Source organism: Cyprinus carpio, chromosome B10, assembly GCF_018340385.1.
Source record: "Cyprinus carpio isolate SPL01 chromosome B10, ASM1834038v1, whole genome shotgun sequence".
NCBI lineage: Eukaryota > Metazoa > Chordata > Actinopteri > Cypriniformes > Cyprinidae > Cyprinus > Cyprinus carpio.
The window spans coordinates 6,638,650-6,782,828 of NC_056606.1; the positions used below are offsets into that span (position 1 = coordinate 6,638,650).

Here is a 144,179-nt window from a genome sequence, read left to right on the forward strand (position 1 = left end):
TTTCCGGGGAATGTTGGTGTTCTATGACAGGCACTAATGAAATGATAGGGGTCCGGTTACTCTCGGCGTCACAGGCGGGATAAAACATCTCTTACGTCACATCTCACAAGGCTTTCACTGATTAATCAGGCTCTTCTGTGGCCTACAGCCAAGGTCTTGCTTTACACTGATCCTTCCGCACTAAAGTCGGGTCTGAGGTGGAAAATGGACCAGGAGCAGACCCATATGACTGGCCTCATGAGTCATGGTGAGGTAAGACCAAGTATTTGAGCATGACAGTGGACATAAGACATGTTGCCAGAATGTAAAAGATCCCAGCTGTTTATTGGACACCTCTCATCTGGGAAAACCATTGCAGATTTTTTCCGCAGCTGTTTCTCGGCTCCATTGGAAGCTATTTTCGATGACTGAGCAAGCATAGCACCAGGCCTGTGTCAGCGAAACCTGGGCAGAGCTGGAGGCACACTAGGGTTGGGTTGAGGTACTTAAGCACTTGGGTAAACGAGTGCTATCAACGTTCCCTCTCCTAACACATTCAGCAACAAGCGACAAGTGAGCTGTGGAGTTTGGTTTCATCAGCGATGATGTTTGGGTTTGTACTGATGCCAGGTAACTCCCAGTAACAGGATTCCCAAACCTGCTAAGCACATCATCCCAGGGTGATAATTTTACAGGACCATGTGCTATTTAAAAACTTTGCATGCCATTCTTATAAACAGGCTTAATGATATTACAAGATATGCTGTAAGACAACCATTTCACTGTGACTACTGACCTATTTGCTTATCAAATCAGTGGTTAGTTTATCCAAGCTGGTTAACATGAAACTGAAATTGGAGACTTCATTGGCGCAATGTCCAATAGCTCTGACATTTGTATACAATTGTTGCATTTCACCCCCTAGTGGCATTCATATTGAACTTTTAAATTGGTCGCGAAACAACCTTACCTTCGGCTTATTCACCATGGAAAAACTAATGATTTTTTTTGTGCATGTAATGAACATATGAGTACATCAACACAAAACAAATAATCAGTGTAAATAATGATTAAATAACTATTTACTCCATAATCATGCATAACCGACATAAATAGTGTTTAAAGTATGTTTTCGTGAATAATACTGGAAATTTTTACCTTGCGATATTAGAATAGCCTACATCACATCCGGTCAGGTCATCAAATAAGGTATAGCCACAGAAGTATTTCCATGCATCCAAAGAAAATTTCTACATATGCATTGTTGGAACTTCACGCAACTATACTCTACATTGAACATTAAAGATTTCCAGTCTGTTGCTTGTTTGTCAGAGATGGTGGAATGGTGACTTGATGTCACGTGTTAATGTTTCCTGACTATCAGATGCCAAAACCAAATGACAAATGGTGCTAATATACACTCATGGTGTGCTGTACTGCTACAGAAAATCATGATTTTTACCTTTATCTCCATTCCGAAATCTCAGATGGTCCAAATATAGGCCTATCATGGTTAACTATCCTTATTGTAGCAAAACCATGTTTAGTTTTTGGTTACTATGGTTTAACTATAACAATCATTTATTTATTTATTTGTTTGTTTGTTTGTAGTAAAACCATGGTTAATTTTTGTAAGGGATAAACGGCTGTTAAAATAGCATTCTTAATTGAAACGAGTAGAGACTGGAGCCGGAAATGGTATTCCTACGTCACGCCTGAACAAGCGGATTACAGCCTCGTTGCAGCTGTGGAGTGAACAACAGCACGAGATCGTCCTCGTCATCGCTTTTTAGCTTCAAAGTAAGGTACACAGGAACGCACATAAACTCCATTATTCATCTAATATTAATCTAAATGACATTTCCCACCTTTTCAAATGAACAGCGCGCAGAGAAACGTGTTCGCACGTTCACGCTGAATTTGCTAGTACATCTTAAATTTTGCGGAGTATGCTAATGTTTATTCTTACGCTATGAACAATGTGATTTTTCTTTATTTTTTCCAGGGTTTCATAACTATTCAGTTATGCCCTCTCTATCATTGATCCAATAACGCTGTTTTCCGCCTTATGAAATGTCAAGTCATACAAAACTGGAAACTCTGCGGAAGTCAAGTTACTTCGTAAGTGTTTTTAATATATTCATAAATATTCTTTCAAGACCCTTGCCAGCACAATAGCAGATTTCTTTATTTGCCATCCAATGAGCAACTTATGTTTGGCCTACTGGGTGAGCACATTAACATCGTTATTAACAAAATTATACAATAATATATTTATCAAAACATTATGCATCTTTCTTAATGTTGATTAATAATATGTTAATTTTATTTAATAAAAATAGTTTTTCATTGTTAATGTCAGTCAGCTCAAGTCTGTTAGATCATATTAACAGACAACTTTTGATTCTAATCGTGTTAGAAAATTCTTTATTCATTTTAAACTAATGCTAATAAATAGAACATTGCTGTAAAGTGTTGACTTAATTCAAATTGTATCATTTGTCATCATTGTACTCATGTTGCAATGTTTAATATGAAAGTAATTATAATTTCGTTCATTTTTTAATTTTTAAATGTGTCTCGTGGTCATGATGATGTTGGGGCAGTCATATATCTGCTGGCTTTATACTCATTCAACTATACAGTAAACTTTTTTAAAAAATTATTCTGTGATAACAGTATGTCTTAAAAATGTAAGTACTCTAATTAGCAAGTAGCATGTTTGAGTTATCACTGATTACACTGGATGTAAATATTAATGCATGTTACGGTAGTTTCCATTTAAGCTGATCAGACCACTGTAAACCTTTGATGACAGTTGTTTAAATGTGATGACAGCAGAGATACTATGTTAATGTTCTATGTTAAAATAATTGAATCTTACTTTTTAATGTTGATATTTTGCAAAAGTGCCATAAGCCCAATGTTGTGAAATCATAAATCAGTCCAGGAAACAGTAATGCCAAAACGTAAATCCTCAATGACTCTTAATTTCAAAAGGATCTTGTGAAAATGAAAACAAAGAACAGACACCAGACCAGAGGAGACATGTTCATAGGTTTATACTGAAACTCATGGAGGTTTACACAAAGCATCCTACACTATTAGCATGTCCACACGCATGTAATGCTGGGTAAAAGGTACATTTGGCATGTAATGGTCAGACAGCAGTTGGAAATTCAGACAAAAAGCAAAACATGAGTAATAATCTGTAGCACAGTACAATTAGGCAACATTAGTACAGTTACCAAAGTTGAAATATAAAATTAATCCAAAAGAAAAAGAAAATGCTATTTACAACCCAGTGCCTTTTAGAACGGCCTCATTTGTCTTCTTTAACAACGACAATAACTCTAGCAAGCCTGATATTAATATAAATATGTCTGTAAGGTGCAAACACCTTCCCCACAGCGAGTCGGTTACACAGTGACTGCCGCAGTTTCTTTACCTCCAGATGTGCCTGCCGATCAAAGCATGTGCTCACCGCGTAAGTGCTTCCTGTTAGTCATGATGAACAGCTACTGTAAAACCTTTCACATACACAAGCAGACTTTACAGATCTGGTTGCGTATGGCTTCGCATATACATAATGCCTATATCCCATCATATACCATTCACTTGTTTTGTTAATATCAGAAGTGCGCCAGATAGTGGTTTGAGGAGGAATCTAATTAAAAGTTCACTGTACAGTGTGCTACCAACTTCCTGTGTTAGTTTTCCTCTGAGAACCACAATATTGGCCAACACATTCACATGACTGTACAATAAAAGCAGACCTCGTACACATGCACACAATCAACACATTTGCCCTCTTCTTACAATAACGAAAATCACGCTAGAACACAAGTTAGTTTTCCGGCAGCACTTGTACCGTCTGTTGACTTTGTGCAACTAGTCTCGAGTAGGACAGCAGATAGAAATGTTAATATCCCCCAGAAGAGCGTTTTTGGTCAGCTACACGCCCCAGTTGTTTAACATCATCAGTAGTAGAAAGACTAGCGTTAAAGCCTTTTTCTTTCAGTAAGTACTTGTTTCAAATGGGGTAGCTGGTACCCTAGAAGGAAGGGGTTTTTGTTTATACAAAAGGAGAGTTGTTTGCACTGTTCCAGCTGTGGGGGGCGAGCCGGATGGGGGGTGATGATGGGGCTGGAGTGTTTCGTCTCTAGATGTGTGTCTTGTTAGACACTCTCTTTGCCTTGAGCTCCTGTCACAGTCTTGATGGAGCTTAATGTCCTGTTGAACCACGTCTTTTTGGCGGCTTGGACTTCGTTCAGAGCCAGACCCAGATGATGCTCCAGATCCTAAAGACAGGAAGATGTTTACTTACTGGGGGCTGTTTCATAAAACAAGTTTACCAAATAAGCCAGGGTTATTTCAGTTAGTCTGACTTATTGTCACTTGATTTGGTTTCCGAAAGCAAATTTTTACCATAGCTCAAGCGGAGTCACTGTGGCAACTTGTGCTGGGAAACTAACCTCTAACCTCTAGTTCCTCTAACACTGACCAATAAGAACACAATGATATTCCCACTGACTTTCTCAACATACAATTACTTGACTTTTATTATCAGTACAGAAAAATAAAAGTATACAAAAAAATACTTAAAAACTGACCAATTAGTACTGAATCTTAAATACTTAAATATATATATATATAGGCTACAACCAACTGTGTTTAATGTATTGTGCCCAAAATTTAATGACCTTTTTTGATATATGAAAGATATTTGAAAACATTTTAACATGGTTGCTACTTGTGCATTCAGGCCCTTTCCACACGGAGTTTCGCTGTATACGCATACATTTTGTATCGTATAGGCATTTTGTCCACACAGATCCGGCGTTTTGGGAGAGTGAAACCGATATTTTCTGAAACCGGGTCCCAGAGTGGATAAATCTGAAAACACCGCCCTTGCGTTTTCGTGTTGTTAGTGAATCAGTATATTTTCTGAAACGATGACGTCATCATCCCACGTCACGTAACAGCAACAAACATTGAAAAATCGTCTTTTTATTTACGGACATTAACACAGATTAATAAATGTATTGTTCCATGTTCGTTTGTATACCGCACACAAGGTTTATGAGCATACTCCAAGTCTTCTCCATTTTTAGTGTATCTCTGTGGCAGAATTACAGCACCACATGCTGGTCTGGCATGTATACTACATCGTTTTGTGTCAGTTTTGTGGTTTCGGTGGACGCAGCTATTTCTTGAGATGAGAAAAAAAAGATTGGATAGGGAAAGCTCTGGCTTTGTGTGGACGTAGCCAAGTTGATCAGCAGTTTCTAACCATAGTAGAACATTAAAACATTACCATCTGAAATTGCTCTTTAAAGCACTAAATTAAAAAGTTAAAATCACTAAATTAAATGAAAAATGATAGAAAATAGACTACATTTTAACTAGTAAGAGAAATACACATTAACTCATTTGAACTAGTAATAAGGGCTGTATTATCTAGCTTACATTTGATTTACAGTTACTGCTATCATAAATTTTACACTTATATGTAGGTTATATGTTTAGTAATCATGCACGCTTCAGCGCTCGTTCACTCGATTGACATTAAAGGTGCCATATGTAAGTTTTTGACTCTACTAAAGCATCAAAATACCATAATATGTTTGCAGATATTTAAGAAACATTCTAAGTTAACACTTGTTTATCTGAAAAACAATGCTACAGTCAGTTATTCTTCTTTGAGAATGTGCGTTCCGGGCCGGAATGTCTGTGTTTGTTTTGGTTTGTGAAACCCGCCCACTGCCAGTTTACCCAATTGTATTTCGGCACCCGGTTTGCCAGTTAGCGGTATATTCATTTAATTCATCGTCAAGTGCGCTCGTTCCTGTTTGTGTCGTCAATTTGGCAACCTGTGTGTGTGTCAAGTCTGAGGAGGAGGGGCCAGGTGAAAAAAACCTCTCCAATATTTTGAATTTAGACTGCAATACCTAGTCCAACCACTCTGTGTCAATTCTACATACAGCACCTTTAAGGGCTGTTCAAGTATAAGCGTGCACATCAAATAATCCTGACTCATTGAACATGGATCAAATTATTGAGATTGCCTGATTTTAAATTGTCATTTATGGAACCGTTTTTGCCCAGATTGATTTGTTAGGTTATTTCAAGTCAGGTTTTGGACTTGGCATCTTTTATGAAACAGCCCCTGGTCCTTTAGCTCACACCTGAAGTGAAATTAAAAACTCTATAAACTTTGCTTATTGGACTCTCTAAAACAAGCCTCAAAAAACTATTGGTACTTATTTATTTAGGCTAAATGTTCAACCTTGTTACTGTGTGTGTATATATACTGTTAAAAAGCTTGGTAATATTTTGTTTTTGTGACAAGTCTTTTAAGCTAACTAAGGGTATGTTTACACAAACAACAATATACTGAAAATGGAAACGATTTTCCTTTGCATTTTAGGTTTCGCATATAGACGACAACATTGTCAATTGAAGTTTTTTATGTTAACTAAATTTATAAAAAGATGTATTTTTAATTGGATGCCAGTAGATGGCGATGTCACTTGTAAAGAAACACTACACGTCTACAAACATACCTATAGAATAAACATAATACACATCTGTATGACGTCACTGTTTTCACACATTCACATTGTTGTAGTTTACGCAGAGATAATAACTGTCGTTTTCAAAAACTTGCACTTTGAAACATTTTCAAATGTTTGCATTTTAAGGCCACCAAAACGACGTGAACGACCATGTAAATGTTTAAATAATTTCCGTGCTCTTTATTTCTCTCCAAATTGGCCGTGAGTCTATGCGCTATGATGAGGAAGCACCTCCCTGCTTATAACGTGTTTTTTTAAAAAAAAAAGCAACACATCTCTAATGACTTGCAATGAAAAGCAGTTCTAAAGCGGCTGTCCAAAAAACATTACATTTTTACTCCATAACATCAGTCAAATGTTTGAAATGACTTCCTTTTGTGATCTGCTGAGGCTTCTTATCACAGAATGAGGCAGAAAATATATTCTATACTGTAATAAAGTCAATTAGCAATGGATTATAAAATACTTATGAAAACGCCCGAGATGGCTTGAGGAACACAGAAAAACAACATATTGTCTCAGTTGTGTATTTGTCTTCATATTTCACCAGCTCAAATGTTTCTATCTGTTTATTCAGTTACAGCAATAGCTGGATGCCTTTGTCCATATAAGGGATTTCCTGTAAAGTCATTTGTTTTATTACTCCTTAAGGAGTCTTGCTTGTGGACTTTCCGTGTGAGGGCGCACTTGGGTGTTGAGAATGAATGAAACACAAATCACATGTTTGACCCTATGTACTTTTCATTTTGAAATATCATGGTTATCACCAGTACTGGTAAATCACAACACCCCTAGTGTAAATGAATGGCCAAAACGCATAAGCTTCTCCATTTTTAGTTAAAAAATTGTGTTGCGTAAACACCCCCTTTTATTTATAAATATACAGTAAAAATAGTAATCTTCTGAAATATTACACTAAAATAACTTTTTATTAGAGTATACTTTAAAATGTAATTTATTCCTGTGCTGCAAAGCTAAGTTTTATTACAGGCACTTCATATGAAATGATTAAATAAGTAACTAATTCAACAGGTTTGGACATTTGTAACATTTTATCTTTTAATGAAAAACATTAAGTGGACTGAAGACTCTGAACTCCCTTTTGTCCATTTGAAGGACATAAACTGGTTAAATCACCCATCAGTGATGAAAGTCCAATCAAAGCACAGTGTAAAAGTTTACTAGTTTTCTAAATAAAGCCACATTTCTAAATGAACACATTGAAAATTGTTGTGTCTGTGAAAGAACTATGAGAAGATGGAAGACATGGAACATCCAAATACTGTACATTTGCATGTATCGTGTGGTGATGTCTGGGATCAGGTAGGTGTTGAGGTACCTGGATCTTGCACTCGGCCTCCACCAGCTGTAGCTTGGTCTGCGCCAGCTCCAGCTCCATCTCTCTCAGCTGGTTCTTCAGCACCGCCTTCTCCTCATCTGTGTCCTCCTCACTGCCCTCCTTAGGAGCGCTGAGCACCTTCAGACGGCCCTCCTTACTGAAGAGAATGCTGCACTTCTCACAGCCCTCCACCTTCATCTGTACAGATGCACACGTTCACCTCGTAACGAGATCACCATGTTAAGCTGATTACAGGCATAACTCTGCTCTCAATATCAGCTGCTTATTAACACTAAATAAAGCCCAGCAGGTTGATCAGGACAATCAGCACAGAGCTAGTGATAATGAGCAGCTTTTTGTATAATATCTTGCTTATTACAAGGCTATCTACCAAATAAATAAAAGACATGAAACTAAAACTTCTGTGTAAGACTTTCAATAGAGTTTAGTGCAGAATGGCATGACTGAGCAGCCAGAATGAGCACAAAATGTGTGTGTGGATTAAATTCTCTCACATGAAATCTGAACAGGATATTTTGAACGTGTGGCTGGTTCTGTCCATTTGAAACCTTGTTAGCAAACCCATTGTCAGAATAATCTTGTAAGTCAAAAGCACTGAGGGAAACTGAACATCAGGTTACAGTTTATGAGTGACCATATCATTATGTGACAGTACACTTGTCGTATGAGTCTGATTAGGTATGCTTTGGTCTGGTATTGTTGATTAGTGATGTTAAACAGTATAATTGATTGTCATTATGATTTGCAACAACTGTGCAAGTTTCTTCGAGATCTTTCTCACATAAAATAATAGCTATATAATCATACATTTATAGCTGTGAAACATTGTAATTTTTAAGGCAAGATAATCCAGGTGAATAGTGTAAAAATGAACTGATAGACATCACCACACTTCCCCAGTTGATTAAGTTAATTACATAATTAAATATGCATTAATTTGCATACATTTCCAGATCATAAATCTGAATAATGGATAAAACCTTCAGAAGACAGGTACAGAATAAAAACGTCAAGTGTGGTGTAAGCGCTACTGAAGTAAAGATTTCTGAGGTGCAGAATTCATTAAAATGAATTATTAAAAGTGTACATTTGAGTTTTTACATTGGTTTTTTACATTATTATGTAAAATTGTTATTGAACAAAATGTTTGAACTGACCAGTGCATAAAAAAGCATTGTTTTTGCTTGTAGTGTCATGCCTTAAATGTTATGTTAGGTTAAATGCTATGTCAGTTTCATATACATATTGTAACGATTTATTGTGAGGACCAGTTCTCACTATTAACTTATTTGCATGCATATTACTAGCATATTGGCTACTTATAAAGCACATATTAATGTCTTATTCAGCATGACCATATTTTACATCCCTTAAGCCACCCCATAACTAAACTTAATAACTACCTTCCTAGTTATTATTAAGCAGCACATGAGGAGTTTATTAAGGGAAAACTCTTAGTATTGAGTAAATATGTATTCCCTAATCTAAAGTGTTACCATATATATATAGATATTTTTTAAAAGAATACATTGCTATATCAAGCCACAATCTGCTGTGTGTGTTTGAGTCATCACTCACCCGGATCTTCTCCAGCTCTCCTTTGTTGGCCGTCTGCTGTCTCTCCAGCCGCTCGCTGAGCTGAGAGCAGATCTGAGACACAAACACAAAGAGGTCAAGGGTCAGAAGTGCTCTGGCACACACTAATAAAATACTGTTCCAGAAGAGGAGAGAGAACAAGGCTTACGGTAAAAGGTCAACAATCATGAGCAGAACATACAATCTTTCAATCAATCTCTCCCATTACAGGATATCACATTCCCCTGGTCTCGATGTAATCCCAGCATCCTCTTACAGTAAGTGCACTTACAGCACCGCAGAGCTCAGGTCAGTAGAGTGCTGACTTTTCACCCTTGATCGATGAGGTCCATGCGTTCTTTCCCAACCTGACATCAATCCTTTGGAGGTCGTTGTTAGATCAATGTGGCCTGAATATCTTAATTTGGCGAAACACCCTCCTTAAACATGCATTGATCAGCAGGGAGGATGTAGCCTCAAATGACCTAATGAAGGAATGAGAAGGAATGACGCAGCCCCAGAATATTCCTAATGAAATATTCAGTTCTAAGCCATGGCTCACTGGTTAAAGTTTTGACATACACATACAGCTAAATCCATAGCCTTAGACACTTGACACAGAATGTTTCACTATTTTCCAGTTTTTCTCCAGAAGTTATGATCAATAAAAACGTCTTTGTATTGAAACTAGAGCTGCCTGTTTCTCTAAACCCCCTCACACAAACAGTCATATACTTGGCCGTCTATTGTTGTTGCAGCTCCTGTAGTTTGTTGTTGTTTTTCATCTTATTCTTAGCTTGAGCTCACCAGAACTCAAGCTACGCCTACGTCATCCGCTGGAATCCCACTCTGTCATCAATGCCTGTACGACAATTAGCGGAAGCTAGAGATTATGATTTATAAAATTTTAAATATGGATATTTTGGATGCGAGTGATTAAATTTACTTAAGAAGGCCTTTATTCATCATATGGAGCGCTTTTTATGATGGATGGATGCACTTTATTTTGCTTCAAAATCTCGACCTCCATTCACTGCCATTATAAAGCTTGGAAGAGCCAGGATATTTTTTTTATATAACTCTGACTGTATTCATATGAAAGAAGAAAGTCATATACACCTTGGCATGAGGGTGAGTAAATCATGGGATAATTTTCAGTTTTGGGTGAACTATTCCTTTAAGCACTAAGCCCAGTGTAGAATTAACCCTAAAAAATATTTAGTGTTTTTTCACGTACACTAGGGTTTTTGAACAGTGACGCAAATTTCATCAGTACTTGCTTTGACATTTTTGCACTAATTAGTTTGTCTACAAGATGGCCTGAGACATTGTTTCAGAGTCGGAACAGAAACAGATGGGACAACAACAAGCTACTGAAGACAGAATCAACAACAGACACCCACATCGACACTTGTTAAATGAATACAAAAACATTTTTATCCATCATAATTTTTGAAGAGAAACAGCAAAGACACTAGAAAAGGATAACTTTTGCTAACGAGCATTTGTGGAACATAAAAACGGACACTGCAATGATCATAGGGCCAGATTTTGCTTGCACAAACCCTCAGTTGGCGTCAAAAAACTACTGTCAGAATTTACTAAAGACACGAAGTGGGAAAATAGCACTGAAAAGGCATGATTTTTGCGACTCAACTTATTGAATATGTATTTGTAGGAGTTTCCCTTTCGATCTGTAAATATATGAGAGAAGAGTATTTAAATGAATCACGCAATGCAATTTAGTACAATTTGCGCAATTATGTAACGCCCCAAAAAATCATGTCTTAAAGCTGGTGTAATTTGAACTGCTATTGGTAGATTGCGCTGGTCATTATGGAAATTAGATGTTGGTCTGTGTTCTTTAATGTGGACCTTGTCAGTAAATCACCCGCAGAATTTCCTCCCATCTGCACTTTTATGGAATTGCGCTCTAAAAACTGTTTATAAGTTTTTAAATTTAATTGTTAAGGTTTGAAGTTTTAAATTTGCTTTTTTGAAGTTTGCGTTGCTTTGTCATGACCTCTATTGGTCACACACACTATTGTAGTCATATTTCATCCCTATAAGTCTGATCGCTTTGAAAAGTAGTAGCATACTGTATGTCTCCTTCAGAAGACATGATTTGAGATGCCATTCATGTCTGTAAGACAAATGAGCCAGATAATTTATTTTTGCTGTTTGACAAGCGAAAGAATGTATCTACATTGAGAAAATGTCTGAGCTACTCATTTAGTGAATAAATATGAATAAATGGGACATATTTTCATCAAACAGACTTTTAATTAAAGATATTTTATGCTGTACTGCAATGTCAGATGTGAATAATAATACAGGGCAGAGACTGAAGGGACTTTTACGCTTTTTATACCTATTTACGTTCTTTCTTTGTGTTTTTGTTAGAGTGTTGTTTTTTCTGTGGATGTTTTTAAGATTTCATATTTGTTATAATTTTTGTATGTGTGTTGATTTCACACCGGGAAGCCGTCCAGCATGATACCTGCAGGCCTTTGATGCTCATTGTGTGTCATCTGGCTCATACAAGCAATAGGAGCGTGAGTGTGTGCGAGAGAGAGCTGGTTCAGCTCAGAGGACACCATTATCATGCTCCTCCATGAATCATGCTGTCAGCAGCCCCATTAAAATGAGCTCCGCAGGGATAGCAGCTCAACTATTTTTACAGAGAAGCTCTCATACTGCACTGAAGGTGCCACTTTCAGACCAGCCTCTCCTCTACAGTCAGATCAACCCTTATCCATATATGAGCATGTTAAACTGCTCCAGTCTGGACATGCATGTTTACAGGAACATATTAAAGGGTTACTCAACCCCAAAATAAAAATTTTGTCATTAATCACTTAGCCCCATCTCGTTCCAAACCCGTAAAAACTTTGTTCGTCTTCGTAACACAATTTAAGATATTTTGGATGAAAACCGGGAGGCTTGTGACTGTCCCATAGACTGCGAAATAAATAACACTGTCAAGGTCCAGGAAAGTATGAAAAGCATCGTCAGAATACTCCATCTGTCATCAGTGATTCAACCGTGACATTATGAAGTGACGAGAATACTTTTTGTACACGAAGAAAACAAAAATAACGACTTTATTAAACAATTCCTCTCCTCTGTGTCTCTCCAAATCAGTGTAGTGGCATTTTGGCAAATCTGAGCAGTATGCAGGCGGCATACGCTCTTCTGTTTCAGCCGGACCACAAGGATACGTTTTTTACGTACATTTATGCTTGGTTTGAAAGAAAACAGCGCATCAGTGCAACGCAGCTGACACAGAAGAGCATACGCCGCCTGCATACTGCTTTTCAGTGAACTACGGCTCTGTGTAGTAGAAAATACCACATTTAATAACATGTTTTTACTCGAAACTCACTTCATATTGTCAGCCGAGTGTTTGAAATAAATCAGTATGATGATGTGGCTTCTTACACAGAATAAGATACGCAACATATTTTATACTATTCTATGCAGTGATAAATGTTGATTAGCAATGCATTATTACATACTTTATTATAATGAAAATTATAATAAGACAAAGTCAGATAAACCATATATTGTCGTAGTTGTGTGTTTATTAGTCACGTTAAATCAGTGAAAGCAGTTAAATCTTTTGTTTATCCAACTTCCGCTAGAGGGATTTCCTGGGTTTCTTCTGTGGGATGTATTTGGAGTTTCTGCATGAGAGCGCCCTCTATCCTTCAGAAGGAGATTTACTACTGATCACAGAGCCATGCTCCACTGACAAGATGCGCATCGTAGCTTTTGCCTAATCGCGATTACGATTTCATTTCGATTTATCATGCAGCCCTAATTTGGGGTTACTTCTGAAAAAAAAAAAAAAAAAAAAAAAATCCTATGTAGAACAAAAAAGACAACATGGTTCGAGCAATGGATTAGTGGTTAGCTTGACTGACAGGCCATGTGACCGATCATAATGGCAAATCTGCCATTTTTTCCGACTAACAAACCAGACCGGAGAGTAGATTAACATTGCTGGACTTGAACTTGAAAAATGGTGTGTACTGACATCTTTCCGCAGTTGAAACAAGATACCTTCTGATGTTAATTCATGTTTATTACTTGCTCTTAGTAAAGAGGAAGAGATGATTGCTTCACACGCTGCGTGAACTGAGCCACCACAGCGATCTGTCACAACACATTTAAGAGCCACAAAATAGTATTTATTGTTTGACTTTCTTAAAATTTGTATAACAAATGGCATGGCTTGTCAGATATAGCAATACTGTAGTAACTAGGGGGGTGGGTCTTTGGGAAGAGTCAATTGGTTTTATAAAATTTCCTGTTCCTGTTCTGCCCTATTCTCTCCATTTCCTGTCCTCTTTCTACTCACCTATCAATAAATGTGGCGAAAAGACCAAGAGTATAGCTAGGCCAAGCACAACAATGATACATTGTAAGGATGAGTAGATTTTTTAAACCATTATTTACAGCTTCATAACTTTGGTCCAGTAGGTCCATTGCAACAAATGTTCCATGGTATTCTCAGTCAATGTGACAATAATACATTCGATGTCAATATGCATCAGAGTTGCTGAAATAATGCCTCCTAAATGCTGTGTTTTCTAGCAACTTATGATTAGGTTTTTATTAGTTCAAGTTTTTATGTAAAACAATGTTTGACTTCAAATATCTGGACAGAGCAAGTTGTGGTAAAGATTTAAGAAACATTGTTGAAGGGGCATCCAAAAAATTGGGAAAGTGAATTGGTTCCAAATGACAAAAAACTGTATACCCATTGAAAACATGTCACATGTCACAATTTAATGTGATTAGTGACATATTTTCAAGCATATTGTGCAATACATCTGAGTGAAACAGATTATTGAAAAAGAAAAAAATTGCATGATGGGTTCTGGTTCATCCATCAACTGATTAGATTAGATGGAGGCAGAATCTCAAGGAGAGCTTTCTTTCCAAACCAAGAAAAATGGAGTTCAAGTGGACTACATGACTAGAGAAATCTGGCCTACGTCACCAGACATTTCAACCAGAAGCTCAGTTATGATATTTTGACTATCAATTACTAGCCCTAAGGTTAAAAAAGGCAGCTTATGACAAACATGTGCATGGATGCACTGTTCACTATAAGATCATTGAGATGCATTAAAAAATGGATAGGGTGAAATTCCATTTCATGCTATTTTAAAATGTTGCTAATGCAAGACTTTTTGAGACAGAGATACCATAATTGCCAGCTTGGATACTGAAATCCACCCTAATCAGTGTGGCAAACTTTTAACTATATGGTTCAAAAGAGTTGCCATAGGCTCCCACAAGAAAAATATGAAAACAAAATATGTGGCCCCTTAAAACTAATGTATTGTTGCAAGTCTGTTTACGGGCTAATGGGCTCCTTTCCTTTAAAGATGAACTAAAGTTACACTGTACAAAACAAAAGTAAAAGGAAAACGGGAACAAAAATAATGGTAGCGTGATGAAAAGGATTTGTTGGCGTACACAAGAAAGTCTAAAAAACACAAACCTTGTGAAGAAAAGAGTATAAAGTAAAAAGAAAAAATATGGAAAGGATTATATGGTGTTCAAGTCCCAGGGAATGCATGAACTTATAAAAATATATTTGGATACAAAAGCTGCCAAATGCATAAAAGTAAAAGTAAGTAAAAAGTAAATTAAGCAAATATTTGTCAGAGCAGGAGAGAACTGTACAGTAAAACTGATGCACATTCATAGAGTGTCTCAGTTAAGAGTTTTATGAAGGTAATTTAATTAGATAACAGGGTGTTTTAAGATGAGATATGACAGAGCCTGGGCCATTTAAACTGATGCAGCCATAGTGACCTAATGGATGGATATTGGACTTCATTATAGTGATAGAAGGCCATTAGAATCAGAATGATCTCAAACAGAGACAGCAGACTATGCTTCACTGAAGACTCAAGGTGAGTGAGTCAGTGTGTGTGTTCACCTGTTTGTATTCTCCAATGATGGAGCTGTTTTTCTTGATCTCAGACTCAGATTTATCCAGTTCTCTCCGACACATCTCCTTCAGCTGAAAACACAAATGCAGAGCCCAAGTTAAAAACTCTGCCACTTTTTCTCCTCAAAAGAAATCAGTCATATCATAACCACACAAACCACAATTTTCATGGTAAATGGTAAATGTGACTTTCTGATTGGTGGATCTTATTTGAGGATTATGGGTAGTGTAGTCCTTCACTGGGAATTTGCAAATTAAACTTTTTGTTGTTGTTAAACAAAGCTGAAATCATTGGCACTTAGTAGCTACTTCTGATGCACATGCATAGTTTAATTTGTTATGTGTGTGTGTGTGTGTGTGTGTGTGTGTGTGTCTGTATATATATATATGTGTGTGTGTATATATGTTTTACATATATTTTGCTTTCAGATTATTGAAAAAAGACAATTTATTTTTAATAATATTTTTATACTATTAATTATATATATTATACTGATTATTATACTTATATTATGCATTTTACATTTTAATGGGAAAGGACAGTAGAAAAAGAAACCAAGAATAGTTCAACAGACATTCTAAAAGCCTTTCCACGTATATTTTGCTTTCAGGTAATGTGAAAAAAACAAACAAACAAAAAAAAATTAATTATATTATATTTTTTATTATTTATTATATTGATTATTATACTTTTATATATATAAATGAGTGAATTGAAGTGGACAGTGAAGTAAAAGAAACCAAGAATAGTTCTTCTGAACACCTTCAATATTGTTTAAAGAGTATCCCTGGATGCAACTCAAAAAACTGGTTAACAGAGCAGAGCTGGAAACCAGGCAGAGGGTGACAACTTGAAGCTAAAATTAAAGACAATCTCAATTTGTTGTTCAGTACACAATGTGTGTTATGTCATAGCTTTATTTCTGAAATACTATTTACTATTTTGAGCGTTAGTGAGTTTTGGCTGGTGTTGGAGGTGTCTGACCTGTGCAGACTCTTCCTCCAGTCGTCTCTTCTCATCTTCAGATTCCACCAGTTTCTGTTTAGTGATGAGAAGCTCTTTGTTGAGTGCGTCAGATTTCTCCTCAGCCTAAGGGAAAAAGGACATGCTGTGTTTTACTACACATACCAGAAGCCACAGGCATGTGTGAATGTCAGGAACTGCTAAAGCTAGACCTGCAATGAGGACAAATGTTGAAAATAGCGTCAAACTGTCTAAGAGACTCACGTTGTCCAGGTCTTTCCTCAGGGCGATCTTACTGCTGACCAGCTCGTGAGCCAAATCGTCATTTTCTTGCTCCAGACGCATGTTAGCTTCCTGTAGCCGCCGGTTTTCTCTCTACAGAGCAGACACAGTGTGTGAGTGTGTGACTCTGTCACTGTCTCGTGACAGTCACTATAATGGTTAACTGTGCTGGGAATATGAGGACCCTTGGAGAAGAAACCTGATTAAAAATTGACCAGTTAGAGGGAAATATGTCAGAAAGCAATTAACACACTGACTGGACTCTCAGTCCTCCGGCTATTGTACTAAAAGACACTCGGCTTGTTAAAGAGAGAGTGTGTGTTTGTATTGTGTGCATGTGTGTGTGTTAATGCCATACATACACATACATTTTTATGACCTTCTGTATTTAAGTGATGCAAATGACTAAGTTTAGGTAATGTAACAAATGTGTAATGTCAGTAAAGAAAATGTACATTTACAGACCAGGACTGAATTCAAATGTAATTTAGTTAATGTAATGATATTGTTGATAATACAATTATTAACATTACAGAGCTAAACAACACCAGCACATTTTCCAAAGCTGTGGGGTATAAAACACTCACTCTAAATTCAAGATTTATGCATTTGAATTGCATATAAAATTTCTGTCCATTTGAATTACACACTTTTAATATAAATTGAGTTTATATTTCAAATTTCAGACTTTTCTTCTCAGAATTGTGAGTATACATCACACAGGTCAGTGTTAATATATCATAATTCTGATTTTCTCAACAACAACAAAAAAAATAAGTATGAATTGTGAGATTAAAAGTCAAAATTATTATAATTTTTTCATAATTTTTTTTAATTCCATGGTGGACTCGTGCTTCCATAGATTTCTGTAATAAACCAAATGTGTTTTACATTTTTTAGTTTGTTTATTATTTAGTTGCTTAAGACTTTGTAATCTAAATGGATGAAAATGTTATATGCAATTCAAATACATAACTTACATAAATACATACATTAATTTTGGCCTAAATATTTTCGAGAATTAGTATTTAAAAAGTAAAGGGAAAAAAAGGACTAATATGACAAATTGTTTATTTTTAATGTATAATTTTTTATGTACTTCAATTTATGTCACTCTAATTGTGATCTTGAATACTTCTGAGGGGACTTCAAACAGCATTTTTACTGAAGTGAACTATAGAACCCTATAGATGTGTGAAGTGTGTGTGTGTGTGTGTGCGTGTGTAGATGTTGAACTGACTGACAGTTCCTAAATGATCAAGGTCATTCCTCGTGAGCTGGGCTCAGGCTAACAGTTGACTGGCAGGCCGCTGTTATCAGGAATCCATCTGGTCAGATTTTCATCATCTCTGAGCTCAGCGGTGACCTCGTCTCACATCACTGCTCATTATAAGCACAAAGCACATATGCTAATAGCACGAGATACAGGATAGGCTCGGAGGAAAATGAGTTCCAGCTCAGCGCAGAGGAGAAAACTAGCTCTGATTGAGAAGGAGAACGAAATCTTAGCCAAGATTAAACGCATACGTGGAAACCCACGCGCGCTCTAATGGATCATGTAAATATTCATATGCACATAGTCATGAATGCAGATGTGTAAAAAGAGATGTGTGCTCTCACACGCCCAAACAGACGCAGGATAAATCTACCTCATATCTCTCGATGGGCGCCTCCTGCTGTTCCTGCTGCTCTCGAATGGTGTGGTATTCCTTCTCGTACTTCTTCAGCTTCTTCTGACTGATCTGTGGCATACAAACATACAGAAGGTACTGACACAGATGTGGACAAATCCACATTCTAACAGTAGGTGATGCTCACCACTGTTATCCCTGTACACAAAGTGCTTTTAAACACTACTTTATTAGCCATCATACAGAAGTAAAATTGAAAATGCCATCAAAAGTTTCCTTCAGATACACATTCATATAACCATAACAGCAGATTTTGTTGAAAGGTGATGAGTTTGCAGGGACACAGGACAGTGATTGGCAAGAAGAGTATAGCCATGTTTAGCAAGGCTAAGGCTAAAAATATTAGCGCTTATCTGTCTAAAACTAGTCTAAGCTTTAAACAGTACACACATGGATCATCTGGTGCATTTTCAAAGTCAAATACAGTAAAGTCAAATACTAGAGGTGGGCAAAATAACCAAAATCTTATATCAATATTTAAGTAATTGTATTTCAAAATAAGATTATTTATCATAATATAGTTATTTTCCCAGGAAATACGTTTTTTATAATGCATGGACATTTTGGATGACACTGACATTTCACATTTCTCAATACCAATGTTGATACAAAGGCAAAAACTAATACTAGTCCAACTGATGTGAATACAAAAATATTAAAAATGTTCAAACTTACTGAAGACATTTAACCATAATTATCTAAGAAAAAAGAAATTAATACAAAATTATAGTACAAATAATTACTATAAAACAAAGATACAACTTAAATAGTTTATTTTTAAATAAATAAATAACAGTCCAGAGTCAAGTTATTTTTTATTAATTTTAATGACATAGGCAGAAATTCCTAAAGATTCCAGTTCAGTTTTTATGCTGTTCTGACAGGCAGCTTTTTGTACATGCAAGTCATCAAAAAAACAAAACAAAAAACAAATATAAATACCAAAAAAAAAAAAAAAAAATACCTGTCAGAACATCATGCAAGAATGGAATTGAGTTCTCTTTCACGTCTTATTGCATTTAAAACCACTTGAGAGTCGATTTTGACACAAGTTTATGTGATTTTGAGTTATTGATTTGTTAATTGAGGAAAGCTGCAATAGATATGACTATCCAAAATCTCTACTGGTTGTCAGATTTATAATAATGATTTATCAGGTATATCACCCACCAAAACAAGATTTTAAAGGGATAGTTCACCCCAAAATGAAAATTACCCCATGATTTACTCACCCTCGAGCCATCTTAGGTCTACAGTATATGACTTTCTTCTTTCAGACGAATACAATTGGAGTTACATTTAAAAACATCCTGGTTCTTCCAAGCTTTATAATGGCAGTGGGTGGGTTTTATTTTTCAGTAGTCCAGAAGAAGTCCAATAAACCACATCCAATAAGAAACATATCCATATTTAACATTTTATAAAAAGTAATGTAAAGCTTCTGCTAACTGTCACATGCATGTTCACGATAAAAAGCTGTTCCCTGAGGCGTGTGAGGCACTTTTTATTATGGATGGATGCGCTTTATTGGACTTCTTTTGGGCTATTGAAAAATAACATCCACCTACAGCCATTATAAAGCTTGGAACAGCCAGGATGTTTTAAAATATAACTCTGATTGTATTCATCTGAAAGAAGAAAGTCATATACACCTATGGCTTGAGGGTGAGGAAATCATGGGGTAATTTTATTTTTTTTGGGAAAATATCAAATTGCAGAATCTAATCGTATTGGCTGACACGAAGGTGTTGGTTATTTCAAGAATCTGCTCTTTTAAGGTTTTATGACTTCTAAACTGCGAAAGGACCTGACTTGATGCCAACAGCAATAAAGCTGTGATTTAGATTTGCTGTGTACCAGTTCATCTATCCAAATGCAACAAGCCTAACTGCGAATTCATTTAACAGGATTTCTGTTCATGCACTTCCCGCACTCTGGACCCAAACACACAAGCCGTGCCACATTTATCCACCTGCAGCTCAATACTACCCCATTTTCATCGAATGACCCAATTTCCGAGACTGAGTGTGTTTTGTGTGTACAGCACCAGTCATTTCTCACCAGAACACTGTGCGAGAGCCGCAGGTGCGTGCGTGTTTGTAAATGAGCTCTATTTAGCACTGCACCATATCTGACTAGCTCTAGGACACACAACCGGCTCTGTTCCATATTTAATCCGTAATGCTCCCACAGATGAAATGAGATCCATATAAAAGCCCTCAATGTCAAGAGTAGTTCATCAGTCAGTGTGTTTTCAGCGACACTCGGGGGAACAATTAGGCCTGGGTGCAGTGAAATGAAGTGTGTGTCGCAGTGTGTAAAAGCTCTTTTGATCGTGACTGGTGTGTGGTGTCAGTTAAACTGAAGAAGGGGCCGTGGTGGGCTCCGGATTTTCTGACGCTGGGCCTCTCGTATTGAAATAGCACACAAACACACCCAGACTCAGTGTTGTGAATGAGGAGAAGAGAAATAAAGGTTAGTTTGTATTTGGAGGAAATCAAGTGAGAGCTGCAGGAAACTCAATCTGTCATGTTTTGACGGCGATGAGGAACTGATACATCAATCAAACATAAAGTGCACAGGCTGACAGACAGATGCAGTTTGGTGTTCAAAAGTCTCGGTCCACACTAAAAATATTTCATTTTAAGAGTCTTTTCACCCAAAAAACTCAATGGTTGCCATTACATTTGAGTTTACATTTGATGTGCTCTATGTATGAGTGTTGATCAATGTTTATGTAACTAAATTAAATTTGTTAATCATATAATGTGATCATCTCTTCGTAGAAGCCTCGGATTACACCGCTTGATTCATAAGGATTTTTATTTTTATGATGTCTTTATATACTTTTTGATATGTAAAAATTTTGGTTATGTGGGCTTTCAACAGCTGAAAAAAAAAAAAGCTGAAAAAAAGTATGATGTATGTTTGAAAGATGAATTAAGTTTGTGTGGGTTTGGAACAACATGAGGGTGAGTAAATGATGACATAATTTTTTATTTGTTGGTGAACCAGGGTTAAACTACTAAAAACGTTGTTTATTTAAAAATTAAGTTGAAATAAAACTGAATATAAACATTAGACGAAAATTAGAAATGTCGTCCTGGCAACTAACTTAAATATGTTGAAGCATTCAAATACTGATTGGAAATAAATAACTAAAACTTAAACTTAAAACTTATAACAAACTAATAAAAATAACAAAAGCACCATAAAATGACTTAATTTAACAAAGATTTAAATTGAATTAAAATATTTATCTAAAAAATGTATTATTATTCATTTGAATTATTTTATTCCAACTTTTCACTGATTTGTTATGCTCATACATAATCTTATGAAAAAAAAACTATAATTAATAAAAAAACAATTAAATGGAGATGTGTAAATAACATCTGGTAGATCTGAACCAAACATGAGGAACAGATGCTGTAAATGATCAAAACAGAAACCAAGGACTCTTTAGTATCATGGGCCTTTCTTACTCCTGTAGTGTCCTCTGCTGGCCCATCCAGATAATAACATCAAGACTCTTTATGAACCATTAAATGTGAAAAATAGCAAGTCGCAGATAAATGGTCTATTCACACAAACAACCTTCAGTCTAAATGAAAATCACATTCACACCAGTACAACTGATGGTACAAACACACCACTCAGCTGCTCTGCCGCCCAGAAGAAGTGCATTTAAGAGTTCAACTCACATCAGTTCTTGGTCCTACTGCTCCATCTCCTGTATCATTTTCTGTGAACTGTCATGCTATCATAATCGTTGCATCAGTCATTTTTATGATGGAGATGAAAATGTTGTCACTCCTCACTTTTTGCACTATACACTTGCTTACATTTAAAGGTGCTGTATGTAAGATTTTGACTCTACTAAACTATAAAAATACCGTTATATGTTTGCAGATATTTGAGAAACATGCTAAGTTAACATACTTGTTTATCTAAAAAACAATGCTACAGTCAGTTATTCTCCTTTGAAAATGTGCGTTCCGGGACGGAATCTCTGACTTTGTTTTGGTTTGCGAAACCTGCCCACTGCCAGTTTATCCAATTGTATTTGCCAGTTGCCAGTTGGTGGAAAACACAGCGTATTACATTTTATTCATCGTCAAGTGCGCTCGTTACTGTTTGTGGCAGCAACCTGCGTGTGCGTCAAGTCTGAGGAGGAGGGGCCGGGTGAAAAAACTCTGTCCAATATTTTGAATTTGGACTGCAATACCTAGTTCAACCACTCAGTGTCAATCCTACATACAGCACCTTTAAGGCCTTCAAAAACAAATAGTAAACAATAAATAAAATACAACAACAACAAACTTGCTAAAAATATTCATCCTCAGGTCATCTAAGATGTAGATGAGTTTGTCTTCTTCAGAATAGATTTGGAGAAACGTATCATTACATCACTTCCTCACCAATGGATAATCTGCAGTGAATGGGTGCCGTCAGAATGAGAGTCCAAACAGCTGATAAAAATCTAACAATATTCTACAAGTGATCCACACAACTCCAGTCCATCAGTTAATGTCTTTAACATATCTGGACTGTTTTCACTTTTACACAGTGCTTGAAATTTGCATATTTCTCTTCTGATTCAGACCTGATGACACTTTTACCGGAAAAAACAATATTATGGATAGAGAACTCATATTTTAGCCAGAAACATTGATCTGAAGTTAATTTATTTTAATGACACATTTGTTTCTTGACATTCTTTGATGTTTTTATCAGCTGTTTGGACTCTTGTTCTGACGGCACCCATTCACTGCAGTGCATCCATTGCTGAACAAGTGATGCAATGCTAAATTTCTCTAAATCTGTTCTGATGAAGAAACAAACTCGTCTACATCTTGGATGGCCTGAGAGTGAGTACATTTTCAGCAAATTGTCATTTCAGAGTGAACTATTCCTTTCCTGATCATCACATTAAATACTCCACAGACATCTCAGTTGGAATTAAATAAACAGCCTGGTTACCTTCATGCTGCATGCTAGCTCCATGAGCTTCTTGGCGTTCTCCTCAGAGCGATAGCGTTTGGGCACTGGCACTCGAAAGAACTTCAGCGCGCCCTCAAAGTCCATCTGCAGCAGGTCATCTTTAGATGTCTGTGGATAGACAGAGAGCTTTTAAGAAAGTTTCAAGAGGCAGACAATACTGCTCTCTCAGTTAATGATGCTCTTTTCTGCTGTTGAGGTGTGATAGTGGTACACCGTCTCTCTTCCTACAGGGCTGAACAGCAGAGATTCACCAGGTAACATCTGATCACGCTGTACTGTAGCTGCCGATTATTAGGTGTGCCAATTATGTCTAACATCCTTGTAATAGCTGTAACCATGGTGATGAGGCATGGGTGATTTGCAGGTTAATTTTCAGGAAACAGCACCGGCTTGCATATTTATTATATTTCCTTGGTGAAACATATGAGGAAAAGATGAAAAGATGCAACTGAGCACTTTCTTTACCTTCAATAATGCAAGGGCCACGTTGAAAATGACACTGATGCCCTGAAAGAAGAAAAAACAAGATTGTAAGAAAAAAAAAACCCACAAATCTCAATATCAAAATATATTTTCATGCCCATGTCACATAAGTTTTATTATATTAGCTAAAATATTTTCCAAGACGGAATTTTGAACTCGGAATGAATTTTAAATCATTTTTGGTTTGACAAACTGGCAATTTATTAAATGTGTTAAATTTTGCAGCCATCATCTATAGGTTTATTCTTTTGTTCTCAATATTTACATCCTGTTACATCAGCCATATCCTTAATGACATCATTCTGCAGGAAGTGGCATATTTTTGATGGGAAAACATCATTATCTTTAGGAATCAGCATATTTTTATTCTGTGCTGATTTGTGATTATTATTATTTGATATCAGTGAGCATTTGCATTAGATTTGATTTTTTTGGTGATATCAGTTGGTCTATCAGTTACATTGGATGATGAGAGATTGTTTTTATTTATAAATATAAAATGTATTGCTCAAGGTAACAGTCCTAAACTATGAATTAACAGGTAAACTAGGCAAAGAAAACATCATAAAAATATATTTGAAAAGAAAGCAGGTAAGAATGAAACGTTACCTCACACAGCAGAAGGTCTATGATGTGAAAGACCATGTAAAGAGGGAACTTGGCTGTGAAGAGCGTGAGGAACCACTGGGAGGCGTACATGTGCGCTTCCAGACCCACATTCAGGAAGTGTGCGTACAGGTCTGGAATGTATTCCTGCAACACACAGAGGCAGAAGACAGTTGTGATAATACGAAATGATAATATAAAATGTTTCTTGAACAGTAAATCAGCATATTAGAATGATTTCTGAAGGATCATGTGACACTGAAGACTGGAGTAATGATGCTGAAAATTCAATTCAGTTCTTTCAATTTGTAATATTTAGCAATATTACTGTTTTTACTGTATTTTTGTTAAATAAATGCAGCCTTGGTGAGCATAAAAGACTTTTTGTTAATGCTTTAATTAGCAAATCTCACAGAATCCAGACATTTGAATGGTAGTGTATGAGTATTTTGTCATGTAAGACAAGCTGATTTTCCACAAGATAAAATACACTTACATTCCACATACATTAATAACACATTTGTATTCTTCAGTGCAATTTATCTTACTTTATATGACAAAATATATGTGTCAGAGATTATTTCTTCAAGGGAAAGTACAGCCTATTTAGTGATTCAAAGGGATAGTTCACCTAAAAATGAAATTATTCACTCTCAAGCCATCCTAGGTGTATATGAATTCTTTAAAACAAATATAAAGCTCTTCCAAGCTTTAGAATGGTGGTGAATGGGGTTTGAGATTTTGAAGCTCAAAAAAAGTGCATCAATCCATCATAAAAAGTGCTCCACATGGGGTGAAGTGAATCGATGCATTTGTGTAATAATACACTTTTTTGGGGCTTCAAATTCTTGATTCACTGCTATTATAAAGCTTGGAAGAGTCAGGACATTTTTTAATATAACTCCAACTGTATTTGTCTGAAATAAGAGTCATATACACCTAGGGTGAGTAAATCATGGGGTAATTTCATTTTTTGGTGAACTATCCCTTTAAATAGAACAATTGCTTATTTACTATCTGCCTTTATTTTGTTCTTTTACATAATCTGTCATTGTTTGTAATCAAACATGTGAACTAATATTAGTTTCTACCACTAACCTGCATGAGCCTCTCCAGCTGGAAGAACTTACAGTGCAGGTCTTCAAAGTTCTGCTTGAAGAGCTCCCTGAGACCGTATTCAAACATGATCTTGACCAGCACGCTGAACGCCTGCTCCTCTGGCATCTACACCACAAACATTGATCTACTAACACCACAGAGCTTGATCGCAATCACATCAGGCTGACAATATCGCACAACAGGGAATCTCCACTAGATGGCACTGTCTCAAATCTCAAAGGATGATGTCATATTAGTTCAAACCAAGTGGACAATCCAGTCTGGGTGCAAGCATCAATGGCCATTTAAATGCAACAGTGTAGTTTTGACTATTTTGCAAGTGCAAGTATGCACATATTCATTATATTAAACGTAAAATGTAGACATTATTGGTTTAACCACTTTGCTTCAGGAGTCTGTGATACTCACGTGTAGTAGCAGCACAGCAGCAAGGAAAGACTGTCCTTGACAGTAACCGATTTCTTCATCATACACAGAATATGCCTGCAGGATGGAAGATACAGTTTCAGTAATGCATAAAAATAACTGCTTATTAAAATATAATAAATGAATCATTCTTGGTAGAAACATTCTCTCAGCTCTTTTAATCTAATTTGTCCTTTCACATATTCAAACTTGCATGTGATTGGTTACGAGACACACGAGAACTGAAGTCTAATGTCTTTAGTGGCACGTTTGAATATGCAAAAGTGCGAATCAGATTTGAAGGCTTGATGGAATACTTACAGATTGACCTACATACCTCAGAAAACTGTGTTAAAATGCCAGCTAATATTGTGACAATTACAAACTGTGGTGCTAATAAACTTTGTGAACTGTGGGTTGAGAGAACTGAATCACACTGTGCGGTCAATATGAGAAATCTATAGTGCTGTATGAATGATGGCGGTAACAGTCGAAGAGAGGGCTGGTGAATTATTAAGAGACGCCCTAAGATGGAAATCCAACCATCAGTCTCATTTCCCTCATCATTTGTGACTTTCACATGAAACCCACTGACCTCATTATTTTAGGGCAAAAATTTGAGATGATTTGAGAGTGTTTTGTATTTATTAAACTGATAATTCCACCATGAAAGTACTATACCGGACTGTAGTACACTATGAGAGACTTATGTACAAACACTTATATGCTTTAAAGCCACCTCATTCAAAGATTGTGTTAAATCTCTCTCTCTATCTATCTATCGGCTGATATACGTCCAATCAATCCAATATGTCTATTCATGCATATATATATCATCTAAATATATATACATTCATCTATATCTATCTAGCTATATATCTATCTATCCATCATTCATCCGACCATCGATACATCCATCCAATCTTCAATATATCCATTTAACCATATCCATCCATTCACCAATCTAGAAATCTATAATTCATCCAGCTATATCCATTCATCCACCCATCAATATAGCTACACAACTACTGACACATCCATCTATATATCTATCACTCATCCATCCAACTATATACTAAATCTATCAATGATATCACTGTCTATTCATCCAGCAATATATCCATCAAATCATCTATACATCCATCCTATCACCTATTCACATATCTAGAAATTCATCCATGTTGTCATCTTTACATCAATATCTATACATCCATCTACATATCAATCATCGATATCCATCAAGCTACTGTATCTATCTTTATACATATAACATTTCTTAAATTAAGTTAAAAAAGAAAATCTATAAAATAAAGGTTTATAAAGAACCTGGAGCAGTTCAAAAGTGCACATTTAACTTTTCTTAATGGTAGGAAATTGATTTTGCAGAGCTGAAGATGATAAATGAACAGAAGCAGAGCAGAGCAGAAGTGCAGAATGCAGCTGAGCAGACAAATTGAAAGCAAATGGCAGACAGGTCATCTGCTCACCTTACAGATCTTATAGAGAGAGTCCTGCCCGTCACCGCCCGTATCTTTGAAGTAGTCATGTGCAGGAAACGTACGGTTAATGTCACGAGTGATGGCACTGTCCTGTGGGGATTCCTAATAAAAGACAAGAGAGAGATTAAGAAAAAAAGAGAAATCTTACCATGAGGCACAGCTAATAGTGTTTAATTCCAAAATATAAAATTACATTGCAATATATAATGCAAAATGTGTGATTTCCATCCAACTATGAACACAAAATTGAAGTGCAAAAATAATGACAACCACATCTGTCTTTGCAGAAACGGACCATCCCATCCTAAACCCTAGCCAAAGGTTGAGCCAATGTTGTTGAGTCAAGCAGGTCCCCATTCGCTTTCATTGTATTTAAATAAATAAAGCACATTTGACTCCTGTCCACTAGAGGGCAGTGGATCGGACATGGTTGAGTAAAGATGGTTTCAATTGGATTGGGTGCTCTCACCCCCACAAAGCAAGGTGGACAACCTGGGGTGGACATGTATGTAGGCGTCACAGACACACAGAGTATGTTGAATACCCCAAAGTCTCAGTCAGCCTATGTGTGTGTTCGAGTGTCAGAGGTACAGTCTGTTTGGTCCCATGTACATGGTGGAGGCCATCTAGCAAACACCAAAGACACCATAGCTTCCTCACTTTGCTCTGTTCAGCTGAAAAAATAGTGTTTTTCTTGATGGACCAAAACTTTTTTTTTCTTCTTTCTTTTTTTCGAAGCTTGACAGATTCTAATCACTGTATGTTTTCATTATATGAAAAAAGAACAGCATAAAAATGTGATTTTTGTGTCCCACAGAAGAAAGTCTTTTCATCAGGACTTCAGATTACCCATGTCTTTCAGAAACACAGATGAAAATCACAAATTTGTCCAAGTGTTTGGAACAAACATCCAAACTGTAAGATGGTAGACTCCACAGAAAAACTGAGGACTGTTATCTTTCACTGGCTCGCTTAATCAGCCAATTGAAAGGACACATGACGCAATCGATACAAGAGCTCCATCACAAGACTGAAGAAACATGTCAAATGTCATGACAAATCCTGTGGGGATGATACTGAAAGCAAAAGACAGACAGGGAGCCACATGCTCTGGAAGAGATGTTACATTACCACTCCACTGGAGTTCATTGCGATCCAGTTTCAATCTATTTAATTTAAACAGGCTACTAGGGATTGTACTGTAAGTTCCTGTGGATTTGAATTATTTAAGATGTTGCTAAAAGGATGACGTGTAACTGAAGAAAGCAAATGTTCTAATTCTATTAAAGGGATATTTTGGCAACCAAACTGTTAACATCCATAGTATGAAAAAAAAAAATACTATGGGAGTCAGTGGCTACCAACATTCTTCAAAAAATGTTCTTCTGTGTTTTACAGAATAAAGAAATTCATACATGTTTGGAACAACTTCAGGATGAGTAAATGATGACGGAATTTTCATTTTTGGGTAAACTGTCCCTTTAAGATTTATGTAACTTACAAAACAGTTTATTGCAAGCAACATGTATTGCATTGCAGAGAAGAAAACTTTTCCAGTTGGTAAAACTTACTCTGCACAACCTCTCAAACCTACTGGTCAGAAATCAGTATTTGCTAACCTTTGTAGTCTTTATAATGTCCTCACCATGTAAAGCTTTCAGAACAACAACTCTCTAGATAGAAAGACACAAAATAACTAGATCACGTTAAACTAGCTCTCTCCCTTAATAAACAAAGTGTGAGCGCCTGGAGCTGCAGACTGTTGACGGACAGCCGCTCCTATTTCTGTCACACTGCAAAACCAGCCACTTTATTTTTCACATCAAAGTGAATGCTTAAAGCCAGCTCGTGATAGCACAAAAATGCTGAATTCAATTTCTCTGGATGCTAAATTCTGCTCTCGAAACTAAGAGTCATAAACAAAGCGCAATGCAATGCCCTGTGTTTATTTCTGGATTGGTTATACAGCAACAGTCAGTTCAACTCAAGGCATCCTTATACTAGTAGATGCATTTTGGATTATTAAAATTTTTTTGTAAGACAAGAAAAAGATGCAGAGAAACTACCAAAGTAAAACACATTTTCTACATTAATATATAGGCTGATTTGTAATACAATATTTCTACATATACTACTTTAAAAACTTGGTTAACAAAAAAAAAAAAAACACAATTTAAAAGTCATATCTTAACTTCAGTTTATTTGGATAATGCCTTCATAAAATAGAAACTGTATCAAAGCAGCATTACATATAATAGAAAAACTAAAAACTAAAGAAACTAAAGAACATAAAGCCTTAAGGCTTCAGCTGTAGTAAAGTGTATCCCCTTTACAGCATATAAATACAGAAAAAAACTAGATAAACTAGTCTACCTTACTAATCAGATGATGTTGCCCATCCTTATAATGTACCAAATACACAAAACATGTTAGAGAGTTACTTACAGCTTTGCAGCATATGTTACAACACTCTAATAACAGATTATATACTTTAATAACAGATTACACAAACATCTATTTGGAAGCTTGAGGGCAAACTGCTGCCTCTTTCTTTTGCCGTTTCAAAAGACAATAATGCAAAATATTACATCGTGCCTGTCAGTTATTACATACTCAAAAAGTAACTCAAACAGTACAGCAAAAGCACTGTGTGAATTTCTGGAATAGTGGGTGTTTAGTGGAACAGAGAGATTTGGAACAACTTGAGGATAAATACATTTAGGTGAGAAGCATTCTGGACTATCTATCATAATTTCAGTGATTATTAAATGTGCTGTCTAATATCAGAGATGCAAGAGAAGAAGAGTAATGACTCATTACTGCACATCTAACACACACACACACACAAACACACACACACACACACACACACAGTGATGTATAATAACACACACACACACACACACACACACACACACACACACACTGATGTATAATATCAGTTGTGTAAGAGTGGGAGAGTTATTGGTCATTAATGATTCTGTTTTTCTCAACACATCAAACATAAATCATAATTGCAATATATGCATGAACACCATTATATTAACATATAAATGCATTCAAAATTAATGGCATCAATATAACTGATGTCACTATGTATTAATAAAAAATCGAATGGGATAACACACTACTGTGCAAAAGTCTGGGGTCTGAAAGATGTTTATGTTTTTAAAGAAGTCTCTTATGTTCATCAAGGCTGTATTTTTTAAAAATCCAATAAAAACAGGAATATTCTGAAATATTACCATTTCAAAAAACTGTTTTCTATTCAAATATATTTTAACATTTAATTTATTCTGGTGATGGCAAAGCTGCATTTTCAGCATCATCACTCTAGTCTTCAGTGTCACATGATCCTTCATCATTCTAATATGCTGATTTGCTTTTCAAGAAAAAAATTCTAGTTATTATCAGCACTGAAAAGTTTTGCTGCTTAATGTTCTGGTGGAAAACCATATTTTTTCAAGATGTTATGATGGATAGAAAGTTCAAAAGAAAAGCATGTATTTAAAATAGAAATCTTTTGTAACATTATAAATCTTTGCTGTCACTTTTAATCAACTTAATGTGTCCTTACTGAAAAAAAAATATATAATTAATTTCTAAATATTTTGTTACATTATAAATCTTTGGTTTAAGCCAATAATGTGAATAAATTATTTTAAGCCATTCTGTTAACAAAAAAAACATATTTCACTTAGTTTAGATATCTGATTACATGCACACCAGACAAAGCATTTACTCTGGTAGAGATGGGGACTCTCCTCTGGTTTTCCCAACTCTCTTTGGGTTATGTATGTCTGGATGGCGGGGTTCAGTCTGAATTCAGGACACCATGTTTTATTCATCCTTGTTCCAGCACAAGACTACAATCTTCTCCAAAAAGCATGATTAATATCAGTCGCCGCGCTCTGCCTTTCTTCCATCACATTGAAAAATGGTGTCAGAGGGAATGGAACAAGGCAATGAAAGCAAAGGAATATGTCTTTTGCTTTCATCACATTTATTCCATTCCTTCTATCACCAATTCTCCAGTCTCTCTTTTGACACACACAGAAAAGTCGCCATAGGCGTTGTAGATTTAGGCCTCCAACCTACCTAATTCACACCATCCCACATGTAATACAAGTCAACTGCCACCTGCTAACAACGGTACCAAAACTAAAGCCCAGGAAATAACCTTCGGGGAACATTTGTTTTCCAAAGAAACGCCAAACAGACCGGTGTGCGTGAGTGCAGGGCGCTCAAAAGCGCTCCCACACATTTGCACTAGCAGCGGATTCCTGCCTTAGTAAGCATACCCCTTTTCAAAGATTAATTACCCTCTCTTTTTATAATTGATGCTATGTTTATGTGGAAGAGAGGAGCCACTAAATAATGCATCTGCAGCCAGCAGCTCAGTAGCTACGCAAACTCAGGCCGAACATGAAGCAGACTGACCCACCGCTCACACCAGCACCGGCCTGCAAGATGAGAAGACAATGGAAAAGGGTCTGAGAATAAACTAGCAGAGGGCTAAAAATAGGTCAGTCTGAGATGAGAGCATCGAACCAGTCTGAGTAGACTGCACCTAACCTGAAGCACGTCTCTGAGGAAGATCAGATCGAGGTGATACAAAGTGTTTAGCCTTAGATTGGAGAAATCAACCACTGGGATGGAAAGCAGGTCTAAGTTAATACCTTAAAAAAAAAGCTTTAAAAAAAAAATATCCAGTTTACAAAGAAATGTACAAATGGTCAAATGGTTTTGATAACGTGTTTCAAAATTAGAAACAATTTAAAAAAAATAAACAAATATTTTGAAAATGTCATGTGTTTTAATGATTAAAAGAAAAGTAACATTTTCTCTGCACCTTAAATAGATTCCCACATCAAGGTATATATTTCAAATGTTTATGTCTTTTTAACAAGTGTCATGAATTTTTAGTATATAAATATCAGTTAATATCATTTGTTACAGTATTCAATATAATAGACAATATAATAGTCAGCTGTACCATATAATACAATATAATAGTCAGTTATAATAGACTACAGACAATAGTTTTTCAAATATTTATAATATTTTAACAGCACTGTTTCGCTGCTTATTTTTTCACCCTAATAAATAATAATAAAAGATGCCAAAATACCCCAAAAAATTGTATTTCAACCTTTTTAATGAGCTTTTTCTTTTTTTAATTAATACATTTATTTATTTATTTTGCATCAAGACAGTTCTCCATCATGAATTCATCTTCCAAACCGCGTATTGTCTTATCATGAATCACTACGGTACACTTATAATAAGTGCTTATATTTGGACTATTGTAGCCTGTACGGGTCGTCACCGCTGCGGAGTAACACATACCTGCGTGACTCGCCATAGACATAAACTTGGAGAAGTAGCTCCGGTTAGAATGTTCTTCCGCGGGATACATGCAATTTCTGTTTATTAACCGCTAGAGCACCAAAATTTACATAGTGCTGCTTTAAAGGAATATTTCCGTATTTATTTTTTTACAGGTATTTCATCAGCATTTTGAATTTTACACTGCATTGCATTCTGTTTTAGAGTTAACGGAAATGTCCGCTAAATGAATGGATAACGTCCCGTGTAATAGGCTGTAAGTACCTTTTCTGTTATTTTACAGATTAATTTTTTACAGTGTAAGTAAAGGACCAAAAAAATGAATAAAGCAGCATTATGTCATTGACCCAAAAGTGGTCTTGAAAATGTGATGCATGAGGAAATGAGCAGGAACCAAGCATCAGGTCTTCAGTTTAAGAGGCACAAAATTCTTCCTCTCAAGCATTTCCATGGAAACGAACAAGAGGAATTAAAGAAAAGCAAGAATGCAAAGAATGGCAGGAAAAGATGAATAATAAACAAAGAATTAATGGTTGAAGCCAAGGAAAATGCCATGTTTTTTCCAAAACTCTCCTTCTCACCCTCCGTCCTGAAACTCCAGGAGAAGGAAGTCTGAACAGGTTCAGGGGTTGTTGGGAAGACACAGTACCTGAATTCTCGGATAAGGAGCCATATTTATGTTCTGCCAATAATAGGGAAAGTCATCCTAGACTTGGAGAAGTGCTAAGAAAACCATGGTGATGTAAGACTGTTTAAAAGTAGATCTGTGTGAACCTCTTGCGTGAGCGCGGTTTCGACTGTGATGGTGAGATTGTGTGTGTGCTGGGGGAAGGCTGCTTCCTGACCATTGTTTACGGTCGTTTTTTCTGATAGGCAACAATAGGTGAAAATGGCATTTTGTTTTTCTTGGGGAGGCTGATTATAAAAAATATAGTGAGCTTGATGAAAGGGAGCTAGAAACTGAGGGTGGGTGAGTTGGTGGGTTCACTGTAGTCCAATCACTCCCTCATTAAGAGGGAGGCAGGGAGGGTCCACATCCTCTTCCCTTCAACATATCACCCACTGGGCACATGTCAGGGAGAACCAGCGCTCTCCTGGGTCTGTTACAATACATTAGTGACTGAAGAAAGCTTTAATGAGACTCAATTGTACACTATATTATGTAAACAATCACTGTGGAAACTAAGTTAGGACACAGTGTTACACTGAGGATATTTTGAAGCCTTTTTTTGCTTTGAAATGGCTGGGAAAAGGGTGATTTTAATCTGAGTAGCCGATTAATCGTTTCAATCATTTCAAACTGTTATTGCCAAGTAGACTTAAAATGTTTAATGCATGAAGTAAAACACAAAAAAATTTTTTCACTAAATGAACAGAATGATAATTAATCAAATTCATTTAAATGCACTAAATGATCAGAAATGATCTATATGATCTACAGTACATGGTCGTTCTTCAAGAAACAAAAATGCTAATTATATTAAAATCATGAATTATTCATGACTTCATGACAAAAAAAATATGACTGCCAGAAAACCATTGCTAATATATTGCTGCTATAACACAGCCCTGCTTGGTTTCTATTTTGGTGGTGTTTTGTTTGGTTGTCCCATCCACTGTAAAGAGCGCTATGGAATTTGTTTTAATTTTTCAAGACATAAAAATAAAAAAAAAAAAAAACCTTAATCAAAAACCACGTCCAATCAATTGAAAACATTAAACTTACAATTTTACAGCAATTTATTAAAAGTTTTACAAAAAATATTTCTAAATATTTTTAATGAAATAACTTTTTCATTTCATTTCAACCATTTCCATTAATGTTCTGGATTCCATTTTAGTTATTGCATAAAATTTCATAATCAAAAGCATCTCTAATTAACTGTATATTAAAAAAAACAATGTATTCTTTTTTTCAGAAATACTGAAAAAAGTTTACATTGTTCTGGTAAATAAATACTGGTAAATAATTTTTTAGAAATATTCCTTAAAAAATGTTTTAATAACTTTATTAAGTAATATATTTCTGTCAGTTTCTTCAAGTTTATTTTGACGAGTTGCTGTGAAGACCTTTCAGTTTCTGTTTGTATATGTATTATGTCTCATGAAGTGACTCTCAGAGGAGTTCTAGAGATCATATTCATGTGTTCATGTACTCGTATATTAAGGCAGCAGAGGCTGAAAACACATTTAGCGTCACGCGTGCTTCAGTGCGAGTGTAGTAAATGAAACCACCATCTGCTTTATTCATTCACAAAGAAACACGCAGAACATGCAGGATACATATTTATAAATGGAATTTTTATGGCTTAATACAGACACAGTCCATATCCCATTTTGATTAAAGCCTTTTGACCTACATTTGATTCATCCATCCAAAATTTGGCAAATTCCGTGACATTCCGCGTTATACAGAAAATTCCATTTTTATGACTGGATTCCACGATTTTCTGCGTTTTCTGCATCACATAAATCATAGGGCCCTACTGTAAAATCTCACTGTTTCAAAATTCAGCTCCACATAATCATATATTAAACATTAACTATGTATGTTGCATCGTGCAGCAGGTTGGACAGACAAATTGCTTGTCACTGGAACCTTGTTGCATTGCTTCTGTCTAGGAAATGTTCAAAATTAATACTACTGCATAGTAAAAGGCTCTTAATGATTTGTTTTCTTTTGTTTTAAACCCATTCAGATTGATGTTTCTGCAATGGTTAGTCTTGGACGGTGTTCTAGCTTGACAAAACCTTGTCTAGACATTTAAAAACGTAAATGTTAAATTTGGTGAGATCTAAAACAGTAAAATTATGCAACATCAAATAAGGTCATGAGAAACGTACAGTACTTATGAAAACAAAGAAAATTCTGACTTTCAATACGTCAGAGAAAACCAAATGTTTAATTTGGCACAACTTAAAAACATGTACTTGACCAACAAATGTATGATGCTGTTCCATTTTTACAGTGACGTGTATTTTTGACGTTAATTTTCCAATGAGATGAACAAGTGCTAATGCAAGTAATTACCAACCAAAGATCATTATTAATGTACTGTCAGAAACGCAAACTAGCACATACATCTACATTAAAAAAACATGAATAGTCACCATACATACACACACACACAAGAACAAGCATTCAAACATGATAGGATAAGATCACATTTATTTCCTCAGTGCAGATATACCAGAATATAAATATATTATTGACAATTATTTTCTAAAACATGACATCATTACAAAATTTGCGGTACACCACATTAGTACCTCAGCTACAGCCCTACACACCAGACAACCTAATGATATGCTGAAGAAAATATGGAGAAGCAGATCAAGTTTTCTTTCAGCCAAGCAACATCAGTCAAAAACATTGATAATCCCAAAGACTTTGCAGTGCTTTCATATTCTCTTGCGATAAGAACTGAAATACAATTTGGAATGCATTAAAGTGAAAGGCAAAAAAACAATTCTCTCCAGTTAATCAAATAAAAACCGGACCCACTTACAGGAGGGCAAGATCATGAGCAATTCATTAAGGAGCCTGGCTCAGCAATTTAACAGACTTTTAAACATACATGATTAAACTCAAAGACGCCTGGCACAATCACCACAAAGTTACAGAGAGGAGTGTGTGTGTTTTTGTGCACGGAGGGGTGTGTTCCTCAGGGAGAAAACACACTGTTCCAGCTCAGCCCTCCATTTTCTGCGATGGCAAGGGCCAACTGGGTCCTGCGTCCTAATATGGCACAGTGGAGAGCAAGTCATCTTGGGAGATTTTCTCCCTTGAGAGCACTAGCCCTTGACTTTGATTTCAAGAACAGAGCAGTTTTCCCACAGGAAAGAAAAAAAAAGAATGCTTTGGCATCATAGGGAGAACAAAAACAAACAAAGGCTCTCTGGCATCAAAATGTCCCAAAAGTTGAAAGGTTTCCTCCAGCATTTACCCATGACAGAAGTACCATCATCTATGAAGCGAACATGCAATGTTGACACCCGTGTAGGCAACATTTGAGCCTCATTCTCAGTTCAAAACATACAATTCCATTTGTTGTACATAAAACCAACATACAATCTTACTTACAATATCCTTCAGACAGCAGAAATAACCAATATCTACAGTATCTGAAAATACAGATACGCATGCTTCAAGATTTGGATTTTCACAGCAATTTATGCAGAAAACCCAACTTCAGTTTCATTTTTATAGAAAGAATAAACTGCCGACTAATGGAAAAAGACATCAGAATCAGCGCAACAAACGGTTGGTTTCACAAAATTCAACCGATCCGAATGGTTAAGACACCACCAAGGCAATTTCTCAAGCATGACCATCAAATCTTGGCCGTTTAATTTAATCTGATTCCTGTAAATGAATACAGGGAAGGTTTCTTAGGACAAGAGGGAGGAAGCAGCCTTGGGTGTATCCAGAACTCCAGGGGCATTAAAAAGTCCAAAAAGCAATCAAGACGAATGCTAAAAACAAATTCTTCGACTAGACATGCATCTTTGTTTTATATAACGAAAATACACATCCATGTGTGCACGGACACACGGTCATGTGCGATCAATAAAGCAACGGATGGGTAAATGGCTAACAAATTCTTTCAGCTCTGGTTCAAAAACAGCACTTTGCCAGAGGCTGCAAGATCAAGATCTACATTTGAACAAACAAGCTGGGACACTTGGAAAAAATAAAAGCCCTTGTTCTATTGTGTGTGATACGTTTTCTATCACTCTCCATCTCTATCTAGTGAGTGGAAGTATTGCACAGTGCCCTGCCATAACATGGCAGTTCAGACTTTGTGTCTCCTATCAAAATCTTGACCAAACACTTAAAGACACATAGTCATAAGACACTTCTTCACGTCACAGTATTACAATTATGAAAGCAAGTCTTCAGTCATTAACTGAAGTGACGTGGCATATAAACAAGATCCATTGCTGACAGTCATAAAACTTGTTTTGGTGATAAAATGAGAGCATTTTTCCATGGTGTCATACGAAAAAAGTATTTGGGAATAAGCCACAATACATAACCCTCTCCAATGAAAAACATTCTCTTAAAACAATTTAAGAGAAGGTAAAGGTCATAAATACTATTAGATTAAATACAAAGAGGAATGCAGACTGTTTTTATAATAACATCTTACTACAAACAATCAATCCATTTGACAACAATTAATTAATACATTTTATGGTATATATATATATATATATATACAAACAATCAATCCAAATATATATATAAATAACAAATTCCATAAAAATAAAAAAGAACACAATAAAATTTCCATCAGAGAACACCAATAAATATTGATACTCTGGTCAGCTATGAGGACAAAGCTATCTGCATTAGAAATCATTTTTAACAGTACCATCCAAATGAGAGAATTTATGATCACAGCATGAAAAAAAGACAAAGGGCATGATTTTCAATGCCCTCAATTTTCTTGGCACCTCCACATATGAATTAGGTACATGTATCTATGTCATAAAGATAAATAGTACAGCGCAGCAAGATGCAGTTCATTGTTGTTCTGCTTTTTTGTGTGTGTGAGCAGTAAGCACATGCAGGACTCTTCAGAAACATCTGCTTTAAAACTTTGACCTCTGCATCCTGATTTATCAGTTTCAGAAGCTTTTCTTCTGATGTCCATTTTAGCCATTAAGTCTCCTAATTTGAATAAAACAATCTTTTTGGTTCTTGCCCACATCAGCAATCTTTACCACTGTGGCCTCGTTCATCTTAAGGATCCTGTAGCGGAATTAAGCAACTAACATCTGTTATGGTCATGTGTTTCTGTGTTGTGCTTAACTGCATTATACAATATTTTAAGTGTGATTGTGCGTTTGGACAATGCATTTGGACAGATGTTCCCCATTCCCCTTAACCTTTCATTCCTACTGTACCACTATAACACAGTGGAAGCGAACCAAGCATGGCAAGAGAGTTGCACACGACTGACACTTCAGGGCAAAGGGCAAGTCCAAGAGACATTCTGTCCAGCAGAAACTCCAGCAATACTCCAAGTAGTCAAATAGATTTTTTATTTTTTTCTCAAAATGACTTGCAGGATGGTTAGCCTATAAGAACTGATGCTATAGATGGGTTCCAGCTACGAAGTTCATCTCCAGTGTGATCAAGGTTTAGAAATGAGTCAGGCAGAATAAGTCGTCTGTTTGCTGTTGTATTACTGCATTTTTTTAAGGATGTGTCCTCTGACTGGAGGCGTGGTTATGTAATCCCTTCATGGCTTTAAATAAGCAGAAAATGGGAAGGCTGTGTAATCATGGCATTGCTTGGGGGCTGGGATGGACTTCTGCTCTTTGGGAAAACGGCTTTTTTTTTTTAATCCAATTGTGATTGCTGAAGGTCAAGACTTGTCATGGATCCAAAAACAAAAAACACTAGCAAACATATTCTTCCATTAAGAGCAGATGTAGTGAAAAGATTATCCTCAGAAATTCCAAGGCAAGAATCAGATATTACTAGTAAAAACATAAATAAGATCATGAGTCCAAAACCAGGTAAGCCCTTGGAAGTGCTTTAAAGTCTTTGTCCAGAAGTAATTTTAACATCTATATTATTTAAGGTTTTAGATCAGTCTATCAGGGATCTTTCTTTTTTCCCCTACATATGAACAAATGTAAGCTAGTTAACAGGAGAAACAGAGAATACTTGTTCTCACTGTTCCGGCCACATGATCAGAACTGAAAGTCAACAGTCCACAAAGGGCAGTAAATTTGCCACAAAGTCACTGAAAGACATGAGTTTGCTTTCAAGACGGCATTTCCTAAGCAGACAGCTCAACTCAGTCTTTGCTTTAATGTCACGAATAAAAACTATGATTTTGCATACAGACAATATTGAATGCAATCTAAAGGCTTTACAATCACAAGAATGTGAGTTTTCTTCTTTCCTCTGCTTAGATTTATCCTTGCAGCAAAAACTGCTGAGAATTGTATATCCACAAATACCAATGACAATAGCCCACTCTCGCATATCTGTCCACTTCATCTTTAAAAGCCAAAGTCAAGGGTCCATTTCTTGCTGTCAGGTAATTCTGAAACTATACACATGACCTTTGTCAACTTGCCCAACCTGGCATGAACCCGGACAGTGCACAGATGCCGAGACAAATCTTCAGTATCTGCTTTTAACTTGACATGACCCTTGCCATAAAAATCAAGCTCACGATCTTGCCAAAAGATGGCGTTACACATGGCAAGCAGGGCGCGGAGGTGCTGGTGGATCTCCTAGGGGCTTCTTGGTGTCGCTACGTTGCAGACAAAGCAGGCAGAGGCGCTTGAGGCCTTTGCGGAAGGCGCTGTTCGATAGGCTGTAGATGAGACAGTTGCAAAAACTATTGCTAATTGCCAGCCATGTGGTCAGGAATGAGGCAATGGCATGGTGGTATATCCCTGCGCTCTCTAGTAAAAAGTAAATGATGTAGGGTAGCCAAAGCAGGTAGAACACACTGGTGATACGGAAGAGCACAGTGGCATAGCGTTTGTCCGTACAGGCTTGCTCACCCGGTTCGGGATCCTGTGGGCCGAAGCGAGCTCTCCGCTCGCTGATCTGCCGAGTGTGCTGCCGACAGATCCGAAAGATATGGGCGTAGGTGAAACAAACTGTGAAAGCAGCTGGTGCGTACAGGGCCGCAACAATAAATGCGGTAAAAAGAGGCTGGGTGTCCCAGGAGGAGCACCATTTAAATACATCACCGTGGTATCCCGGCTTGCCCCAACCAAAGAAAGATGGCAAAAAGATTAGTGCCGAGTACAGCCAAATAAGGGTAATGCAAGTACGAAGACGGCAGGGTGTGACCAGAGCAGTGTAGGAAAGAGGTCGGGTGATGGCAACATAACGGTCAATACTGACGCATGCCAGAGAGGCCATGGAAACACTCTTCAACACAGAGACCATGTAGCTAAAAACCATGCAGGTGAGTTTCTCATTCACACCCTCCAGATGGTGCAGGAGGGACAGAGAGGGGATAAGACAGCTGACCCCAACCAGCAAGTCCGCATATGCCATAGTCTGTATAAAGGAGCTAGTGGTATGGTGGCTGAGTAGCGGGGCACAGTGGAAAACAAAGATAACCACCAGGTTCCCGGAGATGATGAGCACTGTCAAGAAGAGAATAACAGCTACTTCCAGCAGGCATGTGTTGAAAATCTGAGAGTAGCCAATGTCCAGCAGGCAAAAGGGTTCTGTGCTTTGGTTTAACTCAGTTGCGTTCATCATGTTCAGGGTGCACTTGGGTGCACAATTAGGGTCCTAGTTCCTTGGGGGCCTAGCTCAGCAAATGCTGCCCAAAGTACGGCTGACATGGGGGAGGTGTCTGTGCCAGGTGCCTTCCATATCTGCAGCAACATGAGCCGCAAGTCCACAGCAATCCTTTTACCAAAGCACACACATGCAGCGGCAGTATCCTGAGAAGAGTCACTTACTACAAGCTGTTTTGAATGGTTGCTTAAATTTCAGATCAAGCCCCAGCAGTAGAGGACATAGACACCCCCCTCTTTTATCAGTCCCCCACCTTTCCGGGGAGAAGCACAGCTGCGCCTGAACGGGGAAGGCAGCTGCCGGCACAGGAAAAAAGCAGAGGAAGCGGAGTCCTTGCCACTCTGATCATAAAGTCCCAGTTGCTCTCACACAGTTATTAGTCCGGAGGATCACACACAACAAAGCAGCGCTGGAGATTCCTCAAAATAATGTAGTCAAATTGTTTATTCCTTCAAATCCCAAAGAATCTGATGTCTTTGCAGCAACTTCAGTCATCCATCAAACGAAGACTGGGGAATCTCTTCAGTGTGTGCCGGGCACTCAGCTCCCTCTCATCAACGTGGAGGAAGTGTGTGTGATCGAGGATGAAGGAACAGCAAGTGGTGATTGGCATTTCAAACGGAGAAGGGGCTCTCCAGAGAGAAGCCAGCGTCTGGAATGTAAATGAAGGATAGAGTGGTTTGATGCAGAAAGCAGTCTCTCTCTCCCCTCTGTGGCACTGATGCATCCTCTCTCCTTCCTTCCCTCTCTCCCTCCCTCACTCCGCTGCAGCAGGAGCACTCAAACTCCTCCCACCCTTGGCTCTAGCCAGTAGCAGATGTCAGAGCATGAGCAGAGAAGAGGCATCCCCTTCCCTTGTCAATCCATACAGCCCAACTCCTTCACCCCACTCATACCCACCTTTTTGTCGCTCACAAACATGAAAAAGGCATTAACTTCAGATTTTTAAAGAGCCTCTTAACACTGTAATTCGAATACAAAACTCATATCTTGTGCTTTATACTTCCTTTACACTCTATTACCATCACAATTCCAGTGCAACATCTCTCCCACATACTCACTCTCTTTTCACCCTCATATATGGACACATGCAAAAAACAGTAGGAGGCCAGAGTGTAGCCATTTCCAAGGTCCCAGAACTAAACCAAGTACATACATTTCTTATTAGATAAACTAAAACTTTTCATGACATCATAATTCAAATTCTACCCCTGCTTTATGCAGTACTGTGGCTCTTTTGTTAAAGGAAGTTTGTTCACCCCAAAATGAAAAGTCTGTCATAAATGTCTCACCCTCATGTCGATCCAAAGCCGTAAGACCTTCGTTCATCTTCCGAACACAAATTAAGATATTTTTGATGAAATCTGAGAGCTTTCTGACCCTACATAGACAGCAATGCAACTACCACGTTAAAGGCATCAGAGAATGATACGGAAGAGAAGAAATTGTTGAATAAAAATTATTCCTGTAGCTTCATAACATTATGGATGAACCACTGATGTCACATGGACTATTTTAACAATGTCCTTATTACCTTACTGGGCCTTGAACTTAGTAGTTGTATTGCTGTCTATGCAGCATCAGAAAGCTCTCGGATTTCAACAAAAATATCTTAATATGTGTTCTGAAGATGAATGAAGGTCTTACAGGTTTGAACAACATGAGGGTAAGTAATTAATGACAGAGTTTTAATTTTTGGGTAACACCAATTTTTACCAACAATGGTTCTTCTATACACATTAAGGAAGCAATAATTCAGATGCACTCATTTTTCTTTTGCATTAATTTCATGTGTCAACATTTTATCTGATAAATTAGGTTAAAAGGTGACATCTGAGATTGGCATGTAATTAGAATCTGTGCATGTGGGCAACTGAATTACTAAGGATTAGGGCTGTCACGATATTATATTTTTCATATCATGGTTATTGTGGCCATAAGAATTCACGATATCGATATATCGTGATATCTATAGAAACCTTGGGGTGGGAAGATATCAGTCAAATTATTTTTTGCTTTGTTTATTGAGTTTTTCTTTTTCACCCAACGAACATAAGGATACTGATAAACACAGGGCACAAGTTCAACAGTATGATGAATAAATATTAATGGTAACACTTTACAATAAGATGTCATTTGTTAACATTAATGTATCAACTTACATGAATGAACAATGAACAATAGATTTATTACACAATTTATTAATCTTTCGTTCATTGTTCATGTTACTGTAGTTCACAGTGCATTAATGTTTACAAACACAACTTGTGATTTTAATAATGCATAAGTAAATACTGAAATTAACATGAACTAAGCTTAATAAATGCTGTGGAAATATTATTCATTATTATTTATGTTATTTATATATGTTAACTAATGAACCTTAGAATGACCGCAGATGAGGCATTAAGTGCATGGCACTGCGACCAACTTAACATTTTACAGAGTTTAATGTAGCAATGTGGTCGCTCAGTTTTTCAAAATCAATTTTAATTGTGTAACTGTTAATAGATTTGAACAAAGAAATAAAGTGTTACTACGCACAAGCCGTATTGATTGCAAAAACAAAAATAAGACGAGTAATAAAAACGCGGTACTTATTAAAATAATCACCCTTTACTTAAATATATGAACACAGAAAACCGCTGTTAACAGGTTAATATAACGTTTCCCATTCTATGACTAGTAAAATAATGTCAACTTACTCTGTCAAACACGGCTCTCCTCGGAGTAGCTGCAGCGCTGCGTCTTCTTCTTGTGTGACAGGTGTCAGCGTTAAGGCACAATACTGCCACCTGGGAGCTCAACAAGGTACTGGCACTTGAGTATTTACATGTGGTGTTATCATAAGAGAACTGATTATTTTAAATATTGCGGTATATCGTCACACACTAAATTAACATGATATCGACAATTGTTGCTTTGTATATCACGGTTATCGTCAATACCAGTATATTGTGACACCCCTACTAGGATATTGTGGTATGATTTGTGCCAGTCTGGTTGTAGTAAATGCTGACCATACAGATTTACTGAACTCTGGAGTCTTTTCATAACACAAATGAACCGGTTTTCATTTATATCCCCTTTATTAGTCCCTGTTCCCTCTCACCACGTTAATATTAAAACTATAACACCCCTTTAGTCTCCTTTCCTCCTTTCACTCCCAGAATCTGCAAACACTCACACACAGTTCCCACTTTCATGCATCCCCTCAGACAGGCATATGAGGGGCTAAAAATAGGCCCAACTTGAAAGGTGGGGAGCGGACGACACTGGGCTCATCCATTAGGAGGAGGACAATGAGGAGGAAAGGAAGAAATAAAGAGGAATGGAAGGGCTGAATGCATGAGATCAAATGAGGCGACAAAGATAAAGAAACAGAACTTAGAATAAACGGCATATTTAATTTGACAAAAATTAGGCTCTGAAGGATGGAAATACAGTATCTTCAATGACACCATTGCATACCTGCGTGTCAATCACTTTGGTAAACCACTGAAGCACTCATAATCTGCAGACCGTCAACTCCATAACACAGGTCTGCGATATGACCGAGGACCATATAATACACAATTTGATTGGTGCATGAAATTTCAAACTAAATTAATAAATAAAATACAAATAAAAAAAAAAATTTCTTCTCGTAATCTTCCACTTCCTCTGCCTTCCTCTGTTACATCAACTCTCATCAATGGCTGACATTGCAATCCCTCTTATTTTTAACCAATTATCACAACAGATAAAATTCCATACTACATTTCTTTCCAGTTTAATATGCATCTTCACTTACACAATCAATCACAATCCATCACTGCAGAGGTAAAATGCATTGCGGAATACTTTTGTATTGACAAGAATGAACAGAACTTCAATATCTCACAGTCTACATGTCAAATGAAACTATCTATTCTGACTAAGGTCTATAGGAAAAGATAAGAGAAAGGCAGTCCCTATAGTGATGGGAAGGTGTTAGCCAAGTCCAGCCTGACTCAGCTGCTCTGTGAAAACACAGCAAACACATCCACACATACTCATCCCTTCATATAGTGAGACAGCAGCTTTACATTAGTAGTCAGCCAAACTCTCAGCCTCACAAACCTGGACATCGCTGCTGCGGCAGAGACCAGCCATAACCCTGCTGTATAGACCACCCACAGCCTTCCTCCATAAACCCTGCACAATCCCCTGGGTCTAGACCATTCAGCGTGACATTAACCCCACAGAGCAGCGGAGCTATTTTGGTACAGACAAGTATGCTACTATGTGCCATATTAAAAGGTCTTCTATTGAACATAATGAAGCTCGAGACTATCTGTTCTCTGTTTTGCTAAAGGGTTAGTTCACCCAAAAATGAAAATTAGGCTGTGTTTTACTCACCCCAGAGGCATCCTAGGTGTATATGACTTTCTTCTTTCAGATGAATCCAGACGGAGTTACATAAAAAAAAATTCCTGGCTATTCCAAGCTCTATGATTGCAGTCAGTGGGTGTTGCAGTGCTTCAGTCCAAAAGAAGTGAAATAAAAAGTGCCCATCCATAAAAAAATGTGTCTCAAAGAGGGGTGAACAAAGGCCTCCTGTAGCAAATCGATGCAGCTCCGGGGCGGATGACGTGCGAGTTCGGATTTGCGCATGTGCTGGTGAGTCTTGTGAAAAAGACCATGTCAACATTTGTTAATAGGATAAAAGAAAGCAAAGTTTTCCTCCTCTAGTAAAGGAAAACCAGTCTCCTCTTGGCTTATATCAAAATCCTCCGACATTCTTCTTTACAAATCCTCATTTTGTACTTCTTATTAGTGACCGTTGTTTTGATCTCTCCGCTGCATTTCCACGTGCATCACTTCTGAGCAGCGCATGCGCAAAGCTGAGCTCATACGTCATCCGCCCGGAGCTGCTTCCGGGTACAACAGTGAGCACAAGCTATATTAAAGTGATTATTACGTTAATATGGATATTTTTCTTACAAAAACGCATCGATTTGCTACAGGAGGCCTTTGTTCATCCCCCGGAGCCGTGTGAGACATTTTTTTTATGGATGGGTACTTTTTATTTAACTTCTTTTGGACTGAAGCACTGCAACACCCGTTGACTGCAATGATAGAGCTTGGAATAGCCAGGACAATTTTTAATAAAACTCCGACTGGATTTGTCTGAAAGAAGAAAGTCATATACACCTAGGATGCCTCAGCGATGAGTAAAACACAGCCTAATTTTTATGTGTGAACTAACACTTTAAGTCACGCCTGGCATGGAGATGGATATTTATTGTGGTGTGTTTAGAATGCCGGGACTTGAAGTAAGAAGGGGTGCAGGCTGCCGCAGACTAACAGGCCAGGCTTTGTGTTAGTCGTTTGTTTTTATACACTGCATGGGGTGGTGTGTGAGGAGTGTCTAGAGAAAAATGTGTGTGTGTCTGACCTCTGTGTCTGTGTTTATGGACACTGGAACATCTGGTAATAGTATGAGCCAAAGAAATGCAGCCCTACAAACATGCTCGGGTTTGCAGATGGGTGCAAAGTGAACCAAGGATCCAAAATCTGATGCTTGTTACCATTAATATTCGATTAACAAAAACAAAACTAGAGCCATGTGAATGGGGATTGACTGCAGAGTCCATGCCAGTTTGCAGTGCATTACTGAGTTGATAGCATTTGCAAGTCACCACTTAAAACACTTGTGCATTTGTGATTAGTTAAGATTTGGTGGTAGCTTGCAGTGCATTACTGAGTTGATTGCACAATGAAACCAGTGGGGTCCAAAAACATTGAACACAATGACTGAGTTGGAAGCTGCAACGGATAGACAAAAAACAATACGTCATCCATTTTTGTCCAAACGTTCATCTTTGTAGTAAATTTCACACCCAACCATCTTAGTCCTTTTTATAAACCTAACATTTTAACACATTAAAAGTATTGGAGGGCGATCAGGATTTTCCATAAGAATATGTAACTAAATACCAATGCTATCACACGACCAATTTATACGTATTTTATGAGGTGGATAATTCGTATGAATTCGTACAACCTCGTTCATACGATTTAGCAAAAATCTTATGAATTTGTACGCGTGAGGTAGTACAAATTTGTACGAAGTAGCTTACGTCAACTAAAATATTGTGTGGAATTGTCAGGGATCGGGCTTGCAAATATTAGTATGCTAAAAAATATACATGCTCTACATCATTTGTAAAGCAATGCTGCTTTATTATCTAGATAACATATTATTTAATTATTTTGAAAATGTAAGATTTATATGAAATCACGTGCGCAAGTAACGTTAGCTGTAAAATTTATATGTAAATTTTAAGAAAATTTTATTGGGATGAAGGGTTTTGTTTTTTTTTTGATTGTTTTGGAGATCTGTTTTTTAATTGTTTTGCTTGATTATTATATCATGTAAAATTTATATATTAAGTTTAGTTTAAATTAGTGATAGGGTTTAAAGTATTATATATGTATTTTAATTTTAGTAATTTTGTAAGAGGTTTAGGGTTTGATGTGTTTTGGTTTATAAAGTATTATGTTAAGAGACTCCTCCACTTAATTACGGTGCCACCCGTGGATCTGACCATCCAGAGAAAACTCCTGACCAACCGTTTTTTTTTTTTTTTTAAAGCATTTTTTCCTAAATCCTGAACAAAGAAATCTTTGAGTATTCACAGTATTCATTCAACTCGATGTGTCGCAAGAGCTGTGGCAAAACCTCCTCTTGTCATGAGCAATTCTTCTTAAACACAAATGATAACTCTGGATCACTACATAAACATGTGCCGGTCTTCAGCGTTGCCAGTATTGGATCAGGATATTTCCATGGATATTATTTACTTTTTTTACTTTTTGGTCTGTACTGGTCTGTTTTCATCTTTGTGTACAAGGGAAATATCACCAACTTTGACATAATAGCGAATGACATGGTGGAAAGGGAACGAGTTTTGCAAATCACTGTTGGCAGCAGTCACTTGACGAAAAGGAAGGAGTTTAAATTTTGGCAGCATTCTCTAAAGAAGGACTTTGGTGATACAAAAGTGGGTTTGTTTGGATGGGTTTGGTCTTAAGGGATGTTGTTATATGGGTATGAGATGCCGCTCGGTGTGCACATCAAGTTTATTTGGACTTTGGGGTTGGTGGGAGAGAGGAACATCCTGTTAGCCATGAAAATGCCCCAACACTGTCCTAACAATCTCACACACGCTTTGTTTGAATATTAAGTTTGTTTACGTGTTTGTGGTTGGTGTGAGATCAGTGTAATCAGTTTGCTCATGTAGGATATAAGCCTTTGCCCCAATACGGCTATGGCTGTTCCATGGATGTTTCAGTCTTTATATGGTTATGGCTGTTATGTGCATAGTGATGCCCATGGACAGTCGGTTTACTGAAAGAGAGTTTTAGAGATGCAACATTGAGTAGCATTTAAAAATTTTAATTATACCCTGAATAACAACGCTGCTAAATCAAAAGGAAATTGCCATCACTCATTGAACATTTAATTAATTGTTGTTTAAATTATTATTGCTATTAAAAAATTAACTCCTGATATTTAATGAAGTTGTTTAATTTTTATTGATGTTAAATGTTAATTCTGAATGTGTGTTAGATTTAGATAATAAGTAGTGTGAGAGAAAGTGATGTGAGAGTAAGGGAAGTGAGTATAATTTAGTAAATACAATTTAAATAATTGCGGAAAAAATATAAAAACAAAAAAAATAATGAATTCGGTTTCTTGCAACAGACCCGACGCCCAGAGGGGTGAAGTGTCAAGATTGGTAAATAACGTTGTAAATAATGTTCGGTTTCTTGCACAGACTGAGCGTTTCACTTCATAAGACATCTGGAGCCACACATATTAGTTTTGTGTTGCCTGTTTTGTTTTTTTGAAGGATCACAGGTTTTTTTTTTGCTAAAAATCATCTTTACTGTTCTACTCAAAAGTCATCTACATCTTGGATGGCCTGAGGGTGAGTAAAATTAACAGCCAATTGTCATTTTTAGGTGAACTGTCTCTTTAAGGCCATGTGTCCTCCAAAGCGTAAAAACAATGCCATGTGCTTTTCTCAAAACAGCTAGCTCTGTGCATTTGAGAGCGCTTCAGAGGCTTTGTTTGCTATTATACAGAATGTCTGTGGAAGTAGCATGGCAGACACAGCACAAATGAAATGCTTTTTTAAGCATTACTTTTCATATCACTATTGTGGTAGTCTGTGGGTGCCATCTGATACAGACATTAATACTACATGAGACAAGCAATATTAACTTCTCTATTGTTGTTCAGTAGGATGTGGTGTCAGTGTGGCATTTGTCCTGCCCCTTCTTCACTGTGATTGGATGGCTGAGTAAAAGGTGACATTGACAAGTGCTGCGTTTTACTCAGATTTGAACTTTTTTTAAACTCTCTGTGCCAAGTGGCATGCTTAGCGTAAAACAGACGCATATGTTTTAACATACGCAGCGCTCCCATTGAAGACAACTAAACTATATGCTAGACTCAGGGGGAAAAAACACTTTAGTGGACAGACGGCCTAAGGCGTACTTAAGGTTAGAGACTGAAAAAACAGTTATATGAATAATTAATTGTGATATATGAGAATTATGTTTTGATACTGTGATAATGGTTATGTTGATTTTTAGTTGTTATTTTTGTTAGAATTTTGTGATCAAACATGTCTCTAGTGCACTGAAGTGGAGGATGGGAACTGTACGTCTACCTTAGTGATGAGTGTACGGTACTCCTCCACCAGATGGTCATTGTTATGACATCCGGCCAGTAGCTGCCACACCTCCCCTCTCAAGGCCTCTGGGACACCACTGCGCACCAGCGCCGGGAGCGGTTTGGGTCGCACTGCCAGGTTCAGATGCCTGATGAAACATTACAACTCATGGTTATAAATTAATTACAGTACTTCCCTTTAAGACGGTCCATGAAAATAGTCCATGTGACATCAGTGGTTTAACCATACTTTTATGACACTACGAGAATACTTTTTGTGTGCAAAGAAAACAAAAATAATGATTTTATTCAACGATTTCTTCTCTTTCGAGTCAATCCGCCGCCATCCGTGAGAGTACCATGATGTATGCATGTGCATTCTTCTGTTCTGGTAGTTGTGTTGCTGTCTATGCAGGGTCAGAAAGCTCTTGGATTTCATAAAAAATATTTTAATTGTGTTCCGAAAATGAACAAATGTCTTACAGTTTTGGAATGACATGAGGGTGAGTAATTAATGACAAAATTTACATTTTTGGGTGAACTATCGCTTTACCACCAAATAAATGAGATTTGTATGCTTTCCACCTTTATTCACAGGAGAAATGTTGAAATAAAACATTTTCATAAATTGTATTTTATATATATACTTTTTTATTTTATTTTATCTTATTTAACATTTTTGTTTGTTTGTATTATACTTTCAGTTTTAGTTTACTACAATAATCCTGCTACGTACTGTCAGTATCCTGACAGGCTTCCCCAAGACTTCCTCGAGACTATATACACTGTATGGCATTAGTGATACTCGGCCTGCCACACAGACAAAAGTGACCTTCTGGTATGTAATTTATTCCATAGGACCTGTTACTAAAGGAGAGGCTTATATAAGACAATCTTAACCTGCTAGAGGCATAATCTCTGAATGCGGTCGGCACGTTTACAAGTATTTATTTGTATTTGTTTATGGAATGTCTTAAATGTCACTGGTGCCCATTTCCTTCCTGATTAAAAGGAAAGTGCATAATTCCACTGTGTTGTAATATGCACAAACCGTTTCCCTCAGGGATTTTTACCACTGATATTATCCTGCCAATCACTCAAAACTGACAAACACAATTGGGATTATTACTGCAAACTGTTTCCTCCAATAAGAAGAACTTTGTTCAGTGCAACACATTGCTTTTTATGACATGACATTATACTGTCATAAGCGTGAGACATGTGTTTTGCAAATGCAAAGTCTGTAGAGTCTGTTTTTATTGTATATATATACACATATATATATATATATATATATATATATATATATATATATATATATATATATATATATATATATATATATATATATATATATATACTATATATATATATATATATAAGCATGTTAACTTTGACAAAATTACACTGTAAAATCTTATTCTCTTTTCAAATGTCTCTTCTCTCTATCACTTTTTGGCCCAATTTGTAAGTCTCTAGATTACATTATCATCTTCTTTTGGCTTAGGACAACAAGCAACACCCTAGCACCCTGTGCTATTAAACACTTTAGCAACCAAACATTTGATTTACACTACCAGTAGTTTTCATATTTATTGTCCATTTTGCAAAAAAAAAAAAAAAAAAAAAAAAAAAAAAAGAAGAAGAGGAAGTAATCACAGCAGTTCTGCAGAGAGGATGTTCAAATGTGTCAATTACTCAGCATGAACTCAACTATGAAGGACGCTTACAAAACTACCAAAATATGAACAAAAACTAGAGCTTAAAAGTTAAGTGGTTTGAAAAATACCTTGTCTTTAAATCAAGGGTCTTCGATACACAGCACATTAATTCACTTAATGTAAAAACACACCAACTGTAAATCTCAGCTTCCGAATAAGGAAAGCCAAGGGTTTAAAGACGAGGAAAAGTAGGCACTAGATGCAGATTTGAGCACAACTCACACACAAAGACACAGCTGTGTTCTTCAGGGTGCAGAGACAGTCGCAAGCCTGTAATTAATTTCCTGGGATTTTTAATTGAATTCATCTCGAGGTTTTGATTAACAACAATAGAGTAATAGGAGCGGGAAATAATCTTAATAAGACCCTTATCTGAATTTGACCATTTCTCCATCCCCCAGTCTCTCTAGCCCTCTCTTCTAGAGCTCCACATTAAAATATCTCTCTCATTTCCCTCCCATGAATGAGTTCTTAAATTAGAAATGGTGTGTGTGTGGAGATATTTTTCGGTGGGAGATAGAAAAAAAAAAGAATGTGTGGGACGAGAAGCTCTTGATTTTTGGCATGTCTTTAGCACTTCCCTGCACAGAAAGGCATACAGCAGCAGTTCAACAGTGTCAGGAAGAAAGAGGCGGACAAGACAACCTCTAATCTAAATGTGCATATGCTAATGCGAAACAATTAATCTCTACAGGAATCTGCACAAGCTTCACATCCAACCCACGACTTGTTAACAACAGAATTGCGGCTCAAAGTCTAATTTTTCCAGCAAAAAGCTGCATAAACTTACAGCTGTCGCTTGTCAGGGTCTAAAATTAACACTTTAGAAATGAGAGCAAATAAGGATACATTAAACTGATCAAAAGTGACAGCAAAGACATTTGTAATGTTACAAAAGATTTATATTTCAACTAAATGTTGTTCTTTCGAACTTTAAACACATCAAAAAATGTGGTGCTTTTACAATCGATTCACGCTCGTTCGAACCGCTCTCACTGTTCTTAGGTTAGTAGCCCGATCTCATGAAAATGAGTATCAGTAGCATGATTTTCTGTTTCTATTTGGTGTACTATTTATGCACAGAAATTGCTACAATTCATGACAATGTTTTACATTCAAGCTACCAATAGAAATCATAATAATAAGTTCTTTAAAAGCATCTGGAATGCAATAAAGTCATTTTTAAAGTTTTTTTCAAGCTGTTTTTAAAGCATTTGCTTCATGGATAAAAATAATAATAATAATGAATAATTCTGCTATATACACAAATCAGACAAAATTGCGTTGCATCAAATCCTTTACATTTCACGCTATTCAGAACAGAGCAACATAAAAAAAAGCAGAAAAAATAAACAGCTATACAATTATAGAACAAAGTACATATATGCCATTATAATTTGTGTTTTATTTTATAATTGTATACAATTATAAAATAAAACAAATTATAATGGAATTTGTCATAAACAACATATAAAAGTCTAGCCAAAAATAATTTATTTAAAGAGAAACTGAAACGCAACTACATCTCTCATCGCACAAACACAAATGTTTCCCACGTGAGGCTCAGGCGTGATCACTTGGAATTTTTTCCTTGTAACAGAAGAAATTACTTAAAACACACTGTGTCATGTGTGACCCAGGACCACAAAACATAAGGGTCAATTTTTCGAAATTGAGATTTATACATCACCTGAAAGCTGAATAAATACGCTTTCCATTGATATATGGTTTGTTAGGACAATATTTGGCCGAGATGCAACTATTTGAAGAAATCTGAAATTTGAAAATCTGTAGTCTGAGGGTGTCGTGAAAAAAAAAATTGTAATTTTTGGGATGACTTTATTTGAATTTGTAGTTGTTAAAATTAAGTCCTTAGCAATGCATATTACTAATCAAAAATTAAGTTTTGATATATTTACAGTAGGAAATTTACAAAATATCTGCATGGTACATGATCTTTACTTGGAACTCATTTACTAAAATGATTTTTGCCATTTTTTGCTACTTATGGTTTTGGTCATACAGATAAGAATAAGACAGTATTAAACTATAAAGGGTTCACTTTTATTTGTGTATACTCATAATAAAAAAAACAACAACATTGTGCTTTTGTAAAATAAAGAAAAATTATTTTATTCAACGGAACTCGCTGTAGATTGTTGTGCAGTTTTTTTATTTGTTTTTGTTAATATGTTAGTTATTTAAGTGAAATATATTTCATTTAGGACTATTTATTTTGTTCCTTTTATGTTGTTTTATTCTGTTTTTCTTCTTACATAGAAGCGCTGCAGGTGTGTGATGTGACGATGCATGAAGCCTTGTAGTTCTGATGTTTGTGTTGCTATTTGCTCATGCACTAAGTTCTAATTTAATTTAAACATGATTAATTGTTGTTATTTTGTTTGTTTTGGTGTTTGGTTTTTAGGTATTGTAATTTTGTTGGTTTACGTATTTTTTTCTGGTTTAAACCCCCACCTGTTTTCAGTGCACTCACCATTTAGACAGTAAATCTCCCCAAGTTTCCAGAATTTTTTCACCACATTCCTTAGACACGTCTCCAGATCCACTTAATAACGGCTCGTCATTATCTGGGAGGATAGTGAGAGAGAAAGAATGAGAGAGATGCTTCCAGCTTCCAAGGTTCAGTAATATCTCCATATCCATATATAATATCTCAAAAATCTCCACAGATGACAAACACATGAATTGCTGGAGGACTTTCAAAGAAGAACTACATGATGATACGAATGAGAGCTGAGGACCGCTCACCTTCCTCCTCATCATCCTCAGGAGGTGAGGGTACCATAGAGCTGTGAGAGCCGGACGACAGGATGCCGGGGCTCGCTGTGGTCTTCCTCCTCTCTCTCTCGGTCTCGCTCTCTAAACTCACCACTTCATACAGCGTGTCTGAGTTGCTCTTCCTCTCCTTGTTCTCCATCTGAGAGCAGAGTGAAGGGACTGTGAAATACCGAGCTACATACTTTGAATGTGAATGCTGTCTCAAAAGCGAAATTTTGGATTGGTTGAAAAGTGAGGCCCTGCACTGAGCTCGTCCTCACCGGTCTGAGTTTGAGATAGAAGGTCTCAGTGTAACTGCGTTTGCTGAAGGGCCAGAAGAGTCTATCGTTGGGTGAGCACACTCGAACCCGTGTCTCCAGCAGGAAGCGCACCGGCTCCTCCACCTCCGTGATCACCAGGTCCACCGCCGTCGTCATGTACATGAACTTATCTGTGTTACAAATAAAAGAATAGCAGACGTTCAAACAGGTCACCACAGCGTTCTCATATTAGTGGAGGTAATGTCATTCACAATCATTTCTTGAATTTCAAGTTTGTCTGAGAGGAAGAATTATTATATATTATTGGAAGAAGAGTTATTAAATGAGTATTCTATTTTCATTTTATTTGTATAGCACAGTGGTTCTCAACCTGCGGTCCGTCACAAATTCAAATGCAGCCCAACATGCTGAACACAATTTAAAAAAATAACTTTCAGTTCAATTCATTTTAAAAATGTACTAAACAAATATAAGCTATAATGTTTTTGTTATGTAAAATAATTTTGTTTTTCATATATTATTTTCAGACATGAGCAGACCTGTACTCATGTAATTAACGTTACGCATTAAACGAACAGTTACAAGCGCGCACTTTGGTAGAATTAAATTCAAATAGTCATCAGTAGCCATTAGTTCAGTAAAATTGAGCATCAGAATGGACACATTTGTTATTAAGGGAGAACAACGTAATGTGGAAAATTCCAGCGAGGGAACACATACAAACAAGAGTAGTCACAGCAGTGAAGGTAGGAGAGTGCTGGACTTTCAGCATCAACTTTCGGTTTGCCCCGCCACTCACACAACAGCTTATACTACTGTTTCAGCTATATTTAAATAGTTCAGTTTTGTTTGTAATGGCAAATTGATTATATTTCGATTCGTTTTTTTATTAAGTTAATTTAGAAAAACGTTTGGAGCATTTTTGGTCATTAAATATAAGTTTTTGTTTTTTAAACGTAACGACCAAGCGGCCAGCGGCAGACAGTGAGCTGATCATAGCCTATGTTTGATCAATTTAGCCTTCTCAAATCATCACGACCTGCCTAAAATAAAATCTATACATATAAAACAGTTCAAGAATATGAATGCTATGCTTTAACGTTAAACCCAGATAAATGTGCACTATAAGAGTAATACAGGTAAGAGTAATACATCATTCGTAACTGTAAAGGGTCTACTTTTATTTGTGTGCATTCACAATATCAACAAAATGGTGTGCTTCCATAGAATAAAGAAAACAAACACGATGCACTTTCTGCTATCTCGTCTTGAACAGGAGCGCTTACAAAAATGAACCGAAACTGTGAATACATGCCTCACAGACATGATAAATATATCTATAGAAAGATTAAAATTACTACTTAACGAAATAAAACAAATCAAAAACAAAAACGCTTTCATTATAATCATAATCCGTAAAGATCCAATTTTCTCTAAAGACGCGTCTGAGAAAATGGCGAGTCAGGATCGGCAACTTCATCTTTGCATCATCGACTCAGAAAACACTAGTTTATTAGTAAATAATTCAAATATCTCCTTACTATTTCCCCCTGAAATTCATGGTAATTAATTTTGCCAGTGCTTTGCGGCAAGCTTTAGCCTATTGCATGCATTTGAATGCAGAACTGTTCAGCTGCGCTGATGGCACATCGATGTTTGATATTTGGATCTACATATGCTACATTTGTGAACACATTTTCTGCAATGTTGTGCATCATACAGACTGCAACTTACAATCACAACTTCATTGTGCTGTTACTCCTTTCAAACTAAATTTCACAAAATTGGTCAGCTCCCGACAGCATCAGGTGTTTTATTAATGGTGAGTATAATTATTTATTTATTTATTTTAATGAATGTAATCGATTAGATATCATAATATTCAGGGTATAATAGGCTATTATAAATCTGGTTGGTTTGTATTGGTGACATAATATGTAAATGAGACTTGCACTTGGACCATAGTGCGGCCCAGTGCAAAAAAGGTTGAGAACCACTGGTATAGCACATCATATATCGGATCCAATTACCTAAATATTAAATAAATATAAATTTTATTCATATACCACCTTTATTACGTTGAGTCAAAAACAAAGTAAAATAAAATCATTATTTTTATTATTATTATTAAATAAAAATACATGTTATTTGTATAGCACCTTTTTTGTTGAAATTCTTCTTCTTCTTCTTCTTCTTATTATTAAATAAAAATGCATTTTATGCGTATAGAATGTTTGGAAAATCTGAACATTTGGAGCCTGTCTAATTTTGGTTGTGTGAATTTTGAGGATTTTTTATTTTATTTGGATGAATGGTACGTCTTCAAATCTCTCATGGTTTAAAGGGTTAGTTCAGCCAAAAACGAAAATTATGTCATTAATGACTCACCCTCATGTCGTTCCAAACCCGTAAGACCTCCGTTCATCTTCGGAACACAGTTTAAGATATTTTAGATTTAGTCCGAGAGATTTCTGACCCTCCCATGAGAATGTATGTACGGTATACTGTCCACGTCCAGAAAGGTAATAAAAACATCATCAAAGTAGTCCATGTGACATCAGACGGTCCGTTAGAATTTTGAAGCATCGAAAATCAGGTGCTCCAAAAATAACAAAAATTACGACTTTATTCATTTTCTTCTCTTCCGGGTCTGTTGTGAACACTGCAGTGATGGCGCTGACGTACGACGCTGCTGACGTGTTTTCTTTGTTATTGGGCGCACCAGAAAACACGTCAGCAGCGTCGTACGTCAACAGTCACAGCAGTCGCGTTCACAATGATGTTTGATGATGTTTTTATTATCTTTCTGGACATGGACAGTATACCGTACATACATTCTCTTTTCTTTGTTCGGACTAAATCTAAAATATCTTTAAACTGTTCCGAAGATGAACGGAGGTCGTAACGGAGGTCTCACGGGTTTGGAACGACATGAGGGTGAGTCATTAATGACATAATTTTCATTTTTGGCTGAACTAACCCTTTAAATAACAATATTCCAGAAAAAATCAGCATCAGAAGAGCTCAAACATTGATTTGGAACAGTCTGCAAACCGAGCACGTGAATGGATCTGTACCTTTCGCCGTCTCCTCATTCACGGCCTGAAACTGAGGAGTGTTGGGATTCCAGCTCCCTGTGATGATGTAAGACTTCCCATCAGAACTCTTGCCCATTGATTCCTAACAGATGGGCGCAGGGCAGGTGAGGAGAGCCAAGAGAAAGAGAGCATAAAACATAAATAAATTCAAACATAATCATGATTTCACACAAATTTAGTTTGTGGCCGTGATTCACTCACGGTGAATTAACCAATGGGGAACAAGTCCCTGTCTAAGAGGTTAATCACGCCATTAATGTTAGCTATAAAGATAACTATAAAGATAACGATATTAGCGTCCACATCAGCGAACGATATCTTCTGTTTATTCTAAGCGTACGCTCGTCTGGCGCTTTAAATTCTCGAGCTCGTTACAGCAGGATGGATTCTGATTGGCTGTCAATTTTTTATTGTTCATCAGCTGGAAAAAATCGTTTTGAAAGTGATTCCAACGATATCGTTTTTCTTTGTCTTTATCGTTATAGTTGTGGTGTGGACGCTGCTGTTCTTTAATACAGAAAACGATTTTTAGAACTATATCTTTATCGTTATCTTTATAGTTATCGTCCTTGGTGTGAACGGGCCTTAACTAACCGCTGATAGTTGGCTTTGTCTACAGAACTAAGTGGAGAAAGGACAACACTTCCAGACCCATGACAAAATCACATGGGCCAAGCAAAAGCCATTTCACAACTCTGTGGTAAAATGAATGTTACACAGATTAGTTTTGGAGCTACAGGCGCGTTTTAACTTCTGAAAAAGCATTTTGTTTTCTGTTTGTCCCCATGCATCCTTGCTTGACCCTAATGCCAGATTTCCCAGTCACTGGCCACAGAAAGAGACGCAAATTTCCACAGAAATAGACCGTCTGTCATCAATAAAATTTTAAATCTGTGAAGGATATGCCTGGAAAAGTCTACAGATTTGGCCAGAGCCTTGAAATTACATTTTGGTCGCAGACTTATCATCATTATTAATAATATTATTATTATTATAGAATAGAGAACCTTAAGTGTGTTTGTCAATAACAAAAAATTGTTTATAAATGAATACAAAATTTATTAAAAACAAGTTTAAACTTACAAAATGAAAGTTTAAAGATGCAGGCCTCAATATTTATTTTCCCTGATGGCTCAAAAAAAAGTTTTTAAGAATTTTTGCAATTTTTACATTTCAGATGTGTTAATTTGCATTAGAAATTTAAGAACCAAAAAAATATTCCTGTGAAAACCTATAATTGGTTAACTCTGTTAACTTTTAGTTACTGTACCATAGAACAATACGTGAAGTTTTATTGTAAAATATTGTAAAATTGATGGTTTTTGCAAAAACTATACCATTTATGATATTAATTTATGTTGAAAAACATATTTTTCAACTTCTTATTTTTTCTTCTTTTTTATGAGTAATGTATATTAAAATGTTACATTTGCAGTTATTTAGTTAATTTTTAATTAATTTCCCCTGACAGGCTTTTGTCTTTATACAGTAGATTTTGGTAGTTCTAAAAGAATCAGTTATATAAATTATTGAAATATACGTTGTAAAACATACAGGCACCAATATACCTGAAACACTGTTACAGTACTTTTTACAGTGAATCTCTGGCAACCACGGCTGTTGTTTTTTTTACTGTAAATTTTAGAGGATATCTTTTTACAGAGCAGCACTCCTTTAAGATTTTCTATAGTTACACACATATTTAATATTTTGATCTACACTGTGATCAGATTTTCATTCAAATCTAGGATACTATGAATTATAAAGGAATTCGTTTGAATTTGTTTTATAAAGTGAAGGATTGATGAAGTAATTAAGGGTTAGTTAATTCAAAACTAGAGACGCAGGTATGTCTTCTGTCACCTACCAGGTCAAGCAGGTGCATATCACTGTTCTTTACGTTCTTCCCTGGGCTCAGGAGCAGACCGAAACACCTGAAACACAAACATGTTCCTTACTACAACAGAAGCACACAGGAACCACACATACCAGCTGTAAAACTGGAGAGCCTGAGAAAATACATATAAACAGAAAAGCACAGCTGTGCATTCCGGCAGGGTTGGCTTGAGTTCAACACAACATCAGTCACCTTCATGTTCTCATGGCCCGAGAGGAACACTTAAGCGCAGAAAAGACATAATTCAGTGCCTGTTTATCATTAATAAATTAATTATTGGTTGTAACGGGAGACGAGGATGTCCTCTCTGTGGACAGAGCCGTGTCGCTGAGGAAAGCACGTACCTCTCGATGGCCAGCTCTTTGTTGGACGTCTGCTGGACGTAGATCACAATCTTTTTGTCCATGCCTGGCCGCAGTTTGAAGCTCTGTCTGTCCTTGTCCTTTGACACGGCACTGTTGGTCACAAAGGGAGTTTTGGGTGAATCTCACATATCCAGATTGCACCTCAAAATCAAAGGATTTAGTTATTTTGATGACTATTAAGCCTATTTACATTATTCTCAATGGTGATTCTTATTAGATGCTCATTACTTCAGTGAAACATTTTGCTCATACTTTATTTTAAAGTCCAATTCTCGCTATTAAAAACCACTAACTATGATTTGTGCCTCAATAAAATCCTAATTTGCTGATTATTAATAGTAAGGTAGTTGTTAAGTTTAGATATTTGGTAGGATTAAGGATGTAGAAAATGGTCGTGCAGAATATGTGCTTTATAAGCACTAATAAACAGCCAATAAGTTTAAAATAGGCATCCTAATAAGCAACTAGTTAAAAGTGAGAATTGGCCCCTATACTAAAGTGTTACCAACATTTTTTGTATTAAATAATCATAAATTAAAGGTAAAAGCTTGGCGAAAATCATCAATTCAAAGAGAAAGCGTTTACTGTTAACTACATATGTTTTGTTGGTGTTTAAAGTTGTGACATTTTGGTAAAAAAAAATATTTGTTTTTATTAGCATCATAAATAATATTATGATTATAATACTAATGACTCTTTACTCAGATAATACATATACTACTAATCTTTAATTTTTTTTTTTTTATGATTATTATTATTATGATTTTTTAATAAGTTTTTTCTTTTTGTATTTATTTTTAATTGTAATTTATTTCTGTGATGCAAAGCTACATTTTCAGCATCATTGCTCAATGATCTTTCAGAAATCATTCTAAAATGATGATTTGCTGCCCAAGAAACATTTCTGATTATTATCAATGTAAAAAAAAAACAGTTGTGTTGCTTCATATTTTCTGTGGAAACAAAATATGCACATTTACACTATACATTTTTTTCATAATTTTTTATGATTATGTTTACTATGATTTTAAATATATAATTAATGAATCTAAATGAAATTTTTTTTATAATTTCATAAAAAAAATAAGTTAAGTCAAAACAAAATCTTTGTCAAAATGAATGCGCATTTCTCGCATCCAAATGGAGCGAAAGAGCCTTTCAAGGTAATTTTGTCATTTTTTTCCTGTTGTTTTTATCCAAAGTGACTTACAGTCCTTTTATAACAGGCACAGTCTCTCTGGAGCATCAAGCTCACACTGATTTTGCGCACTTTAGCCCTTTACTTAAATACTTTTCTCTCTTTAGCCTTTTCTGTGCAGCATTAAAAAGCTGGTATAAACACACTGCATATATATACAGTATATATAACATTATAATATGGAGCTGTGGTGTTGTTCTGTATGCCAATGCTTGTAACACTGAACAGTGCTGGGGTTTTTTTACAGTTACAGTCAACAAGTCAACAAATGATATGCTTCCTTTGAAGTGAGCTCTTTCCAGTGCAGGTCTGTGTTAACAGAACCCTGTCTAGGGCAGAAGATATAAGAGATGATAAATGACAGGAAACATGTGTCAACACTTCTGATAAAGAGAAAGAGACAAAGAAGTGGAGGAACTGCAGATTGAGCTATTTTTATCATTTCCCTCATCAAAACCGGGCAGATGACTTCCGAAGGCTGGATAGCAGAAAATAACACCTAATTGAATTATTCAGTTAGAGACGAGACCTCTGGGGTTAAACGCAGATATATGCAGGAGAACTGAATCAACTTTAATTGAGGGAGAGAAGCAAAGTGATTCACCTAAATGTGCCCTTCCCATCATCCTCTTTGATCTCCAGACTGACGGTGAATGAGAAGACGTCGCTGTCTGGCGTAAGGGGCGGAGCCTTGGCTGCGAGTGGCACTTTATTGGCTGATCGGCGGAAAGCTGTGGCAAAGCTGTAGAGTATTCGGCTGACCTGCAAAGACAAACACACACACACCTCAGTGATTGAAGTCAAAACAGTCTCCAGTGACACAGGCAGTGTTACAGTGACTCACTGTCAGACTGTTCTCAGGTTATCAACACACTCATACAGTATTTAGTGCTTTAAACATAACAGCTATAAACACTTTAGGGCTGCACAATTAATTTAAATTAAATCGCAAAGGCAATAAATCGTGATTAGGCAGAGGCTGCGATTGTCATGCGTATCTTTCAGTGAAGCACGGTTCTGTGATCAGTAGTAAATCTCCATCTGAAGGCCAGAGGGCGCTCTCGCACTGAAAATCCAAATATGCCCCGAAGAAGAAATCCAGGAAATGCCTATCTGCAGCTGAATAAACAGAAGATTTAACTGCTCTCATTGATTCAACGTGACTAATAAACCCACAACTATGGCAATATATGGTTTATCTGAGTTCTTATTATAATTTTCATCATAATAAAGTATATCTATAATGAAATTCTAATCGACATAGCTATTATCACTGCTTAGAATACAATGGAATATTGTGTGCCTTAATTATTCGGTTTAAGAAGCCACATCATCTCACAGAAGGATTTATTTCAAACACTTGACTGACGTTATGAAGTGAATTTGGAGTTAAAACATGTTAGTAAATCCGTTATTTTCACGTGCTCTCAGATGGAGCAGCATTTACTACACAGATCCACAGTTGACTTAGAAGATACGCAAACAGCTGTCATTATCGCGAACGATTTCGTCGATTTCATAATCCTACTATTATATCGTCTGCGATTATGAACGTGATTTTGCATAGCTTGTCAGAGAACTACGGCTCTGCGTAGTAAATGCTGCTCCATCTGAAAGCAGGTGATTGTGATTTACCGCTAATCACAGATCCGGATTTACTGACTAAATGCGCATGACAATCGCAGTTAATTGCGTCCGATTAATCGTGTAGCCCTAAAACACTTGAATGCACATCATTTTGAATTTTGGATGCATAAGTGGTTTTGTTTCTGTCTGCATTTGAGTTTTACTTATGATAGCTTTCATAGTTTTGTGCAATAAATATTTACAGTTAGGTGGCCTATTTATTTGTAGAACATGTGTGTTACATCATAAGAATTACAAAAACAAAATCAATAATATAATATAGATTATAAAATATATAATATATATATTTTTGTCATTCTTATAGAAGCAAAATTTTGATATGTGAGCATTTCTGATATCATAGGACAAATACTAAAAAACAAGAGCCTCCCCTTCAGACTAAACCAGGAAACTGCAATTCTATCAGCGAAAAAAATAAAAAAATAAAAACATGATACAACAATCAAGTCTCAGGTCCGAATCATATTTGACCACAAAATTAAAAAATAGGAAAAAAAAAAACAATAAGCGATATCTATTTTCAGAACCATTAGGATTTGTACTATCCCGCAGAAATCTCACTAAGAAAAACAATTTCTGCATAATTAGCATAATACAAAACTCATCTTATCCTAATGCTTTATTAATTCATTTATTTATTTTTAAGTCAGCAAAAATTAAATACAGCACACCAAATACTATCAGGATAAGTACTGACAAGTGCATTTTATAATATACTTATCTTTTTATTTTTTTGTCCATTAAAAAATGGAAAACTAGCTTAACTGTCATGAAAATAATGTCACAATGCAAACAAACCTTAATGGTCCCAAAACAGGATTCATTTTCACATACACACACAATATGCATTATACATAGAATATTTCATATTTCATAATCTATTTTTCTTTTTCTTTTTATTTATTTATTCATTTTTAGACATCTGAGAAAAATATAACCTGTACATTTCTTGACGGTCTTTGTAAGAATCACCCAAAAATTCACAAATAACATTCCACAAACAATTTTTTTAAGCAATGCATGTGTGCAGTTGTGTTTGTCTCACCGCCTCCTGGATCTCACAGCGGAAGACATGGATGCGGAAGATCTCAGAGTTGTAGTGGCTCTCAGTAAAGGCGAAGCAGTCACTCTCCGGCGTGCTGTCGTGGCCGCGGACACAGAAGAGGATCTTGTAAATGGGGTAGTTGGCAATCTCAGTGCTGGTCTGAGGGTCCAACAGCCTGATGAGATATTCAAGTGCAAGATGCTTTAACCTCTTTTTCAATTAGCATTATTTATTTTCTTGGTTACTGCTGTCGTTAGCTTCCTAACGTACCTCACGGTGCCCTCTGAGACTCCGGGCACAGAGAGGGTGACGTCCAGGGGCATCTGGCACTGGCTGCGGAGGATGCTGACCATACGCAGAGCCTCCACCTCACTGCGCGGGGCGTTCACTGACGCACAGCCTAAATACGTCAGCTTACTGAACACCACGCTGTCTTCATCTGGGACAGGGGTCCCGGGACTCAAGTCAGAGGGCTCATCTAGAAGCAGTGATGGGAAGAGAGACTCTAAATGAAACTGTCAATGTTTTGGACACACTTGACCTAAAAACCTTTTGATCTGACTGCTTCTAATTAAATGCTTGAAATTGTTTTTACACACACTGCCTATGTATGAATTTTCATGTCTAGAATTAAACAGGTAGGTATGTGTCTTGATAACAAATGACCAGCAGATGGAACTCTGTACATGTATTATACTGAAAAACAAATAAGGATAATAAGAAAATATTTAAAAATTAAAAAATACAAATTATAAATATATATATATATATATATATATATATATATATGAGAGAGAGAGAGATATATATATATAGATATAGATAGAGAGAGAATATATATAGATAGAGAGAGATATATATATAGATATATATATATATATATATATATATATATCCCACACACACACAGGAAACAGCGTGATTTTTATTTGATTTATTTTTTACATTTTTTTTATTTTACCCCTGTAAGATCTCTCGTTGAGTTCACTCTCCTTAGCTCCCTGAATGGGCAGCACTATCTCAAGTTTAGGAGGTACTGGTCCGGACCGCGGTGGCACAGCTGTAGTGGGATAGCCATGCTCGACCCCTCCCAGATGGTCTGGTCCGCACACTAATTCAGTTACTGAAGGGTCCATCAGCACATCTTCCAGCTCCTGCTGTAACTGTTGCTCACTGCCGTTGCCCACGATCTGAACACACACAGACACATCAGTACAGTCATTTAATGACTCATGTGAGTCACTTACATTTAAAGACCCAAGATGATGAACAAGCAAAGGATTGAACAGTATCGGACCATAGAGTTAATTCAGGGAAAATAGTATTTTCTAAATTTCATGAATGCAACAATGCTTTAAAGGACAGACATTGAGTGCAATCAATATGCTGTGCTGCAGGAGTTTTTTAATATATTAATATTTTCAATGTTACAAAAATTTTATGCAAATGAAACGAACAAATAATTACACCCTCTGACCTGATTGAAGGAGTTTTACACTGCAAAGGTGGCATAAAGGAACTTTTGAGGTGAAAATTCACTTTTACATGTTGTTCGAACTGAAATGTGTCTTAGCAGTGTGTGTACTAGGCATGGGCCGATTATCGGTTTCAAGGTATACCGCGATTTGAAAATGTCACGGTTTCAAAACCACTAATATTTTCCATTATACTGTTCCTGCGGTATGCACTGTTTTCCAGGTCTCCTCAGTGACTGAAAGAGTAGGAATCACTCAGGCTGAGCGCAGTGTAGAGAGTAACACTGACCCTCCTCCTCCTGTTGGTGTGAGTGAGCGGTCAGTCACATGTGTGTAGGATGGCCTGGGTACACTTCACATTCAGTGTTCCTTTCCGTCTCGCACACAGCCGCATCCACACAGCTTTCAAAAGTATAGTCAACCGCAGATGAGCGTGGATGGATGAGCTTGACACACACACAGTACCACAGGGTGCACGGCTGTCCGCGAGCCCTCTTGATGATGAAAATAACGTAATGCCGACGGTGCCCGGACAACCAAAGTATACGTTGGCCTTTACGCAATTGGCAACAGGCCCTTTTTTGCCTTATTGCAACTCTCTGGACAAAATGTAATTTATGGTAAAATGCCTGTTAACACAGGCCAGAGACGGTGAAGACTGTATCTGGTCTGTATCTGGTGTTCCAGAGGCACCTCCTGCTGTCAGAGAGTGAATCTGCATCTCATTCAGAGCTTCTACTGTTTGTTTCATTCAGGCATGTAGTATAATTTCACAAAGCTTGTCAGAACATTCTGTTTTTGCTTCAAATTGGGTTATTATTTAATCAAATTATGTGTATGATTATTATTATATAACTAAATGATATTAAATGTTATGTATATGAATTATAAAACTAATATTAAATAACTTTAATTACAGATTTAGGTTAAATAAAGACGTCAGTCTTTTTTCTTTCTTTTTAGGAAACAAATCAAATAAAAACTAAACTAATTCTACTGTTTCTAATATTCTGTATGTTGCTCAAAAACAAAATATATTGTGTCCAGAGGAAATTTGGTATTTTTTTTTTTACCCAGTCATTTAAAAATAACACATTTTAGAGCTGTAACAAACAATACCGTGATACTGTGGGTCAGTGTGAACAGAGCTGTTTTTGACAAGGTAAAGAGGGTGTTGTTTTACACTAGGGCTGAAACGATTCCTCGAGTAACTCGAATACAAAAATTTATCGATGAAAATTATTTGTCTTTTATCTGAACAACATGACGGTGCTTCATTCCTGAATGAAACAACCGTTTAAATGATTCGGTTCAATCGCAATGACTCACTTATTAACAGTGACTTGCTGCCACCTACTGGCAGTTTTAATTTCACATTTAAAGTATATTTTAATTTTTTAAATAATAGTAAATATCAGTATTCGACGTTTTATGTTTAAAATAAAATATCATTCATGCATTTGTAATTGCAGGTTAAATGCATTCATGTCCCTCTGAGCTGAATTAAAGCTGCAGTCGGTAACTTTTGGGGCTCGCGTCTGGTGGAAGAACATTGTAGCCGGAGCTACTTCTCTCCAATAAAAACAAAATCCACTGCTTCCGGCTCTTCTGGTCCAATCAGCGCAGGGCTGAGCCACAGTGTTGTTTTGTGTTGAAAATGTAAAAAATATATATAATGAGCGAGTACATCATGAATCCATTTTCCAAACCGTGTTTTTGTCTTATCCTGAATCACTACGGTACACCTATAATAAGTGTTTATATTCGGACTATTTTAGTCTGGTGGGGGTCGGCCACGCTGCAGAGTAGCACAGTACCTGTGTTGAGATAGTGAATTGGTGGATTTTTGTTAAATGTGAGCAAAAATCATCACAATTGTAAGAACCAAAGACTTAAACTACTTCAGTCTGTGTGCACTGAATTTATTTAATACACGAGTTTCACAATTTGAGTTGAATTACTGAAATGAATGAACTTTTCCATGACATTCTAATTTATTGAGATGCACCTGTATTTGTATTTGCATCTTGAATGTAATTTGTTTTTTATTTTTTTTTATTTTTTTTTTTTTTGTATGTTATTAATGTATGCAGTTTCAGCAATAATTCCATGGATATACTTCAAACGAGTCGAGTATAATGTTTGCAATACAAAAAAAAAAAAACAAAAAAAAAACAAACATTATTTTCCATATTCAGTCCTTTAAAGGAAGTGTGAATGTCTCATAGTCTGAAAACTTTAGCATGATGTGGAAAAAAATACTGGAGTCAGTTTGTTACTTTATTTTATTAGTGTTCGTTTATTTGATTAAACTGGATAAATTGTTACACCTTTTTATATTTTATGTGGTGTCATGATTTACTTCTGATAAAAACAAATGTTTATTACTGTATGTTAATTTGGCATTTCATTTATTGTATACCCTTTAAATTATACCCTTAAACCCATCTTTGATTTCAATTGTTCAAAATATTTAACAAATACCCATAAATAGTTTGTTTCCTTAAATTATTTTAAAATCACAAAGATAAGAAATGCACTCTTTCATTAGAAAAAAGTAGTGGAGTAGCTATATTTATAGTACAAACCTTTAATGAACTAAGAGGGCAAAAATAAAAAATAAATATAAAAAAATAAAATAATCATTCAATAATCGTAACTGAGGTAAACTGTTCAATTAATTGTGGTTTTGATTTTAGGCCGTATCGCCCAGTCCTACAGCTGAGGATCACACACTACACTTTCAAGTTGTTCTGATCACAACAAACTAATGCAGAAACGTGCACCTTGTTGCTAGGAGACACTTGAAAATGAAAACAATAAGCCCTTTCACACATACAGACTTTTCCGGAAAATTACCGGTAAATTGCCGTAAAGAGATCATGTGTGAACAGGATCTTTTAAAAAATACATTCCGGCAATTTACCGGTATGAGAAGTTGTAACATTACCAGTAAATTGCCGGAATTCTGCAGTGTGTGAACGCAGAAGGAAAATTATCGGTATAAGCACGTAGGAGTTCAGAACGCAGTGACGTAAGACGTCATAAGAAATGTCATCCAACTGGACCGACAGTGAAATTAAAACGCTTCTCCTTATCCGGGCGGATGAAGAAATTTGTCGTCATCTGAGAGGAACTGTTAGTGATACAGTAACGTATGATAAAATAACTGTCTCCGAGAGCAAGGCATTCACAGGACAAAAAGTCAGGTCATCAATAAACTGAAAACATTGCGTCTTAAATATCTAAATTTCTTGTTCCTATTATTTTGTCAATCTATTTGGGGGTCCAGCTACTCCACAAATCCTGTAGGTCTAAACCAGTGGTTCTCAACCCGCGGCACGTCACAAAATCAAATGCGGCCCACCATGCTGAACACAATTTTTTTTAAAAATAAATAAATAACAAAGTTTTACAACTTATTTTAGTTTTTACATTAATTTAAAAATGTACTAAACAAATAAGCTATAATGTTTTTGTTATGTAAAATAATTATGTTTTTCATATATTATTTTCAGACATGAGCAGACCTGTACTCACGTAGCGCACTTTGGCGCAGGCCTATCAATTCAAATAATAATCAGCAGCCATTAGTTCGGTAAAATTGTGATTTTGTGCTTTGCGCCATCTTTAGCCTATTTCTGCATTTGAACGCAGAACTATTCATCTGCGCTGATGGCACATCCACACTATTTGATATTAGTTAGGATCAACATAGGCTACATTTGTGAACGCACATTTTCTGCAATGTCGCGCGTCATACAGACTGCAATTTACAATCGCAACTTCATTGTGCTATTACTCCTTTCGAGCCAAATTTTACAAAATTGTTCAGCTCCCGACAGCATCAGTTGTTTTATTAATGGTGAGTATAATTATTTATTTATTTATTTCAATGAATGTAATCGATTAGATATCATAATATTTAGGCTATAATAGTCTATTATAAAGCTGGTTGGTTTGTATCGGTGACATAATATGTAAATGATATGCGTGCAGCCCGTGAGACTTGCACTTGGACCATAGTGTGGCCCAGTGGGAAAAACAGGTTGAGAACCACTGCCCTAAACAGTAGCTTGAATTCAGAAGAACCCCAAACTAGCGTCTCCGAGGACGCGTGTGACGGAAGCACGTCGAGTCAGTGGGCCGACACTGAGGCACCAACTTTTTAGCTGCAGGTAGCTGCCCTCGGATGCTAGCGACAACAGACAACATTTATTTCTTCTATAGTTCAGTATTTTGGTTTGTAGTCGTCTATTACGATGTCTCTGTAACAAAAGCAGTTGCATGAATGCTAAAGTTTGAAACAAAAATAAAACCTCAACAAAAATACTGACCGCATATAGCTACCCCTATAAATACAAGCGCAGCTGTTTAGAGTTTAATGATGTCACAGAATTTACCAGTATTTTGGAATGGATGTGGGAATGGTGCTTTTCCGGAAAAAAGACGGAATGTCGTTGACTGTGTGAACAGCGCATTTTTGAATTTACCGGTAAAGTAATTCCGGTAATTTTACGGCAATTTACTGGTATTACTGTGTGAAAGGGGGTAATGTGTTCTAAAATTGTCTGAAAATATCAAACATGCTTGATCTCCTCTGACTATATGGAATCAAAGTCTGAAGCTAAAAAGAGTCTGTGACCATCATACACTACGAGATTTTATGGAGAGTCCGAAATTTTGCGTTTTTTTACTTTTTTTGAATTGTTTAATGTCTGTCAAGCTCAGTTTCATGGTTTGTTCTACAACACTGACACTAGTCACACCTCTATGACGCTTTAGCAGATTGAGCATGTTGAACCGACATCGATAGAACAAGAGGAAAAATGAAAGCAACAAAAGCAAGCAAACAACACACAGCTGGCTGTCCCAATATTAAATCCCCATCTTACATGAGCATTCAATATGATCAGTGTATGTTTCAGTTTTGATCTGATTCCACATCAGGAAGTTCGTAAGCAGAACTGAATTTCTGATTACTGTTATTCTTGTTATTTGATTGGCTGAATAGACAGAAGGTGTGATTTGTGTTCATTATAGTCATTAAAACAGTGACTGAAAACAAACATGATCTCTCAACACATAGGAACTGCATACAGCGATGCCAGGAAAATCAGTGGGAGCAGACGATTTTGGCAGATGACCTCCACGAAAGACCTTAAAATGTGCATTCTTTTTTGTTTAAAAAACAAATATACTAGCATGGACTGTGACTGGACTAAGATGCCTGTAATGAGGGAAACAGTGGAAGCACCAGACACAAAACAGAAGCCTACAAACATTCTACTGAGCTCTGCACAATCCCAATATCACAGTCCCGCTTATTTCCCACACTCAGCTGTTGTACAGGCCAGTGAAGCTGCCAATCAAACTGATCAGCCAATCAGACACAAGGCACAGAGACACAGTATGATCACAAAGCCAAAGAGGAAGAGAGAGATGTATAGATAGATATAGACTGACCTTAAAGCTGACCCCTTCCTCAGAAATCACCTGTGTAACAAACAGAGTGTTTAAGAGACGCCCACAGAGCTGAGAGAATGGTAATGAATGGGTTAACTGAGAGAGCGTTCTCTACTTCATGACCGATGGACTGTGAAAGACTGACAACCGGCAGAAACATCTTCACTTTTAACTGCCACAGTAGATCATGAATTGCATTACATAGTGTGACAATGCCCTCTAGTGGCAATAGCAAGTGTTTATGCCCATTATTATTACACAGTAATTATTTACTCACCCTCATGTCATTACAAACCCATATCTATTCTTTCTACCAAAGAATACACAAAAAAAGATATCTTGAAGAATGTTCTCACTGTCCTTTTTCATTCATTTTAAGTGACTTTATTTCTTGGTAAATTTTTGTTAGTTCTTTTTTTGGTAAAAACATGAGAGTGGGTAAATGGTGAAATGTTCATTTTGGTTGAACTATTCCTTTAATAAAGGAGGTGACAAAAGACGACAAGCATAATGGGAAAAAAGAGAACAAAACTTCAAAGTTGGCTGCTCCATGGCCATGATCAAATGCAAATTTGAAGGAGCAGACTTCACAAGCCAACAAAATAAACAAATCCACCAAAACAGAATGCAAATGTGATGAGCATACAAGAACCAAGACCACGAGATCTGAAAAGAGGCAAGACAGGAGTGGCTTGGCTGAAACCTCCATGAATGAATGAGATCTGTACGGATGCAACATCTTATTATGGCCCACCATAATACTAAAACGAAGTGTGAACATTTGTACATAAGCTGAAAGTGCATTTGTCAAAAGACGTAGAACACACTGTAGTGCAGATACATCAGATTAGATGTTTGAAAAAAAATCAAAGGTGATACGAACTGGACAGAAATCTCAACAGCATTCATATGGTGCGGCGTCATGTGAGAAATGGACAAGTCAGGGCACAGGCTAAGCACAAGAACAAAACATGGAATGAGAGTGAGCAGTCTGTCTGTCCTCGTGACAGGGACTGTCTGAATGAATGTGAACATTTCAAATCTTATAAGCACTTTTTAACAAACTAGCTAGTTGGTGCAAACTGTACTTGCTAATTAAATTAATGGGGTGATTTTTCAATCAGGGGAATGTTCTATACTCTAGGATGATAAAAAAAAAAACAATCTAATTTTTAAGTTTTTCCTATAATTTCTCTATTTTAAGCCTGTTCCCCATCTAGTATTTTAATTCCGCGTTTATTATACATTTATACAATGTTCTGTCAAAATCTGTTGCTTTTTTCCAAAGAACTTTAAAAAAGGTGAAACCTTTCACAAAGAATTGCTGTTTTCAATACTGATGTCATAAACATCACACCAAGCATTTTAGACAAAAAAAAAAGTAGTTTTTCCAAAAAAAATTATATTTAGTTATGATTCTAAGCTTTAAAAAACTACATCATGATCTGAGAAAAACTTTCTCAGGAGTTATTTAATATATTCAGTAAGTGAGAGAATTTTCCACATCCACATGAAGCCAGAGCTTTCCCTAACCAATCTTTTTTTTTAATCTTGTCTCAAGAAATATCTGCGTATACACGAAACCATGAAACCGACACAAAATGATGTAGTATACATGCCAGACCAGCATGTGGCGCTGTAATTCTGCCACAGAGATGTGGCGTGACGTAGCAGGTGATGACATCATTGTTTCACAAAATATACGGATTGGCTGTCCACACGAAAATGCAAAGGTGTCGTTTTCAGATTTATCCACTCTTGGACCCGGTTTCAAAAAATAGCGATTTCACGCTCCCAAAATGCCGGATTCGTGTGGACGAAACTATACTATACAAAAATTTTACCTTAACAGCTAAACGCGTCTCTTTGTGGACTCTGGGGCCTAAGATGTATCTTACTTCTCTCATTATATTACAATCTAGGGCTACACGAAATCTAACACCATGCCAGCTTCTGTGGCCATTTTCATGGCGAGAAAAATGAATGGCTAAACTATATTGGGTTTTTACAATTTATTTTCGCAGAAGACGTTTGGCAAAGGTTGCATTCCCAAATGCATATTAAAAACAATACAAACTCGCACTAAGCCATATAGCATTCTCTGCTTTATTTCAATTAACTGTGCAGCCCTACCTACTAAAATTAAAAGCTGATCTTTACAAAAAAATCTTTATATAAAAGCTGATTATTTCAAAATGTGATAAGCACTTCAAATGTATATTGAACTATTTTAAAGACGTTTGGTTTTTCAAAATTCCAAGTAATTAAATGAGCCCTTAATTGAAGAATCCCCCATCTATAGTTCACCGAGTAATATTACTCCCTATACGTTTCCTGTCTACTCTTACCTTCAGTCCTGTCTTTTCATCATCGCTACCATTATTAGTGGAGGGGGTCTCGTCCCCCAGGCGGGTCACCAGGACAAAATCCTCACTGTTGAGGGTGGACACAGAGTCGGAGGACACGCTAATTTTCCCCACCGAGGCCTTGTCATCCATGACTGCTAAATCAAGCCAGGCACGCTCATGAATGGCGGTTTAATGAGCAAAATTACCTGGAAAACAAAGAGGTGAAAAAACAATGAGGAAAGGAAAAAAAAACATGAGAGGAGCTTGCAAGCCCATGCTTATTTTGAATGCATCCTTTGTGAACTGCAAATATAGTTTGTGGTTCTTTACGCAGCAAGTTTCAATCTGTTCTACAAGTAGCAGCATTTACATGCAAAGCTATTTATGGGCACATGGTGTCTGCAGAGCAAAATAAAATACAGAACTTTGACAGAAGTGCTGCTAAAGAGGCAGAGATGTGTGTGGAAATATATTGTAAAATGATAATAAAGAAATGGCAGGTAAATTTGGGAAAATGGAAATTTATTACCAGGTACTCATATTGTGGGCATACATCAAGGGTCAAAAACTAACAGTCACTCACCAAACAGCAAGAAAATTAAATCACAGAGTTACCTGTTAACTTTATTGGAAAATGCAGTTTAAAAGTCAAATTTGTAGGTTATGTTTGAAAAAAAATATAATAATAATAAAAAATTTAACAAATAATAAAAAAAAAAAATGTGAAAGACATGCAAACTTAATCATTTTTTGCATTTTATATATATATATATATATATATATATATATATATATAAATTAGATTTCATTTCTGTTTTCATTTGTTATTTAAAGTTTAAGTTTGAATTTGAATTTGATTAAATTTGAATTTATGTGCCATATATATGGCACATTGATGGTTTATGTGCCACATATATACATATATATACATATATATATATATATATATATATATATATATATATATATATATATATATATATATATATATATATATATATATTGTTTTTTTTTAGCTTTATTTTAATTTTTGTCATTAAGTTTTGTCATTTTAGTATGTCAACTTCAAACATATTTTATTTTGCTTAATTTATTACATTTAGTTATCACAGCAAAATTTTTAGGTTTTACAATTTTTTATGTTTTTTATCTAATAATTATACTGCATTTTTATTTCAGCCTCATTTCAGTTGTTGAATTTGAAAAGTTTTAGGCCATTCCAAACATGGGGAGGGGGGGGTATCATAAATAGCCAATCGGCTTTAGGTATGTCACAGCCATGAGATTTGCTATTGTTATTGTTAGTCTGAAGTACATGAACAATCAATATTTCTGATCTGTTTTCCTGAAAACATAAAACATAAATATATATATATATATATATATATATATATATATATATATATTTATATACATATATATAAATGTGGATATCTGCTAAAAGTATATTTAGTCAATACTAAATAAATAGGCTTCATTTTCTTTTCTCTTTTTGATTGAGGTCTGAAATATGAAATGGCACATTAATATCAAAATGCATATCTATTCTAGCTCTGTATCATTCTGTGGTGCATTTATGCAATGATAATGTATGGTGGAAATGGGTGTGGCTCTGTTTTACAGCAGCCAATTGTACACAGCATGCAAAAAAATCCATGTTATCTCCATGGCAACAGTCAAATGACAAAACAAAGTTGGTGCTGCTGTTGATTGTAAACTGTACTGCCCGCACTGTACTGCCAAGTGCTGTTTACATTACCATGCACATGACCGGGTATAACAACACTGTTCAGACTGACCTTATCCTTATGCAAACTGATCAATTATTTTTATTCCAATGAAAGCGAAGCAAACCTAATTCTATTGCAACAGGAAAGAAAGCTGAAGAACAAATGATAGTTGTGTTTATGAGAGCTGTACCTGCGTGTATTTGGACAGGCTGAGAGGGTTTGGCAGAGGGTCAGCACTGAACTATATTTGGATATGGGAGGGAAATAATGGGACTGTACAGGTCCAGACATGAAAACACTAACAAAAGCAGCTGCGCCATTTCACTCTACTGATTCTTCTGCAGATCCCTAGAGGAAGTGTCGAAGAATGACCAGAACCTGTGTGTGATTTACACAAACACACACACACAATGTGCTCCAATCCCAGAAGTCCTGTACAAAGAGGATGTTGATACAATGAACTCAAGTCACAACAGTGAGTTATAGACCTGTGACAAATGTTGTAAGATCTGCAGACAAGAGTCAGTTTCAATGGGCCCGTCTCAGGGAATTTACAGTTTGCTATATTTCAGCAGACTTCAGTGTCACATGATTCTTTAATATTTTTTTTTCTCAAGCATTTCTTATTATCATTGCTGTAAACCGTTTTGCTGCTTAATATTTTTGTGGATTTTTTTGTGATTCTTTGATGAACAGAAAGTTCAAAGTCGTTGTGTCCATTTAAAGCTAATTAAGACTTTAAGAGATTTAAAGAAACAAAGCATCCTTATTATAAACAGAAAACATATTTATTATTGTTCATTGTTTAATTCAAGACTGTTTAGAGACCATTAATGTTCATTTATACTGGCAATATTAAAAAAGTATGCAAACAAAAACAGCATTAATCTAGACTAATAGGCTTCATGCTGTAAAAGTTTTTGCATTAGCTTTGTGAAGTTTAGTAAATCAAAGTAGGTTACCAAAACAATTTCTGCTTTTTATTGATTTAAAAAACAGAACAACTGTTCACTGGAATTTAATGTAGCTGACACCAAAGCTTTTCAGAAGAATACTGGCTGATACTGCTAATAAATTATGCAATCTATTGTTAGAGTTGGATGTGGAAAAATAAAAATGCCATCCGTTCTGCTGAGCCATGCAGGGAACTTTTTGGACACACCTGTTTAGGCAGTTTACTATGTACAAAACTACAGGGATCCACCCATTTTACTTCAATCAAAGTCAAAGAAAGCCAACAGGCTGTCACCACACAATGCCAGGCAAATATTAGCATTTTGTAATTCTTGCCCAGTCTGGATAAATACAACTAACTGAAACAAACCATGTGCTTATCTTTGACTTGCTCAAACTGCCGAATATTGCAAAACAGTTTGACTGACTCAACATGTTTGCATGTCACAGATGTTTGTTTCTGCTGTTTTATTATTGGCTCTCTTGATTACTAGTCACTACCAACTTCTGAAAACAGAAATGAAACGGAGACTGGTGGGAGTCACAGCTGACAACAATCTAGACAACATTTTAGGCAAGCTACTGATGTGGTCACCACACGCTGCTAAATAACTTTTTTTGTAGTAGGTAAATGATGACTGTTTTTATTTTTGGGTGAACTATCCCTTTACACAAACGGTAGCAGAAGAGACGTGTGTTGCTTCACAGGTCAGTTGGTTCAGGCTGCTGGGACACTGTGAGAGAGGGTGTTGAATAGCAGGTTGTTCCTTTGCGAATGAGCTTTGGTTTTCCTGACTGGGCATATTGTGCTCTGTCCTAATGGAGACCAGGCTCAGCGCTACACCCTGGGGAGCAATGACCAGAAACCAGCGGTACACAGGCCTCACATAGCTCTGACAATGAGCTATGTGTATTGTGCTACTGGTTTAAGATAGAGGAGTGGCTCCTCACATAAACTAATGGTCAGATGACTGACTTCATAGCCTTGTTCACAGATATCTGCATGGATTCGCGTGGAATAGACACACAATATACTCCCTCACATTAAAGCTCTGTTCTTGCACTGTTATAATGCATGCCTTGTCTGCATTTTTCTTCTATCTCTCTCTTGCTCTCTACCTCAGGACGCAACGGCCAAATGAGGAGCAAAACACAAGATGATGTTTTAGGCTCTCTTGGGGCAAAACAAAAAGGAAAAAGATGAGAGGAATAGAGAGAAGGGAGAAACAGACAAATTGAGGCAGAGAGGGAGACAGGCAGACTGAGGAAGAGAGTAAGACAGGCAGAATGAAGTAGAGAGAAAGAAAGTCAGACTGAAGCAGAGAGAGACAGGCAAGCTAAGGCAACCAAACAGAAATAGACAGGTAGAGACAGGTTGACTGAGACACTGAGAGAGCGAGACAAGCAGATTAAGGCAATGAGAGAAAGACAGGCAGTCTGAGGCAGAGAGTAAGACAGGTAAATTGAAGTAGACAGAAAGAGAAGTATGCTGGAGCAGAGAGAAAGACAGGCAAACTAAGGTACAGGTAGACTGGTAGAATGAGGCGGAGACAGGTGGACTGAGACACTGAGAGAGAGACAAGCGGATTAAGGCAGTGAAAGAGAGACAGCTAGACTGAGACAGGCTGTGGCATAGACAGATAGGAAGACTTAAGAAGAGAGAGAAGGGCAAACTGAGTCTAAGACAATGAGGGATAGACAGATGGATAGAGGCAGAAAAGTAGACTGTGGCACTGAAAGAGAGACAAACGGATTTAGGCAGTGAGGGAAAGACAGGCAGACTGAGGCAGAGAATAAGACTGGTAAATTCAAGTAGAGAGAAAGACAGGCAGACTGAGACAGAGAGAGACAGGCAGACTTAAGCAGAGAGGGACAGGCAAACTAAGACAAAGAGACAGGTGGACTAAGGCAGAGATAAGCAGGCTTAGGAACTGAGAGAGAGACAGGCAGAGTGAGGCAGAAAGAGACAGGAAGACTAAAGCAGAGAGAAAAACAGGCAGAGGGACACAGAGAGACAGGCAGAGAAAGAGAAACAGATGAAACTGGGTCAGAGAGAGAGACAGGTGTGAATGAGGCAGAATGAGAGACAGATGAAATGAAGCAGGCAGAGAAACAGGTGAGACTGAAGCAGAGAGAGAGACAGTTGGACTGAAGCAGAGAGAGAGAGAGAGTTGGACTGAAGCAGAGAAAAAGACAGGTGAGACTGAATCAGAGAGAGAGAGAGAGAGTTGGACTGAATCAGAGAGAGAGAGACAGATGGACTGAAGAGAGAGATAGTTGGACTGAAGCAGAGAGAGAGACAGATGGACTGAAGCAGAGAGAGAGACAGATGAAATGAACCAGAGAAAAAGACAAGTGAGACTGAATCAGAGAGAGACAGTTGGACTGAATCAGAGAGAGAGACAGATGGAGTGAAGCAGAGAAACAGGTGAGACTGGAGCAGAGAGCGAGACAGTTGGACTGAATCAGAGAGAGAGAGACAGATGAACTGAAGCAGAAAAAAAGAGGTGAGACTGAATCAGAGAGAGAGAGTTGGACTGAATCACAGAGAGAGACAGTTGGACTGAAGCAGAGAGAGAGACAGATGGACTGAAGAGAGAGACAATTGAACTGAAGCAGAGAGAGAGACAGATGGACTGAAGCAGAGAGAGAGACAGTTGAAACTGAACCAGAGAGCGAGAGACAGTTGGACCGAAGCAGAGAGCGAGACAGTTGGACCGAAGCAGAGAGCGAGACAGTTGGACCGAAGCAGAGAGCGAGACAGTTGGACCGAAGCAGAGAGACCGAGCCAGATGGACCGAAGCAGAGAGACCGAGCCAGATGGACTGAAGCAGAGAAAGAGTGACAGATGGACTGAAACAGAGAGAGAGAGACAGATGAACTGAATCAGAGAGTGAGAGACAGTTGGACTGAAGCAGAGAGAGAGACAGTTGGACTGAAGCAGAGAGAGAGACAGTTGGACTGAAGCAGAGAGCGAGACAGTTGGACCGAAGCAGAGAGACCGAGCCAGATGGACCGAAGCAGAGAGAGAGACAGATGGACCGAAGCAGAGAGACCGAGCCAGATGGACTGAAGCAGAGATAGAGACAGATGGACTGAAGCAGAGAGAGAGACAGATGGACTGAAGCAGAGAGACAGAGACAGATGGACTGAAGCAGAGAGAGAGACAGATGGACTGAAGCAGAGAGACCGAGACAGATGGACTGAAGCAGAGAAAGAGTGACAGATGGACTGAAACAGAGAGAGAGACAGATGAACTGAATCAGAGAGTGAGAGACAGTTGGACTGAAGCAGAGAGAGAGACAGTTGGTGTGAAGAAGAGGTGGGGACAGATGGACTGAAGCAGAGAGAGAGACAGATGGGATGGAGTGGAGCAGATAGACCGAGCCAACTGAAACAGAGAGAGAGAGAGACAGAGATGGGACTGAAGCAGAGAGAGAGACAGTTGGACTGAAGCAGAGAGAGAGACAGTTGGACTGAAGCAGAGAGAGAGACAGATGAACTGAATCAGAGAGTGAGAGACAGTTGGACTGAAGCAGACAGAGAAGACAGGTGAGACTGAGGGAGGACTGAGGGTTTCTCTCAGAAGTCGTCTTCTATTCCCAGAAAGCGTTCAGCTGGCTGTCACCACAGCAACTGCACACCTGCCTGGTCAAAAGCACGCCAGTTGTTTGATTTCTTAACTCTCACTGCTGGACTACAAACCAAACAGGAAACATTTGATCAATCAGAGTGACCAAAAGGAACTTTAATGGTGGCACGGCACAAAGTGTCAAAATAAATCAATCCTGTTATAATCAATGAAGCTGTCTACAGTTCCAGCACAGTAGTCTAGTTTTCCGCCTGATGTCAGATTTCAGGCAATTGGTATATTTTCCCCACTCCCTATTGTTTCCTGTCCTTTACACGAACGTACTGTACTGAGGATAAAACTGAATTTTGTTTGATGTTTTTTACAAAAATTAAAATTATGTCATTAATGACTCACCCTCATGTCGTTCCAAACCAGTGAGACCTCCGTTCATCTTCGGAACACAGTATAAGATATTTTAGATTTAGTCCGAGAGCTTTCTGTACCTCCATTGAGAATGTATGTACGGTATACTGTCCACGTCCAGAAAGGTAATAAAAACATCTTCAAAGTAGTCCATGTGACATCAGAGGGTCCGTTAGAATTTTTTTGAAGTATCGAAATTACATTTTGGTCCAAAAATAGCAAAAACTACAACTTTATTCAGCATTGACTTCTCTCCCGGGTCTGTTATGAGCGCATTCACAGCACATTCGGTTCGCGAATGAATCACTCGATGTAACCGGATCTTCTTGAACCAGTTCACCAAATTGAACTGAATCGTTTGAAACGGTTCGCGTCAACAATAAGCATTAATCCACAAATGACTTAAGCTGTTAACTTTTTTAACATGGCTGACACTCCCTCTGAGTTCAAAATAAACCAATATCCCGGAGTAATTCATTTACTCAAACAGTACACTGACTGAACTGATGACCGAGCCAGATAACGAACGAAACAATGACTCGTTCTCGAGTCAAGAACCGTTTCTGTCGGACGCGTCCGATTCGAGAACCGAGGAGCTGATGATACTGCGCATGCGTGAAGCAGACTGACACTCAGCGCGTCTGAACTGAACTGGTTCTTTTGGTGATTGATTCTGAACTGATTCTCTGCTAATGTTATGAGCGCGGGTAAACCGAAGGCTTGAATCAAGGGCAATCATCGCCAATGAAGTCATTACGTCGAGTGCAAAAGAACTGGTGAACCGTTTTCGGCAACCGGTTTATTGAATCAAACTGTCCGAAAGAACCGGTTCGCGGAGAAGAAACAGAACTTCCATCACTACCGGTGATCCGAAAACCGATGCAACCGGTTCTTGACTCGAGAACGAGTCAATGTTTCGTTCGTTATCTGGCTCGGTTCAGTCAGTGTACTGTTTGAGTGACTGTTATTGTTGACGCGACTGTTATTGTTGACGCGAACCGTTTCAAACGATTCAGTTCGATTTGGTGAACTGGTTCAAGAAGATCCGGTTACATTGAGTGATTCGTTCGCGAACCGGATGTGAGGTGAACGCGCTCATAACAGACCCGGGAGAGAAGTCAATGCTGGAATAAAGTCGTTAGTTTTTGATATTTTTGGACCAAAATGTATTTTCGATGCTTCAAAAAATTCTAACGGACCCTCTGATGTCACATGGACTACTTTGAAGATGTTTTTATTACCTTTCTGGACGTGGACAGTATACCGTACATACATTCTCAATGGAGGGACAGAAAGCTCTCGGACTAAATCTAAAAAGGATCTTATACTGTGTTCCGAAGATGAACGGAGGTCTCACGGGTTTGGAACGACATGAGGGTGAGTCATTAATGACATAATTTTGATATTTGGGTGAACTATCCCTTTAAAGACAAAAACCAGATTTAGCCAAGTCCTGTATCCATGCACTACAAAACACCAATCCACTTCCCCTATGAAGGGAGAAAATAGGAGCTGAGCAGATAAGATGGAAAGAGAAGCTGATAATACTGTAGATTCAGTGTGTGAGAAATACACCTATTTGCTAAGTCTGTGCTATGCAGGTATAGTTAAATGCTTTAGCAATACTGTAATCCTTTACAGTCACGCAAATAAAGCTTTGTTGACACAGACTCTAGAAATAATACAGTAAGAGATAAAGCAAAATAAAGAAAGGCAGTATGAGAAAGAAAGAGGGTAAAAATACACGGAAACAGCTAGTAATATATATTTAGTGAGCAGTGAGCATAGTCTGCACCAATAACCTTTACAGCTGCACCTGCAGCTAAATCACCAATATCTAGCTGTACTAATCAGTAGGAAGCCTGTTTATGCAACAATAGAAAAAAAAGAAATTATTTCACAATTCTAACTTTTATTTCTCAGAATTTCAAGTATATATCTCGCAATTTAGACTTTTTCTTTCTCAAGATTCTGAGTTTACATCTGGTAATTCTGTTCTTTTTTTAGCAAAGAATACAAAACAATCATGTAATTACGAGTTATTAGCTCGCAATTATGAGGTATAAACTCAATATTCAAACTTTTTCACAATTCTGAGTTTACATCTTGCAATTCAGGGTTTTTTTTGTTGCACAGAATAAAAAATAAAAATTTGCAACTTTTTTTTCCCCTGAGAATTGAAATGAAAAAAAACAAACAAACAAACTGTGAGATAAAGTTTCTTTTAATTATTATTTTCTCTTTTGTTATCCTGTGGTGGAAACAAGCTTCAATAAAATATTAAATAAGCAAAGAATAAAACTAAAAAAAGAGCGTCAAGACAGGTTTGTAGTGGTAGTTGAAATGTCTGAATGAAGCATGTGGCCTCTGTCAGTGATATGGAGTCAGGGTGCGGTTGCATGTGGGCCAGCTGTCTCACATACCCCAGAGATGAGAAGCATCTGTCACTGTGCCGTAAAACACATGGTCATCCACTGGGCCTTTCTGCCTGTCCTCTGCTCACACATCACTCAACTCACATGATCCCATGTGTTTTGGGAAACAATTCAACATGATGTCCAATATGTTCATATGGAAGCAGTGGTGCTGCAAGTCAGTTATTTTTCCCAGATGACCGATAGACCCTTGAGTGATTCGCCATCGCTGCCTTGGTAACATAACATCCACTGAGGAGCATGTTTATTTTTGAGGAACACAAGCGCATTGGGAATTATAACATATTTATAAAGCGTACAGTCTACTATTAGGTTTTTCAACCAATGAAAGACTTCATATAAAACTGTTCATATATGTGATCATATACACATACACAGACACTACAGGTCAAAAGTTTGGGATCATGACGATTTTTTCATGTTTTTGAAAGAAGTCTCTTATGCTCACCCAAGGTGCATTTATTTTATCAAAAATATAGAAATATTGCAAAATATTGTAATAATACATTAATATTTAAAATAACCATTTTATGTTTTAATATGTTTTTAAAATGTTATTTAAAAGCTGAATTTTCAGCAGTGATACATTTTTAGGACTCTCTGATGACCATTTACTTGAAATACAAATATTTTGTATTATGAATGTTTTTTATGTTTATATTATAGATATATTTTCTGCAACAGTACAGCTTTGGTCTGTGTCAAACTGCTTTCAGGCTAGGTTTTTGTTGCGTTGCTCACTTTAAAATGAATGGCTGTGTAATTATTGAAACAATAGATTAAATAAATATGTTATTTCACCTCTCAGAAAAAAACAAAGACAACTTTTATGCGACCTGAAAACATGTTAGCGACATTAATGTGCGTTTATGAGAGTTGAACTCACTATAAGTAATGGGAATATCCACCTCTGGGTGGAGGAATAAGGTGGTGCTACAATTAGCGATCTTATTGCTTTCAATCAATGAATTGTTTTTTGTTTTATCAATGAATCATTCTCACTAGCCGGGTTTCCATCCAAAATTGCTAATTTAACTTGTGCGCAAAATTGGAATACCACACAAAACATTTGCGAACAAGCACTGTTTCCATCCAACGAGTCAAAGAGAACAAAATCATCACTTCCTGATAAACTGGCACTATTGAAAAGTAGGAGAAGCTACTGAATATAATAATTTTCATATATAATAAATGACTTGCACCTCAGAACGAGCAGACGAAACACAATGAATGCTTTTATTGCTTTCAGATGTGGATGCTGCTGTTTGGGAACGCAGTCTTTTAACAGCTCTTGGAGGCAATTATATAGAAATACTTTGATGACCGACTTTGTTCGGGAATTTCCAACTGACCATAACAACATTTCAGATGCTGTGGAATGAGATCGGTCCGCTGGTTAGTCAGGATTTGCCGTCTCATAGCGCACATAGCGACTTTTTTGATGCGCTTAGAGGAATTTATTAGCAAAATGCATTTCCATCTCCCTTTATACGCATTAACCCTTTTTCGCACAAGTCAAAAACCACCTCAAGCGAGCGTAAAAACTTCTTTGCTAATTAAGGCATTTTTTTTCGAAATCCAGCGTTTCCATCACTCGATTCTGATGCGATACTTCAAAATGTGCTTTCCAGCCTTGAGTTACAGTTACACTTCCCATTGCTCATTTCAGTTCATTTCAACAGGAACCCGTGCAAAAGAGCAAAAAATTGCACTATGCAGATTTCACTAATATTCAAGTGGCACTAACCTGCTTGGTTTGAAAGTGACTTCTATGTGAGCTGAGCTTCAAACTTTGCTACACTACTGACAACAGAAAATGGAACGGAAAATTATAACACTTGTCTCGGTGATGAATGAATTGAATGTATGATTCAACGACTTGCTTATTACACATAGACGACAGTCACTTGGCGCCACCTATTGGCGTAAAAACGTAAACTGCAGAAAGAGTCACTGAACTAACAATCAAAGATGTTTTTGGCGGATTTAGCGTTAAATGATTCGTTTCAGAACCACTAGCTAGTAAAGTCAAACACATGACCATCAAAACACATCCAACTAGATTCACGATCGTTACACAATTTAGTAACGTTAATGCAGTTAAGTTTGCATCTATTGCAGATGATGCATTTGTACCATGAGAGGCGAGCAAATACTCTAATTATATATTATATATGCTTAGACAGTAACACACAAACAACGTCCTTGCTGGAAAATTGTTTTTCGAGTTTTCTTTGTTTAAAATAGACTCTGTCACAAAGATGGGGATTTGCGCTGTTCAGACAGCAGATCTTTGCAGGTTTTGTGTCATGCAGTGAAGCAGAGATCAACACACGGCCTTTAACGGGCTAACACATTGTAGCATGCTAGCCTCAAATCCAAATCTGCATATATTGTGTTATATCTTCCTCCTAAAACGACTAAACTACTGAATAACGAAACTGACGTGTAGAATAAATGAAAACACGGAGGTGTGCATCGTTGCCACTCATCCTACCTGTTTCCACAAAAGCGTTTTATTCCGGAGAGGCTTGACATAACAGCGATGCACATTAGCCAGCAACGGTGCTGCTGTAAACACAAACCAAACCCCGCTCGCACTGCGCATGCGCCGCCGCACTCCTCGGCAGTCTTCGGAATGGAATCGAATACTAGCGCACTGCTTTCTGCGCAGTACGTACTACATTCTGCATACTGATAGAGCATGTTTAGAAAGTTGTGGAAGAAAAACTTTTCAAACAGTAGTATGCTACACTGCTGTCATGTTAATTTATGTTGCATGTTTACCTGAAAAGAATAGATATGTTTATAATTTAGAAAATAAACACAATTACACATTTTTACATCAAATTTTGAAACATTTGGCAGTCCAATTAAGTAATAAGGAAAAAAAAAGAGCAGTTAAAAATCAAAGATGATAGTAAATGCAAGTTGAGCATGTTGTATACAAGTATGCCTACCGTAGAAAAAAGTAGAAAGTAAGTATAGAACATGCCAAAGAAGAACTGTGATATGATAAAAAAAAAAAAATTATAATAATAAAATAAATATAAAATAAAAAATTAAACAAAAAATAAAATAAATACTTTCAGGAGACAAAAACTCCATAAAACAGCTTTAAAAGTTTTGTGAAAATGCTAATGAATAAATTCATTATGGTGTCTAAACTGGCTAAGGTCTATACAAGTGGTATTTGGTAGTTCAGGCTTATGGAAAATTTCCATATACTATGTATAGAATACATGGTAAATGCAGATATAGGAACAAGAAGCAGTATGCGGTTTGGAACGAAATCTTCCTCTGACTAATTTGCATGTATTTCTTACTAACTGTAATCTAATATTAAAATACACTATTACAATCTTTTGATTTACAAAATTCTGAGGCTAGTGTGTTAGTATAAAGAAAATTTGATGTCTGAGCTAAATATTTCTTACTATTTTATTGAAAGTTTGCAAAAATAGTAAAATAGTACAAACATGTAAAAACTATAATATGCCTATAACATAAATATGGTCCTTTCAGCCCCTTCCAGGTTGTGATGTTACAACATTGGCTTGGATCAGATTTTCTTCCTCCTTAAGAGAAGTTTCTCTTGCCATTTTTTTGGGAAACTTTTCATTTTACTTTCACAGTCAACAGGGTTTTTCATAACTATTGGCCTTGCGCTGTAAAATGTTTTTAAGTTGTGAAGAGAAATGTTATTGCATATTTTATAAGACAATACTGTTTCACTCTTTCTACTTTAAAATTTCATGTTTAATTCAACATTAATGGACATTACTTTGTAACTATGTTTGTGAAATGTACTAGCAATTTCTTAGTGAAAATTGTTTAAAAAGCATTGTTACACCTTCTCATTTTCACACCACACATCATAACAAAACATTTTTGTGAGCTATAAATTCTTCAGTTTGTCCAGGTGAGGATATTGTAGTCAAGTAGCCCACCCTCACGTGCCGTACCACCGTAGACCAGCAGATGTCATGCTTATTCATAAAACTGCATCCTGGGGGTATAAGAAAGAGTCTGAACACTCAAGTGATGATGTAACTGTGTTTATTATCTTGGCATGCAACTACATGTCATGACCTTTAGATTCATCTCACCAGCTTGCCCTACATATCAGAGCCAAGCTTAACCAAGATACAAGAGCAATAACAAACAAACAACCAGTAAGAATCGACTGTGCATTGGCTACATCTCTATATATTCTTCCTTGCATTGCCACAAGCAAAAGGGTAATCTTTGCCCGGTGGTATTTAAAAAGAAACAAATGCAATATAAATAATTTCTACTATTATTTCATCAAAAGATATTCCTGACTTTTAGACTCTTTCTCTCTGTGACCATAAATAGCCTCGTATATCTGATTATATATCATAAAAATGTGCAGTATGTCCATCTAATGATGGCTCTGGTTGTATAAAATGACGGATGCCCATCTTCTATTCATTTACAAATGAATCGAACAATAGATTTGCAAATAAAATGTCTAATACAGACGTAAAAATATCCAACACATCAGTTCGTTTTTGCAGTTGCATACAGGACAAAAACAAGCATCATCACAACCAAACACGTCCTGCCCCATTATTACAGCTAAGCAAATTTTTAAAATTTAAATGCAAATAAAACTGACATTTCCAAGGAAAAAAAAACTACAGAACTATGGATAGAAAAACAATAACAATCATGATATTAATCCATACAAGCAGACGGTAAGTGCCATAGGAAGTGAGTAAAATGCAAGATACAGTGCAGGACATTCACAGCACTAGGGTGTTGTGTGACACAACTACACAATCATACTTCCTCTGCCAAAGAACCTCTTTGCCAAAGGCAGCATGCATGATACAGGGCTGAGCTGGGCAGATAAACGAGTCAGACATGTACTAATAAGGCTTTGCTGCATTGCAACGGGTGATAATATAGGAAAAGTGACATTTTAAAGGCAATTTGATAGCTAGAGAGAAACTTAGAATGGAAACTTGTATCGTTACCAACCCAGCGCCATTTTTGAAACTCTCATATCAGATGAGGCCCAACAAATAGAAGATAAACCAAAAATAAAGGCAAAAATCTTTACATGTGCACTAACTCAACAAGATGTTATGCTTAAACATACTAGGACTCATCCATTAAAAATTTCTGTATATCGTTCAAAAAGCATTTCGCAAAAAATGTGCAGCTGTAACATCGCTTGTCGAAAACCGCTTCGACTGCAGGAGGCAAAATGAGATTTAATGAGACAGCGCTTGAGCCCAGACCAGGAAGATTCACTCCACATTTCTCATTTTAAGTGGAAAAACACTAATACCACATAAGTAAAACCGTGATTAACAGTCTTCAGTGATAATGCATTCATATTCATATTTTGTTCAGGCTTAAGACAATATGCACATTCATACACTAATTCAAACTTAATACACACACTTAACTGGTCCAGTCAATATGTTTAACAAAAGAGAAATCAGTGACCGGAGAAAAGTATTAAACAAAAAAACAACCCTGTCATAAATTAGATACGGAAATGCTATTTTAAATGGGAAAGTTTTTCCATGCACTTTTACACAGTTTTCATCTCCTTTCAGGAACACTACAGTGCACAAAACTACATGAAAACACCAGCAATCTTGAAGTTACTGTGATTATTTTCCCTCTGTTTTCTCTTAATCAAGCAGGAAATAATCCTCAAAAACATGATGGTCTGTAGATACTGTAGGGTTGATTGTACTTTCAAAATTTTGACCAAACAATTAAAAACTGATACAAAATATCCCAACAACTTCATGGAAGTTAGCAATGTTTTGTAATAAAATAAGGGAAAACAAAAATTTTGGAAATTAAGAACCCTAAAACTCAGTCTAATTATCTGTATTCTTCAAACTGAAATTACAGGAATCAACAACAGCAAAAACAAAAACCGAAGTGACCTTTTGACTATTGTAAACAACAGACAGGAACTGTCACTGTATTAGGCGTTTCATACACACTAAACAATTCCACATCCTCAAACAAGACTGAACTGTGAAATTCTATTTCTGTTTGTGGCTTATAGCTATTAAAGATACAGCTCACCCAAAAATGACCAAAATTCTGTGTTGTAGTACACAAGTCCAAGTCTTAGACCAGGGTTATTCAAATCTTGCCCTGGAGGGCCAATGGGGTACAGAGTTTAGTTCCAACCCTGATCAAAGTCACCTGCCTGTGATTTTCTAATGAGCCCAAAAACATTGATAAGCATGCTCAGGTGTTTTTGACTAGGGTTGGAACTAAACTCTGCACCGCATTGGCCCTCCAGGGCAAGATTTGAATAACCCTGTCTTAGACCATATATTCATGGTCTTGGTCTTGACTCAGTCAAGATCAGACTCAATGCTCTTCTGGTCTCTGTCTTGACTCAGACTCAGCCTTCTTTTGGTCTCTGTCTTGACTCAGACTCAACCCTATTCTGGTTTCTGTCTTGACTCAGACTCAACCCCTTTTCTTTTCCTTGTCTTGACTCAGACTCGTCCCTCTTCTTTTCTCTGTCTTGACTCAGACTGGGCATTCTTCTGGTCTCTTTCTTGACTCAGACTCAACCCCTTTTCTTTTTTCTGTCTTGATTCAGACTCAACCCTCTTCTTTTTTCTTCGGGTCTCTCGGGTCTCAGTCTTGACTGTCTCTGTCTTGACTCATCTTGATTTTCTTGATTTGGACTCGACCCTCTTCTGGTCTCTTTTTTTATGTTGTCTGTATTGTCTTGTGGTGTGAGTTTTTATGGTCTCTGTCTTGACTCAGACTCAACCCTCTTATGGTCTATTTCTAGACTCGGACAGGGCCTTCTTCTGGTCTCTGTCTTGACTCAGACTCATCTCTCATCTGGTCTCTGTCTATACTAAGACTCATCTCTCTTCTGGTCCCTGTCTTGACTCAGACTCAGGCTTCTTCTGGTCTCTGTCTTGACTTGGACTGGGTATTCTTCTGGTCTCTGTCTTGACTCAGACTCAACCCTTTTCTGGTCTCTGTCTTGACTCAGACTCAACAATTTTCTGGTATCTGTCTTGACTTGGACTGGGCCTTTTTCTGGTCTCAGTCTAGACTCAGACTCATCTCTCTTCTGGTCTCTGTCTAGACTCAGACTCATCTCTCTTCTGGTCTCTGTCTTGACTTGGACTGGGCCTACTTCTGGTCTTTGTCTTGACTCAGACTCAACACTCTTCTAGTCTCTGTCTTGACTCGGACTGGGCCTTCTTCTGGTCTCTATCTTGACTTGGACAGGACCTTCTTCTGGTCTCTGTCTTGACTTAGACACAACACTCTTCTGGTCTCTGTCTTGACTTAGACACAACAATTTTCTGGTCTCTGTCTTGACTCGGACTGGGCCTTCATCTGGTCTCTGTCTTGACTCAGACTCATCTCTCATCTGGTCTCTGTCTAGACTCAGACTCATCTCTCTTCTGGTCTCCGTCTTGACTCAGACTCAGCCCTCTTCTGGTCTCTGTGTTGACTCAGACAGGGCCTTCTTTTGGTCTCTGTCTTGACTCAGACTCATCTCTCATCTGGTCTCTGTCTTGACTCAGACTCAACAAACTTCTGGTCTCTGTCTTGACTTGGACTGGGCCTTCTTCGGGTCTCAGTCTAGACTCAGACTCATCTCTCTTCTGGTCTCTGTCTAGACTCAGACTCATCTCTCTTCTGGTCTCAGTCTAGACTCAGACTCATCTCTCTTCTGGTCTCTGTCTTGACTTGGACTGGGCCTTCCTCTGGTCTCTGTCTTGACTCAGACTCAACAGTCTTCTGGTCTCTGTCTTGACTCGGACTGGGCCTTCTTCTGGTCTCTGTCTTAAGTCAGATTCTGCCTTCTTCTGGTCTCTGTCTTAACTCAGATTCTGCCTTCTTCTGGTCTCTGTCTTGAGTAAGACTCAGCACTCTTCTGGTCTCTGTCTTGACTCGGACTGAGCCTTCTTCTGGTCTCTGTCTTGACTCAGACTCAACCCTCTTCTGGTCTCTGTCTTGACTCAGACTTAACACTCTTCTGGTCTCAGTCTTGACTCAGACTTGACCATCTTCTGGTGTCTGTGTTGACTTGGGACACCACACCTCCTCTGGTTGCTTTTTCGACTCTGACTCAGACTTGACCCTCTTCTGGGCTTGGTCTTGACCCAGACTCAACCATTATCTTGTGTTTGTCTTATCTCAGACTCAACACTTCGGGTCTTGACTTGCCGAAATTATTCAGGCCTGGACTCGGACTCAAACAATGCAGTGATTAACTACATAAATTCCACATGCAAAATACATATAAGGCTTCATAAGACTTGGAAATAACGTATAACGTAATAACATAATAACACAAGTCATATGGCCCACTTTAACATTGTGTTTATGGTGATGACAGAATGACAGAAATTTCATTTTTGGGTGAACTGTTTCTTTTGAATATTTATACAAAATATTGATTACCTGTGAATTGTCTCTTAGAGATACCAGACATATACCATAATCCACACACATACATTTAAACAATGATCAATGAATGGCTGTTTCAAACCGTGATGCCCAACAAACAATAAATGCACATAACATTTCAGTGGCTAACACTGCAATAATATTAATAATAATGCATGTACTATAGATTCCAAGCACCTTGGTTATTCTTAATATATATTAATATATATATATTGGAAGAGTCTGCTATATAATGATCATACAGTAGATTATGGTTTCCTCAGTATGCTAAAAGCTAGTGAGAACCGTCTCTTCTGTACAGAGTTACGGGACATGGGTAATTGGTTTCCTGGCTTGGAGAGAGTTCTGATTGGCTGACATCACGAGTTACCTGAGGTGGAGTTGTGACTCAACGTGAACATTCATCCACAAGCAGTGATTAAGAAAAACAAAGAGACTCTGAACAGATGATGAGTGATTACAATTACAGGGCATAGCTAGCTCTTATGAAGAGAACACATGAATACAGAAGGCTTTCGGCTGCGTCTCGCTGCCTCGATTGACTCCTATAAGGGCAAGTCTACCTTCTACCTAAGGAGGATGGTGGATTCTTGGCATGACCCCATGGAATTAGAACATGAGGAGGACTGGTGTTTTCAGCCCCCCTCAGTTCCCATTTAGCAGCATCTCAGGTCCTGGACTGGGTCGCGGAGGGTCTCCAGGCCTGGGCAAGCATGTCCTCATTGACATCTTTCCCATACTGAGGTCTCCAGGGGAGAGGGTCTTTCTGTAATACCATAAATCACCATGAGATAAATAATAAATTACATCTCTTAATAATACATAAACAAGCTTATCAACTTTTAAAACGGGAGAGTGACTGTCATGTGTGGCATCAAAGTACCGCAAGAGAATTTCAAGAGCAGCCGGCTGACTCAGCCGCCGCAGTTTCTCCAGAGCACTGATGATGACACAGCTGTTTCATGAATGGCCAGTCACTTTTATCATAAAACACTGATAAAAGCATTTATACCCCCACTTTATTAGTATTTAAATAGTATATGATTATTAACTTTATTCTTGAAAAAATGGCGCTGTATTAAGCAGTATATAAAAAGTGTTTCTGTTGCTCATGAAAACGTTTCTGAAACGTCTGTGTATTTGTCAAATATTGCATTTTATTCACTTCATCTGTTATAGAATACAAAATTGCTTCAATGTTTTAATTGTAATATTAAATCCCCTTTGTTTTCCAAAAAAATAACATTTGTTTAATTTTCATTAATTAAAAGATAGATTGAATGTTTTATGCCTTAAAAATGTAAATACACAACACAGAATTTCTGAGGGAAAAAATCATAAGGCTATTGTAAGGATAAATGAAACTTGTTTTTATGCTTTCACATAATTAGACATGCTAAAAGACAAAATTTGTTAACAATAAATATAAGGTTGGAAAAAAATAATTTCATAGGGCCCTAAACATAAAATTTTTGTTAAACTTAATAAATTGATGTTAAATTGTTTACAGTAAGTTTTATGATTTGAATTAATTAGACATGCTTTTTGATTAATAAAATTTAGTTTAACCATTAAAAGAGAGTCCAGAAAAATTTAAACGGATCTGCTTTGCAGTAATAATAATACATTTCATGACTTTTTTGCTATTTTTATACAATGAACAGTGTTTGCACTATGTTTTGTGCTGGCTCGCAACATGATGTCTGTTGTAAGATCTGTCATAAAGCAAATGCAGTGTTCTGTAGGTCGGTTCACACCACATCATACACAATACAATAGCATGAAATGAAAATAGATAAACAAAATTAAAACTTCTAAACTATAATAACACAATTTTTTGAATTATGCTATTTAGTGAATAAGTCAGTAATCAGTCAGCAATTCTGGACACAGTATGTTACTTATATTCAGCATTGCAGCTATATATTGTGATAAAAATTGGCAAAGTTTTCCTCTCTTTCCACACAGTTGTTGTTTGAGCATCTTGACATTGTGCTGATGCTTACATCATTACTACAGCAACCAATGTACTGTAGATTCACTGGATACTGACTACAAACAAACTGATCTGATTTCATCACTAGCAAAATGACAAGCAAACAGTCAGTCCCAAAAATAGGGTTTCGAACACCGAATCGGTTTTGTTTGCAGTATCAATAAAGTTCTGCTTACCTGAATGCCATCTTCTTCATAAGGTGGGCGTCCATTCTGTCAGGCAGGTTGTTTTCCAACTGAGAACTTGCCGCTGGATTACCGAAGACTGTAGAGAGGTGGCTGTTCTTGGAGCGGCTTTGTGTTTCCATAGAGTCTTCAGATTATATAAGCAATTAGACACTAAACAACCCAATGCAATCTAGGTTTTCAAGACTAAAATCTACCTCAGAGTTGCAGTCCTGTGTCTCTGTGTCCTCAATGTCCAGAGCGGACAGCTCCAGCTCGATGTCTCTGTCAGGCTCACTCTCCGTCCCATCCTTGCCCAGCAGATCTGTGCCCTGCTTTGACCCGCTGCTGAAGGAACTGTGCCTTACGTGCAGCCCTGACATGGCCAGCTGATCGCTGAAACACACAGACACACACTGAGCTCTGAAACCAAACCAGAGCTAAGAACACAAATCAATCGGTTCTGTTGTTTGGTGTTCTCAGACTAGAAACTCAGTATTGAGATCAGGTGAGAGGTGTTCTCCCACTCAGAATCTGCCCTATGAGTAATCATCATTGACACCAAAAACAATGTTATATTATTAGAGCACATAACAGGGAAAAATAGGAGATTTTTGTAGGTTATTCTGTAAGATATAAAATGAAATGGCTAAAAATAATTTTTATAAAAAGTTTACATCAGCATTTTTGTTTTAATTTGTTCTTTTATTTAGCAAGAACTCATTAAATTTATCAAAAGTTAAAGTCATAAACACATTTATAATGTTACACAAGATTTTAATCTCAAATAAATGCTTTCAGTTCATCCTGAAACAAATTTATCATGGTTTACAACAAAATACACACACACATTTTCTTAAGCATCAAATCAGCATAACATAATTATTTCTGAAGGATCGTGAGACACTGAAGACTGGAGTAATGATGCTGAAAATTTAGCTTCACTATCACAGTAATAAATTACATTTTAAAATATACAGTATTAATATAGAAAATTTTTTATTTTAAAACATTGCTGTTTTTACTGTATTTTTGATTAAATAAATGCAGCCTTGGCGAGTATAAGAGACTTCTTCCAAAAACGAATAATTTATCTTTATAAATAAATGTATATATTAAATAAAATTATATATAAAAATATTTTATACATATTAAAAACTTTAAAAGCATGTTAGATTTGCCCTGTTTTCGACAACAGAAGTCATTTAAGTAAGTAAGCATCAGGCTGAAAAAAGAATCACTGGTGCAAGAAACGCTGATTATTTAAATTATTTAGATTTCAGAAAAAAAACAACAATGGTGTAGAATATTGTACAATAATTTAAGATCACAAAATTAATTTCAAGACATTATACATATATAACACATTTGCTCATTTAAGATATTTGTAGATGAATTGTAGCAGGCAGATATGGACTTGTGGTTGTTAAGGAGACTCTATGAAATGTAAGCCCTCATTGCAGTGTGTAAGAGCTTTGCAAACACAAATGAGAGGAGTTATGCTCCGGCTGCTACTCTATTTTTAGAATGGTACAGAGGACAGCCAGACGACTACGGCGGGATGGGGTGGGGGTGAAGATGGGGAAACACTGTGAAGACTACTGCTACAATGTTCCTGACAATCCAGTAAAATTAATCTACAAGTGACATTAATAATAATTTCTACATGCACGACTACTATGTGGTTGCTAAGGTGTTTAAAGTGGTTACTAGGTGGTTGTTTACTGGCTCAAGTAAACAGGACCCATCCCCAAGTCTCTATATATAGTATGGCTCAGATGTCTGTTTAAAAGTAAGTCTATGGGATTTTTGTTGTTGTTTTAAGCATTTTCATTTAGAAATGAAGTTTCTACACAAGATGTCTCAGTTTGAACTGGTACCTTTCTAGAAAGCTGGCGTGACTAGAAGAATCAGATCCACGTGGGCCCCATCTGAGGTCACTGTGACCAATATGACTGCTATAGTCTGTTAAGAGAATGGAACATGAATCACTCTCAAAGCCAAAGAAATTCAGTCAAAAGCATAGAAAGCAATATGCATTCTAACCTCTGAAGTTGATTGATGTGGTGCCGGCGCACCCCTGCGATGCAGTGGCCTGGACCGGGTCAGTGGTGTGAAAGCCAGTGCGGGAAGCCCGGGAGATGGCTCCCCATTTAGAGATGATGGGCCCCTCTCCAAAAGGAATGATGGGATCTTCGTCTTTCAGTCGCCTGTAGGGCTCAAACAAGTGCAGCCATCGTTTGCCACCACTCTCCCCGTCCTGAGGACAGATAATTAGATCTCAATTAGGAATCATAATAGTAATGTGTTATATTGTATGCAAATTTAAAAGAAAATCAGTGTGAACCTCAAGTGCACATTTAAAAGTATTTCAGTATAAATTTAATCTGAAGTGACTCCACTTGTACCATCTATACATTCATTGTTGATTCAGTTTAAGTGTATCAGTGGGAATCTGTTAAACAATAAGTACATTTAAAAGTATGTCAGTGTAAATTTGATCTGAAGTGACCCTATTTGTACCCTTCTGCATTCACTGTTGATTTAGTTTGAGGAAATCAACAGGAATCTGTTAAAGAATAAACTCATTTAAAAATATTTCAGTGTAAATTTAATCTGAAGTGACTCCACTTGTACCAACTATGCATTCAGTGTTGATTCAGTTTGAGGGAATCAATAGGAATCTGTTAAAGAATGAGTACATTTAAAAGTATTTCAATGCAAATTTAAACTGGAGTTACTCCACTTGTACACTTTGTATGTTCATTGTTGATTCAGTTTAAGTGTATCAGTGGGAATCTGTTAAATAAGTACATTTAAAAGTATTTCAGTGTAAATTTGATCTGAAGTGATTCCACTTGTACACTCTACATGTTATTTACTGATTCAGTTTAAGAGAAATAACAGGAATCTGATAAAGAATGACCTCATTTAAAAGTATTTCAGTGTAAATTTGATCTGAAGTGACTCTATTTGTACCCTTCTGCATTCACTGTTGATTCAGTTTGAGGAAATCAACAGGAATCTGTTAAAGAATAAACTCATTTAAAAATATTTCAGTGTAAATTTAATCTGAAGTGACTCCACTTGTACCAACTATGCATTCAGTGTTGATTCAGTTTGAGGAAATCAACAGGAATCGGTTAAAGAATAAGCTAGTTTAAAAATATTTCTGTGTTAATGTGTTCTGAAGTGACACCACTTCCACCATATTCATTCATTTTCATTTTGATGGCCTTCAAAGGAATCAATAGAAATGTGTTATCGAGTAAGCCATTATAAAAGTAAATGAGTGCAATTGCATTGTGAAGCGACCACTTACTATCTGTTTGGAACAGGAGTGGGTTGACAAATGGTGGGGCTCTGACTCAAATGGGCTGATGGTGCTGCACGACCAGGGCGAGTAGTGGGTTAGACTCTCTTCTCCACCATGACACTTACAAGTCATACGCCCACCACCTACACCCTCAGGATGCTAAAGGAGGAGAAAGAATGAGATGACAACATTCTATCTCACACCCACCCGTGTGCAACAGGCTGCCAGTTTCAAATAAATGGGGGTGGAAAGAAACAATGTAAAGTGACTCAGCCTCCATGGTGCCAAATCTTTCTCTGAGAGTTCATGCGTTTCAAAGAGCTTGTGCGCACACACACAATTTTCAGGACAGAACTGCTTCTTGCTTTGGATTTATCAGTTGCTGAGCAACAGACCCACTTAAAATAGCTTAACACACCTCAGAAGGGCGACAGCAGCTTCAGTGCCAAAGTTATTAATTGAAGATAAAACAAATCTGATTTAATGCCGCTTTAGAACAGTGCAGACATGTGGTGTACTTTTCCCAAGACACACACCTCTAAAAACACCATATCGGTGGGCCGTACCTCTGGACACACATCCACAGTGAAGACCGGTGAGGATTGGGAGGGCCTGTTCATGTTGCCATGCTGATGTACCCACTGTTCCTGTTTGTGGCGATAGAGTTCCTCATAGCCGAGAGGAACACGGGTGTACGCATCCTATAAAAAGACGCAAAATGGCTTTTAACTTCTCCATTCTCATGATGACTTAGTCACCTATTTTACATTTAAAAGTGAAGTGTGAAACTTCTGAGTAACAAACAGCATGAAAATAATGATTTTTTTTTTAAACAAGTTTCAAACATTCCTGTCTTCCATTGCTCAGATAAACGAGGAGACAGGAGGAAACTCACGCCTTTGAGAAATGACACAATTCACCTTCAAGCCTAAGACCTAAATTTACATGTAACCAGGTCAAGTTTCCATATCAATTTACACAGAGCATTCCGAGCAAAGCAACAAAACCACATCTAGTCAGGATATTAAAATGTATATACATATTTTAAGATTTATAAATAAATAAATACAGATAAGTAGATGATAATTTTCATGTTGTGGCCGATAACCATAAATTATATTAAAATGTATACTATTTATATTATATAATATACTATACCATAGTACACTACAATAAAATACTATACTATACTATTTATACTATATTATTTGTCAAAATTAATCAAAGATAAAACACTAAAAAAAATTAATTCAATCATTTTAAATGTTATACATGAATTTAGGTAAAGATTACATTTGAAATGTAAAATTGTAAGCTTAAGTACAGCTCAGATAAAATAATTTAAAAATATAACATTAAAAAAATTAAATGATTGCATAATTTTATTATATTATTATTATGATTAGATTATTAGAAATGAAACTGCCTTGGCAACTAAATAAAATAAAATAAAATAAGTTGAAGTACAAAAATTACTAAAACTAGAACTGAAAAATAATAATTGTTATATTCAAAAGTTAAGTTATATTCAAAAAATGAACAAAAACAGTTTCCTTTGCATTTATTTTATACTTTTTGAGATTAAGGTTTTTCTTTTTTGATTTAGTTCTGTGCTATCTAGTTCCTTGTTTTTTGAGCTCCAGCCTTTTAGTTTAGTTTTGTTTTGTTTTTGTTTTTCTCCTTCCTGCTTTTTGCTCCCCAATGAAATCAAAGTATTTTAGTTTAAGTATTGAAATTCCACTTAAAATTAAAACACAATAAAAACATAATAAAAATTACTTCAAAACTAAAATTTGAACTAAAATTAAAATGAAAACTGAAAGTAATAAAATTGTAAATATTTTAAATAATACTCAAATAGCACTGTTCAAATTTTCTTCATTATCAACAAATACTAATAAATTTAAAAATCTATAATTCGGACTAATTGCTAATGCTATACTGATATTTTAGTATATTTTATAGCATATTTTTATAGATTATAGCATATTTTTAGATATTTTGGAACAATGGTCCAATCTATCACAACAGAATCCAAGTGACAGACAAAAAATACTGCTGCAACCGTTGTAATAAAACTGCTGTTGCTGCAATAGTTGCAAGTGGTTATAACTCAAATTAACATGGAAGAGAATTTCCAACTGACACTGAATGAGCCTGTAAGACATGAGAAAGTGAAACCTGCCCTGTGCATTGGCACTCTCTGCTCCGCGGTGCTGCAGTAGGGGCTGTCCAGCGAGTTGAAGCGCTCTCGGAGGGGCTGCTGGTAGACGGTGGAATGAAAAACCTCTGGAGGGAGAGAGTTACTCCTCCCACCATCCCTGGGATACAGCGGTGGCCTCCACACACGCCGGCTGTCGTAGACCGGGGTGTACATGCTGTGTGCGTGGGACACAGAGGCGTAGGTCGAGGGTGGCCCGTACGGGCCGGGGCCTAATCTGTCTGCAGGAGGAACAGAGGGGTGCTGGTCTGGGTACAGAGGGCCCATTGACGGGGGTAGCATGGACTCAGGGACGTTGCTGGACCGATGGAAGCGAGCGTTGCATGACTTGTGAGGGGGAACTGTGGAAAACAGACCCAAGTGAGTGTAATGGAAGAAAACATGTCACAGGAGAGCAATTCAGGATGTCACTCACTGGCAGGTTGGTGGTAGGGTGACAGGTCATATGGTCTCTGGTCCTGAGAGTAGTAGATCTTAGGATGAGCTCTCGTGAGGACAGGCCCGTGTTTGAGGAGACCGCAGTCGTCGTCTGTGCACAACCCGAAGCTATCGCAGACGACTGGTTCTGACTGATGGGATTTCTCAAAGATAAAGAAGAAATAATAAGAATTTCCATAAGATTCAAAAATGGGCAAAGAGATTCTTACAAAGAAATGGCATATTCTCATTTTTCAAAAAAATAAATAAATAAATACATTTTAAATAAAGAATGGTTATGGATATTTATGTATTTATAAAATAAATAATTAATAAAATAATACTTTTGATTAATCTTTATTCTTTTACTGTTGCAAAAAACACTCATAAAACAACAATACAATCACTTTCTTTATGGACTTCATCTTACATGAGCAAAGTTGTTTTTACCGCTGACCTACATATTAGTCTTCTGCATCCATCACTTAGCTTCATGGCAAATTCACTTTTGATAATGATTGAATTTTTATATTTTCTAAAGAGAATGTGAAAAGTACTTTCTGAGCTCCCTCCTCAAATAATATATATATATATCATCTGCTCATTTTATCATCTGACAAAGTGGTGAAGAAGGTGATACAAACCACTTGTGAAATTATTTAATTATCAGCTTTAAAATGTTTATTTACAGTCCATTTATGCATGAGGATATAGGAAAAATTCACCCTAGACCCTATATTTGTAGTTGTTTTAGGCCACATTCACACTGTTGTTCTTATGGCTTACAAACCATTTTTCACTTATAAAGAACAAAACTAAATAAAATAAAATAAAATAAATTGGAGAATTATATTGTTATATAATAACAATTATTTTATTATTTTTAAGCACCATCATCATTATTATTATAACTGAATTATATAATAACAATTATTTTATTATTTTTAAGCACCATCTACTAAATAAAATAATATTATATATAATATGCATTGATTAGAATTAAGAACACACTATTTTACAAAATGAAAAATAAAATAAAGAATATAATATAATAACAATTATTTTTATTACACAAAATAAATCCTTATATAAATTAATTATTATTATTATAAATAACAATATTTTATTATTTTTACATTTATTATAATGAAACAAAATAAAAATTTAAGAATAAAATACTACTTATAATAGTAAATATAATATTTTTACAGAAGAAATTCAGAACAACACTTATAAAATGAAAAATAAAGTAAAGAAATATATTATAACAATTAGTATTATTATCATTATATCATAATTATTATTATTATAATAAATATATTTTATTATTTTTATCAAATAAAAAAAAGGAATACATTACTAGAGTAAAATAATATTGTCCTATAAAATACAATAATGACTATTTATAATAATAACAATAATAATTTTACAGAACAACATTAAAATTACAATAGTAATATATTCGGTTGGCTAAATATCTTTGCATTTAAAAGTTTGCATTCAAACACCCTATTTTGCAATTGAAATGCAATCATTATCTGATTTTTTTGCTGAAAAGTGACAAATTTTCATCCCTGACAATTGCAAGTCCAACCATTGGAAAGCAATACACACGTCTCCTCAACAAGCCGCATGATTTGAGGCATCATTCACATCTGTAGCACAAACGCCGCAGGAGTTATGCACCAAAGTTGAATATTCAAGACAGGACTTTATGTGAATGTAGAAGTATGAGCTCCAGCTATAGTGAAGCACACTTACTGTTCTAGGCTGGCAGCAGGCAGTCCGTTCGCACTACTGGGGAGCGTTTTGTCCTCCTGGTGGTCTCCTCCTCTAGGGATGAGCTGAGTGGGAGACGCTTCCTCTGGGGTGTCTTTCTCGTGGTTCTTCCCCTCAGACCCTGGGACTGCTCCTTTGGTGCCGGTTTTGGGCAGAACCGCTAGAACTGACGGGAAGGGCCTCACTGCCCCACTAGCTTTCCTATTCCTCATTCTGTGCCTGAAAGAGACAGAAAGATGTAGAGAGAACGTGAGAGAGGAAGGGAGGAAATGGGGTGACGGCAGACCCTGCCACAGTAAAGCGTGCTGTTGTGTTGGAGAGATCGTGTGGGTGAGCTTGAATAAGAATGAGGAGACGTGGGAAGGCAGGGAGGTGCTCTTCTGTGCATTACAGCACGAGTCTGGCTGGATATGGTCATCGAGATCGTGTGTATGCGTGTGAAAGGGAAAGAGTGTGTGTTCTCACTTCTCCAGCTCCTCCTGGGTGTGGGCAAAGGTGCAGCTGGCCCCTCTCGGACAGCCGCCCTGCTGCCGTAAGTCCCTGCACATACTCGTCTTGTACTTGCTGTTGGGCTGAGCCTGAGAAAGACCCAAAAATAAATAAACTGGTTATAGGTTGCTCTTTCATACTTAAGTGTCAAAATTCCTGAAAAATAGATACAAATGTGACAACAGTTGACATAGAGTATGAGTACAGAGCGATTAAATTAATGCTGACAGTATGGATGTGATTATTTGTATTTCTGCTTTGACCAAGAAATACATTTATTTCTACACACAATCTAAATATATCAGAGCTTAATGCACCGATGGAAAAAGTTTGTTTTCAAATTATGTAATTATTATGTTTTTATATATAAGTGAGAATATTTTATTTCTTATTTTTTTTAATATTTTTTTTAATTTTTTTAAATTTGATTTTTAAATATTTGTCATCAATAATAAAAAACAAAAAATATAAGACATTTTATTTAATAATAAAAAAATTATATATATATACACTACTAATACTGTTAAAAAGTGTGGGGTCAATAAGGTGTTTTTATTATTATTATTATTAATAATAATTCAATAGTTTTGTTTAGCAAAGACGTTAAATTGATCAAAAGTGACAGAAAAGACATTAATAATGTGACAAAAGATTTCTATTTCAATTAATACAATAAATACAGTTCTTTTTATCAGAACAGCAATAAGAAATGAATAATAAAAATAAGAAATGTTTCTTGATTTCTGAAGAATCATGTGACACTGAAGACAGATGTAATGATGCATCACAGTAATAAACTACATTTTAAAATATATTTAAATAGAAAACATTTATTTTAAATTGTAATAATATTTCACAATATTACAGTTTTTAATGCAATTCTGATCAATTACTAATAGGCTTCTTTCAAACACACACACATATATTAGAAATTATTTAAAATATGTAATTATATATAATAAAATATATATTTATAAACTATATAAATTAATTATATAAATATTATTAATTATTATTATATGATTAAATATATTGTGAATGAACACTGGATAACTTTTATAACATTAGATGACTAGCTCTTTAAAAAAAATAAAATAAAAATAAAACATTGATTGGGCAATTTTGTAAGCTTCACTATATTTTTTTAACCAACCATCAGTTAAGATACGTGATCAGAAGAAGGAGACAAATTGTTGAATAAAGCCATTATTTTTGTTTTCTTTGCACACAAAAAGTACTCTCGTAGCTTCGTAAAATTACGGTTGAACCCCTGATGTTACACATGGACTATTTTAACAATGCCCTTACTATCTTTCTGGGCCTTAGGTAGGACCCTTGCTGTCTATGGGAGGGACAGACAGCTCTCAGATTTGATCAAAAATATCTTAATACTCAGAAGATGAATGAAGGTCTTATGGGTTTGGAACGACATGACGGTACTAACCCTTTAAACAACACTCACTGATTGACTTTCCTGATAAAACTGACATTTTTAAAAATGTCTGCATTTTGGCCAGCTGCACTTAAAGTGAGGTGGGATGAATGTATTCAGGAGAACACATCCAGAACCAGTGAAGTGAGAGCTCATGCTGTACCTGAGGGCTTTCATTGCTCTTTTTGCTGAAGTTTTGGATGAATTCCACCAGCCCGTGAACAACAACCTTCACAGCCAATAACACACTCTCCAGCTCTGTCCAGGACGGAGCGGCCGCATCTACAAACACACACACAGGTTATTGCTATGTAATCTGATTGTGTCTGCACCCGTGTGGAAGTGTGAGTGTGCGTCCTCACCAGGGTTGTGGTCGATGCCGGCCAGCCGCTCGAGAGGAGCTCTGAGGCTGTTGAGGTTGGCTGGGTCTCCTGTTCTCTGCAGGATTATGGTGAGCTCCTGCACGCTCTTTGCAAAGGATTCTGGGGATTGAAGCTGTGGCAATGGGGTGGAAAGGACGAATGCATTCAGAATAGACAAAAAATTCCAAAGACATTCAACAAAAATCTTTAAATGTTTGCTTTACTATATTTTACACTACTGGTCAAAAGTTTGTAATAATTATGATCTTTGATTGGAAAGAAGTCTTACATGCTCACCAAGGCTGCATTTATATGATAAAAATACAGTAAAAAACAAAATTTATGTAATATTATTAAACTTTTCTATGTCAATATATTTTAAAATATAATTTATTCCTGTGATCAAAGCATAATCTCATGTTTCTTCAGTTTCACATGATCCTTCAGAAATCATTTTATTAGGATTTAATATGATTTGCTGCTCAAGAAACATTTCTTACTATTATCAATAGTGAAAACAGTGGTGCTGCTTCATATTTTTATGGAAACCATGATACAATACCATTCAAAGGTTTTTTGTAAAAGAAATTAATACTTTTATTCGGCAAGAATGCACTAAATTGATCAAAACAGACAGTAAAGACATTTATAATATTAGAAAAGATTTATATTTCAAATAAATGTTGTCCTTTAGATCAAAGAATCCTAAAAAAATGTATCATGGTTTCTACAAAAATATTAAGCAACAAAAATGCATAATTTCAGATGGCTTTTCCATCACAGGAATACATTTACAATTTAAAATATAGAAAATTAAATTGTTATAAAATTCCCCAATTTTACTGTTTTTACTGTTTTTTTTATCAAATACTTGCAGCCTTGGTGAGAGACTTATAAAAATGTATTAAATTATTATTCCAATTATTATTCCAATATTATTCGATGTGGTATTTTAATTATTTATTTACATAAAATAATATAATACATTTATTATTATATTAAATATATTATATTACATTATTATTAGATTTTTAAGATTTGTGCAATATACATGCGGTACCTTGTCTATGATTGACTGCATGTGAGATTTGTGCATGAGATCCCCGTACAGCAGAGACGACCACTGCTCCGGTGAGATACGCAGTCCTGCTTCCATGGCGATGTGAACGATCTGAGCGTCGTGTTCGCGGCGCAGGGCTTCGTAAGTGCGAAACTCCTCCTTGAGCTGCATGAGGGAGGAGTCTTCATCACGTTTGGTCACCTGAAAAGAGATCAAGAGAAATGCATATACGTTTAGCACAAGCCTCATAATTACCACGCTCAACTGAGCCAAACAAGCACCGCTGATCAACATTTCATGGAAATGATCTCATTAAGACGACTGATTTCATAAGGTGCCCAGTAAAGGACTCGAGCTCATTTACAAATATCAAGCAGTCTGGATGTACATCAAGAGTTTATTAGATATTCCCATTGCCAAGCACTTTATGTCCACATGATATCATGTTACGGCAGGCTTAACACATCAGATCACTCTTTTCCTAGTCGACACAGAAGGAGTACTGAGCGTAATGGCTGTTAAGTAATCAGCGGTTTTGGTGCAAAGGCTCTGACCTTAAAGCAGGAGGCGCGGTACAGCAGCTGAACTACATGACCGATGCTGGTCTTAGACGCCTGAGGGAAGCGCGCTTCCAGTTTCTGCACCACAAACAGCACCAGAACCTTCCGCGAGAGAGCCGAGCCGTCCTCCAGCGCCAGCAGCACCAGCTTCAGAGCGTCTTCCTGCATGGCTGTGATACATATGGACAGAGACACACAGTTAATGCTGGGGTCGAGCAATGTGTGCTTGGTCACATGAACAGATTCATGCTCTGGATGTTCTCAGACTAGAAAACTCAAAATCAGATCAGATGGGAAAATCAGTGTTTTTCCAGTCAGAATCTGCCCTATGAGTAATCATCATTGACAGCCAAGCACAAACACACATTTGGATATTCCCTTCATATGCATTAAAGGAATATATTTCGGATTATTTACAATTTGCGATGGACAGCATTATCAGCTAGACTATTTAGTCTAAACAAAATACTAAAAAAGGTTGTATAAAAGAAATACAAATATAAAAGAAACCTTTTTGTAGATATAGAGATACAATATACAGAATCAATTTTAATACCTATCTGAAACTATACTAAACAAAAACTATAAAACTATACACTACCATTCGAAACGTTGAGGTTGATAGTTTTTAATGTTTTTGAAAGAATTTTATGCTCTCCAAGGCTGCATTTGTTTGTTTAAAAAATACAGAAATATTATTATAATTTAAAATAACTGTTTTTTTTTCTTTGTAATATATTTTTGATGTAATTTATTCTTGTGATCAAAGCTGAATTTTTAGCATCAATACTCCAGTCTTCAGTCACACGAGATTCTTGTCTTTGATGAAGAGAAATCAAAAGAAGCATATTTAAAATGAAATATTTTGGAAACATTACAAATATCTTTACTCTCACTTTGAATCAATTTAATACATCCTTGTTGAATAAAAGTATTAATTTCTTTCAAAAAAATATTTTTGACTTTCAACTTATATATATATATTTTTTTTTAAATCATATAAACTAAATAAAAACTATAAAATATATAGTAATACAAAAAAAAAACTACAATAGCGCTCTGGCAACTTTAGCCACTTGGGACATTGTTCCCATTAGTTACTAATCTACCGACAGACTTGTCAATGAATAATAAACTATTTCTTTTTATCCAAGTTGTGTAAATCTCAATCACTGTCATTAAATTTTTTTATTAGGTGTTATCTGCATTATACTCTGCTCTCTAGATTTCACTATCAGCGTTGGCCCTTGTAAAACATAGTTGACACTTTTAAAAGATGAAACTTAAAGCTCAGAACAAAATGTTTGCTGTAAAGTCATCTAATTGTCCTTCTGAAGTGGAACTACTTCTCCAAAGGTTCTGATGTATGTTACAGATATAATTCCAGAACCCTGCTCCTTTATGTCACATCCTTTCCACTTTTATATTAATCAGATCATGACATGAACTGTTGTAAATAACCCGAAATTTGCAAAAATAAGCAGGTATATATCTTTAATGATGTTAATAAAATGAAGAAATGCAATACACAGAAACTAAAACCCGGTCCTAGAAACTGACAGCCGCGTGCCCGCACAGCGGCCCATAGGTTGGCGGAGAGCTGCTGTGAGTTCTGGTGCTGCAGGATCAGTTCAGTGACGGTGCGCTCACCCAGAGATCTGCACGCCCGGACCGCACTCATTCGCCCCTCCTCCTCAACCAGCTGGCAGTTCACCAGCGTCACCAGCTTCCTCTGCATGGGCCTACTGAGCGTGCTCTGACTGAGGGTCACTACACCTGTGTGGGAGAGGAAAATACACACTTACATATATATATATATATATATATATATATATATATATATATATATATATATATATATATATATATATAAATATATACTATATATATATTATAGTTATAGTTATGTATGTAACTTATGCTGTATAATAATAATATCCAATAATAATAATGAAAATGCATTATATTTTATGCCCCTAAAATGTAAGTTATTGGGGCAAAAATACCCTGAATGAGTTTCTGTCTTATATTCATATCATATGACATAGTTAAGTGATATATAATTTTTGTCCTGAGTAGCACGAGTGCACATGTGAATCAGCCATCTGAAGGAATGTAATAAATGAATGACTCAATAAGACATTTACCACCACCTACTGGCAGTTTGAATTTCTTCTTTAAAGTATAGTTTCATTTAAAAAAAGTGTGCATTTTAATCAGCCATATTAAGATCAGATGGGAAAATCAGTGTTTTTCCAGTCAGAATCTGCCCTATGAGTAATCATCATTGACAGCCAAGCACAAACACACATTTCGATATTCCCTTCATATGCATTAAAGGAATTTATTTCGGATTATTTACAATTTGCGACGGACAGCATTATCAGCTAGACTATTTAGTCTAAACAAAATACTGAAAAAGCTTGTATAAAAGAAATACAAATATAAAAGAAACCTTTTTATAGATATAGAGATACAATATAGAGAATCAATTTTAATACCTATCTGAAACTATACTAAACAAAAACTATAAAAATACACACTACCATTCGAAACGTTGAGGTTGATAGTTTTTAATGTTTTTGAAAAAATTGCATGCTCTCCAAGGCTGCATTTGTTTGTTTAAAAAATACAGAAATATTATTATAATTTAAAATAACTGTTTTCTTTGTAATATATTTTTGATGTAATTTATTCTTGTGATCAAAGCTGAATTTTTAGCATCAATACTCCAGTCTTCAGTCACACGTGATTCTTGTCTTTGATGAAGAGAAAGTTCAAAAGAGCAGCATTTATTTAAAATAGAAATATTTTGGAAACATTACAAATATCTTTACTCTCACTTTGAATCAATTTAATACATCCTTGTTGAATAAAAGTATTAATTTCTTTCAAAAAAATATTTTCGACTTTCAACTTATATATATATATTTTTTTTTACATCATATAAACTAAACAAAAACTATAAAATATATATTAATACAAAAAAAACCTACAATAGCGCTCTGGCAACTTAAGCCACTTGGGATATTAGGACAAACATTGTGCCCATTAGTTACTAATCTACCGACAGACTTGTCAATGAATAATAAACTATTTCTTTTTTTCCAAGTTGTGTAAATCTCATTCACTGTTTTTATTATGTGTTATCTGCATTATACTCTGCTCTCTAGATTTCACTATCAGCGTTGGCCCTTGTAAAACATAGTTGACACTTTTAAAAGATGAAATTTAAAGCTCAGAACAAAATGTTTGCTGTAAAGTCATCTAATTGTCCTTCTGAAGTGGAACTACTTCTCCAAAGGTTCTGATGTATGTTACAGATATAATTCCAGAACCCTGCTCCTTTATGTCACATCCTTTCCGCTTTCCTTCATAGTAATCAGATTTAAATTTTTCTGGTCATGACATGAACTGTTGTAAATAACCCGAAATATGCAAAAATAAGCAGGTATATATCTTTAATGATGTTAATAAAATGAAGAAATGCAATACACAGAAACTCACCAGGTCCTAGAAACTGACAGCCGCGTGCCCGCACAGCGGCCCATAGGTTGGCGGAGAGCTGCTGTGAGTTCTGGTGCTGCAGGATCAGTTCAGTGACGGTGCGCTCACCCAGAGATCTGCACGCCCGGACCGCACGCATACGCCCCTCCTCCTCGACCAGCTGGCAGTTCACCAGGGTCACCAGCTTCCTCTGCATGGGTCTACTGAGCGTGCTCTGACTGAGGGTCACTACACCTGTGTGGGAGAAGAAAATACACACTTACATATATAAATATATATATATATATATATATATATATATATATATATATATATATATATATATTAATATATATATATATATATTATAGTTATAGTTATATATGTAACTTATGCTGTATAATAATAATATCCAATAATAATAATGAAAATGCATTATATTTTATGCCCCTAAAATGTAAGTTATTGGGGCAAAAATACCCTGAATGAGTTTCTGTCTTATATTTATATCAAATGACATAGTTAAGTGATATATAATTTTTGTCCTGAGTAGCACGAGTGCACATGTGAATCAGCCATTTGAACGAATGTAATAAATGAATGACTCAATAAAACATTTACCGCCACCTACTGGCAGTTTGAATTTCTTCTTTAAAGTATAATTTCATTTAAAAAACATTTTCAAATTTCCATAATCATAACAAACAAGTCCAGTTAAAAAAAAAAAAAAAACATTAATCTAATGACATTATTTTTGCAATCTGAGTGCACATGCATCTTTCACGCAGCATACATAACATAGGTGTTGTGCATTGTGACCAGTTGATGGGAAAAGTATTCCTATAAATTCATTTAAATTTTGTGTATTTTTTGATATATATTTTTTTTCTGTGTTTTTTGGTGTGCACGATATAAATATAGTGTGTATTTTTTTTATTGTTATATTTTGCATTACCGAATACCGGCACATGTCTATATATGCACATATATATATATCTATATATATTTGATGTGTGATTATTTAATTTATCATTTATAATGTGTATTATATATGTATTTATAGTTAAACTATATTATTATATTTTATATATGATATATATGATATCGATTATTATATTGTTGGTCTAAAGTCAAATTATGCTTAATGCCTTTAAATGGCCTCTCAGTAAGTTTTTCCAGAAGTTCATCTACTAATACACTATATCCACTACTGATCCTACTTCCAGGAGCGGCTAAACATCCCGAGGGTAAAAGTCTCAGTCTTATGGCTCAGCACCGCATAATAGTGGAGGTTTGGCAGAGGAGCTGTTATGAGCTCAAAGCTCAATGAGGAGTTTAAGAGCTTTAGCCTTTAGCGTTCCTCTAGTGCGCTGTGAGGAGTAACTTTTATTGTCACTCTAATAAAACACTCAATTGAGCCCTGAAACAGACTTTTCCACGAGTGGCCTGAAGCTTTATTGCTCATGGAGACCAAGTGTTTTATTGGCCTACAAAGAGCTGTTCTCGTGTTTAACACAGTGGGAAATTATTCCGTGAATAATAAGTAACACCAGCATCTGATATGCAATGATTAAAATGTACTAGGTAGGATATAACATGCTTATTGCATGTATTGCATATAAAATAAGTGCAAGTTTTTCTCTTGTTTCTGAAGTGGCCTTTGGGTTCCTATGTTGTGTTTTTTTTGTTTTTGTTTTTCCCACTGATGCAAACATTTCCAACCACAGACAGATAAAGCACACATACCCACTGAACAACAGGAAATGTTGCGCTATTCAAACGTGAGCTCATTCAGCCGCAAGCCTAAACTCTAATGCAGCACTCACAGTCATTGTTGTTGATGTACCTGTATCACTTTCTTCACACACTCACCTTTTCCTCCACTGATTGGTTTGAGATACAGCGCCAGCTCCTCCACACAGATCCTGCACACTTCATAATGTCTTGTGTCTTCAACACTGCCCACACTCACAATCTCTCTCTCCGGAACCTGCAGAAAACCAACCATTGGCAGATATGAAACCACCAGAAGAGTTCTATTTATGACATTGTGACGTCAATGTTAAACAGCATAATGATTACTGGTGAAACTTACAGTATCTGTTTGGAGTGAAGCAAAGTGAAAATATTTTTATGATAAAGTCTTTCTCATAGTTTTGACTTTTCTAATGGAATTCTAAGTTTATATCTCACAATTCTGTTTTTCTCTTGCAGTTATCAGAAGAAATTCAGAATTGAGGTATAAACTCACAGTTACCATTTTTTATTTTGTTGCAGAAACCAAAAAAAATTGTGATATACAGTATAAACTCAGAATTGTGAAAAAATAAACTAAATAAATGCTAAACAAAAGAAAATTAGAATTGTGAGATCCATACATATTCTGTGAGATATAAATTCAGAATTGCAAGATATAAACTCTGAGAATAAAGTCAGAATTGAGAGATTCAAAATTGAAAGACATAAATTAAGAAATGCAAGATAAACTCAAAATTGTGAGATGTAAACAGGAGATTGCAGGATTCTGAGTTTATATCTTGCAATTCTGTCTTTTGTATGTTAGTGTACTTTTCATTTCAATTCATTTCTTGCAAAACTGTATGCAAGGTTAAGGTTATTACACTGACAATAAAAAAATTAGTTTTGAGCTGCACAGCCCAGAAAGACAGTAACAGTGGATATCCTGAGCTATTCGAAACCTCAAAAGCAATGGTATCAATCATATCAGCATGCCCCACTCACCGGCGCCCCCACCAGCTGCAGGAGGGCACAGTTGACAGGCAGCACATCAATGTCAGTGCTAATGGCTGTCTGGTCAAAAGGACAGGCCTTGCGGTGCAGTTTGTGCAGGCAGGTCTTGCAGACGGTGTGCGAGCAGCCCAGGCTGATGGGCTTGTGGCTGCAAGCGTCGAACTCATTGTAGCAGATGGGGCAGGATAGAAACTCAGTCCATTGAGCTGCCTGCACCGGCATCCTGTGACCTCCAGGTGGAACAATCACGCTCAGGCAGATCGCATGACGCCTCGCCCCGGCGCCTTAAACACACCTGACGAGAGAAGAAGACATTGAGTCTCATTCACTAATCATGCATAGGCACAGATTTATGTGATAAATCGCCAAACAAAGATTTTCATGAAAAAAAATCACGATTCATTTGTATTAAAAGGGTTTATTGTGATTGGACTGGTTTTGAGCACATGTACTTGGCCCTGCTCAAGAATCTTGCTATGTGTTCTCAAGCAAGAGCTCTTCTTTAGCGTTTCATACATTTGCTAAGACTGGCGAAAGGTTGTGTGGAGATCTGGGTGGGGTTTTTTATGCAAATGACTAACCTTAGGCACACAGTTGTTTATTTAAAACTCAAAATTCTTCAACATAAGAACGAGGTTAACAACAACTTCATGTGCAGAGGCATGTGTTAGGCAGAGTCATTTGCTCGATTCATTAAAAGAACCGATTCGTTTGACTTATGAGAGTCATTTGTTTGTGAATCAGACTATATAGATGGTGCTGTTTGTATTCGTGTGTAACACATTTTTTTACTTGGGCCAGTTGCTCAATTCATAAAAAAAAAAAAAAAAAAAAGTTCATTTTTTTTTATTTGTGCCAGTTGCATGAATCATTAAAACAACCAATTCACTGAACGTATAAGAGGCATTTGTTCGTGAATCAGACTACATATGTGGCACTGTTTGTTTTTGCGTGCAACATGTTTTATTGCTTGTTTGTTTTTACTTGTGCCAGTTACTCGATTCATTAAAAGAACAAATTCATTTGACTTTTAAGAGATATTTGTTTGTGAATCGGACTGCAAAGGTGGCACTGTTTGCTTTTGTTTGTAAATTTTTTTTTGTTTATGCTAGTTGCGTGATTCGTTAAAAGAACCTATTCGTTTTTTACTTGTGCCAGTTACTTGATTCATTAAAAGAAACAATTCATTTGACTTACAAGAGTCTTTTCTTTGTGAATTGGACTACATAGGTTACGCTCTTTGTTTTTGTGTATAAAGTGTTTTATTTTTATTTGTGCCGTTTACTTCATTTATTAAAAGAACAAATTCATTTTTTTTTTTTACTTATGCCACTTGCTTGATTCATTAATCAATTAATTTGGCTGATTCGAGTCATTTCTTCACGAGTCAGACTACATAGGTGGTGCTGTTTGGTTTTTTTAACGTGTTTTTTTTTTTTTACGTATGCCAGATGCTCAATTTTTACTTGTGCTAGTTGCTGGATTCATTAAAAGAACCAATTAATTAGTAACTTGTTTGTGAATTTGACTACATAGGTAGTGCTGCTTGTTTTTGTGTGTAACACACTTTTTTTTTTTACTTGCCTGTAAACAACCCCTCAGAACATCCTAGCAACCACCCAGAATCCCTTAGCAACCACCCAGTGACATTCAGACACCATAGCACTCATATTTTCTTTAGAGATATTCTTCCTCTCTCCCTTTCTATCCCTCTGGTGTCATTTCTTGTCGCCATCACCTCTCAGCTCTAGGAATAAACAGTCTTGCACTCAGACTCATTCATGTTCCTCACATCTCCATTCACTCAACCCCTCCCTCATGCTTTCTCTACATCCCTTTATTTGTTTCTGAACAAACTCTTCGAGGACTTCCTGTAGGACAGAAGATGGAGCAGATAAGCGTGAAACAGCCATCAACACAGTGTGGATTGAAACCCCACATTAAACACATTCCACAAACCCCAGAAAAACAGGCAAGGAGAGGAACATATTAAAAGGACAGCTGAAAATTGACTTTATCTTCACCAGTGCCTCATGGATGGCTCTTGTTGAACAGTGTAAAATTACAGCAGCAAAGGAAATCATTCATTCCCATACTTGGACACCACACAGAGCTTCAGCTGCTTCCAGCACCTGCTGACCGAACCCCTCGACTGATGTCTGTTCTTCAGGAACTTCATACCCTGACAGAACCACCATGTCATGCAAAGTTATGCAAGGGCCCCGACTGCTGTTGAGAATCAATCATTTGTCAAGCAGGAACTCGTGCCTTTGGCCATGTGGGCACTACTTTCTTTCTGTATGCTTTATTAATCAAACCCTTAAGTACAACAAAAACACCAACCAAATTTCTTGTAAATGCATAAAAATTAATGTTGGTACATCTTAGCAAAATAAAGTCATCATATATAATATTCAAACTAAATGTGTAAGTCTATTCTCAACGTAAGACTGCATTTATACGCAATCATAAAACACAAAGCAATGTGGAACATAAACGGCATTTAAAAACTACTCTAATCAATTCATATCATAATTAAATGTTTGATTTTATGAATAATGTATCATATGAACTATATAGTAAGTTATTACACATGTATTAAACATTTATGCAACTACGCACCATGTAAGTGACCGCGCGCGTGAGACGTCCACAGCGCAGCTCGATTCCGCTCGCGCGAGTCATATTTCCACGCTGCTGCTCAATTTAATGTCGCTGGGTTCAAAAAACGTGTTCGTGGGGTTTGAAGGCAGAGGCAGCGGTGGGTTTCGGGGCGTGATTCAGTGAGTCATGGTCACGAGGAGCATCACGATGCTCGAGGGAATACTGTTATTTACACGCCCACTCCACGCGAATCACGCGAGTGAACATCGTCAATACGCTGTACAGTAGGCTACAGTGAGGGCGCGCGCGTGTGTGTGTGTGTGGTATAGATATTACAAATGTATTAATACAAACATGGAGTTTTTAAAAGTTGCTTCACAAAATAATTCCATATCAAGTACAGTGTTTGAAAGGTTGGCTATTACATGACGCAGCTGTGACGTTATAATAGCTAGGTTTTGAAATAATACAGGCTAAAATGGTTTTGTTTGAACTGAGCACGTCATGTGTGGAACGAGGTGCAAAACAAAAAAACCCCACACAAAAGATCACTTCAAGCTCATAAACAGGAAATCAATTCACTGTCTTGTGACCATGTGACTAGGCCACTGCAGAAAATAGAAACTGATTTTTTTTGCATGCAACTACATTATTATAACGTTTTACAGTATGAAAAAATTACAGTGAATCTTAACAGAGATAAAAGTTCAGGGGAAGTAAGATTACACACTGCTGAACTTGTCATTTCTCTGAATATCACATGAGTACTATACAAAGGCATACATATTTAGAGTTATTTTAACCCTCTCACATCTCAACCAACATCACAATGGTAAACAGACAACAACTCAGCTCAGGAAAAAAATAAAAAATAAAAAAAAAACAAAAAAAAAAAAACACTTTTAACAAAACTATTTGCACCTGGTGCCATGGTGTACTAGTCTTGATGGATGGTCCCTTGTGTTTCATGGAAAGCACTTACTCCAATTTATAACAGGCCAAGAACCTGAACCCCAGGAATGCTGAGGGGTAATGTGCACTTGAGTTTATCTTTAGGTTACTGTGACCCCAAAGTTGGAACATCCTGTCCTTGTCATTACCTCTCCTGTCTTCTTCTCACTTCTACACACATACCACCATCAGACACACATTCAAATAGACAGCAAAAGGAAATCTGCACTCCTTACATTTAATTTGCATTGCCAAAACTGTATATGGAGTATAAAAAAATTGCTCACCAAAGTGATTGGTCAATTTCTCTTGCCTTGCAGTCATGCTGTGGTCTGGATATCAGCAAGAACATCTAAAAAAAAAACGTGTTCTAAGAACGTTCCCAATAAGTTATGAAGATTTACTGGATGTTCTCTGAAAGGCATTTTGCAGATATGATGGAAACATTACTTTTTAAATGTATCTAAACGTTCTGAAACACGTAGTAACAGAAAATGCCAGACAAACGTCCAACTACAACGTTTCAGGAGAAAAAATAAAATAAAAATCTGTTTACGTTTACTAGAAGAACGTCTGTTTTAGAGAAACTTGCCAGTTTTTTTTTTCGTAATGACGCTGCTTTCCATGTTGGTTACGCTTGTAAATGACTAAATATTCTGTCAGGAAACGTAAAAATGTGGTAATGACTAAATTAACCGGTTTTATTCGAGTCAAAATTGAATATGCCTGAATGAGCTTGAGACGATTTCAGAATGGAAATCAGATAGAAACTCCCTCAAGGTAGAAACCACCAGCAAGGTAACAATAGTGCATTTGCACTTTCCAGTCCTATAATGAAACTGAAACTACTTACATGTATCGGCTTTTGTCTGAAAATATTGTTTTCGTATAATATGTCTTTCAAACGTGAAAAAATGCGAGCATTGTGATTAGTATCCATGGAAAATGATCACTGTCGCATGCTTTGGGTGGATCGAATGAATGAAACGTGCAAGAATCAATTGTTCTCAAGACACGGAAGTCTGTTTGAGCGCGAATTGTGCTTGATGGTGTTGTGCAACTTTACCTGCAGCTGCGCACCTATAAACTTATTCTAGTGCAGATAAACTTGATCTTCTTACAGCCTGGATAATCGGGTTCACAAAATCATCACGAAACTGACTCATCATTGATCATATACATGATCAATTATTCTTGACCATGCGTTGTAATAAACATTGAAATAAAAGCATTAAATAATATCTAATGTAATATTCAATGCACGGCAGCATGAATACTCCAAACGCAATAGGCATTCGCGAAAATTCTCGCGCAAACAAATAGCCGTGCAACAAACTTAAAGCAACGCGGCATGCTGTTGCTCATGCATCACTGTCCACTCGCGAGCTATTTGTTTTCAAGGAAAAAGTTTGAAAAAATATTTTATTTATTATAAGGATGGTGTTGCATAATGATTTCGCGCACATCTTTGAGCAGCGCGCGCCGCACCAGCAGCGATCCTCTTCCCAATACTGTCAAAGCAGCGCGACTCGCACTTACCGCAGGCGACACAGAGTCTCATCATAACCGTCCATAGTTTAGATGCACTCCGCCATCAAGACCAAATTCTTCATCGCATTCAGTTTTTCACAGCTGAGCCGAACTTGTTTTTTTTTTCCGATTTTTTTTTACCGCCCTTTTATTCTGTCAGTACATCACATTAAATCACACATGTAATTTCCAGAGATTTGGGAGCACGTTCCCTGACAGCGCGACATGTTCAGCATGAGCAGGTACACTCCCATGACCGTCAGCCAATATACGAAAACTACTATGACGAAGACGTCTGTTTGGATATTAAAAAGCCAAGCCTCTGCCATTGGATGACAACAACACGACGTCTGCCTTACCTAATTAATATTCATGAGCCAGGCATTCACCTTTACACTGTAAGAAAAAAAGGCACAAACCTGTCACTGGGGCGGTATCCTAAGGTAGAAAAGCTAAAAGATACATCGTTGCTCCTTATTTACCCCTAAATTGTACCTATTAGTACCTTATAGGTAAATATAAATACTTTAACCCCCAGTTTCACAGACATGGCTTAAGGCTAGTCCAAATGCATGTTTGAGCTGTCTCAACTGAATATATAGCTATTGCTCCGACATATCTTTAAAAATGTCAGTTCCATTGTTCTGTCTCAAGATGCACACATGTAACGTTTTCTTCCAAGGCATTTTTATAAAAGCTGCTTAAATATCTTAATTTAACTAAGGCCTAGTCCTGGCTTAAACTAAGGCCCGTTTTAAAAGTAGCCTACATATTAGTACCTAAAGTGTACATGTATAGGCAACATGCATAGTGACAGTTTTGTACCTTTTTTTGAGAGTATTTTTATTAGACAGTAAGCTACGTTCGGAATAGAATTGATTTATTAAATGTTACTGAAGCTTGTAACTTGAAATGATACATGAAATGATACTTAATGAGTATAATGAGACTGAAATTGGTTATTCAAATGACAACGTGTGGTTGCTGTTTTCTTAATCAGTATTATGTAAAATAAATTAATTAATAAATGCTATTTTAATACATAGGCCTATTTTAGAACCAATTAGCATTTATGCAAAAAAAAAAGGAATTAAAAAGCAAGAATTTTGCAAGAATAACATTTTTCGGATTTGTCATATCTCTTTCCTGAATATCTGTTATTATCAGTAACAGATTACCGAAGGCAGCAGATGCAATAACAATTGCATTTTTCTTTTTCCTCATCAAATATAATAAAATGATCATTGATGAACCTTCACAGAACCGCAATGTTTCAGAATTATAATCCCTATTCATTCTTTACGATACTCGGTAGCGCTGCTCTCCAAAGTTACCAAGCAACCGTCTTATTACCTAATTAATATTAATTAGCGCGGCCTTCGTCATAGTAGGATTCGCAGCTTCAGCGCTCCGTCAAGCAGCGAGAGTCAGACTCGATATCACTCCGCCGCAGATGCTCGCATCCCGAATCGAGCTGTGGATGCGCTGGATTAAACTCCAGATGATTTGGCTGGATCCGGAAACTGTGCTTTTTTTTCAACCGAATGAATATCGCAGAGGATGTTGTTGTTGATTGTTATGCAGGGTACTATTTTCATGTAGGGGGCAAGGATAAAGATGTAAAGGGGCAAAGCCGGAACAAGCCGCTTTTCGAGGCGTAGGCTGCATGTGTTTTAAAGAGACAGAGATGCTTCATTTGAACGATAGGGGATCATGTGGATCTGTTTGTTCACGCGCCTTGGTGAAAGAGGAAGTGTAATGAGTACTGGATCGATTAGCAAACTTGGACATCTTGAAATGCTCCATAAAGCTTAGATTTGCTGGGTTTTTACTAAGACAATCCTCATGAGAATCTACGGTATAGACTTTTGCCAGTGAAAGAATCCTTTGAGGCATAAAGCTCAGTCCTTATAGGGGCTCTTTCGAGGGAGTGACATCTTTAAAATAACGCTGATGTTCTTCATGTGTGTGAATTAAGCTCACACCCTTTGTTCCTGCTTCACTGATGAGTTGAGATCTCTTTCATGCAGAACTAGATACAGTAGCAGGTGCATTGCACAGAAGCTGTGTGCTTAAATAGACTTGGCATGGCATTAACAATTTATATAAAATACTGCACAGTACTGGGGAGATGTGTGATGCTATAATGTTATATTGTAATATAATACTATAATGTATGTTGTTATGTTATAAAATGATTAAAAATTGCAAAATTAATTTATTAAATCCTGACTGATGTAATATATTTTATGTGAGCACGGCCTGGTGCAGCTCTACATATATTTTGCATAACTATTTTAGTTCAGGATATTCATAAAGGTCTTTTTGAGAAGAAAAAAAAGTAGCACAAATACATATGACGTTCCCTTTGCATTTAAAGTCACACAGTTTGCTTTTCAAACTGTCTCCAGGTTAACAAATTTACCCTCATTCACTCACTTTTCATTTGTATTGCAGTAAAGCGAAGTAAAGTGAGGGAGACATTATTGATAAGGACGTTGGCGACACCATCTGGCCATAAACGTACACTGCAGTCATATTGCACTCATTTCATTATTTTACTGCTAAATAGTTCAAGATTTGTTCTTTCAGATTTCAATAACCGTAGCTATTTTCGTCTTTCATACTTTACCTGAGTCTATCAAGCATCTTTCAGTTTCGTGTTCTTTAAATTGTCTACTGATTTGCAACAATGAAAGGCTCTTTAATAAACAAATAACTGCAAAAATAGGTACAAACAATAGTTTTTTTTGGGGGGGGGGGCCTTATGAAGGCTTTTTTTAATTTTATTTTTATTAATAAAATAAAAATATTTTATTAATAAAATATTTTATTTTATTAATAAATTTTATTTTTTAAAAATCTAAAAGGTCTACCAAACCAATTTAGGACTCTACGTAAAAAAAAAAAAAAAGAAAGTTTAATTAAAATGTAATTAATGTTTTATATCAAATAGCATTTCAATTTGAACAAAAAAAATTTACAATTTCAAAATGCATAGTTTGATTTTAATTAATAGCTTTTACAAACCTAAACCGAAAGTTTTATTGAAACACAAGGGGGCGCTCTTTGCACATTCTTTCATCTCTCTGCTGATCTTTCCTATGGTTCACTGGTGCACCTAACACTGTTACAAAGCTACAGAGAGCTCCTGCAAAGTGTTTGTTTGTTTTCTAGCCAGCGTCTCGTCTTTTGATGTAGTTTCTGTTTCCCCGTGACTTAAGAATATCTGACAATGCGACATCCAGTCCCCTGTTTTTAGAAATGATCCACTGAAGGACTAGTTCACCCAAAAAATTTAATTTGCTGAAAATTTGCTCAGCCTCAGGCCATCTATGTAGATGAGTTTGTTTCTTTATCGGAAATTCAGCATTGCCAGTAGATCCTCTGCAGTGAATGGGTGCCATCAGAATGAAAGTCCAAACAGCTGATAAAAACATCACAATAATCCACACCACTCCAGTCCATCAATTAAAGAGATACTCTACCCCAAAATGAAAATTTACAAAAAGTATTCTCATCGCTTCATAACGCTACAGTTGAATCACTGATGGATGATGGAGTATTCTGACGATGCTTTTCATATTTTCCTGGACCTTGACAGTGGTATTTACTTGGCAGTCTATGGGACAGTCTCAAGCCTCCTGGTTTTCATCCAAAATATCATAAATTGTGTTCTGAAGATGAACAAAGCTTTTACGGGTTTGGAACGACATGGGGGTAAGTGATTAATGACAAAATTTTCATTTTGGGGTGGAGTATCCCTTTGATGTCTTGTGAAGCTAAAAGGTGCATGTTTGTAAGAAAACAAGTCCATAATCCATTATATTGCGTTCTAGTGGAAAAAGTCATCTCATCTGAATCGGGGAGAAATATTTGAAGTTAAAAACATCTTAATGATGGATTTGTTTCTTACAAACATGCATTATTTTAAGAACATTACATAGTTGCACCAAACATTCACAATTAATCTGAGCATTCAGTGCTCAGATATAAAAGGCTCACAGAAAACGACATTTTAGCATAGGAGTTGTAATTTAATAGCTGAGTAAAAAGATGTTCTGTCTCTTGACCACAATCACTTTCCATTCAGAGCTGGACAAGAGATAATTACAGAGCTCCTCAAATCAGTTTGAGGATAGAATGTCACAGGAACATTAATGACACGTGTACTCTGTTTGAAGACAGCTGCTATGAGGAAGCCAGTGTTGCCTAAAGCCTGATTGGATGCAGAACACAGCTTTGCATTTGTTATCTTATAGCTTGAGGGATGTGCAGTGACACAGGTAAATCATTAGAACAGAACGATCTGATCCCTTTCATGTGCAGTACCTGATGAATTGCTGAGAAAGCTTCCTATTTAAACTGCAAAGAGCTGTCAAGTCTAGAGACGCTATAGAATTATCGGTCCTTTGTGTGTTTATGGGAGTGAACCTGCTTTTTTTTTTTTAATCTCTGTTTAGCGCCTCAAGACAGGTTTTTCAGGTGGAAATGCATCAGAAAATATTTAGGAGCACATAGGCTGCCTATGTGACATATAACTAGTAGCCTATATAATAGAGCTATTCTGTTATTTTATATTATAGTTACATTTATTACAGTAGATGTGAGAAGAACAGAGGTGTTCCGTCATGTGACTGTGTGTTCTAATGAGTTTGTACTTCCTGGTTTTGGATTAATGTGTAAAATAAGGTCTGTGGTTGACATTCCACAACATGAACTTACATATACTGTCTTAAAAAAAAAAAAAAAAAAAAAAAAAGTTTATAAAGGGTTTTTTGCAGTGATGCTATAGAATAAACATTTTGGGTTGCCCAAAGAACCTTTCAGTGAACAGTTCTCATTGTTACAGTGAGACTGTACAGAAATGGTTTTTTGATTTTGTGTTGTAGAATGAACATTTTGGTTTGCAGTTATCATTGTTACAGTGAGACTGTACAAGTCAATAAAAAAATATAAGCGCTTTAACAAAAGATTGCGGTCACAAGCAACTGAACAACATTAATTAGGAAAACAGTGTGTATGACAGTTAAGGCAGTTATCATTGAATCAGTGATGTCATCATGCAGCTCAGTTCACTGTATGCCAGTAAGCAATCAAGTCAACGCTTATCGCTGTAAATGAAGTCCCCAACTGCAAGCCAGAGGCGACAGCGGCAAGGACAAAAAACTGTGAGAGAATGGAGAAAAAAAACCTTGGGAAGAAACCAGCTCATTACCCCAGTTTTCTCCTCTGACCAGTGTGACCCAGCAGTTCATTCCATGCAGCAAATCAGATTGTGCAGAAGAAAAGTTCCTGTGGTCTTTGCCGGTTCGTCTGTAGTCTTTACAGGGGATCTTCTGGGGTCTTATATGAACCTGTAGAGGATTAGGTTGCTGATCCACCATGTGGCTTGATACGTACTGGGTCCGGGTGTGCGGCAGTGACCCTTGACTTTACAGGTGGTGGCTACGGTGACCGTTCGGAATAAGAAGAAAAGAACTAATAAGAGCGTAGATGCCATTTTCTAACGATGTAGCAAGTACATCGGGTTGTATGGGAAAGGTCCCGTTCCGGTTTACTTTAATTAATGCAGCCTAAAAGCCTTTAACGGATTTGGTGAGAAGTGTATTAGTTATGTTATGTGTGTAGCCAGGTTAAAAGAGAAATCTAGATTTAATGTGCAAGAGTTGTGTCTGCCTCCCGAACCTTATTCAGAGTTTGGGGGCTAAATAGGAGAAAAATCTGACCGCCCGCAGTTGACTTTGATATCTAGGTAATCAAATTGCCAGAGTTTTGTGAGAAGAGCGGACAGGAATAACAATACGTCATACTTGAGGTTAAACCATTCAGGGCTTTATAAGTAATAACAGATTTTAAAATCTATGTGAAAGCCAGTGCATCATATATGGTCAATACCGTTCTAGTGTAAGAACTCTAGCTGTCATTTTGGACTAACTGGAGTTTGAGTTACTAAACTGCAGCCACCCAATAAGGGCATTACAATAGACTGAGAAGTCATAACTGCTGGACCACATTTCTTCTTTCTGCATTTTTGACAGTCTGCATCGGCCAGATTTGATATATTTTTGAGATGTTGTATTGGACAATAATTACTTGTTGGATGTATTTTTGATATGTTTTTGTGTTTTGCAGTTATTTTATGTTATTAATTTGCTTATATGTGGGATGTGTGTGATATGTGTATTTTTGAGGTGTTTTGGTTTTTTTTTTTAGTTTACTGTTATTAAGTAAAAGATTATTTGTTTTAGTGTGTATTTTTTGTTTTTGTGTATATAATTGTATGTTTTTTATAATGTATGTTCTGTTAACTTGCATAAAGACAGGAATACACTACACTACTTTTAAAATCAAAACAGGCTGTAAATAACTTGCATAAAGACAGGAATACACTACACGACTTTTAAAATATAATAACTGAGGGATACACATCCAAACTTTAATTTCAGTCTGATCAGATTGAGTCCAATTTAAAACGGAAATAAATTAGGTGAAAGTTAGGAATTTTTGGGGTTAGTGATTTTTTAGGTTAAAAAAAAACGTTCGGAATTTTGTTTTGTGCAAAAACTTTATTGAACATTATAAGTAAACCTCAAGGGAACGCTATTAAAATAATAAATAAAATAAAAAACCCTTCAGCGGTATTATGACCTTAATGAATCTATTGTTGGGAGTCCCAAACGGTAGACATTAATGAATCTTGTTGGGAGTGACTGAACGTTTAGCGTTCAGCAACTGCGGTTGCTAGATGCGATTATGCTTTTTTCACTTTTTCAACTTTAGTTAGTCTGAAATGTTGCTGTTTGAGCCTAAAAAAGATCTGCAAAGTTACAAAACTCAAAGTCCAGTTCAAAACGAGAAATCACTTTTCAAAACCTACAACAAACGACTCGTTTGGACTACAACGCATATTTTCCGGGATTTGTGATATCACAAAGATCGACGAATGGTATGAGACCTGGTTGAGCTGCACTAGAGAAGGCAACAAGTGTTATCACTATGTCGGAGACACGCTAGTGTTCCCAAGGCAGACGAGCTTAGAGTGGTTACAATCATCCGGGTTTAAATCGTGGTCAAATTGATTTGATTTTGATGCAATATTTACACTGAAACTCACAGCAGGCGGCTATGGTAAGGGGCATGATATTTCCCCGGTTTAAATCGTGGTCAAATTCGACAACCACACTGGCCGCAACCAAACACAGCACACACTGGCCCAGCTAACCAATCACAGCACAAACACTGGCCCAGCTAACCAAATGCAACACACAGTGGCCCAGCTAACCAATCAAAGCACACACTGGCTAAACCAATCCCAGCACTATGGCCCGGCTAATCAATCACAGCACACACTGGCCCAGCTACAACACAATCTAAACATCAACAGCACACACTGGACCATCACACCACAGACGGCTAACCAATCACAAGACTGGCCCACCAACACACACAGGCCCGGCCGGCTAACCAATCACAACACACACTGGCCCGGCTAAACAACCACAACACACACTGGCCCGGCTAACCAATCACAGCACGCACTGGCCCGGCTAACCTAACCAATGGCCCGGCTACAGCACAGCACACCACTGGCCCGGCTAACCAATCACACCACAGACTGGCCGCGGCTAACTCCACACAGCACACTGGCCCGGCACATCAAGCACACAGCACACACTGGCCCAGCTGGCCCGGGCTAACCAATCACAACACACACTGGCCCAGCTAACCAATCACAACAGTCACAACACACACTGGCCCAGCACAGCACACAATCCCCCAGGCTAACAACACATACTGGCCCAGCTAACCAATCATAACACACACTGACCCAGATAACCAATCACAGCACAGACTGGCCCAGCTAACCAATCACAGCACAGACTGGCCCAGCTAACCAATCACAGCACAGACTGGCCCAGCTAACCAATCACAGCACAGATTGGCCCAGCTAACCAATCACAGCACAGACTGGCCCAGCTAACCAGTCACAACACACACTGGCCCAGCCTAAACCAACACAGCACAGATTGAACCCAGCTTAACCTCACAGCACAGATTGGCACAGGGCTAACCAATCACAGCACAGACTGGCCCAGCTAACCAATCACAGCACAGATTGGCCCAGCTAACCAATCACCAATCCAATCACAGACTGGCCCAGCTAACCACACATAACCAAACAGACTGGCCCAGCTAACCAATCACAACACACACTGGCCCAGCTAACCAATCACAGCGCATTGTGTATTACAAAAGGCGGGCCTTCATTTGATGCAGGAACTATTCCAGCCGTTCATGCCAGACTGGGGAGAGAGGTGTTGTAATAATGTAAAATACTTGGAAAATATATGTTTCTCAAAGCTGTTCTAGTACACCCCCAAAACAAAATCAAGACCTTGTAAAAGAGCATAATAGGACCCCTTTAAAATGCTGTCAGTGTAGATTCTTCACTAACATTTGGAGCTACAATTTCCACAGTTGAAATAATGGTTTATTCTACACATCTGTCTAGACTGCTTATGTGAGACTGTTATCATAGCATAAGCCTGTGCTAATCTTAGCAATGAAGCTAACAACTCCAGTGGTTTTTAAAGGGTTAAAAGCGCTTTAGCAACAATCATTTGTTGTTTTTTTCATTTGTTGAAAATTTGTTGGATTTTTCGTATTATAGTCCTTATTCTGCATGTTGTTTTGACAGAGCAGAATGGATGGATGTGGGGTTTTCCCTTATAAAGTTCATTGTCTCATTTCAGGGCAGCCAGAGAGTTAAAGATTAGTGGTAACTGTTGTATCTCACCGGTACATGGACATGCTTGTGTCACGCTGGGTGATTTTATTTTTCACGCATATTAATTATGCTTGCTTCACTGGTTAGTGAAGCAGTTTTTAATCAGCTAGCTAAATGTCTCTCTCACTCTTGCATATCATATTAAAAAAGAGTCATGCACATTTTGGCAGAAGTTCATACAAGCGCATTATTTTCTACTCCACAAGTGCACTTCAGAATAATTAGTGGTGTTTAGCATCATTAATACTGTTCAGGCCAGACTTCACTGGTGAGTCAGTCCATGGCAATAGAAACAGCGTTTTAGGCAGCTTTTTTCCCCTGATTCTCTCGTTTATGGCAAGCCTGAATTACTTAATTTTATAGTTAAGTTATTTGTTTGTGTTTTTTTTTGGTTGTTTGTGTTGTTTGTTGATTTTTTTTTTTTTATTTTTGTTTTCATTAGGGATGCATTCAATTTATTCTATCTCAAACAAAAGCTGTTCTTTTAGACTTTTATTCATCAGAGAATCCAGGAATAAAAATGTATCAGAAAAATTTGAAGCAGCACAATTTTTTTAAAACTGATAATAATAATAAATGTTTCTTAAAGCAGCAAGTCAGCATATTAGAATGATTTCTGAAGGGTCATGTGACACTGAAGACTACAGTAATGGTGCTAAAAATCACAAGAATAAATTACATTTTACAGAAAACAATTATGTTAAATTGCAATAGTATTTCACAACATTATAGTTTTTACTGTATTTTTGATTAAATAAATGCTGTCTTGGTGAACAAAAAATACTTTTCCGAAAAATAAAAATCGACATAATACACCAAAATAACCCATGCATTTTTATGGCAATGACAGAAAAGTTAAAATAATAGTGAGTCTGTTCATAGTCTTCTTAAAAATCACCAAGAGAAGTGCTGTGACCAAAACATTCAGTCCTATAATGTGTGTGTCATTGGCCCCGTAATTGCTGCTTCCAGCTGTATTATTAGACCTGCTGTGTTTTCTGCTGAACATTTTTTGCACTTGCACTATTTTACGTTTTCATCAAAATGTGTGCAATCCAGTTGTGCACTAAAGACATCAGTGAACTAAACAAGAAAGAATCCCGTCTCTTTCCCGCACAGAGATCGAGTGGTGCTCATCAACACCAACAAACAGAATGCAGGTGCTAGCTTTAGCATAGCAATACATCAGTCCAAGCTAGACAGCTTTAAGGGACAACACAAAAAAGAGTCCGCATCAGTAATCCCAGCATTAGAAAACTGACAGGTTGTGTAAAGCAAAAGGAGGAGTTTGACAGATGTGTAACACACATCATGCGTGTCAGTTTTTATGCTTTAGCTTAAGGCTGAGTCAGGGGAAGTACATTCACTTTATTCCTACAGTACAAATCCCCTGTTAAAGAATCGTGTTTCCATGAAAGAATGGACTTTCTTTGTAAGAAACAAGAAAGCCTTTTTGTCATAATTGCACTGATCATTTTTGACCCTGATTAGTATCCACAGAGACTCCTTTCACTCAGAGCAACAACAAATTACATAGAGCCATCATTGTGGGACATTCTTTTCCCCACACTTTGTCACAGCTGTGCTGTTGTCTAATGTTCCTGATCCCATTTCCAAGGATTTTAGAGTGTTATTTTAGCCCTGTTATGGAATTGGGCCAAAGTGTGAAGCAGATAAATAGTAAAGTTAATCGAATATGTTCTTTAGGAAGTTCTTGGTCATCTGAAGCAAGTAGCCAACAGGCTCAGATTTATAGTAAAGTTAATCGAATATGTTATTTAGGAATTTACACTGTTGGTAATTCTGAGTGGTGTTTGCTCATGCAAAACTTGCTTGCTAAGTGGTTGGTTGCTAAGTGGTTGCTTACTGGCGGGAATTATTCTTTTTTTAATTAAATTGTATATTTAAAATTGTATAACATTTTCTTTTATACAACAAACAAAAACAGGAAAGGTTTGAGAAATATGTTTGCGCAGGCATTGCTTGTAAAATAGTAAATATGTAAAGTAAAATAAAGTAAATATTTTAAATGTAAAAATAAATATCTTTTATATCAGAATTTATATATAATTTATTTTTATTATTTATTTATATATAAAGATTATATCTTATGTAAAGAAATATAAAGAAAGGATTAAAATAAAATATAATTTTACTTTTATTTTTAATATATTTTTGAACAGTAAGATTTTTAATGTTTCTTATACTCACCAAGCCTGCATTTATTTGATCCAAAATACAGCAAAGCAGCAATATTGTAAAATATTTTTACTATGATGATCAATTTCAGCATCATTACTCCAGTTTTCAGTGTCACATGATCCTTCAGAATTCATTCTAATATGCTGCTTTGCTGCTCAAGAAACATGTTTTATTATCATTATCAATATGTAAAACAGCTGAGTACATTTTTTCAGGATTCTCTGATGGACAGAAATATCCAAAGATTAGCATTTGTCTAAAATAAAAAGCACTTGTAACATTATACATTATACCATTCATAGGCTTGGAGTCAGTTGATTTTTTTTTTTTTTTTTTTTTTTTTTTTATTTTTTTTTTTTTTTTTTTGGAGAAATTATTGAAATTAATACTTTTATTTAGCAAGCATGCTTTGAATTGATCATGTGAAGATAAAGACATTTATAATGTTACAAAAGGTTTCTATTTCAGATAAATGCTGTTCTTCTATTCATAAAAAAAAAAACCTGAAAAAAAATCTACTCAGCTGTTTTCAGCATAATAATAATAAATGTTTTCTGAGCAGTAAATCAGCATATTAGAATGATTTCTGAAGGAGCATGTTACACTGAAGACTGGAGTAATGATGCTGAAAATTCAGCTTTACATCACATTACATCCATCACAATTTATTCAGATAGAAGTTATTTTAAATAGTAAAATATTTCAAAATTTTACTGTTTTTGCTGTATTTTGGGTCAAATAAATGCAGGCTTGCAGGTGAGCAGAAGAGACTTCTTTAAAAACATTTTCTTTAAAAACACACACACTAAATAAAAATGCAATAAAATGTGAAAAATTATCATTCCTCTATAACAAACTCTAATGGCATGTAACAGAGCACTCCAGTCCTGACTTCTAAATGAATGCAGAACATTCTCTCAGGGCTTAGTGGACATCCTCTTGTTCTCCACTGACAGATCGGTGCAGGGATGAGTTCAGATCGCTCTGGTTTTAAACCGCTTTTCTATCCTCAGCAGTCTATCCAGTGCTGCGTTCACAGATCAAATCATCTGAATGAGTCTATTTAGGTGAAGCTGAGGCGTCACCAATCAGATCCCATTAACCATAATCATCAAACAGTGCCATGTGAAAGAATAAAGAGGCATTCTATTTCCTGTATGCCTCTGAGATTGTTACTTACAGCACAACAGTAAATGTCAAATCCATTAATTCAGTAACCTTTAACAAATGGAAAGCTTTGTTGTCCTAATGTGAACCAACAACTTGATTTACATGTTTTACATTCAAATCATGTAATTCAAAAGTGACTTTGGTTTGCAAAGTGAAATGACTAGAAGCACACAGGTGTTGTTACAGTACATTAGGGTATTTTCAGCACTTTTCAGTCTCAATACTCGTGTTTTTTGTTTGTTATATTTTGTATGTATTGTATTATTTATCTTGTTCTTCACCAGGCTACTATACTTGCTATACAAATCCATACTTTTTATATTTGTTGTACAGAAGACAGACATGTTTAAATATCAAATGATCAAAGAGGACTTGATTGAGACATTACACACTTGATATACCATAAAATTATAGTGCTATAAGTAATGTGGATGCAGAGCTTATATCAATTAGACTTGGAAGACCCTGATGAGAAATACTTGAGTTCATATAGACATCTTTGTGTTTTATTGCTGATTAGCAAATGTAATATTTAAACAAATCATTTATTTGAAAATGCTTAATTTGCGATACGATTTAATGAATGCCAAAGTAATTAATTTTGATTTGGCTTTTACCAAACTGTACTGTTCCAAATTTCTGAAACACATTTTTGTTTTAAAAATGGTAATTAAAATAATAAAAAATTTAATATTTATTTACGCATGCGTGTATTTATTTTTATTTTATTTATTTTTTATTGATTGATTGATTCTGTTTTTATTTTTTATTTATATATTATTTATTTATTTATAATTTCTGAAAATAAATTAATTAAAATAAGTAACAATTATATTTTTTATTAAATCATTAATATGTATTTATTTATGCATGTATTTATTTTTTATTGATTGTTTGATTTTTTTAAATATTATTCATTTATTCTCTGAACAGGAGAAACATCTTCTGAAACAACCTTGAGCTATTTTGACAGAAGTGAATTAAAACAAATAAAGAACGTGTTAATTAAAAGTGATAAAAATTAAACCAAATAATGAGCTCTTGCTGTATAAGCTGATAAAAACATAATGAACAATAATTTCTAAGACTAATAACTCAAAAAATTTAAATATTAAGTAAACTAATATTAATATAGAGTTTCTGCACAAGAACTACATATTGAAAATGGATACCAATAAATAAAGTATGTTTATTTACAAATATATATATATATTATCTTGTGTGCATATATGTGTATAAAGATACAAGAAGTATTTTTTGGATTTAAAAAAAATGAAGATTGGAAGTCATAAATGTCACATAAAAATGCCATTTGCATGTAATAGTTTTATTACAGAGAAAGAATGAAAGAAACAACAGATAAGCAAACACTTATGTAAATAAATTCCTCCTCACACTACACTATTTAGAAATAAATATTGCATGCAGAAAGAAAGAATAAATGGTCCCTAAAAGCAATAACAGGAGCGCTTGTTTCTTCTTCAGTTTCAGCTCTAAATCTGATGGCGTTCCTAGTCATTTCAGCTCTTCTGTTGCTTGAGAAAGGAAAGACGATCTCTTTGAAAGACTGCGAATGAAACAAAAATAATGGGGGATGTGTGTGGGGGACGGTGGTGATGCTCCCAAATAGACAATAGAAGCTTTTATACAGAGAATCACACAGACAGTCTTGTTCTTGTTTTACTTCTTTGTCTCCTCAATCTGTTCAACTTCGCTGGATTCGTCCACCACTTTGCCGTTGATCATGGTTTGCGTTACCACCTTCACTATCTTACGAGTACGAACGTCAGGCTCCTCTGCGGAGAGAAAGACAGAGAGAGAGTGATGTGAGCGATATGAGAGTGGACTGTAGGCTCTGTTGTGAGAGCTGCCTCTGTACGGCCGTGTTTAATGTGTGCAGCTCAGATGAGAGGACAGACGGATATCTGATCGATGTTTACCCAACAGTTCAGCCAGCTGCAAATATACTTCAGCATCATACTGTAAATGTGTCTTTCTACAGAACAAGGGACATCTGTGTCCCTGAAATGTGTAAAAAATGACTTGAACAAAAGATTATGCAATCTTTTCGTTATTATAGGCTAAAAACAATAATAAAGACATTAATAATATTACAAAAGGTTTCTATTTCAGATCAGTGCTGTTCTTCTATTCATCAAAGAAACCTGAAAAAAATCTACTCAGCTGTTTTCAATATAATAATAATGATTAATGTTTCTTGAGCATCAAATCAGCATGATTTCTGAAGGATCATGTGATGCAAAAAAAAAAAAAAAAAAAACGAGTAATGATGCTGAAAATTCAGCTTTGCATCAGTGGAATAAATTACACTTTAAAATATATTCAAATAGAAAACAGTTAATTTTATTTGCAATTATATTTAACAATATTACTGTTTTTACTGTATTTTTATCAAATAAAGGCAGCCTTGATGAACATAAGAGATATTAAAACATTAAAAAATTTTCCTGATCTCAAACTTTTCAAAAGTAATGTATATGTAAATAAAAGTTGGCATTTTTACTCTAATTTTTCTGTATGTTTTTTAATCTATTATTAAAAAGAGCTGAGATTAAATGCCCAAATTATGCATCAACCATTTTGCCATCATTTTTTCTCCTTTTAAAGTGACATATTATTCCATAAATCAAAAATCCTTTTGATGTGTGTCAGTAGAGAATCTAAAAATGGCACCCGTTACCATGATTTTCTACAGTAAACAACTAACAAGTGATCCTGGTCCCTGGAGCACAAAAGCTGTCATAAGTAGCATGGTTATATTTGTAGCAATAGCCAAAAATACATTGTATGGGTCAAAATTATGGATTCTTCTTTTGTGCCAAAAATCATTAGGATATTTAGTAAAGATTATGTTCCATATTTCCTACCATGAATATATCAAAAGCGTTATTTTTGATTAGTAATATGCATTGCTAAGAACTTCATTTGTACAACTTTAAAGGCGATTTTCTCAATATTTAGATTTTTTGGCACTCTCAGATTCCAGATTTTCAAACAGTTGTATCTCAGCCAAATATTGTTCTATCCTAACAAACATAAATCAATGGAAAGCTTATTTATTCAGCTTTAATTATATAAATAATGATATAAATTTTAAAAGAAATTACCCTTATGACTAGTTTTCTCCATTGAATTTTATTTTCCAAAAGCAGTTTCAAAGCTAAACCATAAAGCTGTCGACTTTGTTACATTATTTATCAATTTTGCATGAATGGTGGAGATATGATCCAAAAAATTTAATTCATTTATGCAATATTTTTTAGTTATGCAAATTTTTCTGCAATGTTTGTTCACTATAACTTGTAAGATCAGTTTGTGCATATTTGTTCTAGTGTTCATGTGACATGTTTTGTATGCGTGAGCACTCACTCTTAGGTGGTGGAGGAGTCTCTTTAACCCTGCGAAATAAAAAAAGAAACCTAATGTAATTATCAAAACAATCATTAAGCTGCTAAAATCTCTGACACCAATATCAGTGTCACAAGACACAACAACAAAGAGATTGGAAGGACATTACGGTAAGTGAATAGTGACAATGTTTATTGTTAGTAAACTGCAGGAATCTCACGTTTCCTCTCCCTCCAGCAGCCTCCTGTAGGTTGCGATCTCCATCTCCAGGTTCTGCTTGATGCGCAGGAGCTGCTCGTAGTCCATCTTGATGCGCTGCATGTCCAGACGCAGCTGTGACAGGTTTTCCTCCAGCTGGGCCAGGGTAGCCTGCAGTCGCTCCATCTCCAAGGTGTACTTCTGCCCTGTCTCACCCAGGTTACCCTCCAGGGCCGCCACCTGTGAGAGGGGTTTAAAAATGAATGTTCTGTCATTAATTACTCACCCTCATGTCGTTCCAAACCTGTAAGACCTTCGTTCATCTTCGGAACACAAATTAAGATATTTTTGATGAAATCCCAGAGCTCTCTGACCCTGCATAGACAGCAACACAACTGCCACGTTCATGGACATAGTTAAAATAGTCCATGTGACATCAGTGGTTCAACCGTAATGTTATGAAGATACAAGAATACTATCAAATTACAATAATATTTAAAATGGTGAAAAATTCCACTTGGTCACTTTTTTTTTTTTTTTTTTTGCATGGTTTCAAAATGAATTGTCGCGTGATGTAAAGTGTTACATGCCAAAATGCATGTAAATGTAGGTCTGTCTGTGTGTCTTTAGTGAATAATTACCATGTAAATGAAGCTATTCCATCAGTAAATAAGTTGATCCTATTTATTTTACTTGTAATCATGTTTAAACTGCCAACCAACAGTTAGTGATAAGGTGAACTGTCAGGACAATGAGGCTTTTTTTGGCTACTGCTCACGTGCTGATGAGGTGCAAAACCTTTATACAAACACTCACAGACCACTATTCCTTAAAAAACTTTAATACATAGTATGTTTTCATTGTATAGGAAAGAGCAGTGCGAATATTCTCCATCATTCTGTGTTCCACCAACGAAAGCAAGTCATATGGATTTGGAACAAGTTGCATTTTAAATATTAGGGGATTAAAAGGTGCCTTTATGCATCTACTTGCACCCTCAAAATAATGGTACCAGCAGAGAAACTACTACAAACAACCCCCATTTGAGCATCTTAAGCCTTGGCTTATTTATACAAGAGTGACCTGTTTATAGTAACTACATCTGAGATGCTGGGAGTGATCTTGGACTGGCATGAGATTCAAAGGTCATGAAAACAAGCAAACCTGTTTCTGAGTGAGTGTTCTGATGGAAAAGTTCCTCTTTGGAGATCTATTACATGTGTATTGCTTGTATTAGGGTTTCTACTGACCCCTTTTTTACTCGATAATCCAACAACAAACTGTGTCTGTGCTTCTTGCCGCTCACATTTGACTTGTGAAAGTAAGTAAAGGCATGCGACGGAGCATTTATGGCCCGACTCATTCAAATAACCTTGACATAAAGGGCAGGGTTTTACTTTCCATTGCTAAGTGGTAACTGTATCTGCACTGGCCTCGGCTCTAGAGGTTCACTCAGGGAACAGAAATGGTTCTTAAAAGGTTCCTCCTGCCTGGTTCTGACCTGTTTGTGAAGGCTCTCCAGTTCCACTTCCAGTGTCTGCAGAAAGCGCTGTCGCTCGGTCAGTTCACTCTGAGCCCCTCTCAGGGCTTCATTACTCTCACGCACCTGCGTCTGCACCGACTCAAGCTAAACACACACACACACACACATACAGTGGATGGGTTACAAAAATGCTCTGCATGCAAGACCACCATGCAACAGAAGAAAGTAATACATCCTGCTAAAGGTCAAAGACTTACATGATGACATATCAGTCGTAATAACATGGAGCATTGATATTTACTAAAACAATGCTTATCATGGCTCTATGTCCAAAAGTATACCTGGAGTACCATATACAGTATATGACTTGATTTTATATACAAAAAATACCATGGTATGGTTTTCTTGTTCAAACACAAGGTAAAACCACAATATTTAACCATTATGGTACCGTGTCCAAAAACATGTTTTGAAATACTTAGTTTGGAGTAATATGTTAATACTATGCTTTGGTGTACAAAAATATCATGGTATTACATATTATCACTTAACAAGGTGTTGTTAAATGGTAATACATAGTAATTGCGTTTTTAAGGTGTTTTTTTTTTTCAGTGAAATGTGATCTGGGTCTAGGAAACTCTTAATGGGAGCTAGCAGCCACTGGTTCTGACCCTGATCCTCTGGGAACACCAACCTTTTTACGGTACCAGCTCTCAGCTTCCTCCTTGTTCTTCTGGACAATGCCTTCATACTGAGACCTGAGGTCAGAGAGAACTGTCCCCAGCTCTGGTCCGTGGGCCGCATCCACCTCCACACTGACTTCCTCTTGGGCGACCCGGGCCCTCAGGCTGTCTATTTCCTGTGGGAAAAGTAATGAGAGAAAGATGTTGTACGACTAAACAAATTGTCTGTTAACTTTCTGTAGAACTAACAAAAACTGTTAGTCTTTGACTAATGAGATATTTAACATGTTTGGATAGGTTAAATGTGCGTGTATTTCGTGTTTGAACACTGGGGTGTGGTGTGTGTGATGATTTGAGACTGCGGAGTGAATGCTGGGAATTTGATACCACATGGTGGCACAAGGTCGGTGGAAGTTACTTCATTATTAAGTTCGTCCCAATGAATATTTAATACTGTTGATCTCATGTTGCTCACAAGGGAAGTATGCATGTGCCTCGCACAAAAACAGACAAACACGCCAGATATATTTTGAATATTCGACAACCATGACACCACACCCTTCTTTACAAATAAACCCAGAGTCTATGCGTGAGAAAGCATGAGAATAGTTCTGTACTTCCTGAGTATTTTTTTCTTACATGTTGATTTGTGGTTCATCAATGCACCAGTGAGAAGTAAGGCTTAAAACAGTCTATGCAAATACAACAAACATATGCTATTTCCGAACACAGTACCCATTGCATTCTAAAAAAAACCTTATTCTGGTTCAATGGCACAGACATTTTATAGTAACTATATCATCTTCTTATGAACTAGGACTTGTTAGTTTCAAATGAACACAAGGATTACTTGTACACCTTCTTTGCACTTGGAATTTGTTGGCCAAGGATAAGCATCTTTGCGTAGTTGTGTAAAGCACGTTTCTGGCCTAAAAATGACAATCAGCACTTGACTCAGTGCCAGGAGGTTAGCTGTGAGGCACATCTTAGATTTCATGAGACAAAAGAACCGCATGGATAGAGTTACAAATGACTCCAAGCATGGACAGTAGAGGTCACCACTTGAGACTCTTCAATGGTTTGACAAACCTGTCACAGAGTTAAGAAATAAAGATTCCAAATGGGTGTTTTGGCATATTTGTGGCAGAGTTAAGAAATAAAGATTCCAAAGAATCTTTTTAAAAGAACATTTTTTTTCGACTATAAAGAATCTTTTGTGAAATGGAAGGATTCCATGGATGTTAAAGGTTCTTCTTACTACACTGGAACTATAATGGAAGAGATTATACCATCAGTTCCTCCATTAACGTATGTGCAAAAGGGGGATGGAACTATAATGGAAGATTGGACTGGTACACATCCTACTCTTCATGTACTGAGAGAATGCAGAAATGAGGAGCAACAGGTGCAGCATTTGCCATTTCGTTCCCAGGTGGAGATCTTACCTCCTCATGATTCTTCCTCAGGAAGTAAAGTTCCTCTTTCAGGCTGTCCAGGTCACTACGGAGTGTGGCGATGATCTGGTCATGATCTGACTTGGCCTTCTTCAGGGCCACACAGTCCCGCTCCACTGACTGACACATCGCACTCTCCGTCTCCCATCTGCAAGCATACATCAAATCAATGCCTCCTGAAGTTCCTCAGCAGATGTTAAGAGAGGTGCAGGAACTCATATACTCACTTGATTCTGAAATCATCTGCAGCCAGCTTGGCGTTATCGATCTCAAGCATGATCCGAGCGCTCTCCAGGGTCTTCTTCCTTACCTGTAAGGTACAGAACATGAAGATGAAGGTGCACATAAAACCTTCATCTCAAACACACTGAAATAAATGATCATAGTGGGAGATGGCATAACCAGGAGTGTTCATGGATGTGGATGTTGGACTTTAGGATCACTTGAAACCTTCAGGCATGTGAGTTGAAGCAAGTAAAAGCAAATCTCTGCAGAAAAGTGCTGAGATTTTCGACCCCTTCTACGAAGCTATTTATTCAGATTGAGGTACTTTCCTTCTTTGTTAAAAGGTAACTGTTTAGTCTGACAGTAGGTAATTATTGAACTAGTTTGTCTGGTATGGCTAATGATCAGACTTTCAGAGCATGTGTATACCTACACACCATGAGACATGCTAACAATCTTGTTTTCATTAAGTTCAAAAGACCTCAAGGGCATTGTCCACATACTTCCTGTTCCAGAGCATGGGCTTGGGCCATCATGGAATCAATATCGTGCCCTTTCGGCACACGGTCCAGCATCAGTTGTTTGATCCTCAGCTCCAGGTCAGCGTTGGACTTCTCCAGAGAGCGGACCTTGTCTAGGTAGCTGGCGAGTCGGCTGTTGAGGCTTTGCATGGCCTCTTTCTCATTGGTGCTGTTGCCATGAAGGCCGTTGAGGGACAAGTTGCTCGGGCCATTCAGATCTGACATGCTCATGGAGGCAGAGCGAGACAGAGGCTTGGAGGCAGCGAATGAGACGGCGGCTTTGGATCGGGCACGTCCACTGTCCCTCAGAGACAAGCTGGAGAAAGAGGGCTGTCGGCCCAGAGAGAAACTCCGTACTGACAGACTGGACGACATGACCTCTGTGGACAGAAGGAGACGTCTTTCAGTATGCAATCAACATTTTTGATGAATAACTATAACTTAAAGTTAAACAATAGCCTTGCTTAAAAAATATCATCAGAGGTTATAGCCTACATGTATGAAATGGATTGTGCAACAGTGTTACAGGTATACACATTTTATCCAACAGTAATGTAATGTGCTTTTAGAATAAGAACAAACTCAAACCACCCATTATTGCCACATTTTGAGAAACATTTGCAGAAAAATACTAGTAACAACAATGTGCAAAGAAAATCATATGCGACCCTGGACCACAAAACCAGTCTTAAGTCTCTGGGGTATATTTGTAGCAATAGCCAACAATACATTGTATGGGTCAAAATGATCTATTTTTATTTTATGCCAAAAGTCATTAGGAGATTAAGTAAAGATCATGTTCCATGAAGATATTTTGTACATTTCCTACCGTAAATATATCAAAACTTAATTTCTGATTACTTCATTTGGACAACTTTAAAGGCGATTTTCTCATTTTTTTTTTTTTTTTTTTTTTTTGCACCTTCAGATTTGAGATTTTCAAATACCTAACAAACATACATCAATGGAAACCTTATTTATTAAGCTTTCCGATTATGTATAAATCTCAGAATATTGACCCTTATGACTGGTTTTGTGGTCCAGGGTCACATATTTGGTGTAGAAGAACATTTGTGGTCTAGGGTTAACCTCAAAATATCCAGCTTAAAATGTTTCTCTATACAAATAGACTTTTAAAAAGAAGTCTTTCAAGCCAAGAATTTTCCATTGCTCCCTCATGCTGGATTTTACAGCTAGAAGTAAACATCCAAACTCTGTAATAAATGACTTCTCAACTAAGAGTGTTGGTTCACACCTTCCTAATCCATTTATCTCCTGCCATAAAGTGATAACCGTCTGACAGCCTGCTACTGTTAAAGAGCTCTGGGCTGAAGGAGCTCTTTAAACTGATCTGGGACCAGAATCCTAGCTCTAACAGGGGTGAATTTCAGGAGTGAATCTCACAAAGAAATGGGCAGATATATTTCATCAAAAAAATCAAGCCTATCTTTAAGGATTGTTAATATTGTGCATATATATAAAATGTAAGAAAAATTTAAGATATTTTGCATTGTAACTTTATTTTCATGACAATTAACCACATTTAAGCCTCCAAATGTTTATTACTGCACACACACACACACACACATATATGTGTGTGTGCGTGTGTGCGTGTGTGTGTGCACTCAGGAAACAAGTCTTAGCTAGCAATGGACAGTTGTTTTAAATGAAAATGACTTCAGTAGAAATGCTTGAACAGTCCATTATCATTTCATGGTTTCTGCTCAATGAAGTGTTAAGATCATCAAACAATGCACAAAACTTGAATGATAAAGGTCACATGATATGTAAATGGACACTGCATTGTTGTTTGTGTTGGCACATCAAACAATTCACCTTCTTCTGATGCGAGGCTTGCTGTCTTGGAGACTAGCTATGCCTCTTGTGTTGTCCAATACAATTGGAGTTACTACAATTTATTACGATTCATTTGTGGATGTTCAACATCTTTAAAACCAATTATCGGTCATTACAAAACACCTGAATACAATTAAAAGGAAACTTTTTCTCAAAGCATCGAAGAATTTAGAATTACAGAGTTCCTTCATTATGATCCCTGCACTTTAAATCTATGTAACTGAATATAAATGCTCCAAATCGAATGTGAATCACAACATATATAAATCCATTTGGTTTTACCATTTGACAAGAGGCTGGTTTATATGTGGTTAGGCTACTGCATAAGAAAAGAGGTTAAAGAAGTCTCATACCTGTGGTCTTGGTAGTGGAGGATGGCTTCTGTGCTGTGTGATGTGAGGAGGGTTAAGCTGCGGTCAGTACCTAACGGTGCTCTAATATAGAGCTCAGGACAGGGGGCGGGGCTTATACTACACCTGAACACCTGTGGGAGGAGCACACCTGACTCTCTCTCAAACTCAAGCTGTTCACACTAGTGTAACTCAAGACACCAGAGATCATGGCATGAAATATTCAGCAGGTTTCTGCTGTAACATGAACAAAGAGAATGAAAAAACAAAGCCTGCTCTATGAGCCTGCAGGATAATATCTATGAGCCAGAACAGTGTTTACTATACTGTCCTTATCTTCCTCGATTCTATCGCAACTAGATCTGAAGGATATCTTTCCAGTATTTTAGTTGCAAACTGTGCTCTACTGAACAAAAATGATGGTGACCTCGCTCAATTTAAAGGGCTATGTTCACAGAGAGATGGAAAGTGTTCACCAGTCTTAAAGGGACAGTTCATGCAAAAATGTAAATTCTGTAATTATTTGCATACTCTTTTGTCGGTCCAGACCGGTTTGAGTTTCTTTCTTCTGTGGAACACAAATGAAAGGTATTTTGAAGAATGATGGCAACTGAGAACTGGGTAGGTAATGCTTCAAAAGAATAATAAAGCACTATAAAGTGACATAGCAATGTGTTCCATGTGTTTAAAGTTTTTTTTGTTTTTTGTTTTTGTAAGGAACAGACCAAAATTTAAGCTCTTTTACACTGAAAATCTTGACATTTATAAATATAGACATTTATAAAAATTAGCTTTTATTTTTATATTTTTAAACTGAAAATCTTGACATCTATAAATATTTTATTTATTTTTATAGCTTTTATTTTTTATTTTTATTTTTTTGTAGCTTTATAGCTATATTTTTATAGCTTTTATTTTTATATTTTCAATATCCATTTTAATTTTAGTTAAATTTTTAGTCATTTTGTGCTTTTGTCATTTTTTATTTATTTATTTCTTTTTATTATTAATTACTTTATTCCTGTTTTAGTTTCAGTCATTTAATAATTCAGCCTTAACTTACTTTATTTCAATTAGTTGACAAACCAAAATGTATCATTTTTATTTAAGTTTTTTTATATAATTATTTTATTTTATATTTTTATTTTATTTAATTTTATTTTATTTTTACCTCAACTTTATTTTAAATAATGAAAACAAGCAGTCTTAGTTACCATTGACTTCCACTGCACTGTAAAAAAAATTAAAGAAATCGTATTCTAATGACAAAAATACTATTTCAGTATTTGTACTTCAAAATGCACTGTTGCCTTTTTTTGAGGGAGTAATTAATTGTGAAATTTACTAGCAAATATTCAGTGACACCAATTTTTTTCAGTGTGTATGGACAAAAAACTCTGACATTTCTCAAAACATTTTTATTTTATTTTATTTTATTTTTTGGTAATTAATTGTGAAATTTTGCTAGCAAAAATTCTGTGAAAATTATTTCTACACCTATTTTTTTTTTCAGTGTGCATGGACAAAAAAACATTGACATTTCTTAAAATATCTTCTTTAGTTTCTACATTATTTACAAAACTTAAAGTTCTGAACAGGAATTGTGCTTGAAAATACAGCCTGTACCAGCTAGAAACCAACTGTCATATTCCAAGTTACCATTTTACTGGATTTTCCAGCAGGGAAACATTACATTTTTAATTACAAGTGTGCAATAACTATTTTGCAAAAAGCGACCGGCTACTTCATATGATACGCACAGTCCGATTAAGTCAACACCTTTCAAAGGTTCACAACAGCAGCGTAATCCTTCTCTCAAACTGTGTCATGGGAACAGGAGTTGGGTAGCAAACAGAGATCTTTTGTGTCAGCTCTAGAAACACAGTGAAGTGTCCAGATCTCACAAAGCTGGACTAGATGGCCAAACTAGATGGCACTGCTGCGATTGGTTTGATTCACACACCCGTGTGTTTCAGGTTACATGTCGCCTCGTCTCAAGGTTTGGTCCAGTTCCTACGTGCGGCAGCAAACCGCAATGACATTCCTAAAGCTGAGCTCACGTTTGCTCACACTGAGGGCCAGTGTTTCTCTATTTAAATATGAGGGATGGTGAAAGAGTATGTAAAGAAGAGATATAGAGCTGTAAAGGTAGTATATATTTTTACATTTCTTGGGAAGAAAATAGCGCTAGTGGTTGCCCCCAAAATTTTATTTATTTTGATTACATTTAATTTCATTGTAATTTTATTTATTTAAATGTATTTACATTTACTGCTGTAAATAAAACACAAAACTTTTTTTTTTTTGTTTATAAAATTGGCCAAAATTGGTCCATACGCATTATTTATAGAGTATGGTTGAGTATTTACTATTTTATCATCTCTCTCTTGCTCTTTTATTGCACCATGGGTGGGCAAATCGATCTGCAGCACGGAGACATTGCAAGGAAGGAAAAGAAAGACAAATTAGCAGTGATTTCTGAGCTTCTAGCAGCTCTGCTGATCACAGATTTCTGCTGGAGTAATTACTCAACATATGTTTGACTCACACTCATCCCAGTGTCTTTGTTCTGTAATGTGAGGAGGCCAAGTTATTCGTCACAGTGAATCCCCTCCTATACAGCTTTCACTGTGTGGGGTAAAAAATGCAGTACTAGAATGAAAATAGTTTTGACAGTCGTTAAAAGAACAGTTAATCCGAAAATAAAAATCTGTGATTTATTAAAGAATATTCTGGCCTTTTTTTTTTCTAGCCCCTTGTAAATCTTCTGAAAGTTTCCTATAAGAAACAGGCCAAAATGTAATTTTTTTTACAATGAAAATCTGTATTATTTTATTTTATTTTGAATTCATTTTTATTTTATATTATTATTGAGAAAGAGAGATATAGTTTTCATCTTAATTTTTAGTAAGTTAGATGTGCTTTTGTCATTTGTCTTAGTTTTTTTATATTTAGCTTTAATTTATTTAGATTTTATTTTTTAATTATTACAGTACTCCAGCCTTAACGTTTTATTTCAGTTGGTTGCCAAGGCAACATTTCTATTTTTGTAAGTTTGTCATGTAATATTTATTATTTGATTTTATTTTGAATTAGTTCTTATTTTATATTATTATTATTATTATTATTAGAGAGAGTTTTCGTCTTAATTTTTAGTAAGTTTTAGTCATTTTGTATTAAGTGCTTTTGTCATTTGTATTAGTTTTTTATATTTAGCTTAAAGTTTTTTTGATTTTATTTTTGTGATTTTAGCACTTCAGCCTTAACATGTTTTATTTAATTTAGCTTGTAATTAGTAACAGTTTTAGTTCACAATAACAACACTGATCAGTTTTCCTAGGCACAATCGGAGTCGGTTTTGAATTCACGATTCTTTCAATGAATCAGACATTATCTGAATAATTTGTTCATAAATTGAACTGATCCAGTTCTGGAGTTCACAACAGCTCACTGGAGCGGAAGATTATAAGTGAAGAGTGACTTATATTTCAGTCTGTTCCTCACACAATGCTACTGAATAACTTCAAAAACTCTGAATATAAAGCACGAGTCATTTGAACTAATTTCTTGGCGCTTGAAAGCTCTAGTCTCCATTCCCTTTCATTTGACTTTATTCAAAAATTCTACTTTTGTGTGCCACGGAATAAAGAAGAGCGAGAGAAGCATGAGTAAATAGTTACATAATTGTCATTTTGAAGCTAATCCTTTAGTTTACTGATGGTAGAGATGAGACACGGCTTATGATGACAGGTTAAAGACAAACACGTGAGAGATAAAATAAAGCAAACTCAAACTAAATACAGACGTGCCATAAAGGAGACTGCCTGTACACACATGTGCACACAAAACCGCTCTGTATGTCTGCGCAGCTTTTTAAGCATGTGCCTGTTATATTTGCCTCACATTTTGGGCACACATTTGACATTTCTATGGAAAAGGACAGGTTTTGTCCTGATCTATTGCTGGTTCAGTGTTGAGTTATGAACTGTCTGTCCACACCTCACATTTACATGTTTAACACAAGGGAAAATGTGACACGTGGACAAAACGCAAATGATGTGGTTGGCTTGTGGAGAGGTGAACTGTTGGAGCAAACACTTAGTGTTTGTTGTCTCAGCTGAAGACAAACAGGATGAGTTTACCACAGAGAGTGTACAGCCATGTGACGGGTCTACAGAAGTCTACATTTATAGATTATGTCTTATGTGTCTGTATCCAGTGTTAAATGTCTGGCAAGTCAAGGCGTCATACTACACTTTGCATGTTGGAGGCATCAGGTTATTGTATAAAAGGAAACAACTTCAACCCTCTGATGCTGTTTTGCATTAGAATTTTATGTTTTGGTTTTATCGAATTTTTTACTTCATTGGAATGGTGCAAAACTTGGTAAAGGTTTTGGCACTTTTGACTATGTTACACACACATGCACGCACGCAAATCTTTGACATGATTCGAAAAGATTAAACGGTCCTTAAAATTAAACAAATAGTCACATTTGTACTGTTCGCAGTTAAAAATGACTGCATTGAAAATGAAAGGGAAGCTAATTTCATCTAGTGGAAGCATTTGGTACTGCGCCCAAACAAAATCTTACTCATTTTCAAATCTCACTCAAAATTTTAGCTCATTGTTTGAGATATCGATCTTTAATTTGACAAAAACACAGCTTGTTTACATTTACTGTTTTGGTTTTCTCACAATTTTGATTTTCTCACATTTTAATTTATTTCATTTAAAATTTAAAAATAGTATTTTGTGCATTTTAAACTTCTACTAAACTGTTTTAGTTTCACTTTTTGAAAATGTTTTTTACTTTTTTCACAAAAAGAGACCAAACTTAAGTCTGTGCTCCAAAGCGTTCAAGATTTACTAAAAACATTTCATTTTCAGGTCTATGCTCAAAAAGTGGTAAATATAGTACATTCATTTCACTGGAAAAACTGAAGAAAAAAATTGACCATCACATGAACAACACCAGAGGGTTCATTTTAAAATATTATTTTAAGATATTATACAATATGTAAGGGGAATGGCGTTTGTGAAGTTTTTTAAAAGGTTATATTGACTTGAAGATATGTGTACTGACTGGACATATAATAGTATAAAGAATTAGGCTAAAACAAACAGTGTTGTACTTTTTGTCTGTACGTATGTGTGAAAAAAATTTAAGATTTGTGTGGTGAAGGTAAGGGATGGAATTACCTCACTGCATACATTATATAATATAATCAATTTTATGTAATAAATGTGTACATGAGTAAACTTGGAACTTGAAAGAAGATCTGAAATGCTTAGGACAACATCTCCACCTTGTGGAGGCAAGAAATAGTGCTTTTCTATCCAGTGCGTTTTTTAAATAACTGCCTGATATATTAACAATATCAACAGTAGGTTTATTCGGTTTGCTCGTTTTGAGAGGTTTATTAATTTAATTTAATTTAATTTAATTTAATTTAATTTAATTTAATTTAATTTAATTTAATTTAATAATTAGTTTTAGGTCATTTAATGTAATTTCATTTCAGCAAAACTACAATGTGTGATGTTTGATACTGGTTTGTCAACATTTTTTAATGAATATTATTAGTAACATACTTTATTTACTTTTTTATTGCTACAACAATCCCCTTAATGAAGATATATTTTTTTTTTTTTCTCAAAGGGCTGCACTTACAGTACACTTATAACAAAAAAAAAAAAATATAAAAAAAAAAAATTGTTTGCAACCACTTAGGCTAAAAAAAAATTTAGCATTTTTTTTTTTTTATTTTTTTTTTTTTATTTTTTTTTTTTTTTTTTTTTTTTTTTTTTTTTTTGTGAATGACCACATGAGGAATGCTAGACTTTGATTTTACCTTTGAAATTGATTGATTGTAATAACGACTGTTAAACGTTTTCAAAATCAACATCTTGACCAGCATATCAGATAAGTATTAAGCTGCAAAAAGGAGTAAAACTGTGTTCACAACAAAATAAAAGAAATTAATACCTGAGCGGAGACAGC

The 144,179-nt window shown here is 36.3% G+C and overlaps 4 protein-coding genes and 1 long non-coding RNA gene across 8 annotated transcripts; all 5 read right to left on the minus strand.

The window, feature by feature from the left end:
- Window positions 1-3,025: 3,025 nt before the first annotated feature.
- LOC109079148 (rab GTPase-activating protein 1-like) lies at window positions 3,026-84,979 on the minus strand. 4 transcript variants are annotated; one of them, XM_042732256.1, is made up of 27 exons: window positions 84,798-84,928; window positions 73,185-73,390; window positions 70,837-70,866; window positions 64,857-65,085; window positions 64,166-64,373; window positions 63,896-64,070; window positions 61,808-61,965; window positions 59,985-60,095; window positions 59,611-59,677; window positions 57,723-57,825; window positions 54,646-54,815; window positions 54,356-54,524; window positions 54,081-54,174; window positions 49,864-50,014; window positions 27,505-27,618; window positions 26,021-26,095; window positions 25,592-25,717; window positions 24,497-24,640; window positions 23,870-23,911; window positions 23,384-23,512; window positions 18,359-18,451; window positions 16,692-16,802; window positions 16,449-16,553; window positions 15,452-15,535; window positions 9,496-9,567; window positions 7,897-8,094; window positions 3,026-4,280 (listed from the first exon to the last, which is right to left on the minus strand). In XM_042732256.1, the coding sequence occupies exons 2-27, from the start codon at window positions 73,332-73,334 to the stop codon at window positions 4,158-4,160; spliced, it is 3,231 nt and encodes a 1,076-aa protein (XP_042588190.1). In that variant the 5' UTR covers window positions 73,335-73,390; window positions 84,798-84,928; the 3' UTR covers window positions 3,026-4,157. The 4 variants fall into 4 exon arrangements, with proteins under 4 accessions (XP_042588190.1, XP_042588192.1, XP_042588191.1 ...); XM_042732258.1 differs by lacking the exon at window positions 73,185-73,390 and having other exon boundaries at window positions 84,798-84,979; XM_042732257.1 differs by lacking the exon at window positions 70,837-70,866.
- On the minus strand, window positions 38,141-43,172 carry LOC109079145 (probable G-protein coupled receptor 21). Its single transcript, XM_019094309.2, has one exon. It carries the CDS (start codon window positions 41,114-41,116, stop codon window positions 40,085-40,087), a length of 1,032 nt encoding a protein of 343 aa, XP_018949854.1. The 5' UTR covers window positions 41,117-43,172; the 3' UTR covers window positions 38,141-40,084.
- Window positions 84,980-86,342: 1,363 nt separating the features above from the next.
- Window positions 86,343-88,937, minus strand: LOC122138661. The gene is made up of 2 exons (XR_006155724.1): window positions 88,622-88,937; window positions 86,343-88,447 (listed from the first exon to the last, which is right to left on the minus strand). It is a non-coding gene; the product is annotated as an uncharacterized LOC122138661 (long non-coding RNA).
- A 1,472-nt stretch (window positions 88,938-90,409) lies between these two features.
- Window positions 90,410-115,842, minus strand: LOC122134409 (roquin-2-like). The gene is given in 19 exon segments (XM_042732260.1): window positions 90,410-91,520; window positions 92,927-93,310; window positions 94,795-94,879; window positions 94,961-95,174; window positions 96,237-96,389; window positions 96,797-96,931; window positions 98,416-98,792; window positions 98,867-98,992; window positions 98,995-99,032; window positions 100,630-100,866; window positions 101,113-101,225; window positions 102,732-102,850; window positions 102,931-103,063; window positions 103,991-104,191; window positions 104,545-104,720; window positions 108,058-108,291; window positions 109,909-110,026; window positions 110,779-111,082; window positions 115,196-115,842. Coding segments are annotated over 18 exon segments (3,195 nt in total). The 5' UTR covers window positions 111,010-111,082; window positions 115,196-115,842; the 3' UTR covers window positions 90,410-91,399.
- Window positions 115,843-129,341: 13,499 nt separating this feature from the next.
- Window positions 129,342-138,331, minus strand: LOC109079177 (keratin, type I cytoskeletal 18-like). The gene is made up of 9 exons (XM_042732261.1): window positions 138,179-138,331; window positions 135,951-136,348; window positions 135,450-135,532; window positions 135,214-135,370; window positions 133,780-133,944; window positions 133,104-133,229; window positions 131,625-131,842; window positions 131,426-131,454; window positions 129,342-129,831 (listed from the first exon to the last, which is right to left on the minus strand). Exons 2-9 carry the CDS (start codon window positions 136,341-136,343, stop codon window positions 129,716-129,718), a joined length of 1,287 nt encoding a protein of 428 aa, XP_042588195.1. The 5' UTR covers window positions 136,344-136,348; window positions 138,179-138,331; the 3' UTR covers window positions 129,342-129,715.
- Window positions 138,332-144,179: the final 5,848 nt, after the last annotated feature.

Coding starts and splice junctions, on each gene's coding strand:
- LOC109079145 (XM_019094309.2), bottom strand. CDS start 41,116: ATGATGAACGCAACTGAGTTAAACCAAAGCACAGAACCCTTTTGCCTG.
- LOC109079148 (XM_042732256.1), bottom strand. CDS start 73,334: ATGGATGACAAGGCCTCGGTGGGGAAAATTAGCGTGTCCTCCGACTCT. Junction 70,867..73,184: donor ATGAAAAGACAGGACTGAAG/GTAAGAGTAGAC, acceptor TTTGTTACACAG/GTGATTTCTGAGGAAGGGGT. Junction 16,554..16,691: donor TGAGGAAAGACCTGGACAAC/GTGAGTCTCTTA, acceptor TTTTTCCCTTAG/GCTGAGGAGAAATCTGACGC.
- LOC109079177 (XM_042732261.1), bottom strand. CDS start 136,343: ATGTCGTCCAGTCTGTCAGTACGGAGTTTCTCTCTGGGCCGACAGCCC. Junction 135,533..135,950: donor CCCATGCTCTGGAACAGGAA/GTATGTGGACAA, acceptor TGTACCTTACAG/GTAAGGAAGAAGACCCTGGA. Junction 135,371..135,449: donor GCAGATGATTTCAGAATCAA/GTGAGTATATGA, acceptor GTATGCTTGCAG/ATGGGAGACGGAGAGTGCGA.